Source organism: Zalophus californianus, chromosome 6 (assembly GCF_009762305.2).
Source record: "Zalophus californianus isolate mZalCal1 chromosome 6, mZalCal1.pri.v2, whole genome shotgun sequence".
NCBI classification, from domain to species: domain Eukaryota; kingdom Metazoa; phylum Chordata; class Mammalia; order Carnivora; family Otariidae; genus Zalophus; species Zalophus californianus.
This window is the reverse complement of record NC_045600.1, coordinates 27,025,413-27,166,216: the sequence shown is the minus strand read 5'-3', so window position 1 is coordinate 27,166,216 and position 140,804 is coordinate 27,025,413. Positions and strand designations below refer to the sequence as shown.

Genomic DNA, 140,804 nt, shown 5'->3' with positions numbered 1-140,804 from the left:
CTCCCTCTTCAAATGGATGAAGCCTAACAAACTGGTGGTTGCCAGAGGGCAGGGAGATGGGGGGATGGATGAAATAGGTGAAGGGAATGAAGAGGTACAATCTTCTGGTTATAAAATAAGACATGGGGATATAAGGTACAGAACAGGGAATATAGTCAATACTATTGTAACAACAGTTACAGATAGTAACTAGACTTGTCGTGGTGACAGTTTTATAATGTATATAGATATCAAATCACTATGTTGTATATCTGAAACTAATACAATATTGTATGCCAATTATTCTTCAATAAAAATAAAAATAAATAGATGAAGCCTGAGCAATGAAGTCACCTGCCCAAGGACCCAGATAGCAAGTGAGGGGCAGAGCCACCTGAATCCCAGTCTAGCTGTGAATCCATCTCCAGGTAGGAATATTGGAGCTGTCCATGGTGACACATTCTCACCCAATCTTGTGGTCCCTAAGGATGGCCCTACCAGGGAATGAGAGACGCAGAGCATCCATCTGTCCCCCACATCCTCCCTTAGCCCTGGCTGCACATTAGAATCCCCTGGGGAGCCTTTGTCAAAATTCCAATATCTGAGGCCTACCCCAGACCAGTTCTGTCAGGATTTCTGGGGGCCAGGGCCTGAGCATCTGTATGGGCTGGAAGCTCCCCCAGAGGATTCTAATGTGCTGCTGGGCTGAGAGCTACTGGGTAGACTGAGCTTAGGGACTGCCCACCTACAGCTTCACGTCACATTGTCACTTCACATTTCACTCCCCTCATCCCTACCCCCTTCTCTGTGCTTTGCCTAGGATGAAAGAACCAGGGGCCAGGCCATCCTGGCCAAGAACACCTGCTCTGTCCCTGCACTTGACCCGGAGTCTAGCACACCTCAGCTGCTCAATGCCTTCCCATCTGGAGTTGCTGCCCCAGCGAAGCAGGAAATGCTAGTACCCTCCCTTCCCTCCAGTCTGACCTGGCCTCTGAGACTTCCTGCCCCGTTAGCCTCTCATCCCTTCTCTACACCTCCAACCCCTAGCCCCTTGGTTCCCTTCTCTGCGTGCAGTCTTCCCTCCTTCATCAGTGGCTGAACTGAGTCTCTCTGTGGTGCTTTTCTTCAGGAGGGGGCCGCGACTCCTTTCGGCAGATGACCTGACTGCCCCGAGACCCCACCCCAGCAGGGGGTAGCTCCCCAGATGTCCATCACTCTCAGTGTCATTGACTTCAGATGGCAGGTGGGAGGCGTGACCACCTCCAACCCTACCCTACAGCACATGTCCCCTTTCCTCTTCCTTCTCCGCCCTGCCTGAGAAAATTCCTGAAGAGAAAACTGCAGGAAGAGCCGCACAAAGGGCTGCTGCAGCGTTTTCACAGTATTTCACAGTATTTCGGAAGCCTCTCTTGAGGCCCTACTATGTGCCAGGCACTAGGATTACAAAGAGGAATAAAGCAGTCCTTTCCCTCAAGGAATTTATAATCAAGTCAAGGGTAGAATGTTTCATGGAACAGGAGAGAGCAGGGTGAGAGTGTGGTATGGGAAAATAAAATTTTTGTACCTATTATGTGCCGAGCAAATGCCATCTTCTTCTTTTTTTAAAGTAGGCTCCGTGCCCAACGTGAGGCTTGAACTCACAACCCTGAGATCAACAGTCAGTCGCATCCTCTACTAACTGAGCCAGTAGGTGCCCCACAAATGCTGTCTTCTATATGATCACAGAATTCCATGCAGAAGATGCCATTTCCCCCCATATTATAGATGAGGAAATTGCAGTAAACAAGGTTAAATAACTTGCCAAGGTTATATATCCATGAAGGGACAAGATCAGGATTTGGACCCACTTTATCAGACTTCAGTCCCAGTGCCTTCTACAAGTTTGATGGTTACGCCCTATCTGACCCAGCACTCTTCACCGACTGAGCCGTGGGGACAGCAGAGACCCCAGAGCTGGAGGCCTGGCTTCTTGTCCTGGCTCTGTTGCTAACTAGCTGTATGACACTGGGCAGTCATGTCCCCTCTCCGGGCCTTGGGTTTCTTACGTGTAAAGTGAGGGAAGAAGACTAGGTAATTTAGAAGGTCCTTTTCAACGCTATGCTTTTCTTGATTCCATTTCCTTTCCCCAGTCAGTTCTATATTCATTTTGCTTCCATCTTATAAGAAGGGTCACTGGAGCTCGGGGTGTGGGGGCTGGGGGTCATGCCATCAATTTCCTGCCAAGTTGGAGCTGGAACCCACAGTCCAGCAGCCTGGTACACCGCAGTGTTCATTGGTCAGGGCTGGATGAGTGCAATTAGACTTCTCCGGGAGGCACTGAGAGTCCTGGCTGCAGGACTCCCGGAGGCAAGGCTCTGCCCCTACACAAGCCACCAACCAACAGTGACCACTCAGTCCATGAAATCAGGCTGAGGGGAGGAGGGAATGGCTCAGGACGAGTCACTGTGAAGCCTCCCCAGGCGTTTCACGCTTTTGAAAATGGCCCTGAGAGAGATGCTATCGGGAGGCATATTTAATGGGTTTTGGAAATTGGCTAATTTTGTGGCAATCATCTGGATGTGGCACGATGCGTGCTAGGTATCTAGGGCCAGCGTGGGCTCGTGAGTAGGGCCAAGGTGTCCAAGGCCTTCAGAGACATGTGGCACGGGGAGGGCAGTGCAAAGTGGATGGTTGTTCCTAGTTGCCCAAAACATCTCAAGTGACCTCGGGTCACCAAGCTGGGTGTTGGGTCAGTGCCCTCTGCTTTTCCACGAGGAGTCATCCCGATGCCTTCCACCTCCACCCCTCCCCCTTTCCCATCGGCTCTCCTCCCCGCCCTCCCCAGGGCCTCCTCTCCCACCCCTGCCCGTAACCCCTGCCTCGCCCACTGCCCCTCAGCCAGCCCCAAGCAGAGTCTTCCCTAGCCATCTGTCCCATGCTGTGGGTCAATAAACCATCAATACCCTGTATGGAGAAGGAACACACAGCTCTTTGCACGCCTGATTCACCAAGCACTGCTTTCCACCCCCTCCCTGGGCCTCTGGCACGCTCTCTCCATCCTCTGGGCCCGGATTTTCCTCCTCCAGAGACATTGCCATCTATCAACTCTCTGCCTCACTGGTCACAGTTTCTTCTCTGGCTGTCTTCAGCTGCCTTGTTTATTGTCTTCCTTTCCCATCTTCCTATTCCCTCTTCCTCTCCTCATTCCTGGTTTTGGGTTTTCTGTACGCTCCTTATCAGGGCTGTCTTGCAGAATGGGGCAGAAAAGAGGCCTAAAGCTTCCCTCTCTGGTGATTCTTGCCCCTCTACAAAGTTTAGGGTCATTGAGGAAAGAGGGCTACAGCTTCCTGCAGAGATGTCATTTAAAGGGTCCAAGATTGGGAACCAGAAGCCTCAGTGTCAGAACTAGTTCTGGGAGAGATTTGGACAGTTTCATTACCCTCTCTACCCCTTGGTCCTCTCCTTTATAACACGGAGCTGTGATGGCCAAGGAAGAAAGTAATAGCTATCATTTACTGATTATGCTGATCCGGCTCTGTGCTAGGCACTTTCGAATATGGTTGCATTTCAACGTGTTTGTGAAAGTGCTCTGTACATGAGAAAGTGCTGTGCGGAAGCCAGTTATTATAGAGAAACCATAAAACCACAGTGGTGGCTCTCCTTTGTTCCCAGAAAACGCTAACTGGGCACTTTTGAACAGTTCTATTAACAGAAAGATTTATACATACGTCCTCTCATTGATCTTCACATGACTGCTCTGAAGTAGGTAAGCAGATATGATTAGCCCCATTTTATGGATAAGGAGCCCAAGACTAGAACTCGGAGCCTGGAGAGGCTCTGCCTGTTCTCTCCACTTGCCCCTGAACTGGGTAGTATACTTGTTCCATCTTACCTGATTTGGGGGGGGGCGGCGCTGAGGGAGTGTGCACATGGCATTGGCAGCATCTTGAAAGCTGGAATGGAATGCTAGGTGGAGAAGTTATCTGGAACAGTCAGGCTGGAGCTCTGAGGGCAGCAGAGTTTTCCCAGCTGGTCAGGGTGTCTCCCCAGGGAAGTGGACTTGGTGGGGACAGCTCTCGGGGTCAGAATGTTGGCAAGTAGGCTGATGACCAGAATCCAGCAGGAAATGGGCCACCTAAGAAAAGACATGGCGTGTCATGTGTGTGACACGTGACTGAGTTTCTGAACATGCGCTCTAAGCCTGAGAGCCTAGCAGGGACTCATTCTTACTCTCTGCTAACCTCAGGCCAAATAGATCGCCTCCCAAACCCAAGCACGCCTGGTATTCTCAGGCCACAGGGCCAGATTCTGCCCAGGAGGCTGTGTGGGACCCTGCAGCCCCTTCCAGGCAGCTAGTGTAATTATCCAGCCACCAAAGGCCGCTGCTCATCCCTACAGGAGCTGAGTCATGGTGCTAGCCTGTGCACAGGGACCATGGCTCCCTCAGAAGTATGAAGAACAATAGGGGCTGTTGCTGACCCTTTAACGGGGGACCCCGTTACCCCAGCCCCAATAACTCACTACATGGGCAGATTCCTTTAAAAACTACAGCCGGGAAAACCCACCCGGCCCCAGAATATAGCCCCTTCTGCCAGCTAGACTCTTGGTTACTCTTAGTCCCATTGCGCTGAGCTTCAGCTCTGGCCTTCCACGGCCCCGCCTCCCTCCAAAATTTCCCTGGGGCCCCTGGGTTCCCCCACCCTCTTCCCTCCATGGCCTGATGCCCTGTGGCTCTCCCCTCAGGGGCACGGCTTCCCTTTGGGCCCTCTTAGGTGGAAATTGCCCTTCTCTCTCAGCCCTTGGGCTCAGGAGTTGGGATGGCGGCCTGAGCTGAACAAACCATCAACCCCTCCCCCTCGTGAGCTCCAGGGGGCTCCTGCCACCTGCTTGGCTCTTCTTTGATGCTGTCTTGCCTGATTGTAATCATCATCTGGGATATCACATTTCCATGGACCACCTCCTCAATAGCTTGGTCTCTCCATTGTAGCCCCCCCTACTCCCAAGCCCCCCACCGCTGCGCCGAACCCAGTCATTTTGGAACTGCCCCTAGCTCTGTAATGTTAAATCCCAATGTCCTGTGGGCTAGCCACAATCCACAGCCTCTCCTGCCACTGTCATGTGATATCATTGCTCCTCTGATTTCTTGGCTTTTTATTTTCTCCCTGTATCAGCCCCTTCTGCTTATCCCTCCAGCCCAGAGTCCCTCTTCTATTTCTTCTAATGGCATCACCTCCACTGCCCCCTTATCTTTTCCTGACACCCTTTTGGCAGAGCCCCAGCCCAAAGTTAATTCAATTATTCCCTTTCTCTGTCCCTCTCTCTAGGATACTGGGTGCTGTGGGGGGAAAAATCACACAGCTGCAGACTCAGGGGACTCTACAATCATAGGCTCCATCACAAGTGCACCTTCAAAGTGGCCCAGAATTTTCTTCCCTGCCTTTGTCAGCTCTTTCCCTAGGGCCCGTCATCAGCTATTTCAGACCATTCTCCTCAAGACACCACCTTCCCCAACATCTCCGTCCACACTCTCCACAGATAACCTTAGGAGAGAGTAAGAGTCACTTGGCAGAAATCCTATCAACATCCTGCCATCAAACAGATTTTATCCTTTCCTTTTTAGCTCTCTGGTCACAATAGAAGAGATAGGGGCCCAGATGTCTCCCCCAAGAATTTAGGCTAATCCATTAATTCAAGTGTTTTTGGACCCTCTCCCTTTCCACTTTCTTGCAAAACCTCATTTGATTGATTTTCCATGCATTTCTCCCTTAGCTGACATTTCCTCCTCTCTCCTGGCTTCTCATTAGCATTTAAACGTGTTTGAGATTCACTCTTTAAAAACAAAACAGAACAACAACAACAAAACCTCTCCCCTAGCCCCACACCCTTATTTCAATCCCTGTATTCATTACCTATTGCTCATGCAACACATTTCCCCCAACATTTTGAAGCTTGAAACAACAAACATAAAGTCATAAACATTTATTTTCTCACACAGTTTCTGAGGGTCAGGAATGGGATCAGCTAAACAAGATGGCTCGTGTCTCTCATGAGGCCATAGTCAAGATCAGGCAGCAAGTATCTGAAGGTCTGACCTGGGCTAGAGGACTGGCTTCCACCATGGTTCAGTCATATGGTTGTTGGCAGGTGCCTTCCACTCCTCCTTGGGCGGCCTCAGGACATGGCAGCTATCTTCCCCAGAAGGAGTGCTCTGAGAGGAAGTGGCTGCATGCAATGTCTTTGATGCTTGACTCTTGGAAGTGACTTTCTATCACTTCTGCTATTTTCTATTGGTTCCAAGGACCACCGTGGTACAATGTGGGAGGGGACGGACAAGGGTGAAAATACCAGGAGGTGGGGCCATTAGGGGCCATCCTGGAGTTTGGCTACCATACCCCACTTCACAGCCAGACCCATTCAAAGAGTTGTGCATGCTGGCTGTCTCCACATTGTGCTCTCACCTTTTCACTCAGACTGTTCTCATGGAGTCCTCAGTGACCTCCTTATTTTGAAATCCAATGGCTTCTTCTCAGCCCTCACCTTGCAACGTTGCACCACAGTGAGCCCTCCCTCCTTCACACTTTCTTGGCTCCTGCGATATCACAAGCTTCTATTCCCTTTCCCTTTTGGCCCCTCCTTGGTTGTGTTCACACGCTCCTCTTCACCCATTTGTCCATCCTTTGGGGTTACTGCCCCTCAGGGCTCTGCTAGGGTTCCCTGCTTTGAATAGCATTTGGCCTCTGCTAGCCTCATCTCCCACACTCCCTGCACCCCTGCACTCTCCAGAAAGCCCCGTGGTCCCTGCCCTCTTCCCACTGCCATCCATTTACAGCAGCACATCTGGGCTACTCTGTGTTCAGTCTTGGATTCCTCAACCAAAGGAGGTGGGGAGAGGCCCGTGGGAAGTAAGGATCAGGCCATAAATTAATGTGGGAGTAAGTGAAATTCATGGACCCCAGATGGAGAAGTCTGAGGGGTGATGTCTTTTCTTTTTTTTAGTTTACAGAAGCCCCTTGCTTTGAGAAACATGGCCAACTGCCCTGTCTTCTCCAAAGACCAAATAAGAACAGGTTAAGTTTTAGTAATAACAGAAATGACAGATCCAGGTTAGAGAAGGAGAGGCGTTAAATGCCAGGAATTAGTTAGAGCAATGTGGAGTCTCATCAGCAGATTTTTAAAAGTAGGTTAGGATTTTGCAGATCCGAGATGATTCCTGCATGGACCGAGCTGAGGGTAGGCAGGTGGCAGATTGGGTAACCTGCTACATCCCAGGATCTACATGTTCCATGGTTGTATGAGGGGCAAGTCTGAGGTGGAGCTGAGCCCAGAACCTATATCCTGTCCATTTCCAGCAGTGGAGTGTGATTGTGGCAACCCCTGGGCGGCAGAATGGGTTCGTTCTGGCCTGCAGCGTCAAGGCAGTCTAGCTACTGCTGCTTGGTCATACCAGTCTTTGAAAGAGGCCAGAGGCTGACATTATAGGCAGGGTGGAGTGGAGTGAGGATGGGTATGGGTTGGTATTTAGAAGAAGGGCACAATCAGAGAGAGTAACCTTGGCTAAGGAACTGGTTAGAACACCACCTCCTTCAGGAAGCCCTCTCTGCTACCCTAGGCTGGCTTAGGGCTCCTCTTCTGTGCTCCCACCATGCCTTGCGCTGCCTTGGTCCTTACATGAACCCTGTGGTACTGAGATGGCCTAAGGGTTTGTCCCTCTTTTCATCAAACTGTGAGCTCCTTGATGGACAGACTGTTTCGTTGACGGCTGTCTCTGGGACATGGCACAGAGCAGAGACAGAGAAGTGCCGGGTAAGTCAGTCTGGACTAACTGACATAGGAGTCAAAGCCCTTGGGGGACTTTGTACTACATCCATATGTATCTCAAAAGTGACTTCAATATAGCCCAGGAGAAAACCTGCCTTTTTTGGAACGCCGTTCCAATGGGACATTGGAATTGAAGAGATGACCCAAGGCGATCTGGGTTCTGGTTTCTGCCCAGCCCCCTATTAACAGTATGACTGATCACCACATGACAGTCCCTTCCCCATGCCTCAGTTTCCTTGTCTATCAGATGGGGGTGATGACCCCACGGAGGCACAGAGTTGACTTGAAAATCAAATGAGATCATGGGTGTGCAGGCAGTAAAAACATCTAGAGAAAGGTCTTTAAGACTTATACAGAGGTAAGAAGTTATTAATAGCCTCATTATTATTCTTACCCAGAATGCCCATGGAAAAGCGTCAGGTGGCACTCCCAGCCCCCGCACCCCACCCTCCCATACTATTTCTGTCCCTGGAAAGCAGGTTCTTGGAGTGGTAGTCCCCCCTTTGCTACTGTGGGGAGAAGGGGGTGAATGTCAGGCAGATATGTCCCCCCAGTTCCCCAGCCTGCCCCTCGTCAGGGGCTGTCACCAAACCCTTTGATTTAGAAAGCATGGCCAACACTGGCACACCAGCCATCTGCAGAGTTGCCAGCGGTGTCTTGTCTCTGTCCCTTCACTTGATGCTATGGTGGTGTTGGTGAGATGCTGAGGTAACGCCTTAGCAGACTCAGGTTCAAGGGGAGGCAGCTTTCATTCTCCTTCTGCATTTCTGGGGAAGGGTGAGCAGCTCTAGGTGGCTCACCCTCTCTCTCTTCCTGCCTTTCTCCCCATGGCTCTTCCACTGCCTACAACTCACCATGCCTGGAGGATGGAGAGCTTTGGCTGGGAGTGGAAATAAGTCCAGGTTTCTTTCCTCCCCTGCACCACTCACTTCTCGGCCACGCAAGTGTGACGCTTGTGCGCATCAGCTGGTCTGGGACTAGGGAGCAGCACAGAAGCCGGCGTCCTAAAGACAGGAAGAGGAAATCCAGATGGGTGGAATCTGCTGGTGACTTCGTCCTCCACAAAGTTCTGGAGGCAATATCCAGGTTCTGCCTGCCAGCAGCATCCTTCAGGATGGGAGCCCTGGGAGCTCTCAGCAGCGGGCCTGACTTCCCCCAACCTGGGCCTCATCTTTCAGTTTCCTGTGGCCCTAATGCCACCCTGTGAACATTAGCAGGAGAGCAGAGCAGAACTGTGGAAGTGGGGTCTTCGCTGGCTTTGGCAGTGACCAAAGCCCCGGGGTCAGCAAGGCAGTGGGTTCAGGGGAGAGAAAGCCAGGAGAACAGAGCGGAGGTCCAGGGAAGGCTGACGTCTGGGGTGAGGTATCAGACAGACTCAGGCTGCACCTGCCCCGTCCAGGGTTTAGTCCGCGGGAGGAGAAAGACCAGCAACAGTTCTTGCCAGTCTCGTGGGAAGGAGCCACCGTCGGAGAAACGCAGCGTGGCTGCTTTTCGGAGGTCTCCCAACGTGGCTTAGCTACCCCTCCCCACTGGGCCAGCCAGGTCTGCTCACTGCTGACTTAAAACGCTGCCCTCAATTCTATCTTTAGCTCTGGCTGCTGGGAGCCTGAGTGACAGGCAAGCTGGGGGCTTGTGCTGGGGTGGGAAAAATGTGCAGCTACTGGGTCTGCTGAGAAGGTGGCACTGTGGTAAGGAGCAGGTCATACTCACCGCTGCCTCTGGGGCCAGTGCCATGGGGGGCACAGAGCTCCACTGGTGCTGGCTGAATGGGCGGGCAGGGAGGAGGTGTCCAAGCATGACTGGAGCAGAGACCCCCACGGGAGAGGATGCGAACAGGTCCAGTTGGCCCATGGATCAAGTCAGGGACCCTGATGGAATTCTGCCTGATCTTGGGAAATGGCACATCCCCTCCTGGCCTCAGTTTCTTCATTTGTAAAAGGCGACTAGATAAGCAGTTTTCAGCCACCTCCAGGGACCCCCACTATGACCTCCACCACCGCTTTGCATCCCTCCACCCTACCCCCATAAACAAGGTGCTGCCACTGGGCTTGATTGGGAAGGAAGAGAAGTGATGTGTTGATGGGGCTCTCCTACCCCTTCCATCAGGGTTGAGTCATTTTTATCAATTCTGGATATTGAGCTTCCTGGCAAGAAGACGGTTAGACAAAAGGCAGCTCTGTTCCCTGAGCGCATTCAGTCTCGAGAAGCCAGAATGAAATTGTTCTTGCAGCAGGTGGCAAGAATAGCCCCCCAACCACCTCTCACCAGGACTGACATGAAAATCCCTTATCCAAGCAATAAAACGCCAGCGAGCTCCCATCCAGCCAATTGTCTTTTCTAATCAGAGAAATCGAAGTGCCCAGCAGAGGGTGAGGAGGAGCTGAGGGGAGGCCCTTGCAGGGCAGGAGGAGAGTGGACTGGAGGGGCTGACAAAGATGATCCGAACCCACAGCTGGACCTGGGGGAGGAAGCAAGCTGACGTGCAGCTGCCAAAGAGCCTTGAGGCAGGGGGAGCTCAGAGGAAAATACCAGGACAGGGAGGTGGAATTACGATCCATTCCCCCTTGTCTGTCCTGAGGTAGGAGGGGATGGCAGCCCGTTGTGTGAGGTCCTAAGGGAGCTCTAGGAGCCTAGTGTCCCGGGACCTAGATGCCTGCTTGGGGTGCTCACCTAGTGGAGCCCAGGGAACAAGGTTATTGGCAAGACAGGAAGCCTGGCCCACGGGACTTCTCATTCTTCCTCTTGACCTGCCTTACGAGAGGAATGTTGGACAGGTTACTTTCACCTTATCTGGAGATAACCTTTGACCCTGCCTATATCACAGAGATATTCTGATCAAATCAGATTACAGATGGGAAAGTTTTCCCTTTCAATTATAAAAACCACTTTAGAGGTATTCTGCAATGGCCAGAGGGCTGGGGTCTAGCTAACAGGTCCCTGCTTCTTCTGGGCTCTTCTTCCTCCTGCTCTTGCAAACTTGCTCCAGTGAAGCCTCCTTTGAGCTTTCTTCCACCTTCCTTTCCAAAGGCATCCTCCTGAAGGCATCCTCCTCCCTGCCCCCTGTCATTCCCAGCCTTCACCCTCATCCGGCCTCTGATGCTGAGTTCCCAATAAGGTAAAGTTCCTGACTGGACCCCCTGCGTCAACCTCCCAGCTCCAGCTCATCTCACACACTTGGGCTGGAGCCATCATCCTCTGTGCTCGGAAGCCTGCTGCATGCTCGGGTGTGCATCCCATATTAAGCCTGAGTTACTCATTGAATATTTGCACAGGCCCACTCTCTTCTCACTGACCTGACCACCCCAGCCACCAACCCTGACAGGGCCCCTCTGTAAGCAATCAGCTTCCTACTTCCTCCTGCCTCCAAACCACCCCTTCCCCCCCAACCGCACGCCTAAGCTGTGCTCTCCTTTCTCTCTGCTAAATCAAGAAAATACCTTTTGGTTGTCTTTTTTTTTTTTTTTTTTTTAAGAAAATACCTTTTGAATAATTGGTCAAACATTTCCCCTCCAGTGAACCTTCCCCAAATAACTTCACTGAAATCTTGACCTCCCTTCACTTTGAACGCTTTCTAGAATAGAACAGGATTGGAATCTCTCTGTAGTGCGTATATATGGGAGGTGTGTGTCTGTGGGTTCTGGTAAGTCCCATGAGGGGCATCCTTCCCAAAGGGACCGCAGCCACCGGTTCCCCCTGGTGGGACGGGTGCAGGTCACTGACTGGCTGGCAGACTCCTTCCGTAGGAACACGACCAGGTCAGCCTTGGTGCTGTGGAAGGTGGTGGGGCGGCATTGGTGCAGAGGCCGCAGTGACTTTATGACCGTGAGACTTTCCAGAGCCTTTTCACTGAAATGTGGCCACAGGGTATCGTCCTCTAAAGCCACTCCACAGCACTTGTCATCTGTGGCCCTGGCCGGGACTATAGATGGGGCGCAGGCATTGCCCCCCTCCCCCCGCTCCGTTCCCCGCACAAAGCCTGGTTTGGGACACCCGCACGTGGCTAAGGGAGGAAGGCTCAGGGGCCACAGATGCACACAGACTCAGCTCAGCACGCGGCCCTGGCCTATTCTGTGGTCTTCAGTTCAGAGATGCCAAGCACAGTGCATTTTTTGCTGCTAGCTCTGGCAATTTAACCCAGAGTCCCCTTTAGGTGCTTTCCAACCCTGCAATTTCTCTTCAAGCCTGCAATTGTTCTGGTTGGAAAATGAAAAGCCCTCTCTGCCAGCAATTAATTTACCCAAATAAACAAGAATTCTGCTTTTCGTGACAAAGACGGTCCCTGAATGCCAATCTTCAGGCTGGCAGATTGCAATTTCCAGTGGGTGAAGCCAATGCTGTTACAGTTTGCAGGTGATTTATCGCGGAGGTTATGAGAAAAGGAGAAAATGCAGTCAGGAGGGAGTGGAGGAGTGTTGCCCAGTTCTCACCCTCATCTCTAACTAACTTCTCTGGCAACAAGTCTCATGCCCTTGACTGCCCCCCATGCCCCCCCCCCTTTTTCTTAAACCTCAGATGATTCTTGTTTTTCCATTCTGTTCTATTTGGCTTATTTCCAGCCCCTTCCTGACAAGGTTGCAGTGTAGCCGCCTGCTTCTAAGCCGCATCACTGCCCACTGGCACCCCCTAGCATTCGTGGTTTAGGACTCTTGTCTTGCTACCTTTTGCCAGTGGGTCTGGTGCCTTCATCCGATTGCTGCTTTGGGGGTGGTTGATTTGATACGTTCTAGACACAGTATCCGGAGTGCAGAGATGCAACCTTGATCTTTCCCCCTTCCCTGAACACCGATGGAACAGGCTCAGATGCATTGGAAAGGGTGGGGGCAGGCGTGGATCTGAGCTACAGAGCAGCTGGGAGGAATTTGTTCAGGTAGGCAGAGACGGGGTCTGGGGGTGGAGGCTCTGAGTGGCACCAGCCAGGGACCATTAGAGATGACATCGGGGGAGTTAAAAAGCAGCGATTAAGTCTGAGAACATTGTCTCCTTCATCTCAGCCCCTGCTGAGAATCAGTCCCGGTAATCACCACTTGGATCACCACTGCTGCTCCTGAGGTTCAGCTCACTCCTTTGTTAGGTAGATTATGAGGGAAGAGGAAGGACCTACCAGCCTTCTGCAGACACCTACTCTAACTAACTAACTTCCTGCTTCCTACCGCTGCCTACCTCTGAGAATTTTTCTCTTCCAGGCTTTGCAATTTGGATGGTTATCTTGGCCAAGGTTCGATCTACTCGGATCCCGGGGAATCCCTGGGCCAGACAGTGGGCAAGTATTGGCTGTGTATGGTTTCAGGGTGCCTCGTGTTAAAAACAGACACAGCCCTGTCCACAAGGTGCTCCCAGTTTCTCCTGGAGTCGAAGCAAACACAGGAGGTTGGACAATGGGAACATGCAGAGAAACTAGAGCCTAATTTCCTTAGAGGCAACACAGGAAGTTAAAGTCTCTTCTTTGTGCTTTCAGTTTGCAACTCAGTCTTGCTACCTCCCTATTGTCTCTCCCCCCCGCCCCACCCCAGTTCCATCCTGGAAGAGCTTGGACACAGCACCCCACGGAGCCTCTTTACTTAGATCTTCTCCAGAGAGATACAGAAATGGCCCCAACTCTCTCTCTGGAAGTGTGGGCAGGCAGAGCAACATTGATAATAAAATCCAGTTAACAATTTACAGACTGGCCCGAGAGTGAGTTGTTTCCTTTGGATTCAGTTCGGCACTTAACGGGCAACTACAGGACATGGTGCTCAGTCTTCACGGGAGTGGTGAGTGCTACAAAAACGCACGAGAAAAATCTTGCCTCCAAAGAGAATATCCCCCATACGTTTCTGATATTTGACTTACAAAACTTCAATCATTCAGAAGCCTTTGGAATATAGTACTTTGAGGTATTAGTGCTTCTCAGACGCCTTCACGGAACTACCGATAACGTCACTAATGTCTTCAAAATCTCACGCGTGTTTGGAATCATAAGAAATTTATATTCTACTCTGTATCAGTATTGGTTTCAATATAAAATGATCCTCCTCCTCCCCAACCCCACACTTATCAAAGTCTAGTTATAACTGAAGCAGTAGGAAAATGGGACAGTAATTCTGTCTTTTGTACCCCAGCACGTTATATGACATCCAAGATATACAAGTACCACCTGAGAATCAAGGTGGTAGATACTCAATACTGGTTTATTAATTCTCCTTCCATCCCAGGTCACCTCCCAGGTCCAACCTTGCTAGGTGTTTCCAGCCTCTGTTTTTCCTCCATTGGCCCCCCACTTCTAGAAGCTTTGAGCCTCCTAGTTCTGGAACATCCCATCCCTGGCTTACCTTCTTTTTGTGCCTCTCTCACGGGAGGCTCCCTGTTTGGTTCTGGTCCCTGTTCTTGTGTGTTGTATATTTGCTATTTGGACACTCAACCAAATTTAGGCCCAAGGCAAAAAGTGGCTAAAAAGCCATTTATCATTCCATTAATTCATTCAAAAAATATTATTGGCCACCTGCTCCTTGGACTGAGAGCTCTTTCAGACACTGGGAATGCAGTGATGAGTGAACTAGAAATGTTCTCTACTCCAGAGGGACAGACATTTAATCAAAGAATCAAAGAATTACAGTATGTAATTCTGAATTGTGCCATGAAGGGAGAGAGCAGGGGGCTCTGAGGCTGTAGAGCAAAGCCCTTGATCTGATCTGGGGGAGGTGGTCAGGGAAAGCTTCCTTTCAGTGGAAATGTAGAGGATGAACAGCGGTTAACCAAATGAATGCTAACCAAGTGAGAGGAGCATTTGGGACAGAGGTACCAGCATGTGTAAGAGTTGTGTGACTGAGGGAAGGCAGGACAGCCGGTGTGAGGAACTGAAAGGAGACCACTGTGGCTGGAGTGTGCACAGAAAGGAGAAGTGGGTCAGATAGGTTGGGAGTGGTGACCAGAACTCATGGTCAGGACATAACCACATGTGCTTAGTTAGTTCCAGGGTCAGTGAAGTAAGAAGAACTTTAAATAAAAACAAATCAACCAGCAGTTCGGGAGGAGGTCAATTCACTACAATAAACATTCCCCCAAATCTCAGAAGATGAAGGGCGGGGACATGTTGTGGAATGAATGTGAGAAGGATAGCTGACGGATGACCAGAGATCGAGAGTAGAGGGTTAGACATCTCCGTTTCCGGCCTGGCTCCCAAAAGACGCCTGACCTGGCTCTGCCTCTTCCAGACCGAATCACCCCCACTGTTCTTCCTTCTGGTTGCCATGGCATTCCGCACCTGTGACTGGCACTGTGCCACCGTATCTGTTATGGTTTGCTGCTTGCCTCTGCCACCAGACTCTGAGCTTCTTGAAGGCAGGGACCTTGCCTTACTCATTCTTTCATCCCCAAGGCCCATCACTGTGCCAGGCACAAAACACGGGGCTCAGGAAGTGTTGGCTGAAGGACAGCATGCTGTCTTGCCCATATAAACTCAACTAGACTGTGTGGTGATCAGGGTGATGGAGTGAGAGGTTGCCTAAGCCTTCTGTGCCCTCAGGACTAAGCAAACATTATGTGAGAGCCAGCTGCATTAAACATCTGTTTGGTGGCCAAATCTTAAACTTGTGCTTGTAGTGATCAAATCCAGGACCTTTCCTTGTGGATTTTTCTGTGGGTGTGTCCAGCTCATCAAGTCACAGAGAACGAGGCAGGGAAATCTGAAGGATAAATTGCTAGTCCTCCCCACTAGCCTATGATATTATTCTGAGCATGAGTAACTTTTGTATTTCCAAGCTACCCCATGCACACCCATCATTTCCTTTTGTTCCTGTACCACCTCTATGAGATATTCAACTAAAAAAGGCTAAATGATTCATCCAAGGTCATATGGCAAAGAGGCTTTTCTCCTACATTCATTCCGCTGCCTTATTCCCTACCCCAGCACTTTGCTTTACCCACCTTGCGAGGCGATGGTTCTCAGTCTCAGCCACAGTCTGGGAGATGCTCTGATAGCTCTTTGGGCCTTGTTCCTGCTGAGCAAGCATGGGCAAGCTCTGGTGGGAAGCCAAGGGAGGGAGTGCGGGGTTCTGCCAAAGGCTGCAGGGATTTAGCCAGAGAAGGGAGAGAGGTAGATAAGCCAGATCCGCTTTCTTTCACCCTTCCAGAGGCAAGCTGCTACAATGTGCAGCTACAGAGCCATCATCATGACCCAGACAGGAGAGCCAGGAGCAGTCAGGAGGTTTGCTGAATGGAACTGAAGACAGAAGCCAGACGGGGAGGGCAGCCATTTCCTCCTGAGCCCTGGGCCAGGGAGCCTGCAGGCTGGAGACAAGCTAGTGTTGTCAATGAGTCTTGGGCGTACATGACAGCTGGCTTCTACAAGATGTGAGCCCGAGTCCTGCTCTGCAGCAACCCACCCAGGATTGGGCACTATTGTGCCTTCTTCAGGAGAATGCAAGCAAATCAACCGTTACTCTTCCCGCCCCTTTGGAGACCAAAGCTCCGATAGAACTAAATGGTCAGATTCAAAACCTAAAAAATCATGACATTTTCCTGTATTAAAAAAATTCACTAAGTAACTGCTGAGTGCTGAGTTTTGGGCATTTACTTAAATGTGAAAGGGCAATCTCTGTTCTCAAGATGTTTACAGTCTAGTTAGGAAGGTAAGCTGACAGACAAAAATTATGCATAAAAAAGAATGTGGTTAAGCGTCCTAAAGAGAGAGGATTAGAATCTGCCTTAATGAAGGCAAACCACAGGGAGACCAGCAGAGGGAACATTAGTCTTGAATGGCACCTGGAATTACATTTGGAAGACAAATCCATGGCAAATGCCTATGATTCTGGCCATTGAGCCGTTTCCATGGCTGTAACCTTCTTTTCTTACCTGGGAGGATGATAATAATCAGGTACTTATTAGAGACGGGCACTGCACTGAGCCCTTCGCAGACACCACCTCAGGTCATCGGCAGAACCACACCAAGGTGGGTATTGTTATCCTATTTTACAGCTGTGGAGATGGAAGCCTTCAGAGGTCAAATAACTTCCCAAAGTCAATCCACGGGGAAGAGTTGGAGGGGGGATATAAACTCAGCTTGTATTTACAATTTTTAAATGTTATAGAAATCTATAGACAACTATGTTCCAAATGTGAAAATCTCCTCATGGATCCTGGGGAAACTGTTCAGTTATCCCTTGGGGCAGTGCACATGCTGGGTGGCCTCTCCCTCTCTTTCTCTGTCTCTCTCTGGTGCCAGCCTCCCTAGACTCTAAAGCTCCCCGGGAGGGACTGAGACCAACAGCTCCAGGCAGAAGGCAAGATTAGGAGAAAAAAAATAATCAAGACCACACATTTCGGAATTCCGGAGAAGCAGGTGAAAGTCCCCTGGGCCGAACACGTCTGAGACGGGTTCTAAATCAAATGTCTTCGTCCCAGTCTTAGTCCTGAGCCTCTCTGGACTCCAGGGAGGTTCCTCGCTCTCACGGGTGTGATTAGGCTCATCCGCTTGCCTGTGGTGCCGGAACTTCCCTTCAGTGTCTCCATGGATCATAAACTGTTGGTCTGACAGAGACTTTAGAGATTAACTAGCCCAGTCCCTTCAATTTTATACACCACACATTACCAGTAGTTATTGGCAGAGCCCCTAGGATGTTTTCTCTTTGTCTCAGAACCAGTCATCTTAGGGCCAAACACCGATGTCAGTTATTTCCCTTGATTGCAAAACTCAGAAAGGAATCTTGACTGTTGTGTGCATCCACCGAGACTCAGTCAATCCTCGCCTTTCCTGTTTTGTTCCATCTGCAGTACCTTCTGTGGTAGAGGCATGCTGGGGGTGGGGAGGGGGCAGAGAGCAGAGCGGCGCGTTTCTCCAGTGCTGACAGCAGACCCTGCTCTTGCTGCCCAGCCTTCTGCTTCCTCACCGGAACGCCCAGCACCTCTGCCACATTCAAGGCCAGGAGCCATCCATTTTGTCTGCCAGGCTCCTTATCGGCCTGACCCACCCGCAGCCAGAGCTCAGCTCCTTTCACCTGCTGGCTGCTTATCTGGGACATAGGATGTGTGGAGAACGGGCTGCCATGCAGACAGGAGCCAAGACTTTCCTTCGCAGAGCCCCTGCAGATGAAGGTCACGGCCCTGGCATGCTAGGTCTGCCCCAAGGTCTCATGCCCTTCCTCTCCACTTGGGATAGGGCGTGCCCCTGCTCTGTGGCTACCAGGGGGCGGCACACAGAGAACAGGTGGGGATGCCTGCAGAAAGTGTGCGAAGTCGCTGCTTTTCTGTCCCGGTGGCAAGGAGCTAGCCACCCTCACGCACCTTGCTCATCCTCTTGCAGGACCCTCAAGCGCCTCTGCAGCCTATCTCCTACGCTCCACCCTGCACCCTGCCCTCCACTCCTTTTTAGGAACCAAACCCCTGGTTTGGAGAGCATGGTAGGTTCCCATAGCAATGGGCCTTTTAGCTGTTTCCATGGCAACCAACACCCAGACCATTTAGTTGCTAGTCAACTGACAGCTGTAAGTGAATAGGCTTCAGTTTGGAATCTGAGGGATGGGCCAGGGGATTCTCTTCATAGAAAAAGACCCAACCACCCAAAATGACTCAGCTCTTCTAAGGATGATATTAGGCAATATCTGTGGAGAGCCCATGCCACCTTCTACCTCAGGTCACACAACAATGCCCCTCCCCTTCCCAGCACACACACACACACACACGCACGCACACTCAACTGAGTACCCCACGCTTTTAAATCTTCCAAGCTCTGTTTCCAGTTCTGTCTCCTTCCAAAGGGCCCTTGGGAGAAACACTTGTTCAAGATGACTAGCACCTCAGTGACCTATCTCACACATAACCCTTTCCTCTGATCAGTGTTCTTCCTGTGAACCGTGACCTTGTCCTCATACGAACCATTTCCCTCCCCAGATCCAACTGTAGTGTTTATTAAATAATTATCCTCAGTAAGCAACCCAGTCATTTAAGCAGTATTTGCTTTTTGGATTATCAGACCTGAATGGCTAATCCTAGATCAGCTTCCCTTGGCCTGGACCTCACCTATCAAGTCACTTTTCCTACGTCCATGGGTTTTCTCGGAGAACAGACTTTTATCAACCTTTGCAAAGCATAATTAAGATCAATCTTAATTGTTTCTTTTAAAAAATCAACTAAGATCTCAAAACCAAATGTACAGGCTTGGAAATTACTCCATGCTTATTGCTTTTTATTAACCCGAAGACCTGACTAAATGTCAGCCCTCCCACCTAACCCTCTCCCAAACTGGAGATACTGGATATCGGGTTCCTTTTATTCTGTAAGCAGGGGTGCTCCTCATGCTTTTTTGATGACCGGAGTCTGGGATTGTTCTGCCCTGGAATTCATGCAAGAGAGGAGCTGTGTCTGAGCCTCCACGGCTTGCTCAGTGGACTAGAAAAGTATGAGACTGTCATTGGAAAGAGCATGACCTTTTTTATGTAGCCTAAGTTTCAGTGCTTCTCAATGCTTTGATGACTCAGGGGGCGCCTATGAACTGTCTGTACAGAAGGCGACCTTTCAAACTAACGCCCCCATGGGAGCACTACCTAGCTCACACGGCGGGCGCTGTGTAGCCTCACAGTGGCTGGTAAACAGTTATAAGCTGTTGCATGACCTTCCTGCTCCGACTGAAGGGTAGATGCTATCTTTAACATATGAGGGCACAAGTACGGAATGCAGGGCAGGCCGCTGTGAGCCTCGAACGCGCTCAGTGACAGGAGCAGTCTTCTGGGGGTAGGGAGAAAGCCGGCACACATGAGAACTGAGCGTTTCCAGGCATCTCAAAAAGTTCCATGCAGAGGATGGGCTCATTTTTCTGAGGTGACGTATCATCACACATCCGATTGAACCTTCTGATTTTCCTGCTATTTCTAGATAAGAAACAAGGTCTACCTCCTAGAATAATAGCTAACATCTACCAACTGTGTACTATGGGCTGGGGGGCATTCTAAGTGTTTTACACACATCAACCTGTTTAGGCCCCGCAGCCCTGCTGTTTATTATCCCTATTTAACAGGTAAGGAAACAGAAGCAGAGAGGTTAAGGGATTTGCAGACTGCACTGGTAGGTAGTCCTATGAATTGGTGAAGCCAGGATCCAACTACCAGCAGTCTGAAGTCAGAAACCACAGTAGTTACCCTTCTCTGGAGTCATCCAAGTCTGACAGACCTAGGGCCCGTCATGGTGAGACTCAGGAATGGGCTGACCCTCTAGACACAACGTGAGAGGATACACAAAGTATCTCAGCTAAAGAGGACAGTGGTTGAATGGCTCTAGGAATTAACTAGGAAGGCTTGGCTGCTGCTAACTTTATTCCTGATCTATGGCTGTCCCCTGGTGGTTTTCCTGGGAAACTCACGAGCCAAGGAACTCCAAGGCTCTAGTGAAGTTAGTGGGATGAAATGAACTGGACCAAATGACTTACTTGCTGCATAAGCACCCCAATCTAAAAGGGATGGCCTTTCAAAGTCCACATTCCCCAACTCACCCATGAATAGGGCCGTAATACTTGTGACTGCTAAAAGCTGACTGACAGTACAGATGAAAACAAGCAGCAAAATACATGCCCCACGATTGTATTTGCACTTCAAAAGCAGTAAACTCCAAGATTTAATTAACTTGGCTAGCCATTATTTGCCACAACTTCACATTTCATTTTTAAGCTTCTGGGCTTTCCTCATGGTTAAGGCTCCCAAAAGACTACTATGCTTCATGCCAACTTGCAACCTCTTACAACTCTGCCCCCCCACCCCGCCCCCAATTTAGTTCCCTTGACCTTTCGGATGTTATTCAACTAGGTGGTATTTGCTTTCACTGCTTCTCTCAAGCACACCTGCTGGTGGTAAGAGTATGCAAAATAGAGCAAAACGATAATGTCATTTTGTATAAAATAGATGGGTAAAGTCTAATTGGGCGAAGAAGGAAGAAAGGGCAGTGTCTGAAAGAGCCATGTCTTTCCCGCATTCCGGGATCATGGGACCGGGAGTCCGTCTTCCACAGATCTGGGGGAAAACACTCTGAAAGAAGCAGGTGACCACCACCAACATGCAGAAGACAAGACTGCCAAGTTTTATTTATTTCAAAAGGACATTTCCAGGTGCATAAAGAGGCCACAAGTTGTTAAAAAAAAAAAAATCAAACATCTGCTAATCAAGTGCTACATTTAATGAAAACCACCTAAGGAGAAAAGGAGACAGGAGATCACTGTAGAGGACCGGCCGCTCCGAGGCGGGTTTCTGTGGCGGACCACCTCCCCTCCACCGAGATGCTGGGCACCACTGGACAGCAGGTCACTGTCGTCGAAGCGGCGGAGCTGGAGCTGCTGGCCCAATGCACTGAACTCTAGGAGGCACTTGGAGATGAACTTGCAGATGTAATATCCCAGGAGGTGGGGGAGGTCTGGGACCCATCCTCTGCTGCCAGGGCCGATAACCCGAGGGCAAGTTATCCAATAGCCCTACGCAGCCTCATTCGGGTCCTGACCGGCTGGACCCTCCTTATTCCAACAGCAAAAAACACTGAAGACAATTCAATCCATGCCTATCCCTCCCTCTCTCTTCTTTCCTCCAACCCTTCACAAAAGATATTACAAGGGCAATAGTTCTGAGCTCTCAGGAAACAGGGTCTGGAACCTTCTGGAGGTTGAGAGGCATAAAACAGTGGTGTAGAAATTCCTTTCATCTTATGGCACTGATTTAGGTTAGACTGGATTTCTCCTGTGCTCTCTCACCCCCAGACGGACATACTGGCAGCAAAAGATCTAGCCTTCAATCTGCACTGGGATTTCCCAGCAGAAGAGACGCTGGTCTTTGTCTCCCAGGAGCTCCCACTGAACCACCAGTTTTATCTGGAGAAAGAGAAAAAGAATTGGGAAAAATGAAAGCAGGACCTCGCCTCGATCCAGAACAGGTTTAACTATGAATCCTAATACCAAACTGCCTAATTCCTCAGCTCTTTCTTCTTAAATCACACTATCATGAAGGCTGCCTGGGATGGGGGCCCACCTGTGGCCTTAAGCTCAGAAGAGCAAACCAAGTCACATCTGTGATTCGGTGTTCACTGCACCACATACTCACCTCATTAGCTCCTCAGATATAATTTCTAAAGCATTCTTTTCCCTCTTAGATCAATGGTACAAAATGAAGCCTTACACAGGAGAGAATTTTACATTTGAACAATCTCTTATGTGTTTGGCAATCTGATCCAGCTTTTTCCAAGCATAACCACTTAAGAGCAGAGAGTAGAATGTCAGATTCATAGGCATAACAAAATACCTTGTTACTGGTACTGAAGATGTCAACACACAAAGGATGTCCCTAGAAGTTTATGACTGTATGAATAATTTCTGGAACAATAATGCTTTGTAGCAATATAGCTTCAGTTATACCTTCCTGGAGCTGTGTGTTTTTTTTTTTTTTTAATAATACACCTCATTAGAAATCTCTGCTTTGATCTGTTATACTATGAACTGCGCCTTCTAATTCTTAATAAATCACCAATAATTTTCCAGTCCTTTCTTATGTAGACAGCTGCTTGTTATTAGTTAACTACCTCTAATTTGTACTCAAATGTTTCTTTACAACACATTTGAATGACCGGGATACCTGGTTTCTCGAACCTTTTAAGTCTTTCAAGACTAGTACACATTGGGGCGCCTGCGTGGCTCAGTCATTAAGCGTTCAGCTCAGGTCATGATCCCAGAGTCCTGGGATTGAGCCCCTGCATCAGGCTCCCTGCTCAGCAGAGAGCCTGCTTCTCCCTCTCCCACTCCCCCTGCTTGTGTTCCCTCTCTTCTGTCTCTCTCTCTCTCTGTCAAATAAATAAATAAAATCTTTAAAAAAAGAGTAGTATATATTAACTGTTTCACTTAGTGCTTAAATTAACGTAGTTTAAGCCGTTTTTCAAATGAAATGTAATTCACTTAACAATAGCTACCATATATGAAGTGCCTACTACATGGCAGGCCCTAATTAGACATTCCATATAAGTGACCAGAGACTCAGAAATGCCAGTGATTTTATGGATACCCTGCAAATTAATCTACAAACCTGTTCTTGACCTGTAGGGTCTCCGACACCCCTTAAACACAGATACCCTCTATTAGAGTCTCTTTGCAATGTTCTTTAATGACTTGCTATTTCTAGAAAATAAATGGCCAGGTTGCTCCTGGGTTCTCCTTAATTTCCTTTCAAAACAATGCAGCTTGTTTTCCTTTATGGAAAACAAGGAATCCCTTTACTTCCTCCATTCTTACCAGGATTCCTATCTTTAATATACGCCCATTCCAACAGCTTCTGCCTCACAAGTGTCTGGTAGAAAAAGAAGTAGGTATAGCAGGGTGAGTCAGAGGGGAAGGTAGGGGCTGGAGATGGATGCAGGGGAGAAAGAAGTGTGTGGAAAAAGTGACCTCTCTGCTCTGGAGCTGGGACATTACTGCTCTCTTAAGAGATTAATGGAGAAACCAGAATTTTTTGGTAACAACTTGACATCTTGACTATTTGATACCTGCCTAAAATCTTTTAACAGTGCACAGGTTTTGGGGGTCACAAGGCCTGGCTCTAGATCTAGATGTAATATTTCTGAGCCTATTGCTTAACATCGGAGGCTCAAATTTTGTCATTCACAAAACAGACATAATATTGCCTCAGCAAAGGGTGGTCATGAGGATCCAGGGAAACACTGTATATCAAAATGGCATCAAGAGGTGACAAAGAACAGAGGGGCATGGTGAAAATTATCTGTCCTACCTCAGGATTCCTAACACTCCAACTCATCTCCTCCTCCTCAGCCCCCAAGCTTCTGCTTCTTCATCACAGAGAGATGAAGGACTCCGACCGCAATCTTTTCTTTCTGCCCCCTCTCCTCAGATTTCTCATCTAGTCATAGGCCTTCAGCATCCTGAACGACAAGGTCACTTACAGTGGGGTACTCATTCTTCACTGGTAGTTTATTCAGGTAGCTGTAGGTCTTGTCTTTTTGGATGGGGCAGTTGATTCCACTCTTGCAACCATCAGCCTCAGGAATGGGAAAGGGCACCGGGACACCCAACACGATGCCGTGCACCACGGCTTTGCTACTTTGAGACGGAATATCTAAGAGGAACGAAAGAGAACACATAGTGAAGGGAACAGCCTATACTAAACCCTAAGTAAAAAATTCAGGTATGTTCCCAAACGACGGCATTGCTAGGAAACAAATCATAAAGTTTGTACTTCTTAATTCCTAGAGTCTATTTCTCTTCGTAGTTATGCTTAAGACCTCTGTGAATGCTACAGAATAAGTATTCACTCCAAAAAAAAAAAAAAAGCAACCGAGAGGGTTATTTTCTTTGCTCTCACCCCCACCTTGCTCTTCATCGTCTTTCGGTTTCTAAGGAGAATCAGAGCTACATAAATAACCTTATCCAACAGAGTGAGTTTTTTGGCAGTAAACTTTCTATTTGTTAATTATATCAGCTTCTGTCAAAGTGTACAGGGTATCTTACAGAGTTTTAGAAGACTGGTTTCTGAATTCTCAAATGACCTGCCCACAGGATTCCATTAGAAATTAAGAACAAAATGGAAACGAATTTCCACAGAAATGCCATGGGCTGTAACAGTAAGAGATAACCCTTTAGAAACTGGCTAAGATTAGAAAGAAGAGGTACATTTCTTGCTATCCCTCTACCCTCCATATCACAAGATGGGCAGGGGGAATAAATACAATAAAATTAGGGCAACTAGGGTTATGAGCTATTAGGTTATCCTGCAGATCCAGAATATTGGCTGTTTGTTTCTTTCCGGTTTGGGGATTACTTTTGTTTAGAAGGCACATTTTTGGTTTGGGACAGTAGAGGTGGCAGGGTATCATCCAGGAGAGAGAAAACAACTCTAGTATTTAGAGTTGTCTTTAGGCTTAAGAACAGAAGATGACAGGAACTTTGAGATTTCTTATTGGACTGCCCCGTCTAGTTCCACAGGATAGAAAGTAAGGAAAGGATTCATGGTAGATGCCCTTTCTAGAAATGAGGCTCAGATTTTTTCTTGGGTCCCAAATGGATTCCTTAAACCTTACAAAAGGTAAGTCTGAGCTTTGCACAGTTTGGAAGGGAGGTCACAGACGTCCTGACTGCACTGCCCCTACCGCACATCCCCACACATTCCAATACTTGAGACTGTTGTTAGGCTTTAAGATAAACTTGAAGGCAAGAGCCACTTTTACTCACTACTGGTGAAGGTGACATTGACACTGTAAGACTGGCCTTTGTGCAGTTTGCAGGGCTGGGTGGGGCATGGGTTCACATTCAGTTCCTTTATAACTCCAAGCCCAGAACCTGTTAAAAAAAAAAAAAAGAAAAATGAATTGGAATAGGAGGGAAAATAAACCACCTATGCTGTTGCCTACCTAATGGGAAGGTGCTCTGCTCTCCAAGAAACTCTTCGTATCTGATGGCTGAGAATGAATAAAATCAGTTAAGTATAAAAAGCCAGCTCCACTGCTCTAGATCCTGGGAGGGCTACACCAGGGAAAGTCATCCCCACCCCTCCTCCCATCCCCCTGTAGGATTTAAAGCAGCACACACATGGCACAAGTGATGGTTCAAGCCTCAGGCCTGCCCTATCCACCTAGACTCTTGAGACTGGCTGCTCCTGAACTGCCCCCCACCCCAATGTCCTTCAGATCCTGTCCTGGTTTTGCTCCAAACTGGTGGTCGACCAGCTTTGTATACCCCTACCAGTGAAAGCAATTTTAAGAATGCATCTGCAGTATACAGGCTTACACTCCACTGTGGAAACAGGTGTTCTTCAAAATAAGTGTCTCTGAGACCGGGTGTGTGTCTTTGCAGTCTAAACAAAGACAAAAGTGCTGTTTGTTCCCAATAAATGCTTGACCTAAACAGGTTAAGTAAAATTTTTAAAAATCCCACTGCCTCATCCAGGCCCCTGAAACTGGACAGCTGAATGGAGAGATTGCAGGCAAATTGCCTGTTAACACCACCTATGCCATGGAAAGCTTTTTTTTCCCCCCCCAGAGATTTTATTTATTTATTTGAGAGAGAGAGAGAGAGAGCACAAACAAGGGGAACAGCAGGCAGAGGGAGAGGGAGAGGGAGAAGCAGGCTCCCTGTTGATGCTTGACCCCAGGACCCTGGAATCATGACCCAAGCTGAAGGCAGATGCCCAGCCGAGCTACCCTGGTGGCCCCCCCCTCCCCCCAAGGAAAGCTGAAGCTCAGCCATCATGGCTAAGAGGTAGGCTCTGGGACCTGACACCTGGGTTTGCAATCTCACGGGCTCCATGACTTACTGAGAAACCTCAAAACAAGATACTTCACCCCTCTGGGGAAAATAACAGTGACTGCCTCATAGGGTAAGTGAGTAACACACTTATAGCTCTTACATAAGTGTTTGCAACATAGTAGTGCTATGTTCATTTTATTGTAACAAGTAAGTGTTCATTTTATTACCATCACATGGGATTCAGTCCTCGAATTTAGTCTAGAACAGTTGCTCCTGGGTGGGTTGGCAAGTTCCTTTTTGACACAAAAGGTGGGCCTCTCCTTTGCAGTCACCAGGTTAGCTTAGCCTATAGGATATGAAGAGAAGCTCATGTAGATGCACTTGGCTTTTTCGGCCTGTCCCTGCTCTTGGGTGGGGCAGTTTCATCATACAGACCAATACTGCTCCAGCTAGGTCTGTAAGTAAGAACTTGCTGTCCCTCATCCGCAGCATGCTTCTCCATCATGGGCAAAGTTCTCAAAATACACCTGCAAGAATTCTCTTCTTCAAGCACTGTCTTCCACTGTCCTATCTTCTACAGACAGGAAAAAAAAAATCTGGAACTTGAATCAACAACCTACTGAAAATCAGTGCTTACGCTAGAGCTTTCAACATCCACTTCTACCTGCTTCTTTCCAGGCTGGGTCACGTGATCTAGTAGGGCCTGAGGAAAGGGTAGTACTTGTAGCTCCCTCATCCAGTTGTACTGAGAAGAGGTGCTTGGACTTCCAATGTCCACAGAACAAACTCCTCAGTCCTAACTGGCAAAAACAGCAAAACCAGTTTGCTTGGGCCCATTGCTTACTTGAGGAAATACCACTCCAGGGGAAAGGGTCGGTGGTAAAGTGGCACTCAACTCGAAAACCCTTTGATGTGGGCGCTGAAGTTTTTACATTGTTATTTCCCAATTCAGAAGTCAATTGAAAATCTGTAACTGAAACCACCCCTCCCTTAAGAAGTTCTTGCCATAGGTGGACATCTACTTTTTTCAAATGAGTAGAACAGCATCTGGATTTGCTTTCCATAGTTGTTGTTGTTGTTGTTGTTGTAATGTTAATGTTACCACTGAAACCCAAAGTGGTTCACAAGCCCCCACTAATTTCCTACTCCTTACTAGCTGTGAGAACTTGGAAAGTTACTCCATGTGCCTGATTCCTCATCTGTAAAACAGATCCTGAGGGTTGAACGAGTTAATAAAGTTAATATAATATACTCATCCAAATTTGGCCACTAAGTTTAATGGAGGGAAAGGCAGTAATTTGAAGTGATAATATCATCTTTCAAGTGCCAGCAATTTAGTGGAACAGCATTTGTTAAGTATTAAGAGGCCAGCAGTCTTTACTCCTTAATCAATCCTGTCCCCTCGCCTAACTTTGCTTTTGCCTCAACATGAATTTTGATGATATAGTGGAGAGTATTTATTCCCTCATTTACTTTTTCAACAAATATTTATTGAGCAGTTACTATCACCTGGGCACTAGATATAAAGGATCAAACTAATTCTCGTTCCCATTTTGCTGGGTGACTTTGGGTAATTTATCCAACATCTCTGGAATTCAATGATTGACTCCAGGATCTCCAAGCTTCCTTCCAGCTCACTGATTCTATCAAATGTCTTCTTTCATTTACCATTGCACCTTTTCACTTCAGGAAAGTTCTGCTCGAACGAATAATTCCATAGACTTGACTCACTATTTCGTATCCGCCCCTCCCCCATTGTATTTCCCAACAAAGATCCCTACCACAGCGGCAAGGGGAGGTTATGTGTCACAAGCTGTGACCAGCAACACGAGTTTTATATGTAGGAGGAAACAGTGATTAAGGATCACAAAATTATATAGCCCAAAGGAAGTGGTAATGGAGTAAATCATGAAAAGGAGAATTGACTTTTGACTTGTCAGCAAAAGGGAAATTAAAAATAAAAGCAAACGGCGCGTGGGGAGGGAGAGATCATCCAAGATACGAGGCATATATAAAAAGAAGTTCTGCGCCCCACCGCTCACGCCCCGCGCAGCGTTGGGACCTTCAGTTGTCTGCTCTACAAACTTTAGGAAACTTCAGCAAAAGGCCCAGCTCTAGGAAATGTCCAGGGACCCCAACCACGCGTCTCAGGAACGAGACAAAGTTGTGTGCCGTTGGGTTTCGCCGCCCGCACCTTCTCCCCGACCCCTGCCCACTCCAGCCCACTCCACGTCGAGTCCGCGGCTGAGCCTGGCCGCCCGCGGGACCCGCCCAACCTAGCGGGGGGTCTCGGCGCGGGGCTCCCGTGGGGGCCCCTGCAGAAGGCGCGGGAATCTCGGGCAGGTTCGGGCTCACCGCAGTCCTTGAAATGCACCGGCTCCGCCAGGGCGGAGGCGCCGAGCGCCAGGAGCAGGAACGCGGCGACCAAGAAACGCATCGCAGCTAAACAGGTTCCCAGCGCGAGGAAGGAAGAAGCGACCGCCTCAGTCACAAGATAAACTTGCCGGGGCGGGCCGGGGGAGGAGCTCGGTCAGGCCACTCGTCACCAGCAACCAGGGCTGGGCCTGCCCGCGCCCCGCCCCCCGGTCCGGCGACCCAAGCTCGGCTCGGTCCCGCCCAGACGCCAGCTTTCTCCGCCCATCTTGTCCGCTCCGCGGCCCCGCAGGCTTGGATCCATCTCCGCCCCGCCCCCTCCTTTCTCCGGCGCTCCGCGGGGTTTTGTTGGTTCGCCCTCACTTCCGTAAATGGGAGCATTTCTAGCCAATCAAATCCCTTCTCCTCCAGCACCACCCAATAGGTATGCTCGGAGGCGGGGTCTCTGTGGGTCCCGCCTCCGAAGGCCCAGGTGGAGAAAGGGATTGGGGCGACGTGAGGGGCGGGGTTTGTGGAGGAAGATGGCGGCGGTCCGCGGGTTATCTCTAACGACCGCGGCGCTGAGGGCGGTCGGTCCTTGGGCAAGGGGCAGGTACGAAGCCTACGACAGCACCTGGGAAGGGTGTTAAGAGGCGCATAACTAAGGCCTGCGGGAGGCGAGGGTTTGGCGTGAGGCTGTCCAAGTGGAGGTCGTCAGGTTTGCCGTGAGGCTGTTCAGGTAGAAGTCACCAGGTGCCCCTCTGCTCCCGGGCTCATCCTCCTCCGTTGTGCAGCAGGCTCCTCGCGGCCTCTCGCGGACCTCAGGCTCGTCGGGAAGCGTCGTCCTCCAGCCCCGAGGCCGGCGAAGGGCAGATCCACCTCACCGCCAGCTGTGTCCAGGTAGGAGGCCGGACGCGGAGAGGTACCGGGGAGAGGGCCCGGAGTGCAGGGACTTCCCCTTGGCCCACCCTTCTTGCTTGGCATTCTTGCCTGGTATTCTTGATCCCCCTTTTTGCATTTCAGAGACTTCTGGAAATCACCGAAGGGTCAGAATTCCTAAGGCTGGAGGTGGAGGGAGGTGGATGCTCCGGATTCCAATACAAATTTTCACTGGATACAGTTATCAACCCCGACGACAGGCAAGAAGGAAGGGGTGGGTCCTCAGAGAATGTGTGGGAGGGATAAAGCACGTTTATTTCAAATTTAAAAGGTTTGCTAAGAACGCCTGACACCACCCTTCTCACACAGTGGGAATACAGTGAAGATTTGTTGTCATGATTCAGAATAACTATGTTATAGGAGGAAAGTTGGCCTGCCTAGGTCCGTAGTGTAGAGTCAGGCTGGACTGGATTCCAGGCCTAAATCCCTAAACATTTACCAGTATTATTCCATTGACTCTCTTTGCCTCAGAGAAAAGCAGCATCTGTTAGATAATAAGGAATGCTTCTCCTGTATTGGGAAAACAGGATGTGCACCCCAGGGCTCAGAGAGTGTTATGGTTTTGGTGGTTATGATGGTCATTAATGTCTTCCTCCTGTTTTTTTCAGGGTATTTGAACAGGGTGGGGCAAGAGTGGTGGTTGACTCTGATAGCTTGGCCTTCGTGAAAGGGGCCCAGGTGGACTTCAGCCAAGAACTGATCCGAAGCTCATTTCAAGTGTTGAACAATCCTCAAGCACAGCAAGGCTGCTCCTGTGGATCATCCTTCTCTATCAAACTTTGATGCTGTGCTCGCTTTGGCAGCACATACACAAACTTTGATGTGATGACAGGTGACCCAGAGATTGCTACCACTTGTACCAATCTGAGGAACCTGGGATTAGTAGAATTCTAGAGGTTTCCTTCCAATCATGTCCTACTCTCAATTTTATTTCCCTCAGTCCAGGAGTATTGTGTTTTGCCACTGTTTTCAGAATATGAAGCTTTTATTCTTGATCTATTTTCACTCACACATTTCTAAGGCCAAGCCTCTAAGTGCTGTGATCTGAGATCTACTAACTGGTTGAAACCCACCCAGTATAATCTGTAGAGCCTCCAAGGTTCCAAAATTTGGAGTCACTTCTCAGGCCTTCAGAGTTGCCTGTACATAGGTATATAGCTATGTATAAAAGCTTCATTTTGAAGAAAGTTCTTATTTACTTGTGTTCTGGATCAGGATCACAGATTGGGTAACTTGAACACTGGTTACTAGGCTAGAGAGGATGAGAAAGGCAAAGGGAAGGTTCTCTTTTTCATCTCATTCTTCCTGAATGTGCTAGTTGACGCCCTTCTTTTTCTTTCTTTCTTTTCTTTTCCCCCACATCCTTATTTTCTGTGCTGCCCATTCTCCACTTCCCATTTGTTAGGGTAGATACATTTTCCTCTCTTACTTGCCAGTCTGCTAGAGTCACAAAACCAGTAGTCCATCATCCAGGAAACTTGGATCTTGGTTAAACCCTTGTTTTCCTCAATAGCCTAAAAGTTCATTACAACAAAAACTTGCATTTCTGGACTGGATTGGAATTAAGGTCATTCAGCAAAAGAATTTACCATTAAAAAGGGAAAAGCAGAGTTTAAAGACAAGATATCTGAGACAGAAGCTTAGGTACTTACATTTCAATATGGGAAAACCTAGGATTTAGAGAAAGCAAACCTATTGTGTGTACAGTGTGTACAAAGAGGAAGGAGGGGACACTTAGAAACTTGACCTTTCTTAGCAGATTTCCATGGGAGGGGGCAGAAAACAGCATATCCTGGGAGCATCTGTTTAACTTTACTAAGACATTTAAAGTTGCTGCCAATACCTGGGCCTAATAAGATTTTCAGCTCAGACTAAGTCTTTTCATCCTCTTTTCTTTTTTTAAAGATTTTATTTATTCATTTGAGAGAGAATGACAGAGAGAGAGAGAGAGAGAGAGCACATGAGAGGGGGGAGGGTCAGAGGGAGAAGCAGACTCCCCACTGAGCAGGGAGCCCGATGCAGGACTCAATCCCAGGACTCTAGGATCATGACCTGAGCCAAAGGCAGTCGCTTAACCAACTGAGCCACCCAGGTGCCCCTCTTTTCATCCTCTTTAAAAGGAGATTTTGCTACATTTTAAATGTTAGAATGTACTGTTTTAAAGAGTGCGCTTTATTTTATTTATTTTTTAAAATAAGCTTAACACCCAACACGGGGCTTGAACTCATGATCCTGAGATCAAGAGTCACATGCTCTACTGACTGAGCCAGCCACGTGCCCCATAATTTTGTGATTTTAAAACTCATGCAGAGCACAAGCTTAATTGCTTTAGTTGCCAAAATAACCATTAAATTGCAGTGGTCAGTTAGATAGGAACAGAGTCCCTTTGAATGCCTATATGTAAGTACCTGCTGTTAATGGGAGAATAGGAATTCTGTGTTTTAGAAAAGGTGGGTTTGGGAGAAATCACCTTTATCACACTGAGAAAGCTGCATGGGAAAATCCTAAGTAGTAATAAGCTTCCATTGGAGTAGGGTGATGTAGAAATTTTAAGAGCATAGAGCATAGAGAAATAACAGCATCAAGGGGTCAGTGGGCAATTTGCTTGGGATAAATAGTATAGTAAAAGAGGGTTAGGGTCTTTTGCAGGCCCTGTATGACCAGATGCCCTCTTTCTGGTAAAGATCAGTGGATGTTTTCACAAATTTTGCTCACTGTGCAAATTCATTTAGGAAAACTTTTATACTCTTCTGGTATCCATTGGAAGATTTTTTGCTTCCCCATTACTTTCAAGGGGAAAGGCCTTATTGTTGCAGGATTGGTTTTATTTTTTATGCAAGTTAGTGTTTGGGGGCAGCATACCCTCCCTTTGCCTTAGTAAGACATAATGCAAGAACCAAAGGCAAGGGAGCCCCGCATCTGCTTTATGTTGTGAATCTGCGTTTTTTGTTTGTTTGTTTGATGTTACTCATTTGAGAGAGAGACTGAGAAGGAGCAGGGGAAGGGGCAGAAGCAGACTCCCAACTGAGCAGGGAGCCCAATGTGGGGCTGGATCCTGGGACTCCAGGACCATGACCTGAGCTGAAGGCAGGTATTTAACCAACTGAGACACCCAGGTGCCCCAGTTTTTTTTTTTTTTTTTTGATGATTTTATTTATTTGAGAGAGCAAGAGTTGGGGGCAGGACAGAGGGAAAGGGAGAAGCAGACACCCCACTGAGTAGAGAGCCTGAAGCGGGGCTTGATTCCAGGAACCTGAGATCGTGACCTGAGCTGAAGGCAGACGCTTAACCAACTGAGCCACCCAGGTGCCCTTGTTGTGAATCTGCTTTATGTTGTTGACTCAAAGCGGGGGGCCTCTTAGTCAATGTCCAGATCTTACCTTGTGGAATCGTACTCTTCAGTTATGTGATTGATAGTGACTAGTGGTATGTGAACTGTAGGTGTCCCACCCACCCTTAGTTTCTTTGTGTGGGAATGTCGACAGATTACAAAGGATTAGGAGAAAACAGGTTTAGAAGTAAGAGATTAGGAAGGGCTACTAAAGTAGGTGTCCAAGAAGAACTTTCTAACTTTTCTAACTTCTAAGAATTGAAACCCGTTATTTCAGTCTTCTGTATAAAGCTCTGAGGGGAGGGTTGACATTTGGCAGGAGCATCCTATATAGAGAAGTGGGCAACACTGATTGTATGGTGTAGCCCTCCCTTAAGTGCTGGCTGAGAGTGGATAGCATGCCGCTGGTAGTGTGCAGGACCTAACATTGTCCACTGCAACATAATTAATGGTTTTGTATGTTTGTGTCAAAGGCAGGAAATTCCTCTACTTTTCTAGGTACCTAGCAGTGGTGTTTATGATTGCTCTTTTAAAATCCCTGTTTGCCATTTCTCCACAGAAATGCTACAGGGCTGTTTAAAGGAGTTTGCTTTAGGAAGCTCTGAAATAATTATGTGGCTTTAATTGTCAGATAAATATATAAAGAAGGGAGCATTTAAGCAGTCTATGGCCAAAGCTGTATTTAAAAATATTTTATTTTTTGGAAAGGTAATACACATGGTACAAAATTCAAAAAGACACAAAAGGGGATACAGTGAAAAGTCTTCCAATCCTGTACCCATCCACCCTGTCACCCTCCCCATAAACCACTGTTGTTTCTAAGAATTTACCCTATAGGTATAATCCCATAGATATAATGTGAAGTAACATATACACAAGAATATTCATTATAGCATTACTTATAATAGCAAGAGATAGGAAACAATGGAAGTGTCCATCAGTAGGGGACTGACTAAATAAATTATGATTTATCCATTCAGTGGCATAGTGTACAGTTATAAAATAGAATGATACAGTTCTTTATGCGCAAGTCTGGATTAAGTGAAAAGAGCAAAGTGCAGAACAGCAGGCGTAGGGTGCTATTTGTGTTTTTGATACAAAGAAATACGTGTATGTGAATGAAGTTTTTCTGGGTGAGCAGGAAGGTGAGGGTTGGGAGGAGGCGTAGCGCCAGCGGGTAATGGAGGAGTGGTGAGCAGCTCTCTGAACCATGGGGTGTGAGGCAGAGTGGCCAGGATGAGGTCAGCAGATACCCAGTTGTCTTCCCCCTTTCTTTAGACAAATAGCAGCACCTGGTCCACTTTGTTACACAGCCGCCTTTCCCCGCTTAGTCTGTTTTGGATTTCTTGTCAAGGTATTTAGAGCCTTTTTTTCCTTTCATTTTTAGGCCTCCGTAGCAACTAATTGCTTCTAATCTTTTGCTGTTACAAGTAATGCTATAATAAATAACCTCTTACATGTGTTCACATTTGGTGAGAATACATCTGAAGGTTAAATTCCTAGAAGAGTCCAAGAGTAAGTGCTTTTATAATTTCGAAAGACATTGCCATATTATCCTCTTCAGAAGTTGGGTCAGTTTAAGCCCCTGTCAGCTGTGTATGTGAGTCCCTCTTTCACCAGATGCTTGCCAACTAGGAGTCTTAACGAACTTCTGATCTTTGCCAATCTGAGAGTTTTAAAAGTGTGTCTCGTGTGGTTTTAACTCGCATTTTTTTTAATGACTATTTTGATATGTGTAAGAACTACATAGTTTTGTCTGCTGAAAACATCTCAACCAGTATAGTGACAGAGAAAATTGTTTAAACTCTGTGTCTCCATTTCCTCATCCATAAATTGGGAATAGAAATAGTGGGATTGCTGGATGATTAAATGAAATTTGTGTTGAGCTCTCAATATAGTGCCTGGCACGTAACAAGCATTCAATAAGTTATTATGGGATGGCTGACAGAGCAGCAGGTGGGACAGGACAGATTAAGAAAATAGTATTCATCTTCATGTCTTCAGGCACGTGGAGTCTTGTTCAATTACATTGCCTTTCATCAGACAAATGCAAAGGCAGAGCTTTCCTTGTCCTAGAAGAGTAAAGAACCTTTTCCCATTGGATCCCAATCATAGGCTATCGGCAGAGCTGGCAAAAGGATAGGCACAGCCTCATGTCTAATATTTAGACTTAGCCAACATGGTAAAGAAATTTGGTTTAATATGAAATAAAAACAAAAACAGGAGCCCAAATGTACATTTCTTTATTCCACCATGGTTCTAAACTTCTAGCTGGCCAAGGATGGAGTGGGTCTCTCCTTATAAACTGAGAGGGATGCCAGATCCCATTTTTGAAAAAAAGACAGCAAGGGCTTCTGAGTAGAGAGAAGAAACAACATGGGAAGTCTGGCTTCCCCTAAACCAGACAAATCGACCCCTTTATTTTTAGTACTTCAAACTGGTATCCACAAAAGGAGAGCCCAGGAGAGATTTGTGTCCTGCAGGAAGCGGTGTGTATTTAATATTGGTCTTCGGAGGCGGGCCCCCGGCCTGTGGCAGCCTTGCTGTGGTTGGTGCAGGGAGCTGTCGCGGGTAGATTGCGAATGTTTACCCAAAGCTACTGAACATTTTCTTTAGCCTTGTTGAAAGCCTTGGCTCCCCCTTTCTTATCACCTCCCCATATTTTTCATATTGCCCTCTTGCTGCGTTCTCAGTCTCGTGCTCCCCTTCACTTGCGTCTCTCACACTCAGCAAGCTACAATCAGTCTTGCTCCTCTGAGATGAGGAGATCTTCTGGCCCTGCCTGGGGCCGCAGAACTGCTACAGGACGGACATGTGGCAAAATCTGGCCCAGAGAGATTGGCTGAGGTGATGGTTCTTGGGAGGAGGCCTTGGAGTCACTCCCCAAACTTCCCCCAATCCTTTTTTGCTCAAGAGATACTGAAGAACCATACCTGGGCAGATGTAATCTCTGACCCAGTTGTGGAATCATCAGGATGTTATGTGGATCGTGACTGGGAAGGGTGTCTGCAATGTGAGGCCGAACGACCTTGCATGTTCGCACAGCTTGAGCGGGTGGATGAGGGCCATCCTTCGGTGAGCATTCCCTAGCAAGGCCAGGACAGGTGGCAGACTCATCCTCATGGCCGGTGGCTGAAGCATGAAAGCATTTGGTGGTGTTTGAGCCAAGCAAGGGCATGGCAGCATGAAGGCAGTGACAGAAGCTCACAGCCAGGGCCTAAGCTGGGAGAGCTGAAAGGCAGGCAGGGCTGGCTGGGAGGCTGGGCTGCAGGGCCTTCTGCCTGCTTCTTCATGGTGTCTTCCCAGCTAGGAAAGCCTCCTCCAGGCCCCTGCCTGTGGCTGGGGCCCATTTCCGGGTAGCTGTCCACACCCACCCCTCACTGCTACTCCTTGGCAGTGCAGTGTGGGGGGCCTGCCTCGGCCACATAACCTGGGGAGCAGTGGCAGCGGTAGGAGCCCTCGGTGTTCTCGCAGTGACCATGGGCACAGAGTGCAGCAGGCCCGTTCAAGTCATCACACTCATTCACATCTAAGAGGAAGGGAGGGAAGAGAGCGCTGTACGGAGCCCGGGTGCCTCTGCTGCTGTGGCACTAAGCTCTGGCCCCTGCCCAGCAGTGGAGTCCTACATGTGGCAAGCGGAAGTCACTGCCCAAAACTAAGCCTCTCAGAGACACAGAGCAGGTGGCAGTGAACCTGTACTGTGCCCCTGAGAGTGACCGTGCTCCCCTGTCCCTTTCCTCTGCCTGGGAATCTCCATGAAAGGGTTTTCTGTACCCAGCTGGAGACCCTCCTTTGGCACGTTCTCACCGCTTGGCCTGGCTCCAGGACGCCACACTAGGGGGCAGCAGTGGGTTTCCCAGCCACCCTAAGTTCAGTCCTGCATCTCTAACTGAGCAGTGGGGCTGGTCTGACCTTTCCACCTGCAGCCATCAGGGTCCTCCTGCTCCCTAGGTGTTGCCACTCAGATCAACACTTACCCACACAGGCCATGTGGGCCATGTCCAGCTGGAAGCCCTCAAAGCAGTCACAGGTGTAGCCCTCCCTCACGCGCACACAGCGGCCATTCTCACAGCCGTTCAGGACGCCGCATTCCTCTGCCTGCAGCCCTTCGAAGCCAGCCTGGTGCTCTGGTAGGAGGGAGTCAGAGAAGGAAGCTGAGGCCTTGCCCCCGACCCTGGGGCCCTCGCCCTCCACCACGAAGGGTTGCTCCTGTTGAACTAAGGTCAGGGCTGGGAGGATCTGAACGCCTCACGGAAACCTGCTGAAATAAAAGGCTGTCCCCTTAAGAAATAAGTATGTGTCATCGCTTACGGTGGCAGAGACATGCTGTGCTTTAAAGGTCAGCTCCAGGAAGGCTGAGACTCACTACTTTCACAGTGCCAGGGCTCCGGAGCAAGTGGGTGTCTACGGTTTTGGTTTTGTTGTGGTTGGTGGTGGTTAAAATCTTTGCATGGTTTTTATGTGGGGAGGAGATGGGCAGCAAGAGGGGATTACCCTCACTCAACGCAAAGCAGAACTTAGGGATCTGCTTGAATCTCTCCTTTCTAAGCAGCTCCCAACCCCTGAGAAAGACCCAGCCCCTAATCCCCGTGCAGCCTTAGTCTGACGCAGGGGCTGTGCCCGTGGCAGCTACATCCGTCACACAGGTGCCAGGCCTGACTTCTTAGAATCCCAGTCCTGCATGCTGCGGTCATTGCCACTAACAAACCGAATCACCATAGCAGGCCTTTAAAGTGATTAGAAATCCGTAATGTACATTTCAGGTGACAAGTGTGAGCTCGTAGAGCAGGTTATTTTGCACACTGAGTGGCGTGGAGGGAGAAACACAGAGCGGAGTGTATCTGCTTTCCCTTGTTCTCCCAACTCCCTCAGGGAAGCTTTTGAGGTTGAGGTGGTGTCCTGTACCTCTTTGTGTCCCCTGTGCCAGTTTATCAGAGAGAGTTGTTAGGGTCTGACCCGGGCATTTGGAGTTGGCCCTTGAGTGACCTGAGAGGGCTCGGTGGGTCTTCCCCTCTGCGGCCCTGCCCTGCCAGCAGTGATTAGTGGGTAGAGGAGGCAGGAGTGAAACCGCTGCGGGGCCTACCGCTTCCCCATGTGGGCGGCAACACACACCTGGCCCGCTGGCCACATAGTGGGGCTGGAGGTCCGAGGGCTGCAGGGGTGACTCAATAACTGGTGTGTGGGCCCCGGTGTGGCTGGCTGTGTTGGGGAAGGGTGGCTCTGGGATGGTGTCCTCAGGGCCCAGGTAGTTGTAGAAGGGGGCCCCCTCGGGGCCGTAGAGGCTGTAGTGCAGATCCTCGGGCCCAGGGCCGTACTCATAGCCTGGCCGGAAGTGGACCCCTGCCTCCCGCTCCGCTTCAATCCGGGCCACGTTGCACAGCTGAGCATAGACCTCTGTCAGGGAGGAGGGAGACAGGAAGCTGCCAAGTTCCTGCTAGCTAAAGCCTGGTGTGCCGTCCCCCAGCTTACTGCCCGGGGAGAGGGAACATGCTGGGACTGGTCCCCTCCGGGAGCTCCCGGCTGTGCTCTTGCCCCCCCACCCCGGCCCCCAGCTTTGTCCCCAGGCAATAGGGATGGAAGACAGGGCCACACTCTGCTCTACTTCTAAATCCCTCCCTCCAAGGTGAGTGCATTCCCTTCCCTAGGGCCCCTCCCTCTGAGCAGGCACGGGTCACCCTTCTCACCAGAGCTCCTGGGGGGGCAGAGGGCACACTGCTGGCTCCAGGCCTCGCCATCCTGGCAGCAGCATTCCGTGTAGGTGGTGCGGCGCCCGTGCAGGGGCTGGCTGCACACGTAATTGGTGACTCTTTTCCAGCAGATGTCCGTGTGGATGTCGTGGTCAGGCAGGTCCTCTGGTGGCACAGGGCCCAGAGGCACGTGAGCCCTCCCAGCCCAGATCCAGTCTCCCTGCCGCCCCACCACTCCAGGCCTACTGACCCGTGCTACCGGTGCTGTTCACGCAGCGCTGCTGGCTGAGGTCCAGGGTGAGGGGGGGGGCTGCAGAAGCAGTGGAAAGAGCCTTCGGTGTTCACACACTCACCATTCTCACAGGCCATGTCCTGGCACTCGTCGTGATCTGGGGTGGCAGAAAGAACGAAGGAATGTGTGGGGCAGTACCAAGGCAGCTTGCCCACGGGCCGTCTTCGTGAAAGGAGGTTTTCTGGTAACTGATAATGAAGAGTAGCACCCTGCTTCCCCCTCCTCCCCTGACCCAGCCCAGCCTGTGAGGCACCTCCCCAGGGATGCCTTTCTGACAGGGGCTCACGTGCAAGCCCTGACAGCCCCACAGCTCCCCTCACCTCTGGCCCGCCGGCTGCAGCGGAACCCCCCCCAACCCTGCACTGATGGGGCCGGCGGGGGGTGGGCGTGGGGGCGGGGAGGGGTGGTGTGCGTCCTCACCCTCACACTTCCTGTGGATGGCATTGTAGTGGTAGCCGGGGTTGCACAAGCAGATGTAGCCAGGCACTGTGTTGAGGCACCGGCCGTTCTGGCAGAGACTAGGCCCAAACATCACACACTCCTCTGCATCTGTGGGAGGGCAGAGATGAGGGGAGAAGCTGGACGAAGCAGAACTTAAGATGAGGGGCTCCAAAGCCAGGCTCCCTGGGTGGGAATCCTGGCATTGCCACTTGCTAGTCTGGTGACTTTGGGCAACTGAGTTCTCCTTGCCTCCGTTTCCTACCTGAAAAATGTGGGTACTGTGACTTAACCTCTTATCACTGTTATGAAGATTAAAAGGTTAATATAGGTAGGTGCTTACATAGTGCTTGGCACATAGCAAGCACTTAAGTAAGGAAAGCCACTTCTGTTTCTATTCTATTTCTGTCTCCAGCTTCAGGATTAGGGCACCGAAGGGCTCATACCTCACTACCCACTTCGAATGTGGGTTCCCCAAAGTTTCTGGCTTGGTAAGTGGGGCCCGGGGGATAAGCAGCTGTCCCTGTACAGCAGTACTCCCCACCCTGACTCTGTGCCCCATGCCTGGGTTAGTCATGGCATCATAGTTTGTTCTGGAGGCTTCAGCCTCAGGGGAGCAGAGGAACCGAGGTCGGGTTATATGGACACCTCCAGGAGGGACTCAGGGCAGACCTTCCAGCTGCAAATCTGCAGGTAGTCAGCCCTGGGACACGAATGAGGGAAGCGACCTGGGAGGCTTGGGGCTGCATGCAGAACTTCCCCCCGGGACCTCCCGGAGGACCAGTGTGGGCCTCCTCAGGTGAGTGGAGTTTGGGGAGGAGGGTCTCTAGGGAGGTTACCTGTGTACGTGGTCTGTCCAAACATCCAGGCTCCGTCCACGGGGATGTAGCCTTTACCACTAGGGCAGATCTCACTGAATTCAACTGTGCAGGGAGGCATCCAAGCTTAGAGACAGAAGGGCTCTGCCCCCCTTCCTCTCTCCCCTTCTTCCAGATTCACTGTACAGGGCTGACACTGAGGATTTGGGACACTTGGGGGCCTTACCTGAGTCCTCAGCTGGGCAGAGGTCACAGGCATCCCCCCAGCTGGCGCCCTGGGTGCAGCAGCACTCGGCCCGTGTGGTGTTCCGGCCTAGAAGGCTGGAGCAGGGCAGCTGGCCGTTCTGACTGGAGAAGCATTCCATGCGGATGGGGCTTGGGGGGCGGTCCCCTGACGGGGCCTCAGGAATACTCTGACCTGTGTGTGATAGATGCCCTTTATCACTGTCTGTCCCTGGCCCTCTGGGGCACCCTAGCTTTTGAATTTATTTTCATGGTTTTACGTTTGTATAGCACTTCACAGTGCGCAGCATGCTTTTACCTGTATTTACCTGTCTCACTTGATGCTCTTAACAGCATTATATTATCAGCTGCCTTTTGCACATGACGCAGTTGAGGCTGAGAGAAGCTACGTGACTTGCCACAGTCACCAGCTATTAAGTGGCACTGACCCCAGTTCTTCTGGTGCCCAAACCCCTGCTCTTTCTGGAGTAGCTCCCTGCCGCCCCCGGTATAGGAGGTGCCCCCTGTCCGTGGCATACCATATGGGCAGCCCCTCCATTCCTCAGCCCACACTGTACCCCAGCCCCTCCCACCTTTCCTTGTTCCAAGTCTTGCTTTCGTTTTCCCCAAGTCAGAGGAGGCCATCTGAGTCCTAGGCCAGCCGGGGGTGAGAGGCTGAACCCAACAGCTCTGGGGTGGAGTGGGCAGGAGAGAGTGAGGCTCAGCTCAGCTTCAAGGCCTCCCTCACCAAAGGGCTCCCTGGGGTCACTCTGAGGCTCAATCTGAGATCCCTAGGCACCGTAAGTTGGCATCTGTTCTTCCTGAGCCCCCTGTAGGGTTGTCACAGCCCCAAGCCTCCAGGACATTCCCTGACCTGGGACAGACGTCCTCTTGTCTTGACATTTGCCATACTCTGACTCCTCACTCTGTTCTACTCCAGTCCTAAGTAGCACCCTTGCCCACATGGCCCTGGGCCCGGCCCAGTAGCCGGAGTGGTGGAAGTGCTCTGTAAGCTGCAGGGCGCTCATGCATAATGACGGGGTGGAGTATGCGGCGTGCTCACCTCCAGCCACCCGCGGGCGACAGTGCCCCTCCTGAGCGTCGTACTCCTCCAGGTCGCTGGCACAGAGGCACAGGAAGGAGCCCTCCACGTTCTCACAGAGCGCCGCCCCACACACCGCCAGCATGAGCTCACACTCATTCACGTCTGCCAGGCACGAGGACAGGCTTGGGGGTGGAGAAGACGCAGCCCATGTCCCCCCGGCCCTCTGCTTCCAGCCCAGTGGGCAGATCCTCCTCTCATCCCCTCAAAAGAAACCGGCTAGGTCTCAGGGGAAGAGCAGAAGGGAGTTAGCAGGAAGGAGGAACAGATGAACACAGAGCATCAGAAGGGAGAGGCGAGAAGGGTGGCAGAAAAGGGTCACTAAAGGGACCAAGAGGAAGGGTCCCTCCCTCTGTGCACATTCTCCCACACACTCCCCACGTGCCTCTGGAGGCTGTGAGGTCTCTGGAGCAGGACAGTGCGCCTTCACTACTGTGCTCGCTCCCCCTGCTGGTAGAACATGGCCACCCTTCTACCGAGCTGGTCAGGGTGCCCGCTGCGGGGTGGAGCTAACTCACCCTTCCTTGCCTACTCCCTGAGGACCTCTTATGGAGCCGTGTGACCTTGAACATTCCCTTCCCTGGCCCCGAGCCTGGCTAGCCTGCAGGCTTCTCACCAACACAATCCCAGCCGGAGGACGAAGTCTCGAAGCCCTGGTCACAGAGGCAGCGGAAGGAGCCGTCGGTGTTGTCGCAGAAGCCGTGGCTCCCACACAAGGTGTCGTTGGCACACTCATCTATGTCTGTGGGACAGTGGGGACCAGAGTGTAGGGTTCACTCTTGCTCTATTTGCTGGGAATACTTGGTCTATTGACATCAAGGTCTGTGAAAAGTGACTTTAAACATAGGACAAGAACGCTCTAACATTACCGTTCCCCTTCAATTTCTGTGCAAGCCCTGCTGTATGGAAAACACGCAAGCTTCGAACTGCTACAAAAATGAAGTCCTTAGGACAAAGTCATTGCTAGCTGGATATGTGAAAAATAGGTGTCCTCCACCCTCCCCGTTCCTACTCACCAATGCAGTCTCCAGCTGGAGCCGTGTGGAAGCCAGGCTGGCAGCCCAGGACACAGCGGTAGGAGCCAGGGCTGTTCTCACACCTCCAGGCCCCACATGCCGAGTCTCCATAGTCCTCACACTCGTCAACATCTGGTCCCAGAGCCAAGAGAGGGGACAGAAATGGGCAGGTCACTGCTCTGGCCCCACCTCCTTGGTATTACAAAGTCATGCCCCACAGCCTTTGGGGTCGTTGATCTGTTACAAATTACTGTGCTCATCTCAACTCCAAAACATCAAGTTCAGGATCATTTCTCCTGACCCAGAAGGGATGATTGTCTAGGTAGAGAACTATATGTGATTTAGGAAAGCACTGAGCTCCTAGCTGCCTGCAACACCCCTTCCCCCACCCCTTCTCCCTGTAGCAGAGTACTTTATGATTCTCGTTATATAAAACATTCACCAAAGTGTATTGCAGAAAATTGTCTTCATATCCGTCTGCCTTGCTCAATTTCAACACTGTCCATAACTGTCTATTTGTCCTAGCAAAAGACATTGAACCTAGCGGGGGTTTAATGTCTATTGAATCAATTTGGCTTTAAAAACTAGACTGTGTGCTCGGCTAGCACAAGGATTATGATTATCTTCATTTTGTCATCTTTGGATAGGCCCTGAGTCAGCCAAGGCTCAATAAATGCATTATCCGTCGGATGATTAATTTGTGGGAAGTGCTCTGCTTCCTGCAAGCTGCAGTTCTGGTCCTGGGGAGCTGAGGACCAGGCAGGGGTGGAGGTGGGCAGATGTGGGGCAGCGCCCTATCCACGCCCCCTGGAGCCCTTACCCACACACTCCCCGCTCTCTGGGGAGGGCTGGAAGCCGGCCTCACACAGACAGCTGAAGGAGCCCTCGGTGTTGACACACTGTCCTCCCAGACACCGGTCTGGGACTGCACATTCGTCCACATCTAGAATAGAGCACCCTGTCAGCAGACCCAGCCACGGGGCCCCAGGGCCCAAAGCAGCCCAGAGGAGAGCCAGAGAGCGGCTCGGGGCTAGAAGATCTGAGGAAGTGTCCCGAGCTGGAAGCCAGAGGCCAGGCTGCGGGGAGCAGCCCTTGGAACTGAGGCACTATCAAGGGCAGAAGGCTGACACCCAAAGGGTTCAGAGGGCGCCAGTCTGTCGTAGACGTGGCAGAGAGACCCTGTTGGAAAGACTCTGAGTGCCTTCCCAACACCTGGCTCCCTGTCATCGCTCAGCCTCCCATCTCCCATCCCTGGGTGGGGCTGGGAGCACCACATTTCAGTCTAGACATAGCCTCCAGCAGCCCCTGCTGCTGGCAAGTGGACATGGCCCAGCTGGCTCCTCACCCTGGCAGCTGGTGCCCCCCTCTGCGCTGGCGAAGCCTGGTGCACAGAGACAGAAGAAGGACCCATGGCTGTTGAGGCACTCGCCATGGGGTGCGCAGTACTCCTCTCCCACACACTCGTCCACGTCTGCAAGGAGAAGGCAGGCAGTGGTGTCTTCCAGGTGTGCTGCCACCTCCCCTGACCCCCCACTCACTGCCCACAGTCCCCGATGGGGATGCGGAGCCACTCACCATCACACACGGTGCCATTGGTCAGCTGGAAGCCTGGGGGGCACAGGCACTGGTAGGAGCCAGCCGTGTTCTTGCACTCGCCTCCCCGGCAGCTGCTCCGGAAGTCTTCACACTCATCCACATCTGCAGGGTCACACAGGGAGCAAGGCAGCCTGTGGCGGCACCTCCCAGGGACAGGAGGCAACGGGGAGGTCTCCAGAGGGTCTGTGCCCTGCCTGGGGAGTCCGGACCCGGAGGGGCGTCATCCCCTTGTAATCGGCATAGCTGGGGAGGGGGCCTCCGGGAGCAGCGTGACTGCAGCTCCTTCCACTTCTGCCTGGAGAAGCCCAGCTGGCCTTCTCCGGCTGCCCACACGGTGCCCTTGGGGACATTCAGCCTCTCCCTGCAGGGGTGGCCTCTCTCTAGGGTGGCCAAACCCCACTGCCCTTACCGTGGCTGAGACAGCTCAGATTTTATGGAGAAGCGATGGGAAAACAAATGAGAGATCAGTGAAGGAAACAGATATTGAGAACCGGAGAAGGTCACAGAAACTAGGTTCTTGAAGTAGGTCTACAGATTGCCTGGGACAGGCCGATGTTTTCCAAAATCCGCTCCCAGCTCCCACCCTGACAAAGAACCCAGGAGGCTGCGTGTGGAACAAACTCCCCTGCAGCTTGCGATCTGGTAGCTCACTGACCCCTAGACCCAGACTGGCAGCCGTCTTTCCAACCCCTGTTGAGGGACGGGGGAGGATAGGTGTCCTTTAGATGCCATCCAAGGTGGACAGAGCAGCCCCTGGCCCGGAAGCAGTCCCTGCTGTGTCTGGTCACTCCCTTCTCTAAGGGTGGTGGGTTAGTCTCTGGCACCCCATCGGTGCTCCCCTTCCTCATGGTGGCGGGGGAAAGGGGGTTCTCACCTTCACAAGTGTGGCCCAGGGCGCTGGGCCGGTAGCCCGCCTCACAGTCCCTGCAGGAGAAGGAGCCGGCCGTGTTGGTGCAGACTCCTGAGGGGCAGACTCCCGGGAAGGCGCACTCATCTAGGTCTGCGGCAGAGGGCCAGCCAGTCACCCTGGGGGCCCGGGAGGGCTCGCTCTACCTGGCCTCCTACGAGGAAGCTCCCCACACCTCTGGCCTCCCTCTCTGAGCTTGTGGGCCTTTCTCCGGGCCCCTGGGGAGGGGCAGGCCCTGGCTGTGGGCCTTCTGTGGGACAACCCTTGTCCCCCTCTCCTCAGAATGCTCTGGGGGCAACTCTGCCATCAGCTTCCCTCTTGTCTCTGTGACTCCCTTTTTTCCCTCCTGTCCTCACCTCCAAACCTGGGGATGATGACAACAGACGCTCTCCTCGGGGCCAAGTCTATTTCTAGGGTCCTCTAGTCTAGCCTGGAGACCCTCAGCATCAGCCCAAAGCTGGGGGACGAACAGAGGATTCTTTGGGAGGTAAGAAGGCCTATATCCTTGGTCCCCCTCCGCCAGCCCCTCCCCGGGGGTTACCTTCACAGGCAGTGCCGTCCTCGTTCACCCAGTAGCCACTCTCGCAGGCCGAGCAGGTGAAGGAACCCTCGGTGTTGAGGCACAGGCCCGTGGGGCACGAGGCCCGGCTGGCACACTCATCGACATCTGAAACAGGCCAGTGAGTTCTATGTGGGGCTCTGCAGGACAGACGTGGCAGGACAGCCGGAGACTGACAGGTCGGCAGGGGTAAGGTGAGGGACGGGTCTTGGCAGGACGTGTGGCTGGGTCAGCATGGTCAGGGATGTGGGCGCAGGGCTGGATTAGGAGTGAGTGCGCAGAGGGAAGGAGCTGTAGGCTGATTTGCCTGCAGAGGAAGGTGCTTTAGCATCTTTGTACCTTGGCAGCCCTTCTCGTCTGTGGTGACCTTGTAGCCCTGCTCACAAGAGCATCTAAAGGAGCCCTCCAGGTTGATGCACTTTCCATGGGCGCAGACCCCGGAGGTCAGACACTCATTTATATCTGTGGGAGAGAAGTCCAAGATGGCGGGCGGGCCTCCTGTCCTTCATGCAGTCCCCATTGTCAGGCTTAGGGCATCTTAATGATGAGGACAGGGAATCAGCACTCAGAGGGGGCACAGGCCATCCTGGGAAGGCGCTGAGGTCGTTCCTGCTCCTGGCCCCCCCCCCCCCCCCCCCCGCCCGCCCGACCTAGGCAGGGCAGGGTGCCCTTCCCTCCTGAGCCTACTGCAGCTCCATCTGGTAACACGTAGCACTCCACATACGTCCTAGAAAAGGGAGCCAGGTCCCCCAGCCTTGAGGCTGGTTTGGCCCATCTGAGGACACCCGGAATGACATGTCCTAGAACCTTGACTCACCTTACAGTAGATCTAAACCTTTCTGGCCTCCTACTTGCCAACCAAACTGGTATGATTCTATGTTCCCAGCCCAACAACCAGCTTCAGTACCTGAGTGGGCAATGCAGAGAGAGGCCAGTCTATGCCTGGGTGGCTGAGTGGCAGTCTCAAGGGCCTGGGAAATGCCTGCCCTCCCCAGAGCCTCAAAGCATCTATTCACAATTCAGTCCCTCCTGGCATTCTGAACCCTGGGCCCTTCTTCCTGCAGGGACTGATGGGAAAGAACATTCCTTCTATAGCTGACATGCAGCCCCCTCTAGGGGGAGAAGAGCACCCCTGTTCAGTGAGGTGTTGCTGTTTAGACATTGCTGTGGAGATGCCAAAGGCCCCTCCTGCCCGGGAACTACAGCAGGACCTGGCTGTGAGCTCACACCACCAGAGTCAGCCTCTTCCTAAGATTCTTGGCAACTCACTCTACCCAGCAGGATCCGGCCACAAAAGCTTCTGGGACCTTGGGCTGTAGCTCCGGGATGGACATGGCCAAGGAGCCAAAGGGGCCCCCGCCCAAGCTGATTCAGAGGGCAGAGCAGCAGTCACCCAAGCACACCCATCTCATGGCCAACGTCATGTGGGAACCCAGCCAGGTCAGGGAGGACAGTGGCCTCCACGCCACTTCCCTCTGCCCGTCTCTTTCCCTCCCTGTGTGTGGGCTCAACCGGAGGTCCCAAGGCCACACAGCCCTCTCAGTGCCTTGGCGAGCAGCCCTCACCTACACAGCTCCCGCTCTGGCCCCGGTAGCCCTCCTCACAGGCGAGGCAAGCGTAGGATCCGGGGGAGTTGACGCATCTCCCGTCGGGGCAGGTGCCAGGGTGACGGCATTCGTCGATATCTGCAAAATAACATCCCCTTCCTTGGTGATCCCTGGGAGCCACAGCACATGGGTAGTTCTGTGAGGCAGCCAATCCTTGACCCTGCCCTTGGTGGGGGAGAGGGAGGGATGCCAGGTTCTGTCCAGACAGAAACTAGGAAAAAGTGAGTGCCATCCAGTGTTTCCAGCTCTACCTCCCACCCACTGTCCCGGACAAAAGAGAGAGATAGAAGAACTTTAGAAAGGGAGACTCCCTGGGTGGGGCAAGAGGCCATGGTCACCATTAGCCCTGGGAGGGTGGGAGAGCTCCGCTCTGTGAACTGGACTGCTGGGAAGGGCCTTCATAGCTGCCTGGGTGAATCCTGTTCCTCTACATAACCGGGATGGCGCATGCTTGGCACAGCAGGTCCCCGAGGCCCCAGAACGGATCGCCAGCTGGGCAATGGAGGCAAAATGGGCTTTCCTGCAGCAGGAGAGGGGGAGTGAGGATGACCCCCAATCTCGGAAAGACCAGCCCTGAGGCCGATGCAGAGTTATGGGTGGAGGCTGGCAAGGCTTCTTGGCTGGAGAGACTTTTGTTCCAGCTGAGAACCACGTAGGGCTCCCAGCAGTCACTCTGCTGAGGTCCAGAAGAGAGTCAGAAAGGGTGAGCCTGGGCACCAGACAAACAGGGGAAGAGGGGAGAGGAGCAGCCAGTCCTCGGAGAAGAACAGCAAGGAGGACGACAGAGTTCTTGCTCCCAGAGACCGCAGGCAGTGTTCTTCCTGGTGCGACCCGGCGTATCCGGAAATCCATCACTCAGGGCACACAGGGGACTTGCGCTGAGTTAGGGAGGTCACAGCGCAGGGCTTGAACTCCGGTTGGGACTGCAGGAGGACGTGATGTGCCTTGGGCTCAGTGTTGAGGCTCCCAGTCCCTATTTGTGACAGACTGAGCTCCAGAGGAAACAAGAGGACTTACTCTTCCTAAAAGGGTAATTGTCACTATCCTGGAGGAAGTCCACCGGCTTATGCAGATTCAGAAGCCCTCCTGCCCAAGAGGAGGACCTAGTTAGCGCCCATGGAGGGAATGCAGGAGGCAGGACCAAGGGTCAGAACACAGACTTTCTGCAAAAGGACGAAAGCCAGCAGCTGTTGTCACAGAACAAGACATGGGCGCTGAAGTAAAGAGCAAAAATGAGTCTCCCTTGAGGTTGTTTGTTCTGCAGAAGTCAGGCCACATCAAAGCCCTCTGTCCCAGGGAACTGGGACCCTCTCAAGGCCAACATTTCACCCTGAGAGTCCAGAAGAGGAAGATATACACAGGGCAGGTGGTTGTTCAGGTGGGTATCTGCAAGGAGATACCCAGAAGCCCTAGGCAATCTTGGGGACACCGAGATAAGGCTCATCTCTACAAAGAGGGTAGCCAAGAGCCCTTGGTTGGGCTGGGCTAACCTATTCTAAGGGTTTCTGTAAAGACAGAGATGGAGAGAATGAGACAGGAGGGGGACTGAACAGTCTAGGACCACTGACTTTGGCCGTCCAGGAGAGAGCAGCCAGCACCATGGCCTCGGGGCCTTGGCTGAGGTACAGGAGGAAGATGGGCAAAGCCATTGGGAATGATAAGTAATCCCTGCTTCAGGAGATAAAGAGGCAGAGGTGAGGACCCTTTTCTGGGACCACTCTGAGAAAAATGAAGTCTTTGGATCTCTCCTGCAGGGATCAGGCAGTGTAGGAAGGAGATTAGAGTTAGCAGGAGCAAAGGGCCCTGATGTCTGTCCTGCCCCAAATGTTCTGGGCACATTTGTGGAGGTGGTACCCAAAGTGTCTTACGTTGGGCATTAGGAGACTTGTGGTACTGATGCTGTTCACTAAGTATTCCAGCTCTCCCGTTGCTGGCCAGGGTGGGCTTGTGCCCCTGGTTCTCTGTGGTTGGGTGGGACCAGGGTGTTAGCGCTGGCTCATGAGCTATGAAGTGTGTCATTTATGGACCGAAGCATAATCGTGAGCCACTCTGTGAAGAGTGCTCTTCCTTTCTTCCGTGGAGACTGGCCACATTCAAGACACTGGCTATTCCTTTCGGCGAGTTCTAGAGTCAGGAAACGTGGGGCACGATCCCCAGCTGACCCACGATGGACACGTGGCATTGGTCAGATATAAACTTGCTGCGTTCTAAGTCATGAAGGTTGGGGTTGCTCATTAATGCAGCATAACCTAGTCTGTCCCGGCACCCCACTGCTGGCTTCCTTCCTCAGACCAGAGCCCCGCCGGCGATTACTATATGCGAGAGGTGGGTCAGCACGTGGGAGAGGGAAGGCTCTCCCAAATGGGAGTGGATGTCACAGAGCCATCTGCCAAGCCCTTTGAAAGGAGCCAGATAAAGATTCCAGACGAAGTAGACTCCACTTCTGACCAGTCTGTGTTCAGGGCACAGATTCTGATGTCACCAGATATCCTGAGGCTGTTCTACCAACCTGGTACGTGGACTGGAGCCAGATTGTTCTGCAATCTTAGTCTAGGATTTGAATTTTAATCTAAGATTACCATATATTTTGGTAGGTTCTAATAGCTTGGTAACCGGGGGCAGGAGCTATCTGTCTTACTCATCGCTATATTTTCCTAGCCCGTGGCTGGGACAGAGGTGGCCCTCAACACATGTTGTTCACCAAAGAATGAGGCCATGGGACTAAAACTTCACACCCTCTTGCTGTGAGGTTGCTGAAGAGACCCCAGGAGACCCAGGGAAACAGGTGCCCCGGGACCAGCTTGCCAACCAGCTCTACACCCTGGGAAGATCCTGGAGCCTTTGCATGGGGAAATGTAAGGGTCCCTGTTTCGGCTCCTTGTGAGAGCACGGGGTGGGAGCGGGAGAGCGCTTGGGGCCAGAAGCTCGGGAGAATTTGGATGCGGTTGGGGCACAGGAAAGGCCTGGCAGTCTGCAAGGGGTCTACCCCTTTCCATGGGAACCCAGAGTCTTGGTATGACAGAAATGCCACTGAGACTTTGGATGGGCCACTGTCCAGAACATTTGGGCCTTCCACCAGAGACTTTGAGTTGAAGTGGAGAGAGTGGTTTCTCAGTTGGAGCGAGAAGAAAGAGGGAGAGGAAATTGACCAGGCTCCCGGGGTGATGGCTGGGTCTGTGGTTCTTGATGGAAACCCTGGAGGAGTTTGCAGGCTACATCAGGCTGTCCTTTCAGCAGCCTGAGTGTCTGCCCGGGGCCAGAAACCCACCCTGACCTCCCAGCCGAGGTGCGCGTCTGGAACTTTTCCTCCGGGAGGGAAGGGGACAATCCAGAGGCGTGGACTGGAGCATGGGGGGAGTCTAGAAGTAAAAAAGAATGGGGCTCTCACATAGAAATGCCACCCCCTGTGCACTGGAGGTCTTGTCATATGTATTGGCTTATTTGGTCCTCACAAGGGCCTCTGAGATGGGCATTACGGTTTGCATTTTCAGATGTCAAGACAAGAGCCAATCCCAGGCCCGTCTCTACCAGAGCCTATGCCTGTAACATGGACTGCTTAGTATAAATCTGATCTTTTTAATGTCCTGGTATTTTCTTGGTTCATCTCCTTTAGTTTTGCTTTTTTTTTTTTAAATAAAGTCTAATGTCAAATTTGTCATGTTGTCATGCTTAAACGAGATAATCTATTAAGTCCTCACACAGCTCCTGGCACATAGAAGGCACCCAGCAAAAGCTAACTCCCTCATTCTCCATTCTCCTGGAAGATGCCAGGCTTTCTGACTCCAACATGCTCATGAGGACAAAGAGAGTGCATTTTGGCTTTGATTGTGCGTAGGCCAGGGTATTAAAGGGAGAACACCAAGAGGGAGGCATTGAGAGAAGAAGGGGACCCCCGGGGGGTACAGTTAGAGAGCTGTCTGTCCTCCACCCCCAGCCACCTCTCCCCTTTGCTAAGACCTTCTAGGACTCTGGACTTGGCTTCCCTGGTAATGGCATTGGAAAGGGGCACTCTCCCTTCGTAAGGTATTTACCTCCAGGACCCTGTGAAACCAGGGCAAGTCCCAGCCAGGAAAAACCTGGAGGCTGGCCGGTGGCTAGTCCTAAACTTGGGTCAAGGGCAGGATTTCTTTCCAGAGATAACCTTGCTTTACCCCCCTTCATTCCTATCTCGGCCAGTCTTAGCACATAACATAGGCCTCTTGCAAGCATTTGACACCCCAGCCTGGCAAGGAGGGGGTGGGCGCAGAACTGCCAGGAGCTGGCATGATAGCGACTTCCAGCCAGCCTGTGAGGAGACCACTTGGCAATGTCACGGCCGCCTTTTGGCAGGGCCTGGGAAATGGAGCAATGATCGGGGCTCGCACATCCATTCTTTACTCATTTACTCATTTAGCTAGCATTTGCTAACATTTGTCCAATGCAGGACATTTCTCAGGTGTCCGCACATGAGTCATCTAAGGATAGCGTCCAGCCCCAAGGAGCTCATAGCCTAACAAGCTTTAGCAAGTAGGCCAGGGCTGCACCCCCAAACTCCTCCCGGAGAGACCAACTTCTCCTCTGTCATATGGGAGAACAGTATAACTCAAGGCAAGGGGAAGCGTTGTATAGAGGGATGTTCCGGGCTCTCACGTATATAACATTGGTTGTGCTCCCCTGCTTTGTGGGGCAGACAGGACGCCAAAATATCACTGAGGGGATGGAAGGCCTCATGAATTCCCAGACAAGTCTCTGTCCACAGGAGTGGGCTCAGCATCAACGGGCCCAGTCAGAGACAAGCTGGAAGTTGAGGTGGGGGCAGGCAGCACCCCGGGGAGGGACCAAGAGGTGGTGGGCTGGCCGGCTGCCTCCCTTATCTCATTTCTTACCTTGACAGTGTCCCTTCCTGACCATGATGTAGCCCTGGTCACACTGGCAGTGGTACGAGCCCTCTGTGTTGGTGCATCGTCCCCCGTGGCACACCCCTGGCTGCTCACACTCATCTATGTCTGTGAACACACAGAAAAGTCCTGAGTTGGGCCAGCCCTGCAGGGAGTCCTGGGGCATCTCTTCAGAGGACAAGGACACCATGCTGAGGCCCCAGTGGGAAAGGCATCCTTGATGCAGCCATGATTGGTGGGGGCTCCCAGGCCAGGTCTGAGACTGATCTAGCTCAGGCCTCTGCAAACCCCTGAGTTCCTTTCTCCCCAGGGACACTACTTTGGGGGGCCTTGGGGACCCTCAAAGCTGTCTCCTCACCCTGAGGCAAAGGGCTGGTCTTGAGGTCAGGTGGCAGTCCAGATGGCATGATCTGAGGAGGCCAATAAAATCCCCTTCCTGACCCCAACACCTCCTCCAGAGGTCTGCTTCTAGAGTTCTTAAGGGCCTTCCTAAAAGTTAGGGATTAAGCAGCCAGAGAAAGAGCATCTCAGGCAGCTGCGACCTACTGAAGTGGTTTATGCCATTGTCCCAAAGCGTCCTGGTGCCCCACAGTGGCTCAAAAGCCCGACCCGGGTCGTGCCACTCCCTTGCCTAAAACGCTACTAGGGTTCCCTGCTGTTTCAGCCTGGCTCACAAGGCCTCTGCCACCTGGCCCCAGCCTTGCTGTGTTTGCTGATCCCCACCGGTCCAGCCACCAAGCCTTTGTTCACACAGACATCTCCACGTGGGGTATCTTTCTTCGCCTTTATGGTCAGCAGAGTCCTACCCCCATTTCAAGGACAGGTTCATTTGATCAACTCAAGGTTGCTTTGGCCACGCCCCATCCCTTGCCCCCACATCATATCAATGGAGGATTTACCTTTGCCCCCCACCCCCTGGCACTGGTTTAAACTCTTCACCGGGTAACTGTGCAGATTAAATGAGATAACTTCAATGAAAGAAAGTGTAGAAGGATATCTTTGTAGCTTAGGGTGGGGAAGGACTTCTTAACTAGAGCCCCAAAAGCATAACAAATAAGGCAAAAAGGTGAATTTCAATACGTCAGAATCAAGGATTTCTGTTAAAAGGAGGACATGTGGGTAAGGTTAGTTAGTGGGCAGAGGATGAAGTGAGAGGGTTGCAGTACCTAAACCCAGGCAAGTATCTGGAATATATAAGGAATTCCCAAGGAGCCACAGGAAAAACCAGCAACCGCTGGAAAACTGAGCAAAAAATAGGAACAAGCAATTTTCAGATAAGGAAACCCAGTGGCTAAAGTACGAAGAGATGTTCATACTTATTAGTAAAGTAAATATTTTTTAAAAATATCTAATATTCAAATAATTTATATCGATCCATTAATTTATACTTCTATTAATTTTAATTCCAGGAATGGTCATAATTTATATTAATTATACAGATTAATGAAATAACTCCTACACAATTAAATAATGAGATACTGCTTTATAAGACTGGCAAAATGTAGAAAGTGGATGTTATCCTGAGCAAGGTCCTATCGAGTGGCAGCCGAGCCCCGCTGGGAGAGGCACTGGCAGCTGACCTGGGGCTCCCTCCCCACTGCTGGGGCCGGCAGAGACATCCCACTGCTTGTGCCCGGCAGGTGCCCCAGGCTGGGCCTCTGACCTACAACACCTGCCCATGGGATGAAACCCAGAGAAGCCCCCTGCCCCCAGCCTCTTCCTTCACGACCCCCAGGCTGCTCTGAGCCGCGCTGCTGAGTCAGGTCCCTGAAAGCCAGCTGAGTGCTATCGCCACCCTCTGCTTACAGACCTCCCCTGGTGGCTCACTGTCTGCAGGGTGGTGTCCAAACACTTCAGCCTGGCACTCAAGGCTTCACAAACTGGCCGTGGCTCCTGCCACTTCCTCCTCAGACCCCACGCTCCAGTCATACTGGATTTATCATTATTCCCAGAGCATGCCAGGCTTGTTCACCACTCTGCTCTCTGGAGAAATGGTTCCCTTTCCCTGAAATACTCTCTGCTTTCTCCATTCCCTCACCGTGCGTGTAAGGGAGTGTGTAGGAAGCAAACCATGCTTTGGGGCCAGAATGACTTTGATTCTGTTTCTAGCTCTGCTGCAACTAGGTTTGAGGTCCCCTGGTATTACACTTCACCTCTCTGAGCCTCAGTTTACTTAATTATAAAATGGGGTAAGGCTTTCTACTGCCTGGGGGTGGGATGATGAGCTTCATATGATTAAGGGCTTAGGACAGTGCCAGCATACAGAAGTGCTCGTGAAATGTCCCGGGGACTACTCTGCCCCAGCTCTAACACTCCAGCAGCGAAACCTGCCTGCATCCTTCCACGGAGAACCAGCTGTTTCCTCACCTGGATCCCACAGCACCAGGAGAACACACCCGACTCACTGCAGGATCCCGGAGCTTACATGGTACCTGGCATGTAGGTGTTTAATGCTTGGTATGAATCCACGCCCCTCCCCATTAAGTTAGCTGGTTATTCTCCTCTATTTCCCTTTCCCCCATATCAGGTGAGGGGACCTGCATGGCCCTGGTCTCTGGAGACCAGATCTTTAGGGGATTAGGACCTGGGGGACTCTGGTAATGAGAGGATGCACAGCTTCTTGGCCTCCAGAAGGGGACTGTGCATAAGTGCTGGGCTGCCCCTGCCAGAACCAGCCACAAGAGCCTCAAGAGCAGCGGTGAGTGCTCCGGCTGCGTTATGCATCATAAGGCACTGCTTGGAAAGAGCTGCGTCATATCCTCTGTGAGCTGATTCATAAAAATGTATGTGGAGGCTGTGTATCTCGGTGCAAATGCTGGATATCAAAGGGTTTGTGTGGGAAGCCGCTTTGCCCAGGGCCCTGTGCAGGGGCAACAGACACAGGCCTTCCCAGGGAAGTGCAAAGACTGCAGGCTCTCTGAGCTGCTGGGGACCCTCTTGCCAAGGCACTCCGGCTCCCCTGTCTGCCAGGAGTCCCAGCCAGTGTCCTCATGTGCCGCCCTCCTTACCCAAAATGAAAGCAGCTCCTAGTCACACATAATCTGGAGACTAGCCTTTTAGTCCTCATCTCCACCACGTCCCTGACCCCCTCACACACTCAGCTCCAGCCACATCTCCTTGGAGCCTTGGTGAATGTTGCTGTCTTTCAGGTTCGAACCTCTCCTTCTGGTCTGGTCTCAGCGTAGGGGTCGGCTTCCACTCAGGTCCAGGTCAGAGCCCTGAGTCTCTGTTCTCACAGCCCCTGCGCTCCACACACTGCAGTGCAATGGCTGGGTGCTGTGAACGCCTGGATCCTCTTCCACCTCAACACTCTCTAGTGGGTCCTGAGCCCATCCCAGGGATGCAGGCAGGCTCGCTTACCTTGGCACTCCTGTGTGGTCCCCGAGGTGGCCAGTGTGTAGCCAGGGTAGCAGAAGCAGGAGTAGGAACCCACTCGGTTGACGCAGCGCCCTCTTCCCATGCAGGGCTCCCTCAGACACTCGTTGTCGTCTGAGCAGAGGAAGGTGGGGAAGGAGGTCAGGTGGACTTCCTTTGGGCACCTGTCAGCAACATGCCCATGCTAGGAGCTGGACAGGGAATGGTGCTGTGGGTCAAGGGGGGATGTGGGAGGAGGAGGCAAGGGAGATGAAAAATCTCTAAGGCTGGGGTTATGACATCTGCCCATGGGGCCCACTCAGGCACCAAGGGCTTGGAGTAGTGGCCCAGCACTTCCTCCCTGACCCATGTCCCCCTCCCCCAGTGGCCCCCGATCACTTCCTTTCCTTTAGGGCACACTGGATGTTTCTCTCCTGTGTCAAGCTCTTGAGGGGGCTGAAAATCAGTGGAGACATTTCCAACTAGGGTAGGCCTTGGTCTGCTCTGTAGGCAGCAAGACGGCTAGTTGGAAGGGTGGGCTGATCTCAGAGCTGAGGGCTCCAGGCACTAGTCAGGGGGCCCTAGGGTGGCTTCCCACTCTCCCGGAGTCCCGGAGACTCATCGGACGGTGCTCCCAGAGACTTGTCTCCCCAAGGTTAAGGTTGGCTTTGTCCACAGGGCTAGTAGTCTTCTGCAACTCATCAACCACACAGCACCACTTGGACCTTCTGCTGCCTGGACACTTGACTCTGTCTCCAGCCGTTGAGTGAGCCCAGGATGCCCCGTGCATACCCGTGCAGTAGGCCTGGCTGGGGTGCAGCTGGTAGCCGGGGCTGCAGATGCATTTGTACCCGTCTGGGAGGTTCACGCACGTTCCGGGCCCACAGATGTTGGTGGCTCCGGCGGCACAGCTGTCAATGCCTGTGGGAGACAGAGCAAAGCAGAGGTTATGGCGGGGTGAGGACAGATGAAGGCAGTGAAGCCGGGCAGTGGAGTGGGATGGGAGAGTGTGGAGGGCAGGGCACGGGGGCCTCAGAGGACCCACAGAAGCCTCACTCCATTCTTGGCTGGACCCTCCCATATCCGTGTGTAGCATGGTCTTGTATAAAACCGCATGGCACCCCTCCCAGGACCCCGAGTCCCAGAACAGAGTTGACCAAGACTCAGTGGGCTCCACCAACTCGTGTCCCAGCCAAGGGCCTCTCCTGCTGAGGCCTCCAGGCTGCCCTCTCCCTGAATAAGGGCATGGCTCTCACCCACAGCCCCCAGAGCTGCCCTCCCTTTCCCCTAGACAGATAGACAGAGCTGGTAAGTAGGGTATTGGGGGACACCTGCCAGAGGGAGAGAGAAGAGGTGGGTTGGGGCCAGATGAGCAGGGCCTTGAATGCCATGTTGAGACAGGCCTATGAGAAAGGGGGTCATGCAAGGTGGGGTATGATCAGAGCTATCTCAGAAAGACCCCCTCATCTTGTCATGCCATCTTGCTCAGAAAGTCAGCAGATGACTGATGGACTGGGCAGGAAGGCACAGGGGGCTCTTAGAAACCTTTTGAAATAATTCAAACAGGGACTGCCCTGGGTGGTGGTTATGGGGTAAAAAGTGGGGAGACATGCTGAATTCAGGAACAGTTTGACTTGCCTGGACTCAGCACTGTGGCCGCATAGAGGCTACTTTTTTGAACTGTGTCCTTAACACTAGAAAAGTGCCTGGTGCTTAGGGTGTGCTGATTGAATATGGGAGTGAGAGGCGCTTGCAGCCTTGTGTCTACCCTGAGGTCTTTGACATAAGCCCACACGCCGAGGGCTCCCCTGCCCTGCCCCACAGCACTGAGGTAACCCCAGAGACCCAAGGGAGTGGACGAGGTCTGGGTTGGTCCACAGCAGAGCGTCAAGGCGTTCACTAAATTGGACTGAATTGAATGTGCCCTGGCCTGTTTGCAAGGCTACCCTGTCCCTGTCCTGGCGCCAAGTTTGTGTCAGCCCAGGGGATTTATGGGGACCCCCTGCCTGGTTCTAAATATCCTCCCAGAGGGATGAGGTTGGGGGAAGGCAGGGGAGAAGAGGGATTAAGCTGTGGGTGGTGACTGAGGGGGGGATTCTGTCCCCCCACATAGCTGAGAGCTGCTGCTGAGCCTGGGCTCTTCCTCCTGCCCCTCACTCCTGTCCCTGCCTCCAGACCCATTTTTCTTGTCAGAGAATCCCCAGCGGAGCCCCTTAACGCAGCTCCTCTTACCAGGGGGACGAGGACCCTCCCTGAGCACAGAGGAGAGAGGGAGTGGGAAAGGGCGGCAGGATACCCTGGTTCAGGCCTAGGAGGGCCAACCCCTTCCTCCACCCCACACTCTCTGGATTGTTCCACCGGGCTGTATAGTCTCTCTCTTTGCCGGAAGAAGTCCAGAGCTACCCCTCTCCCCTGAGGTGAGCTGAGTCTGAGGTGAAGCGGTCAGCCAGCCCCCGGCGAGGGCACACGGGAGGGCGCACACACGGGAGGGCCGCACATGCGGGGATACACTTGCACAGGGAGCAGCTGCGGCATCACCAGCTTTGCTTCTCTTGACCCAGGTCCCCAGACAATGAGCCTTTGAGGAGGGCACATTCCGGAACAAGGTGGATTTGCCAGGGATCTCCCCCACACTGCACCCCCTCACCATTGGAGCCGGCCAGAGAGGGGGAACGCGGGCTCCCAGACGGTTAAACAGCCTTGAGAACAGAAGCACTTTCCTTCCCGAAAGCTGGCCCTCACTGTGGGCAGGAGGCTGCACTCAGCCGACTCAGGGTCAATAGCCTGGAGGAGCCAGGCTCCAGGAGGCTCCTTGCGCTGCCCTTCCTCCAGAGGGCCCCTGGATGCTTCTAGAAAGCCTCCAAGCAAGAGGCGCCCCCAAGACCTCCCTTCTCTGCCTCCTCCCCCGCTTGACTGGTGATCCTGACAGGACTCCTGGGTTCCCGAGGGGCACCGTCTGAGGTGAAGCCAGGGTGCTGAGCCTGAGCGGGAGTTCACTGTGCCTCTGTGGGAGAGGCCGCAGCTCTGACCAGGCTGACTGCAGGTACCTGAGGGGCCCAGGGCCACCAGCCCCTCGGCCGGGGTGGTCACACGCTCTGCTTCCTGGCTGTCCGGAATCCCTTGTCCAGGAGGTGGTGGCGTTGGTCTTTCGACGGCATCTCCTGGGGGCGGGGTGGGGGATGGAGAGGGGAGAGCAGCTGGGCCACAGCCCCTTGGCCACCCGCCTTCCCACCCCCAGACAACGTTCCCTGCGGAGATCCTGGCAGTGGCCCCTTCCCTCCTCCTGCCCTTCCGACTGCGGAACCAGGGGTGGAGCCTAGGGTGGGTCAGCCCCTTCTGCCCCCTAGGCTCCAGAAACTTAACCTGGTTCCAACTAGACTCAGAGAACCTGAGAGCTCTAATGGGTCCTTGAGCACACCCAGTCTCAGCTTCCATTTCACAGGGGACGAGACTGATTTGTGGAAATGGCCATTTGTTCAAAGCCAACTAGCTTGGTGGAGACAGAGCCCCTGGACAGTGCTGTCCCCAACTCCAGTGACCCTCAGCAAGCTGGGGTCTGCAGAGCTCCGGCCATTTCCCAAAGGAAGATGGGCCACAGGGGAAGGGCTCTGGGGACCTGACCGGCCCCTGCTTCAGCCTGCACTTCTGCTTTGGTCTCCTTTATACGTCGAGTGGCACCATGAAATGCAGAGAGGGTGCTGTGGCTAGGGAAATATTTGCAAAACAGCTCAGCGTCTTTCACTGACCTTACAGCACCTTAGGTGGCTAGAGCGCCCTGAAAAAAGCATTCACGTGTCACACCAGCCACCACCTCATCTGATCTGAGCCTCATGTATTGGCCCACGGTACAAATTCTATGGCGTCTCCTTCCCTCCCTTCTGTTTTCTGGGAGCCGCTAGGAGCAGGGACTCACCTGGGACCCAGGCAGGAACTTGGGTAGCACTGGTTGTGACCTGCGCAGACATAGGAGAAGGTCACTGTTGGTTCCTAGGTGCCCCCCGCCCGCCACCCCGTGGCGTGCTTTCTTCCGCCACACTCACCCCTGCCTCCAGGCTTCCCGGCCACCTCACTTATTCACCTTCTCGTTCCTTCCAGCTCTTGATGAGTTCTTCCTACATGCTGGGCACTGTGCCAGCACTTTATGTCTGTTGTCTTAACTAATCTGCTCAACTAGCCTGTGACAGTCGGTTGTGAGGACTAAGTGAGCTGATGTATGTGCTGTGCCCGCTCAGTGTCACATCAGCAAAGCTTGACGATTCTCTCAATGCCATGAGCCCAGATAAAGCGGCAGAAACTCAAGGTTCACCAGCCTCCCTAGGGTCACAGGACCGGTGTGGTGAGGCCGAGACCCTAGGCCATACCTGGCGTCCCTCACCACAGCGACCGGCCAGGGGCGGTGACCCAGGAGGGTCAGGGGCTCACTGGGGGCTGTGAGGACATGGACAGAGAACTCTGGTCTGGGAGGACAACACATGATTTTCCAGGGAGAGAAGTAGCTCCCTGGAGAAACGGTGTTTGGGGCCAGTCAGGTCTGTGGGTGGGAGGGGCAGACAGGTGAGGGAAGAAGCAGGTTCACTCTTCTGGAATGTTTTTCTAGGAGGACATTCGGTTCTTTACAGGGGAATCCTGGGCCCAGGGAAGGCCGTGAAGTGGTTTGAGGCCATCCACTGCTCTGTTTCCGCTTCCCCACAAGCCACCCACAGAGATCTTGAGGTGTAAGCAAGTCAGGCTCAGAAAGTGCCGAATCCAGAATTAATCTGGAACCAGTTCTAGACCTTACCTGCAGAGCCGGGACTAACAAGACATGTTCCTACTTCCTTTCTGAAGGGGGCCCCAGAGCACCCCAAATGAGAGAACACTTGTTTAAGAGCTGTTCTCACTTCCCTTAGGGTAAAACCAGGTCTTTGGATGGACCTTCCCACTCCAGTATCGCTCCAGGTAACACTCTACACATAATCCATCTGTCTCCCTTGCCTCCTTCAGGGGACACCGCCCTGCAGTGTCAGTGGCGACCCTGTCCCCCTCTCTGCCCCGCTTGCCCAGCCCTGCTGGGAGGATGCACTCACCTGGCCAGCCTGAGAGTCTCCTGGGAAGGAAAGGCGAGAGCATGAGCTCAGGGAGGAGAGCCCGGCTGCCTTCTCCCCTCCACCCATGGCCAGGGTTGGTTCAGTCTCTGACCTCCTGACTTGTCCCCAGAGGTCAGCCGTGGAGAGAGTGCAGAATTGTATTACCTGCTTCTGCCCCTCCCGCCCTGCCAGGACTGGCCACCACAGATTCCCCCAGAATGCCAGGTCTGGAGGGCCTACAAGGTGGCTTCCTTGGTGAGAGGAAATCTCTTGCCTTCCTCTAAGGCCTCAGGGACGAGTCCCACCCTTTCCTGGGCCAGTCCAGCTGTCAGTCCTGGATGTAACCTTCCTCTTTGCTCTGCCACCGCTCCTTCTCAAGCCTCCCCGCCACGCCGCGTCACTCCGCCCCTGCCCTGGGCTACAGCCCCGGGCAACAGTTCTAGAAAGAGAGGAGCTGCTCCTGGCCTGGCCAGGGTCCAGTTCCCATGACCACTGGGGCTCTGTCCTGACTTCCCTCTCTGTCTGTTCCAGATTCCTGGGGCAATTTTGGCCATCACATAGCTCTCCTGGTCTTAATATGTCCTTGGCCTCCTGCACTGTGGGCTACCAGGAACCTGGGTGTGCTTTCAGTGTGGTTCCCGGACCCCCTTCAGGGGTGCCTCAGCCTCTCTCTCCAGCCTGTGCCTCCTGGGCCCAAGGTGATGGAGCTGCAGTTAGTGCTCAGACTCTAAGGCCAGGGAGGGGAACTACAGCAGCCAGACTCCCCAGGGTCTCCCTGCCAGCTCTCAGTCCCTGCGGCCAGCACCAGCCCAGAAGCTGCACGGCCGGGGCCCGGGGGCGGAAAGGCCTGATCAGCTGGGGTTGGGGCTGCCGCTGATCTCTCCCACCTCCAGCAGCACCCCTTGGGGTGTGGGCACCTTTGACCCCATATGTGAGGGGAAGGAGGTGAGGCCTTCCCAGCACGCTGGGCGGTGGGTTCCTGGGGCTGGGCACTGCTGCTCTAAACTCCCTCTCCTCCTGCTCCAGAGTTGGGAAGCCATGGGTCCAAGACAAGTACCCAGGGGCTCTTTGGGGGGGGGGTGCAGGGGAACCCCTCAGCACCTCCCGCAGCCCAGATACCCTTGTCAGGGACGGTCTCGGGCTCTAGCCAGGTGTCAGTGACGGCCCGGAGCGGCTGCCTCTCCGCTGGCCCCGGCGGGGTCCCGTAGCTCTTCTGTGCTTGCTCCCTGGAGGGCCTGGCCAGTTCCTCCTCCTCGGCCTTCCTCATGGCCAGGCGGATATGTGAGCTCGAGTAGGTGTAGCCGTGGCCAGCAGGGCAGATCTCCCTGAAGGCCTCTGCAAGGTCACCGGACAGAGGACAAGCTGAGCGGCGCAGTTCCTGAGGGAAACCCGGGCCCTTCCTTCCCTCCCTTCGGGGGACAAGCACTTGTGGCGGCGAGGGAGGGAGGGCCCCAGGTTGGGGCAAGGAGTTGAGCAGGAAGGAAGGAAGGACTAAGGGTCTTCTGGCTTGAGGTGAGGTCCAGGTAGGGGAAAATGGTCACTGGCTTGGAGGAAGCCCCTTGGTGGCCGGAGATGAGACTGGGACAGATGCTTACCTGTGCCAGGCAGGGGGCATCTCTCACACTTGCTGCCCCAAGCTTTGCCCACTCGGCTGCAGCAGCAGATTTGCTTGGTGATGCTCTGGGCCAAAGGCAGGGTGCAGGTGCCAGGCCCCAGCGACCGGTAGCACAGCCCCTGCTGCATGGAGACGGCCTTGTCGGCTGCAACAGACACAACAGGTGGGGTGGGCAGGTGGCCAGCCTCAGGGGAAGTGCGGGGAGGAGGGGGGCAGTGGGCAGCCACCCAGCTGGCCTGGCCCGAGTCTCAATCTGTAGGTTCGGGCCCTGGAAATGCTAAAGGAATGTTGGGAGGAATGGCCGTCGTGGAAGGCTTTGGCATCTCCCTGTGTTACCTGTTGGAGGGGCCCCTTGACTTCCACCCTCTTGTGGAGAGCCGGAGGGCAGGAAATGGGGATGTACGTGCTTGTCTCCAGGTGCTGAGTGTACAGGTATTTACAAAAGGCATCGGCCTGGGGATGGGTGAGGAGCAATGTGCTCTAGGGCCACGGTCTCCCTGGGGAGACAAGACAAGGTGAGAGCCAAAGGCCTAATGGGGAGCTTTGAGGACAGGGACCCTGTCTTGGCCATCTTTGTAGCCCAGCACCCTGTTCAGTGCCTGGTACAAGAGCACAGTAAATGCTCGCTGGACCCATGGGCATGGATGGCTAGATCTGCAAATCAAAATTCTATGAACCACTGTGAGTGTGAGCTACGCTGGGTTTAGATGATCATAGTACTACCAGCACTGTCCCCTTTCTTGGCCTTTGACGGTGAACATCGAAGACCATCCTCTTGTATGTTATCTCAATGAAGGACGAAGTGGTCATGCCAAATGGGAATGACTGAATCCCTTGTCAGGCCGGACGAGGGGATGAGAGATGCATGGAGAGAACAACATGCACAGCTAAGGAGTTGGTGGCCCTAGGGAAGTCCAGGTCAAGGCCCAGGACTCAGCAGGCCAAGTTCAAATCCCTGCACCACCAGGAGCTACATGACCTCCCTGGACTTTACCGTCTTCATGTGTAAAATAAGGATGATGGCCATGGGGAGGAGACACCTGTGTTTCTGCCTGCTTGGCATCTATGCCCCTGTATTCTGGTGACAACATCCTGGTTTCCCTAGGGGATCCACCCTGTCTCCCTTTCTGTCCACGTGGAGTGGAGGCTGACCCTACTTCCTAGCTGAAAGAGTCCATACCCCTGGTCATAGTGAGTGGGTCAGGGATAGGCACTTGACCAAGTCGGCCCAATGATAATAATCAACTGTGGGACTTTCCCTGGATTATTACAAAAGAGATACTTCTTATTTTACTATTTTTAAATTGGAGTTTGCAAGGCTGGGAGATGTAGGCCTGGACTGTCTGGTGGACACCTTTGAGGGAATTATGAAATCAACACAAAGGAAACAGAGCAAGAGGCATCCCAAAGACACTGTGTGCACCTGGATCCAACCAAGCCTGCGGCACACCCACCCCTCGACTTTCTAGTTGTGTGGACCAATAAATTATTTTTGCTTACAGTGGTTTGAATTGGGTTTCTGTCATTTGCAACCCAAAGGATCCTGACTAATATACTTTTTAAAAAAAAGTTTGTTTGTTTGTTTGTTTGTTTAAGTAATCTCTACACCCAAGGTGGGGCTCAAATTTATGACCCCGAGATCAAGAGTCACACACTCCACCAACTGAGTCAGCCAGGTTCCCCCTGACTAATACACTTTCCTCACAGTGATGTAAGTAAGAGTGCCTTGTCAAAGGTCATGTCCTATATACACAGATCAATTATTGGTCAGTCCATGAGCCTGGGTCTCCAGGTATAATCTCTGCTTCCAATAGCCACTTCCCTTGGGATACTGTAGGAAATGGCTCAGTCCTTTTGAGCCCCAGGGTGTAGGTGACCTGGCTGAAAGTATCAGGAGGCTGCCCCAGCACAGAGGGGCCCTTGTAGACCAGCTCTGGTCAGGTGGTGGGGAAGAGGGCAAAGCTCAGAAATGAAGGGAAGAGAAACTTCGTGCCTGCCCCTTTCCACCTACAGGGAGGTAAACCATCAGAGGAGCTGGAGCGGGTAACAGTAGGGAGGGCCGTCTCTGCCTCTGTATTAAGTAAGGGTCTCTTTCTGGCACTAATAAGTAAAAGTCACTTCAGGAGTTGAAAATGTCTGCCTAAGAAAGCAATCTTAAGTGGGGGGTGGGATGAGGAGAAGGAAGGGCTATGTGCCCCTGGAGGCCTTGACCACATGTCCCTGTCACCATGAAGTCTCCCTGAGAGCCCTCTGACATGTTCTCCCCTCTCTGGCCTCTGCCTGTCTCCTCTCCCTGGAGACATGGACTGGGTCCCGCCTCACCCTTCCCTTCTCATGGGATGCTCCCCCTGGGTGGCACTGCAGTCTGGCTCATCCTGTGGCCTCCCCACACCCAGTACCTGGCGGTCTGTGGACTGACGGCCTGGCCAGCCGCGGGGAGCTCTACTGAGCAGGGGGTGGGGGCAACCTGACCTGGGCTGCCACTTTACAGATGCCAGTCAGGACTGGTTTTATTCAGTTCTGCTCAGGCCTCCCTGCCCAAGGAAAGCCCTGTCCGGGCCATGGTGTCAGCTCTGTTCTCTGGGGGGTGCTGCCAGCCTGGGCCTTTTGCAGCGGGAAACCACAGAGGCCGCCGGAAACCACTGCCCGGGGCGGGGGTGCGGGGGGGACACGCATGTGCACACACGGACGCACAGTGTGCACACACCCAGACGCGGTGCCGACACGGCCAGGGGCACGTTATGTATTTGTGGATGCAGACACACTCCGAGCCGTGAGGGACCCCAGGTTTGGGGGCCGGCCTGGGTGCCAGGCAGTGCCATACATACCACAGATAGGCCCTTTAAGGAAGGCCTATCTGCAGTTCAGTGACCAGGCTGCCCAAGTTGGGCCTCGAAGAGGCAGGCACAGCTCAGCCAGACATCGGAGCAAAGACAACACACATCTCCCCGAAGTAAATGAGGCAACAGATTGGACAGAATGGATGAGAGGGAAAACAGAAGGAGAAAATCCCAAACCGCAAAGCCCCCAAAGACATGCCAAAAACCCAAACTGAAGTCACAGCTGTCTCTGCTCCAGCAGGGAGGGGCAGATCAGTTTCTGTACACTGGGCCCAGCTCCAGGTTGAGACACAGACCCTGGGCCCGGGGATGGGGCCTGGGGGAACCTACTACTCTGGGCCCGGCCGGTGGACCCCGAGGATCCTATCTTGCCTCCCAGCGTCCCCCATCCCTGGTCCCCGCTGCCACTTACACACACAGCGGCTCCTGGACGGGTCCAGCATGAGGCCAGGCCCACAGGTGCACAGGTAGCTGCCCCTGGTATTCACGCACTCCGAGTCCTTGCACAGATCCAGGGTCAGGCACTCGTTGATATCTGCGGGGGTGGGGGGGTGGGAGGGGGTTGGAGGAGGTGAGGGAGCGCCCGCCCCACCACGGCCTTAGGGAGGGGAGCAGCTGGGCAGAGATCTTCCAGTACTTTCTCCGAGAAAAAGGGACAACAATAGGAGAGCTGCCATGTATTAAGTGTGGTCCCTCTCTCTCTGTGCCTCAGTTTCCTCGTTTCTCGTAACTACCAGATGGTCTTGTTAGGAGAATAAAATAAGATAAAAATTACAAATCACTTGATTCCACTAACTGGTAATAAAGATCATAATATTAAGAGTTAATGTTTCTTGCTTGGGTCCCTATCATGGGCCAGGAACCATGCCAGGTGGCTGACGTATGCTACCTCACTGGATTCTTGCCAACAATTTTACCAAGTAGGTCCAAGTGGCTTCATTTCATAGGTGAGGAAACATGGTCCAGGAGTAACTTGCCCAAAGTCACTCAGCTAGTGAGTGGCGTGCTGGGATGCAAACAAGGGGAGCAGATAAGGGGACAGTTTGGGTTGGAGTGGACAGAGCCATCTGCCCAGTCCCTCTTATTCAGCCTTCCTTGAGGGACTCTGAAGCATCTCCACAGGACCCCAGACCCAGGAAACATGTCCACAGTGAGAGCTGCAGGCTGGAGGGAGCCCAGCAAGGACGCGAGGCAGGAGGACAGAGACAAGTGCTGAGGGGCAGAGGGTTGGGATGGCATGTTTCCAGGAGGCCAGAAGGCCTTGGGCAGGCCACACACATCCTCCAAGACCAGTGAATGCTCATGCTGTTCTTCAAACAAGGGAAGGACATTAGCTTCCTTTGTGATCTCAAAAATATTTCATGCTGGAAACGTCTTCCTGCCAAGGGGAAATCCCAACCCTCACATTCTAAGCTCCAAGAAGTCTTGATGATGGTGCCTTCTTGATGATGGTGAGTGTGGAAGATTTGTGAGGAGCACCCCCACCTCCAGGACCAGGAGATTAGACATGGCAGCCCTGTCACCAGAGTCACCTGCTCACCCACAGGCTTCAGAGAAAGTGGCACTGAGCACAGGAATGAAGGGGCTAGAAGATGGCCCAACTATTCTTTGGCAGGACCCCCTATTGGCAGGGAGGCGCCTGGGGAAATGCCATTGAGGTCTAGGAAGGGGAACAGACCCATTTGCCTCTGGACTGTGGCCAGAGTGATATATCTAAATCTGACATGCCTCTGGGGTCCCCATTCACCTCCTAGAGGGAGCTCCTAAACCCTCACATGGTATCCAGGGCCCTCTACCATATTTCCCCAAAGGCTGGGGGTGAGCAGGCAGCTCTGATGGGGCCCTGGAGGCCTGTGCTGTCTCCTGTGAATACGTGGGCTGTCCTCCAGCCAGCCCAACTGTTCCTTTGCTTGTGCTGTTCCCTCAGCCTGGAATGCCTGCAGCCCATTTAGCTGGTCACCTCTACTCAATCTTTAAGTCCAGGTCACCCATCACCCGAAGCCCTTCTCCTACCCTCCCAGTCTGGGAAGGGACCCCTAACATGCGATCCCATGGCACCCACAGCTTCTTTCTAGCAAGAGTACTTCTCCCATGGTGTATAATTGTTTAAGCATCTGTATTCACCGGGGGCAGCTGCTGTGTTTATCTGTCACCGTGGGCTAACACCTAGCACAAAACATGCAGCTCCTAACAACACCTCAAAATTGCCCCGTGGCAGGAGAGAAGGATGGAGACAGAGACAGAGGACGGTGAGGCACACGGGTGTCGAGGTGAGCAGGTCCCCTCCCAGATATGGAGACCAAGGCCATAGACATGGGAAAGGGGGGAAGTTTAAAGGGCAGGCCCTCCTCGGGGAGGGCCCCTGGGCTTCCTGTATCCTTGGGGCTCAATGGAGGGAGGGCCAAGAGCTCCTTTGAGATCCTGGGAATAACTTTAACCCTGCGCACTGGGAAACCTGCCAGGAGGAGAGGGCCCTCGGGACAGTTTAGATATAAATGGCCCTACTGTACCCTCCAAGGGCAAAACTAAAGACTTCTCTCCACACCCACCATCCAGTCTACTAGTCCTCATTGCCCCCAGGGGAGTCTGACCTTGAGCTGGGTCAGAGGCCTGCCCTTTTGCCTGGTCCAAGCACTTTATCCATGGGCCAGAAATCCCCTTTGGGCCTGGCACCTCCCAGGCAGACAGCCTAGCCACCCCAGGACTTCCTCAGCTCCCTCTCTCCTGAAGAAACCTCCAGGGGGAGGGTACTTAGGAGGCCATCTGGGTCAATCCCCTGTCTCTAACCCAGTTTCATTTAAAGTAAGCCATCGCGGCAGCAGTGTATCCAGTTCTCCAAAGGGGAAGCTGCCTCAGCTCCCTGCTGACCTCTGCCAGCCCCAGGAGCCTCCCAGCTGGAAGGCCCTGCTCACATCTCCTACTGCCAGGCCCACAGCCAACAGGGGCTCCCTGCTCAAAGCCTGAGGGGCAGCAGCTGCCCCTCAGTGAAGGCTTCTGGACCCCTCAGTCACCCTGGTCCTCTGCATCAGCCCTACTGGGATTCCCGCAGTGATGAAGCCATAGCTGAGCCTGCCTCCCAGCCCTGTGTCCCAAGGTGCCTCTGGGCCTTGCTGCCCCGTAATGCAGAGGGCCCCAGACCTCAGGTGGCCTCAGAGAGCCAGTCAGCCAGGCCAGCAAGGCCAGGGGCTTTATGGGCCCCTCTCCTCCACCTGTGTCTTCCCTTTCCCCTCTCCTGGTTGTGGGAGGGAGGTCTGAGCAGCGGAAGGTGATTTGTTGGGGGAAGTCTACAGAGGTCCCCATCAACGCAGGCTGACTAGATCCTGAAGTCAAAAGTCCTCCCATTCCAAGGAGATTGGCCGAGGAGGTGAGGGGACGTGTGGGGGCTGGGGCAGTACCTGCACACACAGACCCCACAGCTCTAGAGAGGCACCTGGCCCAGGTCCGGTGCGGGCAGGTGGAGACGGGAAGAGGGACAGGCTCAGCTCCCAGGGCCCTTTCTAGGCTTGCTCTCTCATTTTCCCCCCAATTTCCTTAGGCCCCTGGAACCAGCAGCCCCCACAACTCCCCGCAGCTGGGGCTTAGAGATGCCCAGTGAAGACACTCAGTGACACCACTCCTTCTGTCTGGGGATGGTGGGGGGATGCACTGGCATCCTCAGACCTTCATCATCCCCCCGCCCCAAGCCTAGCCCTGGCCCGGGGTCACCCTTACCTTGACAGTGAGTGAGATTCAGTCTCTTATACCCCTGGGGACACTCCAGCTGGCCATTTTCAATCACCGGGGAGGCTGAGGAGTAAAGATATAGACAGGTCTCACTGAAGGGCCCTTGGGATCCTCTGTCACCCATGCTGAAAAGTGGGGTGCAACCGACTCCACAGCTGTGAGGCCCTGTGCCCCCAAGTCATCACTGTGGAGAGCTGTGCCTCCTTGGCTACAGTCCCCCCACCCCCACCCCACCCCACTCCCTGGCCCTGGCTCTCACCAGGTTACTCTTGACCGACCCTGCTCTTCCTAGAAATGACACTCGGTGACTCTGTCTTGTATATAGTTATAGCAGGACATACAGTGCATTAGCAATGTTATACACGCTAATGGGATTAAACAAGTTTTATGTATTTATTTATTTATTTAATTTTTGGGTTTTGAAGTAATTATAGATTTGCAGGAAGTTACAAGAAATAGTCACAGAGAGGTCCCGTGTGTCCATCACCCAGTTTCTGCTAATGGTTCCATCTTCCATAACTATAGCTGTTTTAGTAGTTTTTAAACATGTAGATGCAACAATTCACAGTCCAATTCTTAGTTCAGCTTATTTTGACCCTGGGTTTTAATGCTGCTATAGCTGACAAGGTATCTCGGCTCAAGATGGAAGACGCTCCCTGTCGATGGGATGGCACGGAGAAAACCACGCGATTCAGTTTTCACGCACTCTCACCAACTGTGTGAGGCTGGTATTGAAAGCTAGCCAGCAACTTTCTGTCTCCCCTGAGGCTGGCGAGTCGTTCCTACAAATGTAAAATACATTCGAAAATGCCAGTTTTCAAGTTTTTTAAATGTGCAAATGGAGTTGGTTTACAGCAACAAATCCCATAATGATGAAACTGCTTCCAAACATCCGTTTTCTCAAAAGGCTCTTTCTGTAGCGCAGATGTCTTGCCCGGCAGCCCTGCCCAGAGTTAATGGCTGACCAAACCCAGCGGCTGTTTGACTCCAGATGGACCAACAAGGAAATAAGTCTCAGATTCTGGGGCCAGATACCTATCCTACCTTGATTTCCCAACATTCTTCCGTACTTCAAAGAGGAAAAAAAAAGTGCTTTGAAAAAGAAAAACCTATTGACTTAAAAACAGGGAAACATCTCTGTTACTTTGAAGAGACAGACTAGCATGTCAGCCTCCAGAGGAATGCTTTGAAGGGTGTTTTTTGTTTTTCTTTTCTTTCCCTGAAAAGCTCTAGCAGGTAGCAGAGTCCTGACAGACATTTGTCATCATAGGAAAGAGCAGCAGATGTGGACACCCATCTTTTTGGGGTGTTTGTTTGTTTGTTTGTTTGTTTTTAAAAAGAATAGCTCATCTATAAGTGTGACCATTTCTTGGCCAAGACATAGCCAGCAATTCTCAAGGGGGAACAGGGGCTCTTCTGACATAATGTTCCATTAAGATCCCCTTCTAAAGTTTTGTTTTATAAAGTGAACCACACGATGACTTCCTCTAGCAATGTGTCTTCTGATTTTATTTATTTATTTATTTATTTATTTTATTTATTTGACAGAGACAGAGATAGCAAGAGCAGAAACACAAGCAGCGGGAGTGGGAGAGGGAGAGCAAGCTTCCCTCAGAGGAGGGAGCCTGATGCGGGGCTCGAGCCCAGGGCCCTGGGACCATGACCTGAGCCGAAGGCAGACGCTTAATGACTGAGCCCCCCAGGCGCCCTGTCTTCTGACTTTGACTTCCTTGTGGCAGTAGCCTGCCTATGACCATATGCTGTGGTGAGGGGATTTTGCTTGGAGCGCCCTCCACCTCTAAGTTCTTTTTATTTCACTCAGAGCATCAGTAACTACCCTTAAGGAGTTTTTGGAAAACTTATTTTTATTGAAGACGTCATTTACTGTTGAGACTATATGCCTGTGGTTCATCCTTTCTTTAGTAGTATCTTTACAAAAGGATAGTTCTTCATATATTTTGTTGAAATGGACTCTCGCAAATACCAAGAGGCATGTTAGAGATATCTACACTCTCATCCAATTGTGCAGCAAAGCTTGAGCATCTTGGTGTTTTTAAATGTTTTTCTAACCCAGATGGCCTCTGCTCTATTGTTAGCTGCTAGTTCCCAGCACATTATAGAATTGGGGCAAAGTCCGTAATTCGTGATTATTGATCTAAACCGTATTTCATACAGCCTTCTTGATCATTTGGATCCTGGGGTCCCTTTTGGGTCACATCTGAGAGGTCCTCATTATTTTTACTTCGGAATACGGTTGATTACAGGTCAGGGGAGAAGGGGCAGCAGTTTAAAAGCGATTACTTGCGATTATGTAGTCTTATTTCGAATCCTATTTCTTTGCAAGAATTTTTTTAGAGTCACTTTTCCACTTGGTGAGGGTTGTTTTCGATAAAACTTGACAACACAATAGAAAAACCCCATAAACCCAGCATTGTTGTAGGTTACGTGTTGTGATATGCCAAAGACAAACATGAGGAGGCGCCGCGTTTTCTTGGAACCCCGCTCTTCCCTGAGAACACTCCACAAGCCAAACATGACATCTGACAGTCTGACATACAGACCAAGTGAGGATGTGAATCAGTAAAGCCTCATTTTTTCTTTAACCTTAAAAACATGTCAGTTGAATTTGTACTATCTTTGCCCACTACAGACGACAGTCTCGCTCGGGCTTTGCCTGTCGTCCCACCGTCGGGGGACTAGGCTCCGGCCTGATGGGGATAAATGAGGATTCTGAACATGCTGACGCTGAGACAGAAGGATGGGAGTGAGGCTGGGAAATGTGAGGGCCCCTGGCATGGGGCCTGGGGGTATCAGCTGAGGGCAGGGAGGACGCAAGAGAGGGGGGAGGTTGTTTGGAGAAACTCAGAAAGCAAGCTGATTCGATGCAGCCTGCAAACATTATGAGGAGAAGGTGGGAAAAAATAATGGGAGGCAGATGCCTGAGGGCCGAGGAACGGTAACAAGGGAACATTTGGATGGAGTCGTGAGGCCATTGGTATACATTATCCTGTCTATTTCCCACACAACCATCCTGCAAGGCAGGGAGCATCGTCCCCATTGTCCAGATTAGGAAAGCGAAGCTCAGAGGGGGCCCAGTAGTGGCTCAACCCAAGCCTCTGGCTGCGGAGGCCACATCCCTTGCATGTAACTGCTGAGAGCAGGAGGGAGAGAAGGGGCCAGGAAGCCAGAGCAGCACCGTGATGTCAGGAGGGAGACATGAGGCAGAAGGACCCCGCTTCTTGAGTGAGCAGGAGAGGAGTGGTGGGAGCGGGGCTTAGTGCTGGCACCTGTGAGAGACCCCAGGAATGTGCAACCTGAGAGGAGCTGTGTTCACTCATTCATTCATCAGGATTCACGTGCTTTTCCTATAAAGGGATTTCTTCCCCAGAGGACTCTGCTCTCTCGCTAGCCTTAAGAGAAACTGTTGGAGGGACAACTGTTGGTGAAGGCAGACTTCTTTAGAGAGGAACAAATTTCAAAGCCACTGTCCCGGGTGAAATTCCCATTTTGCCAGCAACCCCAACCTGATCCCAAAGAGGGCCCTCAGACCCTGCCTCACACCTCCCAGAGGCCACCTACGAGCTTCTGTGAGACCAAGTGCAGCATCCAATCCAGAAAAGTCAGCTTCAGTCTCATCCGGGGACAAAAGGCTGAAGTTTAGATAGCCACGTGGAAGGGAGAACCTTGGCTCGGGGTGGAACTCAGCACCCACCCGCGGCTCCAGGCCTGATCCTGGCAGCCGGCGAGCTGTGTGATTCACAGAGTGGGAGAGGGCAGGCGCCACTGCCCCTGCCACCCACGCTAGGTTGCCTCCCAACACACTCAGGCCTTCCCTTGCCATGGCACTTAAAATGCTGTTATGACGGCCGGTTTGCTTGTCCATGTCCCCCACTAAAGTGTAAGCTCCATGAAGACAGAAACCTTGTCTTCACCATTGCTACATCCCTAGAGCCCAGCACGGCATATGGCACACTATAGGCACTCAGTCATTTTTTTTTTTTTTGGTAAGCCCAACATAAGGTTTAAACTCACGACCCTGAGATCAAGACCTGAGCTGAGATCAAGAGTCGGATGCTCAATTGACTGAGCCACCCCGGTGCCCCTAGAGGCACTCAATCAAGATGGAATGAATAATAAAAGCAAACACTAAAATAGCATCTACTATGGGCTAGGCCCTATTATAAAGTCCTTACACGTATTAACTTATTTAATCCTCATAACAATCCTCGAGGGAACTTACTAATATTTTCCCCATTTTATGGAGGAGCAAACTGAGGCACAGAGAGGTAGGAAACATGCCCCAGGTCTCCCAGCTGGTGGATGGAGCTGGGATTATCAACCCAGGCAGTCTGCCTCCAGAGGATAGATTCTGAACCACTCCTCTCTACTGCTGCCAAATAAATAAATCAGTGAACTCACACCAAGCCTCAGGAGTTGTCCAGGCAGGAATCCTAGGGTCTGCAGGCTACAGGGAAAACCATGCTCATCAGGAAGTATATTACCCTTTTTGGGAACTTCTCTTCCCTTTTTTTTAACATGGGTTCAGGAGAGCAAGTGGGAAAAACAAAGGCAGGGGTACCCAGAAGGAGTCAGAGATGGGCCAGAGGACCTATGGTCAGAGATGGGCCAGAGGACCTATGGTCAGAGATGGGCCAGAGGACCTATGGTCAGAGATGGGCCAGAGGACCTATGGTCAGAGATGGGCCAGAGGACTTATGGTCAGAGATGGGCCAGAGGACCTATGGTCAGAGATGGGCCAGAGGACTTATGGTCAGAGATGGGCCAGAGGACTTATGGTCAGAGATGGGCCAGAGGACCTATGGTCAGAGATGGCCCAGAGGACCTATGGTCAGAGATGGCCCAGAGGACCTATGGTCAGAGATGGGCCAGAGGACCTATGGTCAGAGATGGGCCAGAGGACTTATGGTCAGAGATGGGCCAGAGGACCTATGGTCAGAGATGGGCCAGAGGACTTATGGTCAGAGATGGGCCAGAGGACCTATGGTCAGAGATGGGCCAGAGGACCTATGGTCAGGAGATGGCCCAGAGGACCTATGGTCAGGAGATGGCCCAGAGGACCTATGGTCAGAGATGGGCCAGAGGACTTATGGTCAGAGATGGGCCAGAGGACTTATGGTCAGAGATGGGCCAGAGGACCTATGGTCAGAGATGGGCCAGAGGACTTATGGTCAGAGATGGGCCAGAGGACCTATGGTCAGAGATGGGCCAGAGGACCTATGGTCAGAGATCGGCCAGACGACCTATGGTCAGAGATGGGCCAGAGGACCTATGGTCAGGAGATGGCCCAGAGGACCTATGGTCAGAGATGGGCCAGAGGACTTATGGTCAGAGATGAGCCAGAGGACCTATGGTCAGAGATGGGCCAGAGGACTTATGGTCAGAGATGGGCCAGAGGACCTACGGTCAGAGATGGGCCAGAGGACCTATGGTCAGAGATGGGCCAGAGGACCTATGGTCAGGAGATGGCCCAGAGGACTTATGGTCAGAGATGGGCCAGAGGACTCATCAGAGGTTGGGTAAATGACCCACAAGGTCTACCACCGAAGTGTCAAGCAGAATGAATAAAGGCAATGGGGCAAAACCCGCACTACACCTCACGGCCCCTCAGCCAACACAAGGAGGACACTGGGGTTGGGAAGCAGAGAGAAGTAGATCTGGAAAGAGTGGCTAAGCTGTGTTTCCCATGGGCACTTCAAAGAGACATGTGGACAGCTGCCAGGGACCTTGCAGTTGAGCCTCGTAGGCCTGAGAAAGCCCAAGCAGCTGCCGAGGGGTCAGCTGGGATCAACCCCAACTCCCAGGAATCTGAGCATCACAGAATGCCCATGAAGCCTGGAAGGCAGACATGCGTAACTTCCTGGTACGGAAATGTGGGTCGTGTGGGCCAGAACCTCAGGTCTTCTGGCCCCTGACCCCAGCCCTGTCCCCTTACCACTGCACCTGGGCCAGCTCACACACTGGGGAAGGAAGCAGAGGGGCCCCTGGCTGCGGCCTGCCCCTGCCCTGCTGACTCTCCCTCTTGGCTGCTGGGACTCCCAAGGAGGCCTCAACCAGCACAGACTAATTCCTGGAGACAGTTTTGGCCCTGACTCTACAACAGAGTTCAGGGAAGAGATGGTGGAGACATATGTCTGGCCATGGGGCTGTTTACAAGCCATGCAGATCTCAGCCTGTGATGACAGATGGCCCCAGCAGGGAGTTCTGGAGGGTACCTTGCCATACACCACTCTGCCAGAAGACAGACGGACAGACAGATACACACACACACCCCGGGTGAGGCTAAGCTGGATGCACTGGGGCATGTGAGTGGACTGGAGCTGAATCCTCGATTCGTAAGCCTCGGGCGGGTAAGCTGCAAAGAACCTTCTAATCCCCCAGAGCACTGGAAGGAGTGTGGGTTCTGGGGCAACCAGACCCCATCGAATTCCTGGCCCCCACTCTGACTAGCTGTGTGACCCGAAGCACGTTTCTTAACCTCTGTCAGTCTTCATTTTTTCATCTGTAGAAGTGGGGACAGAAACTCAGTCTCATGGGTTGTGAAGGTCAAGTTCACTGAGAATCAATGTCAGACTGAAGCTAGCACCATGCCTGGCACAGTCCCTGTAGATGCTCCCTAAGACTTAGTTCCTCCCTCTTCCTTCCTTCCCTCCCTCCCTCCCTCCTTCCTTCCCTCCCTCCCTCCTTCCTTCCTTCCCTCCCTCCCTTCTTCCTTCCTTCCTTCCCTCCCTCCCTCCTTCCTTTCCTCCCTCCCTTCCTTCCTTCTAGCAACACAGTTTTAAGGTTAGCAAGCAGGCTGCTGCCCCTCACTGGCTGGAGACACTTGGGCAAGTTGCTCAACCTCTCTGAGTTTTCTTATCAGTAAAATATAGGTGACAATTCCTTCCTTGGGGCTATTGTGAACAATAAAAAAGCATGCAAAACTCTGAGCACGATCCTTGTCACATATTGGTGATTATTATAAGGTTCATTATGCCACATTTTCCTGCTTGGTAAAGTCCTAATGGATCCCCCGAAGGATTGTGGAAATCCCACCCAAAGATGGGCTCTGACTGCTTCCTTGGGGTAGCATAAGAGCTAAAGTGGGTGTCTGGGTCACCACAAGCAGTGGGGGGGAGAGGGGTCTTGTCAGACCCTTGGCTCAGACAGGTGCCACTCCAGCCAACGCCACCGCAGCCCCCCCCATGGACCTCTCCAGGCCAGAGATGCCACGTGTTGGTGACCCCCGCCCTGGGGTAAGGAGGGCGCTAACTTGAGCTGAGGCACAATTCCCTGGAGGCCTTGAGTCCCTTGGAAGAAGCTCTCAGAACATCCCTGAGCCAAAGAGACTGCTTTTTTTCAGCCCAACAACTGGAATTCTGAAAAATCCCATTTCTTGAGGGCGGGAGTCTGGGCGTCTCAGCCAGAGTCCCAGAGAACAGGAGCCCCACCCCAGCACAGCTGTTCCCTAAGCCAGGGTCCTCTAGTTGAGCAAATTCCGCAAGCCAAGTGCACAAGAAGCAGCCTAGAAGGCAGATCCAGGCCGGTTAGAGGTAGGGGGTCTCAGGTCACGTAGACACAACTTCTTCACCTGTAAAATGAAGAAGGTCACGCCCAACTCCCAGAGATGTGGTCAGGATGCAGTGGAATGAGGAAGCACTTAGCATGGTGCCTGGCACACGGCTGCTAACAGCAATGGTGACAAAAACAATGTTGCTGCTGTGACTTGCCCTGGTGCTGCCCGCACCCCCTCACATGTGCCCCCCTCCGCAGGGGCTGGCCTCCCCTGAGCCGGTCCCTGGGCAAGGGCCCTGGCCAAACCAAGGCAAACCAAAGTTTGCCTTCTACTGAGGGTTTCCAGCACAGTTTCGGACACATACATATGAACCTCCATTCCCTCAAAAATCAGTATCCTTTCCAGCTCCTTCTACGAGCCGGTTCTTAGCAGGCTTCCTTTCTGTGGTGGGGAGCGAAGTACTTCTGGGCATGCCCCATTGTATCGTTGGGTTTTGGTAAGCTGCAGTTTTTAATAAGCTGTTCTTTGTGTTCAGTTTCGAACTGAGCTCTGCTCACCAGAAACATCCACACATTGGCATTAGCCCTCCAGAACCACATGGAACAAGTCTACCGGCTTTGCTCTGGGACAATTCATCCAGCACATCTCTGTGAACACTTAGGCCTGAGCTGTAGGTTGCTGCCTGCCTGTCTATGCAATCCCCATCTTCTTGAGGGATATTGTCCTTTACACGCACATAACTCATGAGACATGACCCCGGGCGGCCCCGTCTTGGCTGTGAACTCTGAGTCTAAGGTCCTGGTTTTTGTTGTCTTTGGGTGGGCTCAAGTCTCCCCAGAATCATTCGGGAGATTCCGGGCAGCTGAGAGTCAGACACACTGTGGTTTGAAGCCCCGCTCCCCTATTCTGCTGTGTTACCTTGGACAAGTTGCTCAGCCCTCTCTGAGCTTCATCTTCCTCATCTGTCAAGTGGGGATAAAGACCCTTAGCTTGCACGTGGTTGCGACAATTTCATGAGACCAGGCAGGTGAAGAGCCCAGTGTAGCATGTGAATGTTCAGCAAGAGGGGCTATCATTGCTTTTAAGAGGGAAAGATGCAGAACTCCTTGAAGGGGCAGAGCAAGAGAATCAGCAGTCCCTGGAGGGACAGGCAGGGGCCTGGGTTTTGAGGTGACCTCATCCCATGCCAGGCAGATGGACAGATGATCTCGTGGCAAACAGCTGGAGCCCACCACTGCGGTCTGAGAGCAGGGTGCCAGCCCCGCCCACCCCAGCGAAGGGGCCTGGGGGTTGACACAGCCGGTGCCAAGCCAGATGGGGCAGCGGCCAACTTTCCAGTCAACCCAGATGTCTGTCTTTCTCAGACAAAAACTCAAAAATGTGGCCTTAATCAAAGTGGCTTTTGAGAGCTGTCACTCTTTGGACCCTGACAGGGGGACTGCAGAGGCTCTGAAAACTCCTGAGGGTCAGGAAGATAGGGCTCAGGCTGCGTTCTGGAAGGTCGGCTGCATCTGTCACCCAGAGCGAAGGAAGAAAGAAGGGAGGGGATCAGAGGCTGACCTAAATGGACTCCCTGAGCCATCTCCCTGAGAAAGAGAGCACTGGAGAATTTTTTCCGGAAGAAAAGGGATTTATCTGTGCCACGTAAATGAGATTTCAAGGCAGTCTCTTTCCTCATCAGAAATAGCATTGTTCTGCAGGGGCCTTCTTTGACAGTCCAGCATGGAGCCTCAGAAGCAAAAAGGTGATCTAGGGGAAGCTATGAAGTCACATAGCTCCCCGGCTGTTGGCTTTATTACTCCCTTCATCCCCTGATTCTGCTAGATGACCTTGTTGGGGATGACAAAGCCCTTCCCTGAAGGACACAGCCTTATTTCATCAGAGGAGACTTAGAGGCTCAGAGAGGCAAAGCCACCAGGCCTAGGAATGTTCTAGAACCCAGAAGTCCCGCCTGCCTTGCCAACCATTCCCAAACCTACCCCAGCAGCTCACCTTTTCTTCTTCTGACTCTTGCACGGTAGCTTGCTTGTCATACCTACTTAGAGAACCATCCCCAACCCACAGCCCTAGGCTCAGGCGTGGAGCTAGGTGTCTGGCACCCTGTCAACACAAGAAAGTTTCCTCAGTGTCTTGCCCCTTCTCTATACAATGCCATTGCACTTGAACATGTTGTAAGTGTTTACGTTCCCTGGTCTTTGTTATTTCTTGCTCAGTGTGCTGGAATGCTTGACATTCCAGGGTTTGCAACCTGGTGCCTGGCTTGCTGAGATGTGCTGAACACAGTGTGGGAGGAGGGTGGGAGGCACTAACTGGGACAGGGAGGAGGTGAGGGCACAGCCTTGGGTGTGCTGTGCTCCAGGAAAAGTTTCTCACTCTCTTGGTCTCACCTGCATCTGCAATTTCCTTGAGTTGTTAAGCTCTTCCCCATCTTTTTGGCCTATTCTAATAATTCTTCAGATCTCATCCCGGATGTCACCCCCTATAAGAAGCTTTCCCTGATCCACAAATTTGAGCTAGGATCCCCTACCCCACAGTGAACAGATGTGCAGGTTGTCCACTGCACAAAAGCACATCTCAGAGAATCGCTGGCATCTTAGATTTGTATTTGTAAAGACTGTTTTGAACAAAGGAAGTGGCACCTTCCTCTAATTTGTACAAAGGTGCTCTAGGACCTATCTATGGTCCCGGTTCTGCTGTGTTCCCACCGCATCTGGCATTTGTCTAGTTAGTGCTACCTGTATACGCCCCCCATACCCAAGACTGTAAGCTTGGAGAAAGGAGACACTGCTTCTGGCTCAGTCTCCACTGTCTTTCCTGGGCCCACACACTAGGAGCACTTCAAATGGGTGCTTCACTAATGTAAATATCCATTGACTGAATGGAATGTGGGATGTGGAAGTCTCAAGGGTGGGCCTAACCAGAAGGAGGAAGGGAAAGAGGGGAAGAAGAAAAGTGGCGAGACATCTCTGGCCTGCAGGGGGAGATGCTGAGCAGTTCAAGGCCCTCTTCCGCCTCCGGGCAGCCCGCCCTTTTCCCTTTGTGGAGGGATACTTTGCAGCAGTAAGAGTAACAGCTACTGTTTACTGACCTGATGCTAAGCACATGCCTCATCTACTTGCCACAGCAGCCCCACGGTCTCCATTCTGCAGAATGCAGAGGGCGCAGACAAGAGGTCAGCCAGCAGAGGTACCTGCTCCGTGCTGGGTGCTCAAGCCTGGAAGCTTACAGCTAGCCTGGAAGCTCCATCACACTGCAAAACCAGCCACACTTATTTTTAATTTGGAAAATATGGTCCCTGCTCCACAACCAAGTCTTAAGAACAGCCCTGCCCCTCCCACCTGTGGGCGCCAGGCCAGGCCCCCTACAAAGCCAACTCACCAAGTTGACTGTTGACAGGAAAAAGAAATCCATGCCAGGCCTGGGCCCAGACCCCAGGAGTGGGGCCGGGTGGGAGAAGAGAGGCCCAGCGGGCAGAAGCTGTACTCAGGCACAGGCACCTGATCACCCACCTCCCAACCGGAGGACTGATGCCTAGGAAAGCAGCATGAACAGGCATTTTGCTGACTCCCAAATCCTCAGTGCTTGGCACACACAAGGCACCTGGTTAGTATTTGCCGAATAAATGAACGAACGAGTGAATGAATGAATGAATGAATGAATACATGTTAGGCTTTTCCCACCATCCAAAAGAGAGCGGGGAACTGGGTTTCCCATATCCCAAGGCAGAGGATCCTCTGGGACAGACACCCAACCTTGACTGGGTTAGGAAACAGGAGGTGAGGCGGAGGCCTGGAGGCCCCTCCAGGGAGAGAATGAGGGAAACGCCAAGTCACTACATCAAGGTCACTGGGCCCCTGATGCCTGGGCAGGGGGGTATGTAGAAGGGGGCCCAGCATGGGATGGGACCCCTACAATCTGAGCAAGAACAACTGGCATGAGGGAGGAACCTCTCCCAGGCAATCAGATAGAGCAGAGAGTCCAGGCTGCACCTGGGCTCGAGCCTTCTGAGCTGTCAGGAGTCTCAACCACCAGCCAGAAGCACCCTCAAAGCAGATCTGGAAAGCCTGCCCAGTTTACCAGCCTGTTCTCCCTGCCTGGCCTCTGAGACCCTGGTGGGAGATGAAGCAGAGGCCAGACCTTGGGAGAGCTGTGCCCCAAACCCTACACCCCCACACCTAGCACTCACCTGGTCTGGGTGGGCATGGGGCACATGAGGTCACCCCCCAGAAGGCTCCCACACTGCCACAGCAATCCTCTTGGGCAGTCAGCTCCAGCAAGGGGTTGGCACACTGGAAAAGAGGCCATGGACACCCATCACACCCTCTTCCCTTTCCTGCTGTGCACAGAGCTGTCCCAGGAAAATCTGAGGTGAGGGCTCAACCCCAACATCCTGCTACAGGGATGCTTCACCCAAGGGAGGAGAGGAGAGAGTCAGGGGATACCCCGGAAGGAAGCAGAGAAACTGCAGTCCATCCCACCAAACCCTAAACTTGGGGGCAGGGCACACCCAGGTACGAATAGATCTGCTCTGTGCCAGACTGCAAACTGCCCCCTTCCATGTCCCCAGCCCACAGAGGGTCCCAAAGGATGGGCTCTCCTCCATCAAACTCCAGGGAACTATAGGGTCACCTACGATGCAAGTCTTCCCCACGAACAGGGTCTAGGCTCAGGGACACTGCAAGCTGAGAGGCCAAGGAGGATCTCGGGACTCAGAGTCCCTATCCCTGGGCTACCCCCTACCTCCTCCAGTTCCCTAACCTCAGGAGGTGTTTCTGGAAACGCCAAAATGCAACTCTAACAAAAACCATCCTAGGTCTGGCTTAGCCCATTATCTTTAGGTGCCGAGATTCAGAAAAACTCCCCCGATTTCCCATCACTGACTATGGATGCCTCCAGGAGGGATGGGGTGTCTCTCATCTTTTACCCCCAAAGGTTTAAGGGTTTAACCTATCTGCATCTCTGTGATCTTCAATTTCAATGGAATACCATACTTTCTCTTGTAGGATCTAACAGCCCTACCGTCTATGCACCGGGAGTCCTAGGCTCGGCTCCAGTACAGGCCAGGGTTTACGGGGACCAGAAGATGCTGGTGCCCTTCCAGAGGGGGACTCTTTTGGGGCTTCTTCGGCATGCCTGGCACTGACAAGTATCCAGTGGAGCCTAGGTAGTAAGGAGGCCTCTCCTTGCTCACACGATTTATACCCTACATTTTCCCATATAGGGAATAGGAGACTCTACAGACATACATTCCGTAAGGACGAGGAGCAGAGAGAAGAAGGGGCAGAGTGAGGAGCAGTCACTATTTTGGAAGCCTGTCGGGCTGCGGCAGGGGTTGCATTCTCACCTGTCCATTCACAGAGCTCAGATAACAGCGGCCCAGCCCTCCTGGAGGCCTGGCTGCTGCTGGGGGCGGTGGCTGAAGGGCCTCTCCAGACCGCGCGGGGATGCTGTTGCTGTCCCAGTGGCTATGGCGGGGGCTGGCGGGGAGCCAGGGCGAGGGTCTGGTCTCCACGCTGTTCTCCTCCGGGACTTCGCCCCGCACCCGAGCCACCTGATGCACCTGCACGGAGGCCTCCGGCGGGTGGCGAATATGCACCTTCACCAAGGAGGGGTTCCCGGAGGCTGGGCACAGGGGCTGGGTCAGAGTCGGGCAACAGGGCCCCACCTTCTGAAGATGGCCCAGCACCCCTGGGCCAGGCCACTGGCTCTATGTCTCCCCCAAATTCTCCTTCCATTTTTCCACTCTCTGCTCAAACCCAGTGAGGACAGGATGGAGCACAAACTCCTTCACTTTGCTCCTTCCAAAGAAGGACCTTCATACTCAACCTCCAAATTACCTTCCTGATTCTACCTCCTCCCACCATCCTGCACAACCCCTGAACTCTGGCCCGACAGACCCCGCAGGGCCCCACCTCCACACCGTGGCTCATGCTGGTCCCTGCGCAGGGGAACCCCTCCCACCTTCTCTGCTTAATCAAAGGCTATCCACCCTTTAAGTCCAGCTGAAGTCCACCTCCTCCACGAAGCCTTCCTGAGCACAACTAGGGGGCTCTCCACCCCCTGACCTCCTATGGAAGTCTGTATTTTTGGTAGATTTTACGTGGCACCTGATAATGGAAGGCATGTTCCATTCTTCCTATCCAGCCCCACTCTCTTGTCCAGGCCTGAGGGTTCCCTGAAGGCAGGACCCCACCTTTATACATTTTTGTCTCATCCATAGCCCCCAGTAGGGAGCAAGGGCAAAAAAAATTATTGATGAATTCGGAGGAAGGGCAAAGAGAAGTTTAGGAAATGAAATTGAGCCCCGGGGGCAGAGAAGGAGGGAGGTCTGACTGGAGGCAGCTTCCGTGCCCTCCACCACGATGCTGGCACCCTCATGCCCGTCGCCCAGTGCACCCCCCAGCCCCACACTCACCCAGCTGGTTGGAGAGAGGCAAGGTGAAGGTAGACTGCCTCAAGGGGCCTTCCCGCAGGGCCCCGTGGCGGGAGCCCCTCTCTGGAGGGCCCATGTCCAGCTTCGGGGAGGGCAGGTGGCAGAATTTTCCGGTGGAGTTGGCAGGGCACCAGCACTCATCCCGGCCGATGCAGCGGCCCCCGTTCAGGCAAGGGATCTGGCAGAAATCTACAACATTGATCTCAAGGTGACCAGTGGTAGAACAACATAGCAGTGCCCACCACGGGGCCGGGGAGTGACCACAGGGAAGCGGGGGAGCAGGCACTCCAATCTGGATGGCCCGGGGAGCCCAGCACACCCTGAAATGCAGGGACTTTCCAGGATGCCGGGAATGAGGAAGGGTAGATAACAGCCGGCCCTTGCCTTTCTGAAGAGCCTTTTCACACCCTCCCGGCATCCCACAATAACCTGGGGACTGGAGGCCTAACTCTACTAGTTCCCTCACTTCTCTGTGGGGGAACCATGGACTCAGGTGGGTTATGGGACTTGCCAGAGTCACACAGCTAGGCTGTCACAGAGCTGGGTGAGGACTCAGCATTCTGTGTGACTGGGGACAACTCACAGGAGCCATAGGATGAGAGCTGTAGGCTTCCTTCCTGCAGAAGGTCTGGGCTCCTGCCCAAGGCAGGCCTGTCCCTCTGGGTACCCTGCCCCTCCCCAGGGCCTGGGAATCCCCTGAGGAGGGCGGGGAAGGGACTCACAGATTCGGAAGCCAGACTTGGGGTCATGCCCGTGACCACCCTGGCTATATAGGGTGGTGGTGTCGCCGCGCTCACAGTTGTTGGAACAGTGTCCATGGGCACAAGTCTGCTTGCAGATGGTGGGAGTGAAGACGATCTTGATCTTCTTGATTTTCTCAGTGAGGTTCAGCCCTGCAGAGAGAGGGCTTGGGTCCAGGGGGCAGGGCTGAGAGGTGCAGCTATGACCCCCGGGGGCTGGTTAGAAAGGCCCATGGGGTCGGGGGTGAATGCTTCCCAAGGGCATTTGCTAAGTACCTACTGGAAGCAAGGTCCCACAGCGGGAGCAGGGTGGTGGTACCTTTGAGAAGCTCACGGTCCGACACGTATCGAGGGATGCCAACGTGCCAACCACTAAGCTCGTGCTTTATGCACATTCACTCTTATCCTTCTTGGGGGAGTACCCTTTTAGGTTGAACCATTAGAAATTGCCATTTTTGTAGGTTACAGTGGCCGAATACTGACCATGTTCCTATACCCAATCTGATATTTCTGTTTTACAGTCATGGAAACTGAGGCCCAGAGAAGGTTGGGTTGCCCCACATCACACAGCTGGCAAGTGCCACAGTCGGGCGTGGAACCTGCGGGCAGAGGACTGACTGTAGCTGTGACTTGCCAGAGGGAGTTTTCTAAGAGAAGGGGAGGAAGACAGAGGCTGTGGGAAGGACCAGAGTCAGGCTGTGGATGCCCTGATTGCCAGAATGAGGACAAGCACCGGCCCTTTATCTGGTTGGTGGTGGGAAGCCTTTGAAAGTTTTCAGCGAGAGATCAAAGAGGACGCGTGGAGGACTGGTGCCCTCCCAGCTGGAGTGGGCAGGGGGGCGGGGAGACGGGGAGACCAGCCGGGAGGGCACACAGCCCTGCAAGCTGGTTCTGTAACACAGGTGGTCGTGGTGGAAGTACAAAGGAGGGGTATTCATTCAGCATGGGGAGCCCCAGGAGGGAAACCAGAGGGAGAGGGCTTGAGGAGGGAAGTACAAAAGGTCTGTGTAGACCATGTGTTCAAGAAGCTAGCCTGGGAAGGGGGGAGAGGCAGGGAGGAAGCCCGAGGGAAGTAAAGAAAGAACTCTGTGGATGTGTGTGCGCGTGCAAGTGTGTGTGTGAGAATGGGAGCGGGAACCAAGTGCATCTGCTGGTGGGAAGGAGCTGGGGGGGCAGGCTGAAGAGGGAGGAGAGAGGGGGTGTGGGGGGGTAGGACAAGAGATGGTCTAGTGTTCTAGAGGAATCAAGAAGGGGGACATGCCCTTTTCAAGATGGCAAGAAAGGAGGTCATGGATTACAAAAAGGAATGAATACTGACAGGGATAAACCTTGAAAACATGATACTAAGTTATAGCAGACACCAAAGGCCATATATTGTGCAGGCTCTGTTAGGACACGTCCAAGGTAAGCAAATCTCTAGAGACAAAGTAGATCAGTGGGGCCCGGAGCTTGGGAGAGGGGGAAAGAGGCTTAATGGGTACAGGGTTTCTCTTGGGAGTGATGACAATGTTCTAGAATTAGATAGTGACGGCAGTTGCACAAAATTATACACTTAAAACCACTGATGTGTACACTTTAAAAATGGTTAATTTTATGTGAATTTCACTTCAACTTTTACCATGGCAAGAAAAGCAAGGAGGTGAGCTCAGGCATGGGTTTAGGTAAGGGAGTGGTGTGCACGGTGGGGCAGATGGGCAGGAAGGTGAGGAGCTCTCCAAGAGGTGGCAGGCATGTCCGTGTGCTGATGGGATGGGGCTTGGGAAAGTGGAGGGCAGCTTGGATTAGCCGCTCTGAGGGATGAGAGACACAGAGAGAGGGAGCAGGCACAAAGGAAAGGACTATTGGGCAAGGAGCAGAATGTGCCGAGGTGGGAACCCACAGGGATGCTCAGTTGTCTCCTCTAGAACGCAGAAGCCCAGCTGTGGGTGCTAAGGAAGCAACTGCTCAGGTTGGTCCAGGAGGTTTGCAGGAAGGATAAGGTGGAGGGAGCAGGGCCAGGAAGGGGAGGTTCATGGCTGGATACGAAGGAAGCAAAGGCAGGATGTGTGATAGGGGCAAAGTCCCCGATCAGCTGGTTTGGGACCCTTGGAGCCCAGCACAAAGCAGGCACTTGGCGACTGCTGGTTGATTGGCTGAGAGGATGAGGGACAGGTGAAACTCGGCCGGCCCGTGAGAGTGAAGGGGAAGCAAAAGCGGGGACAAGGAGGTCAGAGATTTAGACGCCCTGCTCTCCTAGGACCCTGAGACAGGGCATCCTTACCCCAGGGGGATGACAGGCGGTCCAGATACGCTGCCTGCTGGGCGCCATCCCTCCGCTCAAGGCCTGGCCCTGCGGGCAGGGCATTGGAGGTGAGCTGACCGCTGGCTGCGGCGGTTGGGTAAAGCCGGACAGTCCGGGACAACCCCGCGTGCTGCTGGGAGGGCTGGCTCTGGCTGAGCCCACTCAGGGTCCTGTGGAGATGATCGCGGAATGGGGGTTTACCGCCTAGGAGCAGCATCGCTGTGCCCTCTGTCCCCGTTTGGGCTGCCCAGCCCCCACCTCTGCACTAGAAGAGTGCCCTCTGTCTGGTTGCCTTCTCTCCACCCATCCGCAGCGGCTCAGGGATGTGGAGGTGCCCTGAGGAAGGGGGAGCGAGGTAAGGCCCACCAGTTGGTTCTGCGAGAGTGCCTACCCCTATGTGGAATAGCCAGGCGTTTGCTGGGTTATTCTGGGCAAGTCACAGCTTCTCTGGGCCTCAGGGCCCAAGACTATAAAACAAAGGTGTTAGACTGGTCCCATGTGGCTCTGACATTCTGAGAGTCTTTGAGACTCTTAGGGACCAACCTCTGCCCCCAAACTGAGTCCTGCCCCCAAAAGCCTGCTCCTTGCCACTTCGAAATTCAACCCTTAACACAAATTACCTGTGGAAATGGTGCCCGACAGATGCTTATTCACGGATTGATTCGGGGGCGGAGCCTAGACTCTCCCTCTCATTTCTTTTCATTGTAAAAATAATATAACAATATTCAAGGAGAAAAAAACCTAATTCAGCATCCCCCTGCCCCCATGCAGCAATTACTTTGCACATTTCCTTTTAATCTTTGCTCAAATATACATTCTTACCCCATTGTCATCACCTGTAGACACAGCTTAAATTCTGGTTTTTCACTTAACATTAGATCATACTTTATACAATCCCAGTTTTCATATTTATCATCTCAGTTACTACACGATAGTCTATCTGAAGACAAATCAGATTTATTTATTCAGACATTTGCACGTTGCATGGATTGTTTTTAATTTTTGACTGTGGACATACTTATGTTCACGTTAAGTATGGCTTTTTTCCTTCCGTTAAAATATTCCTTTAGTAAAGGGGGATTCGTTATACTATTCTATTTTATTTTGTATGTTTGAAAAATACTTAAGATAGACAGTTAAAAAGGATCATTCTTTTAGGATTAATTCTACGGACTAGAATGACCATATTGAAGGGTATAAGAGAAAGGTTATAAACATTTATGGCTCTAGGTACACACTGGCGCTTTGTTTTTTGAAAGGGTGTATCAAAAGGTATAACTGTACCACTCAGAGTGCAACCTCTACATCCTAATGTGTTATTGTTTTTTATACTTTGCTAATTGAATAAGTATAAAATGGTACTTCACTGTTGCCCTTTCTCTCCTTTCCTTATTACTTCTGAGTTGAAATGTTCTTCATGTATCTATTTACCACTTGTGAAAACTTTCTGCTCATGTCCTTTGATATCTTAACCATTTGAATGGTCTCACAAATTTGAACGCATTATTCATGTGTTTATTATTAGGCCAGTCTACAAGGCAGCCTCCACGGTAAACATCCTGCCCCTTCACAGTGTGTATGAACCGCTGTATATGATGGTGTCTGCACTGTGGTGAGTGTGAGCACACTGTGGACACTGAAGCTGAGGGAGCAATTCCTGGTCCAAGGTTAGACATCCAGTAAATCAGGGCCCTGGGATGCCAGCCCAGAGCATCCTGACTCCTGTGCCACCTAACAGAGCAGCCCAGACCATGATGGAAGCTCAGCCTAGGAGCATCTGCTCAGGCCTGGAGGGCACTCCTTCCCCCAGTGGGTCCCTCCTTCCCCCAGTGGGTCCCTCCTTCCCCCAGTGGGTCCCTCCTTCCCCCAGTGGGTCCCTCCTTCCCTCAGTAGGTCCCAACCCTTTCCTCTCCACTGGATTCCTTGCCCAAGTGGGACAAGGTGTAGGACCCTCTCCTTCTGCTGTCTCTACTCCAGTTCTGTTGACCCCGAGTGCCTAGGCCATTAACAAGCTTCCTCTTATCCGTTTCTTGGCAGAAGCCAAATCAGGAGAGATGTCAGAGGCTGGTACCCCAGTACTTTCCTAGGCTCCCCCAGGCCCCTCTGCTCAGAGCTTGGCTCCCATAGGCTTTTTTTTTTTTAAGATTTTATTTATTTATTTGACAGAGATAGAGAGAGCACAGGCAGGGAGAGTGGCAGGCAGAGGGAGAGGGAGAAGCAGGCTCCCTGCTGAGGAAGGAGCCGACGTGAGGCTCGATCTCAGGACCCTGGGATCATGACCTAAGCCGAAGGCAGACGCCTAACCGACTAAGCCACCCAGGTGCCCCTCCCATAGGTTTTAATGCTGTTCTTCCTTCCAGGGCCATGGGCAGCAAATCTTTACCCTGAAAGGCCCCAAACATGCCTCACCCTGCTTCCTGAGTTTGGGGTCTAGAGTGGGAGAGAGGTCCTGTTAGCCACTTGAGAAGTTCTGGGAGCTGTAATGGGCCCGAACTGGGAGCCCAAAACCTCAGGCACCTGCTCCTCATTCCCAGGAAAAGATCAGCACAACCAGCTGCAGCAGAAAACACAATCCTTTCAAGATCTTCCCAGAGTGTGCCCGAGAGAGAGAGAGCTGGTGGGTTGGTGGGAGTCTCCTCCTGGTGGCACCGGGCTGGTGCCATGGCTCAGCTTAGTGCCAGCACCGTAGAGCACCCTAGAAAGATGAAGGGAGTAGCTCATGTTCTGCCCAGTTCTGCACTTTTTTGAACTTGGCCAATAAAGAGCTCCCCAATCTGGTCAAGATGGAAACTCAAAGCATTTTTCTTGGTAGTTTGTTGTCATTGTTATCACTGGTGTCACTCGTTTCTCCAATGGAACTCAATGCTGATGGCCCCAAGATTCCTAAGTTCAAATCCTAAGTCCAGTGGTTAATGTTGCAGTGAAGAAAAAAGCCACCGCCAGCGAAGAACCTCCCACGTTCCCTAGTTGTAGGTAGGACCTGGCTGTACGGAGCGGAGAAAACAGGATCAGGCGAGGCAAATGTCAGTTCTTCCTCTTCTAGCAGAATGGCCTGAGCAAGTCACAGAGCTCCCCTGAGCCTCAGATTCCTCATCAGTAAAGTGGGAACAAGCAATGCCGCATCATGGGGCCAGAGTGAGGACTAAGAGAAATAGGGAGGCTGTGTGATTACTTTGCAAATAGAAGTAAATGGCATGAGTTGAAAAATATGCCAGAATTTTACAATCACATGAATGACAACAAAAGAAGTGCTAGATACAGTTCAGACAAGTATAACAAATTGTTTTGAAAGAAAGCCACTGAAAATTCTCCTTCATCTAAGGGGAATGAAAGACTCCCCAAAACACTTTGTTATACTGTCCAAGCATCCTTATATGTAAAGGGCCAAGTGCCCAATCTGGTGTCCACATATTTTTAACAACCAGAGCCTCCTGAACCTAATCCACTGTCATCTACTGTTGGGATGGGGATTTGGGGTTAAATGGCAGAAATCAAAAGTTCTGCCTTGTCTGAGAGGCTCACAGCAGAGTAAAGGAGGAAGTCCCAGTTCTTTGATAGGTTCTACCTCTTCCACCCAAATTACCCCTGTAAGACAACCACCATCTCCTTTCTTAAGCCCCAGCTCAGTCCTCAGAGGTGGGCAGCGAGGCCCACAATGTGAGGAGGTGGCCTCCACCTGGTTGCCTGTGCCCTCAGCACTTAGAAGGTCATAGGCAGCTAAGACGTGGTGCAGATCGTGAGCTGGGGAGCTTGCAAGCCCCATAGTCTGGCTTTGTGTTATCTTGGCGCTCATTTCTCTTAAGTGATTCACAAGCCTTTAGCAAAAGCCCGGTTGCATGCCCCATTCTAGTCTCAGGTCGTGGGACATCAAGGAAAGGGTGTGGCGCCATGTTGGGCCCAGGGTAGTCTAAAGAAGCAGTGCCCCCTTAAGGACGAGAGTGGTGACAACAGGGGCAAGCGAGAGCTTCACCGAGAACGTGACTTTCTTAACCACAGTCCCCCACAGGAGAGGGTCCATCTACTCAGCCTTGGAAGAGTTGCTTTGATTTCATCAAAGGATAACAGTTCTTGAACTTTCCTGGCACAAGAAGAGAATTTGCTATCCCTCTGGGATTGTTCCAAGGAAGTCCTGGCAAAGCAGCCACAATGGACAAGAACAGCTGTCCCTAGACTTTAGGATCACAAGGATCAGTAAAATTTTGAAACAAATGCAGGGGAACAGCATAAAGTTGCCAACTTTTTGTTTAGGTAAGTAAGAAATTCACACACACACACACACACACACACACACACACACACACACAACTACCAATTATTACCACCATAATTCCATGAAAGAAAAGACATTCCAATTGTTGAAAAAGAAACATTTGAACAAGCTTAACTTCATGGAAACCTCACCACATTGACTTTATTTTCTTCATTTCTTCATGGACCAATGAAACATTCATGACAGGCTAGCACCAAGCCAAGAGGAAACCACTGAGCTACAGTCTGCTCTAGTCTGAGGACTTTCGGGCTCTTTCGACCAATTTGGGAGACGAAAAAAAAAACTTCCTGTCCCCGCTGGCTGGGATCTTCAGACCCAAGTGAAAACTGCCCAGACAGTGCATACCTACAATGATGTCACTCAGTTCAATGTGGTGTGCCCACATTCTGCCATCCTGAAAAGATATTTAACACTGAGGTTTTCAAAAGCAATTGGAGAGACAAGTGGGTGGGGGGCTCCATGCCTTTCACCCCATCCAAGTGCACCTGAGCCTAGAGGCTCCACTCTACCTACTTTATAAATTGGGCTTCCAAATACTGTTTTGTTTGAAAAGGCTTTTGCTGCTAAAAGAAAGTTTAAAAACATCACTATGCGGTGCATAGAATAATTATAGCTACCATCTATTGAGCACTGAGCCAGATGCTTTATTATTTTTTACTTTTTTAGATTTTTTTATTTGAGAGAGAGAGTGAATGAGTGAGAGAGAGCATGAGCCGGGGGGGGGGGGAGCAGAGGGAGAGGGAGACTACCAGACACTTGGGATCATGACCTAAGCCAAAGGCAGATGCCTAACCAACTGAGCCACTCAGGCACCCCAAGCCAGATGCTTTAAATGCATCATCTTAACCACATTATTTTATTGAATGATAAAAGTAAGTTGCAGAATAACATGGATAGTATGCTTCCAGGTTTGTGTCTTAAGAAAAACTTCTCTCTCCCCCTATAGATATTTATACAGGCATGGGAAAGATCTGTAAGGATTTGTCAACCATGGCTACCCCTGTTTTTACATTCTTGGAATTTTTTTCAGTAAAACATTTTACAGTAAACACGTATTATTTTGTAATAAAAATAAATCCTTAGTTTTCACAACAGCTCCATTTTATAGATAAGGAAATCGAGGTTCAAGAAAAGCATGGTAAATATGTGCAAATAACTTGGATCCAAAGTGGACCATGATGGCTGACAGGGGTACAGGAATTCAGATGTAAGAAAGACCACGTCATCTGAGTTGGGGCTTAAGAGAGGGGTAGGATTTTTCACAGTCCAAAATGAAGAGGAAGACATTGCAGATAGGAAAAATATTATAAGACAATGCATGGAGGGGGGAAGCATGGGCTTTTTTCACAAGAAAAAAAATACAAATGTTTCCGAAGCACATGAAAATATGCTCATTCTTTTTTTTTTTAAAGATTTTATTTATTTATTTATTTTAGAGAGAGAGAGAGTGTGAGCAGGGGGAGAAGCAGAGGAAGGGAGGGAGAAAGAATCTCAAGCAGACTCCCTGCTGATCACGGAGCCTGAAGCAGGGCTCGATCTCAGGACCCTGAGATCATGACCTGAGTGGGAACCAAGTGACCTGAGCAGAAACCAAGAGTCAGATGCTTAACCGACTAAGCCACCCAGGCACCCTGAAGATATGCTCATTCTAAGTAAGATGTACAAATGAAAACTACTCTGAGATAGCATTTTCAATCCATTAGATTAATAAAAATTCAAAAGTTTAATAATGGACTAATTTGGCAAGATTGTGCTGAAATAGGCACTCTCAAATATTGCTGTAGGAACGTGAATTGATACAGCCCTTAGGAGAGCAATTTGGCAATGTCTCTCCACGCTGAGTGCATCTATCTGCTTTGCTCCTGCAGTTCTATCTCCAAAATGATGCCGCAGATAAAGCTGCCATGTAGGCACTGCAGCTACCCTGCCCAGGTCCCCCTTGCAGCTGGTGCACCTCCCACTGGCTGCATCTGAGTCTTGCTGGAGGCGGATGGCAACCACCTGACAAAGCCCCTCCCACACCAATGACTGCCTGAACAAGACGTTCAAAAACCCTGCCCCTTGCCTCAAGGGGAGACTGCAAGCTCCACCCTCAGTCAGGCCTTGGCTTGATTTCCTTGGAACCAATCCTTGCCAAGCTCTTTCCACCTTCCCATCCTGCTTCCCTGCCTTGGTAATCCCCCAATAAATCACACACCATGGGAAGCCATGTCCCAGCTCCACCTCTAGGGGAGTCTGACCTAAGACACTTGAGAATGTCCAAAATGATGGATGAACAAGATTATTCATAGCAGCACTATTTTATAATAGCAAAATATTTTGTAAAGAATAGAAACAATGTAAGTGTCCTTCAGTAGGAGATTGGTTAAACAAACTAGGATATATCCACAGGATGGGGTCATATGCCCTCGAAATAGAAAGAAGCAGCTTCTTACATCTATAGGAAAGCTCTCCAAGACATACTGAAAAGTGGATAAACAGCCCCGATCTGGCCCACTGACCGTTTTTATACTGATGGTGAACTAACAATGGTTTTTTATATATTTAAATAGTTGAAAAAGGCCAAAAGAAGACTATATTTCATGACATGAGAAAGCGACATGAAATTCAAGTTTAAGTTTCCATAAATAAAGCTGAGTTGGGACAGAGTGACGCTCATTGTCTGTGAGCTACTTTTGCTCTAAATGGCAGAGCTGAGTAGTTGTAGAACCATATGTCATACAAAGCCTAAAATATTTACTATCTGGCTTTTTATGGAAAAGTTTGCTGACTTCTGGTGTGGGGTGTGTAAACTTCTGTGTAAACGTAGAGAAAATAAGCATATGTGTTGCATTTATTTGCATCTTCCTAAAGCAACCTAGGAAGGCTACCTTGGAAATTAATAACAGTGGTTACCTATGTACGTGGGGTGGCAGGGAGCGGGAAGGGGGCAGACGGGGAATAAACTCGTGCCACCATTTAATGAATGCTCGCTCTGCACCAGGCTCCATGCCTATAAGGCACATTGCCCACATCATCTCACATAGGTCTCTCCGTAACTCTAAGAGTTACTCATTATCCCATTTCACAGTCTAGAAAACAGAGAGTAGCAAGTTTCTATCCCTTCTTGAAGGTTACAGAACTCCCAAGGGCAGAAGCCAGGTTACCAAAGCAGGTTAAGTTCATCCTAGAGCTACCCCACCATTTGTTATTGCTGTATCACCATTTTACAGATGAGGACACTGAGATTTGGGGGATTGAAGAAGAATAGGTTCCAGTCCAAATGGTGGACAGCGTGAAGTATCAGAGAGGTGTCTGCGCTGTATTGAATGGGTGAGGAAGAGTCTCTGGAGAAGCCCACCTTCTTTCACTCATTCAAGAAGCACTTACTGAATGCCTGCCACATGCCAGGCACTGAGGTCCAAGGATGGCAAAGACCCTCTACCCCTCTCTGCTCCCATGGAGCCTGGGCAAAGTGTCCAACACTCCAGCGAAGGTGTGGGGGCACGGGGCGGGGGCTGCATATTAGCCTTGAGATGTTCATGGTCTCCAAGCAGGTCTAGGACATGATGAGATAGGCCTTTTCAAATGATTATTACTCTGGTGAAAGATGACCTAGGTGCAGATGGACCAGAGAGGGGCAGGCTGGAGGCCAGCTGGAAGGCTTTGGCTGTGGTCTAGGCTAGCAGGGACCAAGGATGGGACCAGGAAGAAAGTCTGGATTCAAGGGATAGTTAAGTCATGGGGAATTCCCAGTTGTGGCTTAGAGCAACGGTGGAGGGAGCTCCAGGGGCCAAGGTCTCAAGTGGGAGATCCAAGAAGTGGCTCCGTTTGGGACACAACGAGTGTTGGATGCCTCAAGATGGATCTCCACATGGAAGCACCCAGGAGGCAGCACTCAGGAGAGAGACAGGGCACAGTCGGGAGCATTGTAAGGATAGAGGTGGTGGTCACGGAGGAGTTAGGAGGGAGGGATGACAGCACTCAGGGAGAGCATGCAGAACAAACCCCGCTTCAGAGCTCCCTGCTAGACTGAGGCGTTAACTCTGCTAACACTTCCCAATTTCAGGAGGGAAAATGTGTTAATGAACAGACTGGTCTGAGTTCTAAGTTTTGTTCCCATAAATTTGTCTCCAGCCTTTGGCACCTGCTACCCCTTGTCGGCTAGCACATGATAAAACAAATGAATAAGCAGTAAATGCATATTAACGGAAAATGTGGCAGTGGCCCATCACACTTCACCTGACAGCATGTTCCTCTCACGGATATGTGCGTGTGCCTAGAGCTGGGTTTTATTTTGAACACCCAGACGATCGTCATAGTTTCTGCTAATAAAACTGTTCTCAGCTCTAATCATGGGATTAATTACACGGATGGCATTCCTTATGACTCCCAGGCGCCCTGACACCTAAACCCTCTGAGAAATAGAGGCGTGAAGAGAGAGTAAGCAAGGGTGGAGGAGGAGCCTGGGGAGCACCAAGGCCTGAGGGCAGACAGAGGAAGAGACTGTGAGGGTGTCAGAGGGGGAGCAGCCAGACGGGTAGGAGGGGCCAGGGGGCCAGGAGGGCCCTCCAGAATGCCGTCCCCGCTTCTGGCTCTCCTGTGACTGCAGGCCGTAGTGGCAGGTGCCCAGGCCCCAGTGCCTCCCAGGTGGCTTAGTCTCCCCTGAGGATGTGGGTGCCGGCAAGACAAGGGAAGCCCTCGCAGAGCTCTCTCTCTGCTCCATCTCTCTTCGGGCCCAGGCCAGGGTCAGCCGGCCCTTGTGCCAAACCCTCAGGGACCCACTGTAGTGTCACCAGACCTCCTGCTCCGGGTCCTGCCACAAACCTGCCCCGCCTCAGCCGAGGGCAAGGGGGCAACCGGCCAGGGTGGATCAGGAGGAGAGGACACCGTGGCCTGGGAGCCCACTGGTCTAGGCAACGCACAGCGTGGGGGCTGGGCAGGCGAGAGGCAGGCTGGCTATGACTTAGCAGCTATCACTCTCCAGCGTCTGGGTACCAGACGTGCCAGGTTGGTGGGTTCTTTGGTGACAGGAGGAGGGGAGGGCTTGAGCAATAATGATGACTATGTATTGAGTGCTGATTCTGCATTGTATATATTTTTTATTTTTTATAGATTTTTATTATGTGAAAGAGAGAGCGAGGGTGAGAGAGAGAGAGCACAAGCAGGGGGAAGGAACGGCAGGCAGAGAGAGAAGCAGACTCCCTGCTGAGCAGGGAGCCCGATGCGGGACTCGATCCCAGGACCCTGGGATCATGACCTGAGCCAAAGGCAAGATGCTCAAGCGACTGAGCCACCCAGGCGCCCTGTGCTGTGTATTCATTGTTACATTTGCATTATGTTATCTGATCTTCACAACCACCTTAGGGGCTAGGTATTGTTATTAGCCCTATGTTTCAGAAAAGGAAATTGAGGCCCAGAGAGGTTAAGGAACTTGTCCAAGATCATTCGTCTAGAATCATTGTGTCCATCAGAACTTTCTGTGGGGATGGAAATGCTCTATAGTCTGCGCTATTCAATATGCTAACTACCAGCCACTTGTGGCTTTTGAACACTTGGAAATGTGGCTAGTGTGGCTGAGTTTTACGTTAAATCAAATTTAAATAGCCCCCATAGGGCTGGTGATTACCATATTGGACAGTGCAGTATAAAAAATGGAGGAGTCAGCATTGGAATCCCAAAAATCTATATTGGCCTGTAACTATGTGGATAGAGGTCCCCCTGACTACCCTCATTGTGTTCTCTGTCCGCTGAAGGCTTCGCTCTTACCCCAGGCACTAGGGTCCCCCGACTGTCCTTGCCTGGGGGAATCAGCACCCTCCTAAACCCTGCCCTCCTGCCCCCAGACTGCAGTATCTGGCATCAGATGTGAGGAGGGCTGTGGCAGGGAAGAGCCTGGATTTGCAGAGGACAGACCGAGGACCATGCCACAGGGGAGCAGGTTTCAGCAGAGTGTGAGGAAGGACGTTTTTGACCAGCGACAGGGTGACCCCTGAAGAGGCAGGAGCTTTGTGTGCCTGGGATAGTGGAGCTGTTCCTGAGTGCCAGAGAGGAAGCCATAGGCCTTTGGGCTCACGGCAAGCTCGGTGGGGTGGTGCCCGGGGGACCCAGCACCCGCCCTCTGCCTGGCACACTGATGTGTCATCAGCGCCGGCATCCTCACTCCCTGGTGCCCTCCTGAAATGTCTGAGAACTGGCTGTCCTGAGACCTCTTCTGTCGCTCACCCTGTTTTGCCCACCCCGCTGTGTCCAATCCCTGGGACCTCAGTGGTCAGCCGGAGTCCCCAACCCAGCCCCACCTCAGCTACCTGTGAGTCACATCCTCCTGCTCCAAGGTCTGAGTCTTTCTTTGCCCACACCCAGGTCTGAGACTTGGAGATGTGGGACAAAGACCCCAGGGGATGCCTCTGCCAGGTTGGGGGTTGTGTGAAGGGGGCAGAATCCTGGGCGGCGGGGGGTGGGGTGGGAATCTGTCCTGCCTAGTCTCTGCCTGCTGTGCTCTCCCAGCCAGCTCAGGGGGAAACACAGCACCCCTGTTTCCTTGTAGGTAAATAAGAGGCAGAGGCTGGCGGGAGTTGTGCACGTCCAGGGGAATGTCTGCGGGGCACAAGCCCGGCCTGGGGCCTGACCCCCACCTCTAGAGCAGCCCTGAAGTACTAGTTGCTGCCTCAGTCTCCCAAGGGCCCAGAGACCCCGCTAGGCCTCCTCACTCTCCTCCACCCTCTGGACCCCCCACGACCTCATGCTGACAAACCCTTTTACACTGAGCAGCCTGCCTTGTAGGCTGTCAGGCTCCCAAGCCCTGACCCCTTGAAACTCTGCATTCCCTTTTTTTCTCTCCTGGCTGGGTGAGGGAGCAGAGCAGGGGAGCCACAGCGGGCTGCCCAGGGCCCCAGAAATGCCCCTCACTTTCTACCCAGCTTGCCCAAGTGTCAAACTGCTAGGGTCATCGCCCTCTCCCTCCCAGCTGAGGAGAGGGCCCCTCCAAGAGTTCCTCCATCTCCCTTTGGGCCCAGCAGACCACCCAAAGTGCTGCAGCTTGGCCAGGAACACAGATCCCCCCAGAGAGGGAGGCAAGGGATCAAGTCTTATATTCTCTTTATATTCTTCATGGAGTCATCACAGTGCTGGGCACACAGCTACTGTGCCCAGATAGGTACCACATGAACTTTCAACTTCTCAGGGGGCTCTTCTGGCCCTCTCTCCCCACTGGAGCTATTTCTCCAGCCCTGGCTGGGCCCGGTCCCACAGCAGCTGGTGCCAGCAGGCAGTCGGAAACCTTTGGCTCCAACCTCCCCTCGGAAGACTTGTCAGTTCATGGGGCACCTGGATGTCATGAATTCATCATTCACCTACTTCCAAGGTGCATTTATGAGCATTTTATAAGGAGCACAGTCCCACATGGGTACTGTGGGAAAGGCATCTTGCTCCCTCCAAGCAAGGAGGCAGAGGGTGGGGAAGGGCCCACTCTTGGTGCCTTTGTGTGAACTAGAAAAGGGGCCCCTCTGGGGATCCAGTTTACAGAAGCGGCCCCATTTCCTTTACGGTGCCAGAGCTGGCTGAGAACATAGGCTAGATTTTTAGCCGCTTTCGTACCCTGACCAATATCTTTGTGCAGGGCACAACGCACAAAGCCATACCCAGCAGCCCTGGGACAAGACCCTGAACATGGGTGATTCATGACCATCCAAGAGCAGAAAAGCATCAGGTGCCAAGAGTCTCACAGCTGGATGCACGGCGAAGGCTTTCTAGTGGTTGTGCAATATGAGCTGGAGATAGGGCTCAGGAGGGCAGAGTCCACCCAAGGCAGAGAGAACCCTGAGCATACAGAGACACATTAGGGCATGTGCTATTGGTATTTAAGGAGAAGAAGCCTTGTCTGGTTAAAGGTAAAAGAGAAGGGGCCAGGGATGACAGAAAATAAGAGCAAATAGCTCTACAGTGCCTCACACATCCAGGCATGGTTCTTCCCACTTTCCATACATTAACTAATTTAACCATCTTTAAAAGTAGGAAGTAGGTATTATTATTATCCCCATTTTACTGATGAGGCACAGAGAAGCTAGGTAACTAGTCTAAGGTCACACAGCAATGACTAACAGAGCTGGGAATCAAACACAGATAGCCTGTAGCTATTCTATAGACTATCTATAGCCTACAGGTACATAGATCTATCCGGAGCCTGTACTCTAAACCTCTACATCCTCACGGCAGCTTGAGAACTATGTTTTAGGACTGAGCTGTAGAGCCAAGGGTCCCAGCCTTAACCTGCGTAAGTCATACGCAAAGCTTATCGTGCCCTTCATGCTCTCCCCGGAGCTGCTACAGTGGTGTGCGTGGCAGGTGCTCCGGGAGATCAGAGGAGGAGTGGCTCGAGGGGAAGCAGGGGAAGGAAAGAGCTTTAGGCTGAGAGGATTGAGCTTGGACCATCTCCCACAGCCACGAAGAGCCTGGTGTATGGGCATTTCACCACCATCAAATTGGCATGAGATGCCCACCTCCCAAACCCCCGATTTCCCAGCTCATGGTCTTTGGGACCCCTTTATGCTCCATAACACACCCCCATGCACAGAGCTTAGTAGGCCTGGCTTATCAGACAGCAAACACAGGCCTGTGATGTCAGATGAGTTTATCCCACTTTTGGACCTGCCCAGAGAGGCTTACTGGGGGGCGGGGGAGGGGCGGGGGCTGGGTCAAGGATATACTCCTCAGGGGCAGGCCAAAGTCCTGGCAGCCTGCAGTCAGTCTGCTCTTCCTGGGGCTGAAACTCGACCCCAGGACCATAAACAAAAGGAGATTTCTATGAGAATGAGGACCCCAACCTCAGGAGTCTTCAGCATCGTTGCAGCCCAAATCTACCACCTGATTATGTGCCAGACATCTACTATAGGCATTTCATTTTTTAAAAAATTTTTGCGGGCGCTTGGGTGGCTCAGATGGTTAAGCATCTGCCTTCGGCTCAGGTCATGATCCCAGGGTCCTGGGATCGAGTCCCGCATCGGGCTCCCTGCTCCTTGGGAGCCTGCTTCTCCCTCTGCTTCTCTCTCTCTCTCTCTCTCTCTCCCTCTGTCTCTCATGAATAAATAAATAAAATCTTTAAAAAAATTAAAAAAAATTTTTTTGCTAGACTCTTTATGTTTGATACCTCACGTGATTAGCACAACAACCCTATGATGTAGGAACGACCACCCCCCATTTTAGAGAAGAGAAAACTGAAGTACACAGAGGTTATCACTCTGGCCAGGATCAGCACCGACAGGGAAGTGCTGGGGTGGGGTCTCAAGGCCTGAGCTCCGCCTGCCTTCGATGGATGATATTCCCCACCCTGCTGCTCACCCTTGCCCACAACAAGAAACCTCACTAGGGCCAGAAACAACTTCCTGTGGTCTGGGCAATCTCTCAGAGTCTCCAGGTCTTGCTGCTGCTTTTCTGATGTAAACAAAAGGCCCAGGTAACCCCAGAGTCCAGGGACAAATAAGGGTGGGTGCTATTCATAGAACATGTCAAAGGTGCCAGATGCATTTGGATATATTAGTAAATTCTCCTGACAATTCTATAAGGAAGGGACGGATATCCTCAACTTACAGATGAGAACACTGAGGCTTGTTGGGTTAAATCACCTGCTCATGGCAGGCATAGCTGTTAAGTGGTAGGGCTGAGATTCAGACCCAGGCTTATCTAACTGTAAGAAATCAATAGTTTCACAATCCCTCCCTCACACACCACTGCCTGCTCCAGGGGCTCTGACCTTGACCCCCAAAAAGAAAGAAATGTGGGATGAATGATTCTCAAGGGCATGACCTGTCTCAGGTCCCCCTGCAGTACCAGATTCCCTTGAGAGGCAAGCCCCACCCTCCTCTGGGTGCACACATGGGTGGACATATTAGGTAGTAGTCAGGGCCTGAGGCTTAGCAGGGCTAGAAGCAGACATGTGGTCGCTCCAGAGGGTTTGATTTGCAGTCTTCATTTTGCAAGGAATGGGGATTTTTCTTTTCAAAAACACTGGACTTCCTTGAATTTTAGACCTTTCACAAATATTTTTTTAGGAGAAAAAAGAACAAAAAACCCCCACAAAATGCCTGTTGCAGCTACTCACTTCCACAATGAATCACGGACACAAAACCACAGCTATGTGGCTAACAAAGCAACTATGTGTTTTCACATTTTGTTATTGGAAATCATCTAGCGATCGTCACGATGTCATCTGCAGACAGACAGACGCGCATACACACCCCTCTGGGTCCTAAGCAGCCAATCTTACAACTGTGGTTATCGGATGACTTTGCATTTAATCCATTTGTCCTTCCTAATCTTTTTCTGGGAAATTATCTGGCAAGCCTTAAACCTTCCTCCATAGCCCTCTCCAGAGGTGGTGTGTGTGCGTGTGTGTGTGTGTGTGTGTGAGCGCATGCATGGGCGCATGTGTGCACACACGCACACATACACGTTAATGATCAGGAGAGGAGTGCTGAGGCACTGATTGTTAGCTCCACGAGTGGAAACAAGTATACATTTGAGCCCCTTTTTTACTAGTGTTATCATGGTACCACTTTACTTTGGTAAAGAATTTTCACTTGGGAAGCTTACAGTGCCTTTTCTGACAGCGGCAAATTCATTAACTGATGGCAGATTTAAAGATCGCATAACTGGAGAAACTACCGGACCCATAAATCAGAAACTTCCTCTGCGTCCCAGACAAGGGGTGAAACCCGATATACATATATTTAAAAACCTTGAGCTCAAAAGGAGAATTCACAAAGCCTGAAAAAAAATCTCCATTATAATTTCTTAGGTATGTTCTTTCATATAGCTTTCCCAGCCATGCCGCATGCGCGTGCGCGCGCGCACACACACACACACATGCACACACACACCCCTCCCCAGAGGGTGACATTCACTGAGTAGCCACAGTTCTGTACAAAGCCACCGGATGGGACAAACCATCCCTTGGGGCATCTGAAAAACAGCACTGACTGTGTTTCCAGACCCTTCTTGCTTCATCACTCCCTAACCTTTTCCTTTCAAACAAAAATCCTAGAGGACTTCGGTCAGCTAAATGCTATGAGTGCAGCCACAAGCTTGAAATGTTTGTTGTTACTATTTTTTAAGCTGGATGCTGGGAACTGCATTCATTCTGTTTTAATGATCCCAACAAGCTGCCTTTGTTCCCCACACGGGGCTGTGCAGAAGCTACTCCAGGCTCTTGCTGGTTTTCTCTAATTTCCTGCAAAGACACTAGATGCCTTGCCTGACCCTGTCCCTGTGGCTCCCTCACCAGGCTTGCTGCTCTGCACCGGCCTGAGCTCACCTGCTCTACAGGCTGTTTAGCAAAATGGCTGCTTGGCAAGGGTTCCAGAGTCTTGAGCAGAGCTGGACTGGAATGGCCCTTCCCCGCAGTGCCACCGTGAGGACTCATTAATGTTCTAGAGATCTTCCACTTGCTCCTCTAGACTTTTCTCCACCCCACTCTGGGCCCCGGGGGGCTCCTTCGCCCTCTGCCTTCCGGTCCTGTTCAGCCCAAGCGGAAACCCAGCAAGAGGGCAGGAGAGGGAGTGGAGGTATTGATCCTCCCAACTCCCTCCTGACAGGCACGGTGGGGCAGGGGATGGGCAGTAGCATGGTCAACAGAGGCTTTCTCCTGTGGCTGTAGCTGCTCTAGTTCCAGTAACCACCGGCACCCTGCCCCTCTAACCCTGTCCATGCCTTTGCAAATAGACCCTTTATCACACTGTTCCCACTGCATGTGCCATCTGTTTCCTCCTGGAACTCTGATACAGATAAGAAAGAGTATCAGCTCTCGAGGATTGAGCACTTAGCCATGTGACTCAGCACTTTATCTACTTCTTTTATTTTATTCTCAACACAACCTTGTGCGGTCAGCATTAGCATCATCCTTTTACACTGAGACTCAGGGAGGCGAGGAAACACACAGCATCACACGGCTGTGAGCAACAGAATCGGATGAAACAGAGGTCTGACTTATGACTCATGCTCGTAACCACTATGTCATATGGTCCCCATTTGTAGGTGGTGCCTGTTGAGTGTTCTGCACAGGAGGGCCAGGTGACTCAATAAGGTTCCATAAATGGTAGGTTAAAATAACAACCATACCACACACACACACACACACACACACACACACACACACACACACCAGTCCTAAATTCTACTCTAGCATAACTTTAACCCAACACTACCCACAACCCTAAGGTTAAAATCTCACTGTAATACTACACTAAAGTTATCCTCTCTTCTTTCCCTCACCACCACCCTCTTGTGAAATAGAGTATCACCCCAACCACAACCCCAGTCCCACCCAATCCTTACCCAATATTCACCTCTGTAGCCACAATTCTAGGCACCCCATCGGGGTGAGACTAGGGTCAGGGCAGTGGTGAGCACTGGGAGGTCTCCGGGACCCCTCTGCTCCTTGGTGATTATCCCCATCCTGTCAGCAGGTGCAGCCCTGCCACCTCACTCCATTTATACTCCACCACTCAGACTCAACGTGATTGGCCAGAAGACATTTGTGTAACATCTCTTTCCCACATGTCACTGAGCTGGAGATGCCCTCAGTGGTGGTGAGGAAGAGGGAGGACTGGAAGAGAAAGAAGCTCTGTAGCTTTCTCCATCATTGTGCTGCAGGCTGTTGGCAGACAGGAGGTGAGCAGCTCATATCTCAGGGACCTGTCGAGGGCCAGGGCCAGGGCATGGCTGGGAGGGAGCCTTCCTCTGTATTCGCACCCAGGGGAGGTTCTGATAACTGTCAGCTCTGGGGGAATCCTGGAAAAGCGAGTCATGCAGCCTTCATCAGAGATTTTGGGGCTGCCTCAGGCCAGATGTTCATCTTCAAGCTTAACTAGGAGAGAAAGGAAGGCAAGAGCAAGTGTGCAAGCAGCAGACACCATTTCCCTGGAACCCACCCACTTGTCCTATGTGGAGAGCAAGAGAGGTGTTAGAAGGTGCTGGGTTCCCTTCTTCCCTGAACACTCAGAGGCCTGAGCTTGGCATCCACCAACTCAGAGGTGTCCGCACTGGGCTGAATGCTCCTTCTTCACCATCTCTGGCAGGACCATGAGGCCTAGAGGCAAAACATAGCCAGAATGCATGCCTCGGGCCGCATTTGCCCAGAGCCTGTGTCTTTTTGTTACTCACACATGGCTAGCCAAGACCCTGCCCAGGCCCTGTGAGCTCTGTGGGTCTCAGTTACATACGTGGGTTGAGGAGCTGCATATTAACACACTTCAAAGCCCCAGAGGTCCACCCCCAAAACACCACTACCATTTCAGAGAACTCTAGAAGGGACCTCAGCAGCCACACCCAGCTACAAAGGACTGCTTTGAAGCAACATGCTTTGTGGGGGACATGGGAAATATCTCCCTCCTGAGAAGAAGCCAAGTCCAGGGTCACTTCATACAGCTGCACAGGCTGTGCACTGCACAATTCTTGGAGTACCTATCATAGAGACTATAATGTGATGGCCATCTCCTGTTGTATCCAGTGACTAAGAAGTCCAGCACAGAATGTCTCCCTCCTCTCCCTGGTGGGAATGGAGTGCTTCAGACCTAGCTACTTCCTCCAAGCAGTCTCCTGGGCAGTGCTGAGGGACCCTCCACAAACCTTCATGGGGCCCATCTACACTTGTAGAAGCTCTTGCGAGCAGCAGGGAGAGGGGCGTGGACAGGAAAGGAAGTGCTTGGCTAAGACGCAGATTTTTTTCTACTCTCCTCAAAAAGCAGCAGCAGGGCTTCTGGGGTTTCAGACTTGGGAAAATAAAACCCTCTCCATTTGTTCTGGCTGGAGGCCCACAAGCGAGCATCTCCCTCTGACTACTCTCCTCCAAGCCCTCCCTCTTCCAAACCCACAAGCCCAGGGAGGGGGGTTCATGGGGCTCTTTTCAGGCCCTGGAGACAGAAGAAACTGGAAGGGGACCCCCTTCACAGATGCCACAGTCCTGTACCAGACTCCTGGCATGCCTCAGGGTCTGCTAAGTCTGGCTCTTCCCCATTCTAGTCACCATTAGGGGAGAAGTATTGCCCTAGGCCCGCCCTGGCTCCAGAGCCCCCAGGCCCAGGGGCATAGAGTGGGCAGATACCCAGCTGCTGGGAGGATTGGAAGATCCCCTTCCTGATATGTGTCATTCTAGGGGATAGGCTGAGTGTCAGCTCAGAAAGGAAGGGACCAAAGACCATCTTTTTTTGCTCCAGGAAGCCATAGGGAATGTACTGCGATAGGGATGGTCATTCAGTAGATATTTATTTATCGAGCGCTTACTATATACCAGGCACTGTTCTAGGAGATTGGGATATATCAGTGCACAAAGCAAGATCCCTGTCCTTGAGTAGCTCACATTGTAGCTGGGGGAAAACAGATGATAAATACTGAACATGACAAATTAAGTTAATTATAGGTTAGTTAGAAAACAAAAAGTAAAAAGTACTGTGAAAATAAAAAGTGAACAAGATGAGGGGGATTCTCAAGTTGGGGGGTTACAATATTAAGTAATAGAGAGATAGGAGACATCTCCCTCCTGGGAAGGAACCAGGTCCAGGATCACCACATACAGTTGCACAGGCTGTGCACTGCACAACTGTTGGGGTACCCATTGTAGACACTATGATCCACACCATGAAGTACATTCCTTGGTTTGTGTCCAGTGGCTAAGGTCAACCCTAAGGCTAAAACCTTTAAAAGGTGGTCAGAGAGGGCCCCAATGAGGAGCTTCTCCTGAAAGTCACCCATACACAAATAGGAGGCATAAGCAAATACCCCAGCCCACTGTCAAGACTGCTAACTAACAACACTAACCAGCACTTCCAATAAACATTACAGTTCACAAAGCAATCTTTTGCCCACAATGTTTTTGTTAATCCTCACAACATCCCGGTGAGGAAAGAATTTTCTTTCCTATTTTATAGATAGAGACATGAAGTCTTCGTGAAGTTAAGTGGCTAGCCAAAAGCCACAAAGCTACTTAGTGTCCCAGCTTGGAAGCAAAACTGGGTCTCCTGATTCTTTCAAAATAGTATATTCAAGGTCCTAAGGGTTGGGGAACTCCAAAAAAACCCCAGGGGGCAAGCTTGGGGCTCAGAGTTACAAAAACAAATCAGAAAAAAAATAAGGCTTAAAAAAAAAGGAGAGAGAGAGAAGGAAAGGAAAGAAGGCACTCCATCCCCAGAGATCTCAAACGCTTGCCTCAGCCTGGACTGAAGTTGCCCTGGCAGGGAGGCGCCACTGCATGGCCATGAGGAAGGCGTGACACAGAATGAAAGACGCAGGCTGCTAACCCACAGGGGGCTCGCTAAGGAGGATTCAAGGTCAGATTGTCAGGGACAGTGAAGGTCTGTCCCGGTGAAGGCATCATGTGTCCTTGTCACGACCTTGGAAATGGATAAAAGGGGAGTAAGCACACATCACCATCTGGGATGGAAAATGGCCAAGCCGGAGGCCAGCATCTGAGACCATTAACTCGACCTCAGAGAAGACCCACTCTATGTCTCTGATTTATAAACGTGGAAACTGAGACCCCAGGAGGCAAAGGATTCTAGCCTTCCAGCATGAGTCAGGCCCTCACCATGTCCCAGGGGAATTGGAGAATTGTCTTGGGTCCAAGGTGCCTTGAATGAGGAGCGAGGATAAACAGGAGCGTCATGTCGCCCCAGGGAGCCAGAGGAGCCGGAGGAGGGCATGTGGCAGCATGTGGACACCCAGAGAAGAGGAGGGGAGTGGCAGGGAGGGGCCTGGAGCAGAACCCAGGCTCTGAGGACCCTGGCAAGCCCTCAGACTGGCCCAAGTCAGCATCTCCCGGGTTCCCAGAATAGACCCATAACCCAGCTGCCAACTTTTGTCCTGCCTCAGTTTCCCTATCTGTAAGTCCAGACGGTGGGGTGGAGAAAAACCCATCCTGGCAAACAGGGTACCTCACACTGATTTGTCAGAGGCATGGGGAATAGAAAGGTAGGGTCAGAGATTTTGCATTTATTGGACCTCCTGTGTGCCAGACACCCCCGACCCCTCCACATATGTTATTTCAATGAATCCTCTCAAGCACCCTATGAGAGGGGCATTAGTTTTCCCATTTCAGAGCCAAAGAAACCGAATTTCAGTGAGGTGAAGTGAATGGCATGACTAGTTTAAGAGGCACCGGGGTTTTAATCCTGCCTGGCTCCAAAACCCAACACTGTCCCCTGAGACATACACTGGCTGCTTCCTCGCACCTTCTCGTTCCTTCTGTTGCCCCAGGTACCTCGTTTCTGGTTCTGGGTCATCGATCTCCTCTTTGCCATTTTGTCAGGCAGCAGGTGCTGCCTTCGACCCCAGGAGAGGGGCCTGGGTCTCCCCTGCTGTGGCTCCTGGTGCAGTGATCTACTTGGGAAGTCACGTCAGTCATCAGCAGCAAGAAAGCAGATAAAAACCCCTGTCCCGGGGCGCCTGGGTGGCTCAGTCTGTTAAGTGTCTGCCTTCGGCTCAGGTCATGGTCCTAGGATCGAGCCCTGCATTGGGCTCCCTGCTGAGCAGGGAGTCTGCTTCTTCCTCTGCTCTCTCTCAAATAAATAAATAAAATCTTAAAAAAAAAAAAAAAAAAAAAAAAAAACCCTGTCCTCCTGGACCTGACCTTTCACGGGGGTAAGAAAAACGATAAATCAAATAAATAAGTAAAACACAGAAGACGCTAGTGCAACGGAGACAAATTGCTGGGGGTGGGGTAGGGAGTGTTTGGGAGTGTGCAGTTTTAAATCAGGTGAACAGAGCCCCCCACCCCCACCCCGCTAAGAAGAAAAGACCTGAAGGGGGAGGAAGCAAGCCATGGGAGTATCTAGAAAGAGTGTTTGATGTGGGTTGTATCGTGTCTCCCCCCCAAAATGTGTTGAAGTCCTAACTCTCAACCTGTAATTTGGGGCCTTATTTGGATATAGGGTCTGTGCAGATGTAATCAGTTAGGTTTAGATGAGATTATACTGGATTGGGTGGGCCTTAAATTCATGCACGCCCACGTCCGCGCGCGCGCGCACACACACACACACACACACACACACACAGCAGGCCATGTGACAATGGAGCAGAGATTAGTGTGATGCAGCTACAAGCCAAGGGACACCAAGGATTGATGGGAGCCATCAGATGCTAGGAGAGAGGCATGAAACAGACTCTCTCGCAGAAGGAACAACCCAATCGACACCTTGATTTTGGACTTCTTTCCTCCTGAACTGTGAGAGAATACATTTCTGTTGTTCTTAGCCACTCAGTCTGTGGTCATTTGTTATGGCCATCCTAGGAAATACTAACACAGTATTCTAAGGAGGGGGGCTAGCAAGTGCAAAGGCCCTGAGGTGGGAGCATCTCTGGCATATTTGAGGAAAAACCAGCTGGCCAGTGTGGCAGAAGCAGAGTGAATGGGGAGAATGAATGGTGAAAGCTGACATCAGAGTTGTCAGAAAGGTTTTGGGGGCCAGATCATGGAGGGCTGCCCTATGACAAGACCCCGACAAGGGGAGCTGTTACACTTCAAATTGGGGGATCCCAGCTGGAATGGGCTGCAGTGGGTGGGTTTGGTTGGCCCCCATGATCTTTGTCCCCTGGTGTTACACCTTTGAATATGTTACATTAAATGGCAAAAGGAATGAAACTCCTATAACACTGTATGTTAACTACACTGGAATTAAAACTTAAAAAATAAATGGCAAAAGGTAATTAAGGTAGCAGGTGGAACCAAGGTTGCCCATCAGCTGACAAAAGAGGGAGTGTGTCCTGGAGTGTCATCACATGGTGGGGGGGGGGCTATGTCATCTGTCATCAGATAGGCCCTTAAAAGTGAAAGAAGAAGGCAGAAGAGTCAGTGAGAGATTCAGCCAAAGAAAGAAGCAGAGGGGAGATTCAAAACATGAAGAGTTCACGTGCCATTGCTGGCTTGGAAGATAGGAAGGTGGCCACAAGCCAAAGAGTAGAGGGGGTTTCTAGGTACTAGGAACAGCCCTCAAGTGACAGATCGCAAGAAAAGGAGACCTTGGTCCTACAACTGCAAGGAACTGAATTCTGCCACCAACCTGAATGAGCAAGGAAACCGATTGACCCCAAGAGCCTCCAGGAACTGAGCCCTGCTGACACCTTGACTCTGACCTGGTGAGACCCGCGGCAGATGTTTGAGCCGTAGAGCTGTAGGATAACACATCTGCATTGGGTTAAGTGGCTCGTTTGTGGCAATTCGCTATGGCAGCCACAGGAAACTAACACAGTGGATGAAGACGTGGGGTGTGTGGAGACAAGAAGATCCAGGAGAGAGAGAGACCGGGTCGGTAAAAGAAGGCGGACCCGAACTGCCTTCTGGGGGAGCAGCCCACGGAGAGCCACCAGCATGGGGCCCACAGCTTCCTAGACATCTCCCTACCAAACCCTCTTAGCATCGTCCCCCAGGCCCGTTGTTGCCCAAGTCAGGAGCAAACCTGCTTAGAATGTCCCCAGGGCCCAGCCTCTAGGTCCTCTAGGTCAGGCTAAGGAGCAAACCCCTTGGAGGTGCCTCCCATTCTGAGAAACGATGCGACACCTACCCTCGGCCCCCTCTCCCATAGGGCTGGTAAGAACGGTGCTGGTGGAACGAGCCAGCCAGCCAACCAAACCCACTACTGGGGTCACGGTGGGACCTGCTAGCCTCCCCTGAGGCTGGGCGGGATCTGACAGCTCCCCGGAGCGGGTCCCTACACACACGCAGGCTCCCCAGGTTTTGTCTGCTCTTTGCCACCCAAGAACCCCTAACAAAAAAAAAAAAAACAAAAAAAAAACCCAGCCTGCTGACGGCCAAAACCTATTGAGGATTAACTCCTATCGGGCACTATACTAGACTAAGTGTTCTACTCACATGGTCTCATTTCATCTTTTCTGTACTCCTATCAGGTGGGGAACGATTGACTCAGAGAGGTTAGGAAACATGCCTAAATGTCACACAGCTGGTGAGTAGTAAATCCAGAATTGGACCCCCAGGATTATCTGAATCCAAAGCCCAGGCTGGACCCTCACTATTCAAAGTGGGGTCCGTGGACCGGCAGCCTCAGCACCACCAGAGACCACATTAGAGCTGCTCTCCCCTGCCCTACAGAATCAGCAGCTGCCTGCAGGCAAGTTCCCAGGTGATGCCCATGCCCGAGGCAGTTTGAGAAGCGTGGATGTAAAGCAGGTTTCCCAAGCTGGCTGCTCCTGGGTTGTTGTGACTGCCCCACCCTCAACCTCATAAGGCCTGTCCCCAGCTGCCTGGTTCTGGCTCCCGAGGCGGGACAGGCCCTCTGCCCAGGCTTGGGGAAGAAGCCTGGACCTGGGTCTCAGGGGGAGTCTCCAGGCCCCTGCAGCCAGCCCAGGCCACAGCCGGACAACATCAACCCTTGTCTGGCTCTCCTTAGGGCATGCTGCTGTGGCTGCCTGAGACTCTCCTGGCCCCTCCCTTTTTACTTCCTTCTGGAACGCAAGGCTCTTGGCCTCAGTCTAGTGCTCTCCTGAAGGGGGTCTCTGGCATCACCAATCCTTGCAGTGTCTCCCCTCTCTAAATATTTTGGGCCCCCCTCTGGCTTCTAGAATGCCCCCTGCTTCATGTCACTCCCTCTCTCTGGACACCAAGGGCCAGTGCAAGTTGCCATCGGGAAAGAGGCCAACGGCTGCTTGGGGAACGTAGCCAAGCTCACAGGAAATGTCTGACACCACCAGGCAAGCGGGATTTGGCCTCTCAAAGCAAAACACAGCTGGGCCGACAGTGGGCCACTCGGACTTTCCCAGATTTCATGGCACCGAGGTCCCAGGGCAGAGACAGACCGGGCCGGCCTGGAGGCGGCAGCCCATTCACAACATCACAGTAGCCCCTGGCGAGGGAGCCATTGAAGCTGGAAGAGGATATCCCTGCTGTGGGCCACCGACCTCCCTGGGGGCCCTCGCCCTCCACTACCTCCTGCACACAGTGACTCCTTTGCAGGGGAGGGAAGGCTCCCGCAGCTCCTCCTCTCCCCAGCATCGGGTCGCATCCATTCATTCATTTAGCTTACGTAAATTGAGCACCTACAGTGAGCCAAGCCTGTTGTTAGGTACCAAGGCCTGCACGAAAGAGCAGGACATAGTCCCTAGTCTCCAAGAGCTCTTGCTGCGGGGAGCAGAGGAACAGACCACCCGGAGGCAGAGTGTAGGGTGCTCCGTCAGGAAGCGCAGAGCCCCCTCTTCCTGCACTCAGAGCAGCACAGGGGCTGTTGCCCTTGGTTCTGGGTACAGGGTGAGGGTTTGACAGTGGGTGGGCCTTTTCTTAGGTAACTCTATAGTTTGGACCTAGTGAAGCAAATGGGGATTGAGCCTTTTTTCTTTTTTTTTTTTTTAAGATTTTATTTATTTATTCATGAGAGACAGAGAGGCAGAGGGAGAAGCAGGCTCCCAAGGAGCAGGGAGCCCGATGTGGGACTCGATCCCAGGACTCTGGGATCGTGACCTGAGCCGAAGGCAGACGCTTAACCATCTGAGCCACCCAGGCGCCCGAGACTTTTTTCTAAGCTAAGACTATGGGAGGAGCTTTGGGGAGATCCAAAGAGAGAAGGAGTCTCTGCCTTCCAGGGCTCAGCCCACACAATCTGATTGCAGAGAGGGCGCAGATCCACAGGGTATGCGCTGCAGGGGGGTCAGAGAGCTGGGTGGAAGTGATTAGGGGGGCTTTTTGGAGAAAGTGGTACTGGGAGGAGTGGGCTGAGCTGGGCAGATGGGGCAGGGGCTATAAAACAGCTCTGACTCAAGGGTGCAAGGGAGAGAATGACCTGCCAAGCAACTATCCCCCATACTCACTTGTGTGCATACACGGGGGTTCCATGCATTATAAATGGAATGAATCCTACAAGCCAAAAGAGAGCTTGCAGGGGAATGCTTGCTCCGTCCTGCCCTTGGCTGACCCTGGAGCTGGTACCTCTGGCGGTCTTCCAGGTGCCTTCACACCAGGCCCACCCACCTCGGACCATTGGCTGGGACCAATCATCACAGGGCTCAGGCCCTGCCCACCTGCTCACAGCCGATCCCAGGCCATCCACCCTGGCCCCTGTGTTGTCTACCTGGCCTTCAGCTCTGCCCCTCTCTCTGCCCCAGCATTCCAAGGCCTTGGCCAAAGGGTTTGGTTCTTCTGGTTTTGATTTGGCTCTCCCCAGACCTCAACCAGAGTGCATCCCTCTATTCTCTGTGCTTCTGGCTACGCTTGTAAACTATCTGCTTGGGTGCTTGGGGCTCTGGGACCCCACCTTACTGAGACTCCCGTTGCCCCCTGCTTCAGAGCTGTAGGATAATCTCAAGCTCCTTTCTCTTCTCTCCTGAGCCTTCCCGCTGGGGCCCTGACCTTGAGGCCAGCCTCCTTTCCCTGGTTCTCCTGGCCTCCCAGACGACAAATTCTTTTTCCCCTTAGTTCAGCAAGACAAGGTTGCAACCTTTTAGAAAGAACATCTTAAGTAGGAAGTGAATGGAAAAACTCGCCTGAAAAAACAAAAGGAAAACACAGCCCCCTAGAAATGGACCAGTTTACAAAGTTCAGATTTCCTGTCCAGAGCTACAAAAAGTCTAGCCAGGTTGGCTGGCAAGCAGGCCAGGGAATCTTGCCCGTGAACGTTCTCCTTGCCCACATTTTATTCTACACCCTCCCCCCACATGCTCCTGCGATTTCCTTCAAGGACAGAAGTTATTGCTGGGCAGTGAGTGAACTGAAGGGCTTCTTTGGGCAGAGGGGGCCTTCCTGCATGGACCACAGGCAGAGGAGGAGGGGGAGGGGGAAAACATTTATAAAGAGTTTACTATGTACCAGCCACTGTTCTAAGCACTTTCTTTATATTAACTAACTTAATCCTTACAACAATTCCACGCTTGTGATGATCATCATTGTCCCCACCTCGCTGTGAGGAATCAGAGAGGTAAATAAATTGCCCAAGGCCACCCAGCCAGGAAGTGGCCACGACAGGATTCGAAACAAGAGAGTGAGAGGGTTTATGCTCTCTTCAGCTTCCTCCTAGGACCTGGAGGGTAGCGACTCCATCTCCCAGCTCCCCTGGCCACCCCAGCCTGGCAAAGCCTGTGCCAACCCCAACACTCACCTCCCTGCTCACTCACGGCCCCTGTGGTCAGGGCAGGGAGGGGTAGGAGAGCAGGGAGGAGGAAGGATAATTCTGGTCTTCTCCACCAAAGTCTTCACCAAATGGTCCCAAGGAAGAAGCCCCACTGGAGAGGGACAGTGCCCCTGGATCCACTGTCCCACCGAGGAGGGGACTCACCTGGCCGGCGGCAGTTGTGATGCCAGTGACCGCGCCCTGGGGGTTGTGGTGCTTTCTCCGGCAGCGCTGCTCCTGCGAAGGTTAGGGGACCCCTCGGCTGCACGTCGCGGTGCTGGCCTTGAGTTCTGGGGGTCGAATTCCTCCTCGGGAATGACCTCCTCACAGCGGGCTCCGCGGAAGCCAGAGCGGCACACGCAGAGCTGGGGCCGGCTGCAGGATCCCCGGTTCTGGCACGGCGGCTGGCACACAGCTGGGGAGAAAAGGGAGAGCGGTGAGGGCCGGCGGGGGCAAGGGGGTTGACACCTTCCTGTCAGGAGGGCCGCCTGCTGTGTGCCTCCCCCCCCCCCCCCCCCGACCAGGCCAGCAGGAAGCCCAACTCTGGCCTCAGAAAGCTCCCTGGGCCCATCTGCCACCGCTCCACCTGTCGGTCCCCAGGGTGGGGTTACCCTGTCATCTCCGAACAGCCCATCAGGGACTGAGTGACCAAAGGTGTCGAGCACTCCCAGCAGGACACCTGACTTTGTATTGTATGCTTGTGCTCACTTTTAGCTGTCAGCCCCTCCTTTCAGACTGAAAGTCCCAGGGGGCAGATGTTTTGTTTTCTTCCCTCCAGTCGCCCCAGCACTTGGAATAGAGACTGACACAGAGTAGATTTTCAATAAAGAATGGATGAATGAATGAGTTTTTTTTAATGGGAAAGGGCTCAACACTGGCCTGAGAGTCAGGGTGGTGGGGGGCTGAGTGGTTGGGGTTTTCCTGTTTTCTGTGAGCTGTGTGATCTTGATCTCACTGAGCCCCGATTTTCTCATGAATCAATTGAGGGGCAGGCTGGGGAGGCTGGGGGGCATCATAAGGGTTCTCAAAGCTCCCACCCTCCTGAGCAAGTGCTGGAGCCCCTGACCAGGAGCAGGAAGGACTCTGTCTCCCAGGCCCTGGGATCAGCCTGGAGGCAGAGTGGGGCTGGAACTGGGCCCCTTCCTCCAAGCTGGTGCTGTTCTGCAGCAATGGGTCGGCAGCGCCGTGACTTTTCACTGCCCTTCCTCACCTTGCCGAGTCTGGAGCCCCCTCCAGTGACTAACAGCCATGGGAGAGAGAGTCCTGTGCAGAGAAACACACTGGGCGGCAGGGCCCTGACCCACTCCTCCCAGGACCTCCTCTGGGGGACACGGGGGAGCCCAGGAGAGCATGGTCAGGCTCATGTTGTACCCTCTAAATCCAAGGTCCCCTCCATCTGTCACTCATTCATTCAACAAATATTTGCTGAGCCCCTACTGTGTACTAGGCACTGGGCACGAAGTCCTTGCCCTCCTGGAGCTTGCAGTCCAGTGGGGGAGACCAATGGCAAATAAGAAAATAGCATCAAGTTACCTTGGGGCAGTATCTCAGGCTATGGAGACAAACAGGGTGATGCAGTGGCCCGCGCCTAACATTAGACGGGAAGAACAGCCCCAGATAAAGCTCTGGGGCTGGACAGAACATGGTATGTTCGAGGAGGTGCCAGAGGTCCAGGGAGGCTGGGGTCTGATGATAGCAGGGAGCACTCAAGGTCAGGGAAACAGAGGCGGATGATGCAGACCCTCGTGGGCCTCAGTTATTCTAAGTGCATTTGTAAACTCCCAGGCGTCACTCCCTAGCCCCTGAGCCTGGGATCACTTGAGCTATACTCTCGTCTCTGACAGCAGGCCTGGAATCCAAACCATGGTCGGTCTGAAGAAATCTCTCCAAAATTCCACTTGGCCCACGCCACCTCCTTCTCGGAGATACTCACTGGCTCCCGGGTGCCTCCAGGATTCAAGTCCGTAGACTAGCACTGAACACCTGTGTCTGATCCCCCTCTAAAGATAAATCCCTCTAAGTCAACCTGCTGCAGCCAGACTGGCCAGTGGGTATGGCTCTCTCTTCTCTCTGCCTTTGTGTGCACTGTGTCCCTTCCCTGGAACTCTTTCCCATTGCTTTCCACTTACCTAAGTCCTACTGTTCCTTCAAGGCCTCCTGCCCATCCCTGATGACCGCCTCCAGCCAGTGCGCCCTCCTCAGAGCAATGAGGAACCGCACTCACTGTGCACACCACACATCGGGTACGCTCCAAGGGCCGCAATCGGCGTGATGGGTTTTCCACATACGTGACTCAATTCCCCAGCTACTATGATCAGGCCCTGCAACTGCCCCTTATACCTCTTTGCATCCTTAGCTCCCAGGATATGGGTAGCAATGATGCAAGAACTCCTATTTTTATTGTGGCAGCTACTGTCTATGGAGCACTTATACTCTGCAGGTACTGCACTTTGCATGTACTATCTCATTTAACCCTAACAACAATCCTCTGCAGCGAGTGTGGTTATGAGTCTCATTTTATAAATAAGGCCTCAAGCTCAGAGAGCTTAAAAGCTTGCCTGAGGTCACCTAGCCATCAGTGGTGGATCTAGGATTCAAATCCGGGTCTGTTTGACTGCAAAGCCCAGGTTCTTTCCTCCCCACAGCCTCCCAGCAGGGCTGGTACGGTCCTTCCTCCCTACCATTTCTGAACCTTGACCCGGAGCCGATGATGATGAAAGGTTCTGTTGGCTTCCAGTCAGCCACCAAATGCACCTTTGCAGGTGGTGGAGACTTCAGGACCCCATCCCTCTCCAAAGCCCACACCAGAAATCTTAGATGATGATGGACCATGTTTACCAGCTCATGCATTTATTCGGTGAACATTCTGCTCACTAGGTATGAGCTCAGCCTGTGGGAGAAAGGGCCCCTCTCATTTTTTTAAAGATTTTATTTATTTATTTTAGAGAGAGAGGGCATCAGTTGGGGGGAAGGGAAGAGGGGGGAGGAGATTCTCAAGCAGATTCCACACTAAGCACGGAGCCCAACTCAGGGCTAGATCTCACAATCCTGAGATCATGACCTAAGCCTGAAATCAAGAGTCGGCCGCCAAATTGACTGAGTCATCCAGGTGCCCCGAGAGGACCTCTCAAGAAGTGTACTGTGTCAGGGTGCCTCAGGTGATTAAGGGCCTACCTTCTGCTCAGATCATGGTCCCAGGGTCCTGGGTACAAGCCTGGAGTTGGGCTCCCTGCTCAGTAGGGGGTCTGATTCTCCCTCTGCCCCTCACCCTATTCATGCTCTCTCAAATAAATAAAATCTTAAAAAAAATGCACTGTCTCACACGGAAGAAGGGAAAGTCGGGGAAGGCTTCCTAGAGGAAGTGATGCTGATCAGAGACACAAAGGATGAGTTGATTGGGCATGATGTCAATCAAGGGCAATCTGCTCACTCAGGGTAGAGTGGGGGAAATAACAGGTCTCACTTCAGGATTCCAGACATGAGCTGGATCCTGATGCCAGAGCATTTTCCTCAGTGCCTTGGCATGACTTCCTGGCAAGCCCCAGGTCTCCAGATAAACAGACCATGTCAGAGAACTGTAAACTTGAGTGCTTCCCCAAAAACAAAGTGCCACAATGGCAGGATTTGGGCCTATGGCCTGGCTGCCACTCCATCTGCCCAAGCAGACTTGGCCCGCATCTGACCACCCACCAGGCCCCATCACCACCATCACCAGAGACCAGCCTGGCAGCCAAACCAAGGCTGGTGAACACTGGGGAAGCAGGTTTGCCCAGGGCAGGTCTTGGCCCTGCTTTAGTATTGGGAGGAAGCAAAAAGGGAAGGCCTGAGTGGTTTCCCATGAACACTGCATGACTGCAAGTCTCTCGGACCAGGGGTGGCAAACTTCGGTGGGTGCAATGAACAGCTCGTACAAAATGGGTGGTTGGGGGAAATCATAAAAATAGCTTTTATATACTTATGTAACACCATGGTAAATAAAAGTTCTAAAAGGCTTCCAAGCCAGCCCAATTTGTTGATGGAAAAAACCTGCTTGGGAAGATAACCTTTCTGGATCAACCATTTTTGAAATTGCACAGAGGTCAGATTTGCCAAGGAAGATCCTCCAACAAGTGTCAGGTTTTCTGAGGTGTTGAGCCAGCTCTCGCCCATTCCATCTGCATCCTCTCTCAAGCTGTACGTGTTTTAGCAAGATGCAGGGAACCACCGGACATCCTCACTAAAAGTGGTCATGCTTTTGTTCTGAGCCGAGCATCTGCATCATGAGTCTGGCACATAAACTCTTCTCTTCTCTCTCTCTACTACCCTGAAAATCACCCCCAAATGGCTCCAAGTGGTGATTCCTAGGGCCCATCTGTCAAAGGATACATTCTTATGACAGTTTTTACTGCTCTGAGTTTTTGTGTAATGCTATTTTTCCCATTTAAAAAGCATCCTTTATTTTGAGATTGTGTCTTTTCTATTTTTTTTTTTCATTAAAAGTGATGGCAAATGGTAATTTGGATTTCTAACATCCTCACTTGGCAAAATGAAAAGCTGCCAACTGTAGTTTGGTACCTGTGGTGTATAGGGATATTTTATGGGTGCATGTAATCTAAAAGTTTGGGACCCTTTGGCCATAGTGGTCATGTGGCCTCTTGTTGAAAGGAGACTGAAGCAAAACATTCCTGTCAAATGAGCACAGATTTCAGAGCTGAAGTACCAGAAAGGAAACCATCCATGTCAGAATGGCCGATGGCAGGGGCTGTTGCATAAAGCAAAAAAAAAGGAAATGCCGAGGGCCCGGGGAGGGGCAGTTCCATGCAGTGCTATGAGAATTCTGAGAGAGAAAACTCCCAGCCATGGCCAGCAGGGAAACCTTCATGTTTTGTTCTTGGAGCCCCATCTCTCCCATTTTCCCACGAGAGCAGAGATCATGCCTTATCCTTGAGAAATCAACCCAGGATGGGGTATATGGCTTTAGTGTGTATTCATTGATTAATTATTGGTAAAGGTTGTGGAGCAGGATGCCCTGATGTCCATGTTTAGCCATCGAGGGCACATCCTTCCCCTCCGCCCACCCGGCCACTCCCCCACCAACCAGAGGCCACCATCCCCAGACAACCAGCAAGCGAGGCTCTATCAGCCTTCCTGTGCTCACAAGCCAATGCCAGCTCTTAGCCATTCATAATTTGGGCTCCTCCTGAACCCTGGCTTTTCCACACTCTCCTGGCACTCTCCTCCTCACTGAGGATTGGACATGTGGAAAGTTTCAGCCTTGGGAGTTCAGCTCTGTGCAGTTAGCAGGATGCCAAAAGAGAGGGGAACAAAAAGAAAACTCCCGAAATTGCTTTGAAAGTAAGAAATAGAAGGTATCGTTCCTCCAACCCCCCACCTTCTGGCTGTGCCCCTTCTACCTTCACTTGGCTCCAGAACAGTGGAGCAGAGATTTGTTCAGATTTTCCACACAAACCCCTGCCTCTGGGAGGAGACCAAACTCAGAACGGGCAGGCCTGGAGGGATTCTGGAAATAGCTCTCACCGTGTGGCCTGCTCCTACCACCCGCTCAGAGCCTCTGTGATCAGCTACTTGGTATCAGAAAGAACATGAGGCCGGGAGTCAGGAGGATCTGGTTTGACCCCAGCTCAGGCACATCCCTGCTGTGTGACCTTGGACTGGTGCCTCCATGATCTCGTCTACAAAATGGGGCTGAAAATTCCTGCCTCAAAGAGTTATGTGAGTTGTAAGAAAGATTGTGGCTGTGGAAGGGCATTGCATTCTCCAGGGCTGTGCTATGAACCACCGTCTTATTTTTTCTTTTTTGGTGGGCAGCAAGGCAATGTTTATTGAACAAGAGTAGAAAGCTACCAGAGAGGGAGGGGGCCTGAGAGGGTTGCCCCCAGAGTTTCTAAGTTTAGGGGTTTTTATGAGCTCTTCAGTGGAACTTTCTTAAGCAATCAGGGTGTGCTGAGTCATGCCAATCAGGGCTTTGGTCACATTATCTGTCTACCTATTAGGTTAATATCAATGTGCTGATGGTCTCTTTTTGCTGACATCTGGGGGCTTATGTCTTAACTGCCCTTTGCCCGTGATAGGGACAAGTGCTTTGTGGTTAATTGTCTTATTTTAGGACATTTTGCAGAAGTCATGTCTGCAAAGGCTACAAAACAGAATGCTAGTGAGGATGCACTCCAGTCTAATGCTGTAGCCACAAGCTGTAGGAAGCTATTTAAAATGAAATTGATTAAAATAAAATAAAATGGTGCATCTGGGTGCCTCAATTGGTTAAGCAGCTGCCTTCGGCTCAGGTCATGATCCCAGGGTCCTGGGATGGAGCCCCATATCAGGCTCCTTGCTCAGTGGGGAGCCTGCTTCTCCCTCTGCCTGCCATTCCCCCTGCTTGTGCACTCTTTCTCTCTCTCTCTCTCTCTGTCAAATAAATGAATAAAAAATCTTTTAAAAAAGTGTAAAATTCAGTTCCTCAGTCACAGTAGCCACATGTGGCTCATGGCTACCATGTTGAACAACAAGCTATAGAACGTTTCCATCAGCACAGAAAGTTCTATTGGACTGCATTGCAAAACTTTAAGAAAAACCACCATCTCTCTCCCAGCGGCAGAGGCAAGCTGGCCTCTGGACTTCTCTTCCACCACTGTTTTCCCAGGGAAAGGCAATGTCAAGCCCTGGTTAAAGGGATGGACCAAGCCCTCTGGTGCAGAGGCAGGGCTGCTTTTCAGGTGCCGAATACAGCCAGTCCCCTCTCTATCCCTACCCCCACCCCCACCCCCACCGCCCAGAGATACCTTCTCCCTCCATCTGTGACCTATTAGATGAGGCACTGACTTCAAGATGGGTCCCTTAACCCTGTGTCTCCTCTAAGACCTCCAGCACCATCCCCTCTTGTCTGGGAGATGAACCTTAGCTCCAGATTGGACTCTGGCCCCAGCACGCCCACACCTGAAGCTCACCTGCTCCCCAGATGCAATCTCCATCTTTCTTAAAATCTGTGTCAGTGGGACACAAAGAACTTACCCACTGAGTTAGCGGTCCCTCCCTCAGGATGGGGCCCTGTCCCCTTCCACATCCAGAGGCCTATGCACCCTGAGTATTTATCTCAGCCCTGCCTTGGGCACCCCACCTTAGGCCTCCACCCAGAGGTTTTGGTTAGCCCCGGAACTCTCTTATAGGGGTGGGGTGTCCACTTAGGCCTTCAGCAGTTCCTCCACAGCCTTGACCTCTGGTTTCTACAGAAAGGGGCCTGATGTCAGAGATCCCTGAGGCCAAGGAAATCCCTGTCTGGTCCCCACACACGTGTCTTCAGAATCCACCCGGACCTGTCCTCTCCATACACGGGGCTCTGCCCAGGGGCCATGTCTCCAGGCCCCAAGCTCGGCCCCGAGCCCCCAGGCTGTAGGCAAAGTCAGGTCCTCAAGGACTTGCCCTGCTCCCGCCACAGCTGTGCTGGGGCTGCAACTCGGGACGGCTGGAAACGGCCCTGGGGCTCAGGGGCCAGCCAAGCAGCCGGCTCCAAAATAGCAGTTGTGTTCACATAAAAGCCTCTAATGAGAGAAAGATGCCGTTTCTTGGCCCTTCGTGTGCTCTCTGCAGACGCCGTCTGGCAGGCCAAGCGGGCCTCTACCGTTTGGCGGCCAGAGGGGAGGAAGGGGAGGTGTGAGTCAGACCTTGGCCCCCAGCCCCTCAGCATGGACCGCCCTGCTAATTGCATTAACAAATGCCACAACGCTGGGCCAGTCAGGGGCAGGAGGCCAAGGGCAGGGAGCAGTCCCAATTCCCACCGGCTCCAGCAGGCATGAGGAAAGAGACCACTGGGCAGGGCTCGTGGCCCAGGGCTGAGGCCTGGGTTTGTCTCCAGCTCCTGTCCGAAAGCAGAAGAGTTACCCGGCTATCCGCACAGCCCCAGGGCCTTGTCTGGGAAAAGGCAGGGCTTTGGAGGCGTCAGAGCCAGAGGGGCCTCTGGAGATGAGAGAAGGATGGGATGGGGTCCCGGGACAGCCTCTATCAGGGATGAGCCCAGGAACCAGCCTTTTCTAGGGGAGCAGGTCGAGGGCATGGAAGATGGTTCTGTGGCTGACAAGGAGCCACCAAGCCCTTCTGTGGCAGCACCACATCCCTGCCCAGGGTCCGGGAAGATCAGGAGGGAGGGAAGACACGCCTGCTTACAACTCAACAAAGGTCGGGACAAAAGCATGGAGGAGAGAACAACCTTGCACCCAAAGAGACCTGTGTTTAGATTCTGTGTGACTTTGGGCAAGTCTCTTCACCTCTGTGAGCCTCAGTGTCATCTAGAAAATGATCACGCATCCAACATTTACTATTTACCTAGGATGGTAGGCAAGGCAGACATCGTCCTTTTCTTTATGGAGCTTCCAACTTAGAGAGATGGTCACAAAACAAGCAAACGAATAAGGAGAAGAACCGAAATGGAGGTAGGTATGGGTTATGGAGGGAGAAAGATCCAGGGGCTAGGATCCAGAATAACGAGGCTGGTGTAGGGAAGCCCCAACAGAGTGGTCAGGGGAGCTCCTCTGAGGAGGGGAACTTGAAACAGAGATGGGAAAGAGGACAGGGAGCCGGTCGCATAAAGAGAGGAGGGAAAGCAAACAGAGCAGCCTGCGCAAGAACCCGGAGGCAGTATATTCCAGGAGTCCAGGCTGGATTGGGTGAGCGAGGGGGGTGCTGGGAGATGAGGCTGGGCTCACGGCAGCGGGAAGGAGGGAACAGAGCTGTGTTATGATATGATGTCTGGAGAGAAAACCAGAGAGTGGGGAGAGCAGGCAGCCGGCTGCAACCATCACCCAGGAGCCCACACTGGTGCCTCGGACGAGAGAGGCAGCCGGGGAGGCAGGGAGCAGCAGATAGGCTCCCAGGAGATTTAGGAAGTGAAACGAAGAGAAAGAGCTCGGTGAGAAAGGTGTCCCTGATGGCCCCCAGGTGTCTGACTCGAGCATTCGGGCAGATGCGGATGCCTTTTAACGGGGCGGATAACACCTGGGCAGGGGAGCCGGCACAGAGGGACGGAAACCACGAGCTTGTTTTGGACAAGCTGGGGCTGGAGATGTCTGGGGAGCATCAAGAGCAAATGTTGAGTAGGCATCCCAAAGAAGGAGTCTGGCGGTCAGAGGAGAGGGCTGGCTGAAATATCTATCTATCTATCTATCCATCTATCTATCTGGGCGTCGTCAGCCCAGATTTCCATCCATGGGAATACATCAGATCATTCCAGGAGGGGTGTGGTGAGAAAGAAGAGGGCCCAGGACTCAGTCCTGGGAAACCTAATGTTCAGTCGTTGGGTAGAGGACCAGCAGCAGCCAGAGACATGGGAGGGGGGCGCGGCAGAGAATCACACAGTGACCACTCACGGGGTGAAGGGCTTGAAATGTTTATTGTGGTCCCTGGCACAGAGCGTGGCTGCTATTATTATTTTTGACTGACAGCAAACAGTGCCCACTAGTGCTCAATAATAGGGGACAACTAATGCTTGGCTTGGCTCCCATGGCCCCGCACTTTGCATGGGAGATTTGGAAGATCTGCGGCGTCTTGGGGAAGCCCAACATTAAGATGTTGGGTAGAAAAGGAGAGGCCAGCCGAGAAGGCGAGAAGAGGAGGCTGGGGATGGATGAAGGAAACTACCAGGCCACCCATGTGGTCTTGCACCTACTCAGTCCTTTAGCAGACAGGTACCAAGTAGGCACTCCCCTGCTATCAACAGGACACAGCACCTGGCTTCAGGATCCCCTGGGTAAAAACGTCTCCTAAATACTTCTTTGAGCAAAGAGCCTTGGGGGCATGTGCCTGCTCACCAGGAAAATCTCAGGTACCCATACGTGGTGGGGAGAGGGACGACGGTCTCTTGCTAGGACCGTACCCTTCACGTTAGCTGGGTCTCCACTGAGGTCATGTGATTATTCCCCTTAGCCACCTCTCACCTTGCTCTCCTCCACTCCCTGCCAACTACTGAGTCTCCTAGGACGGTTCTTCCAGAGACAAGCCACACAGAGGCTCCAGACTCTGGCTCCTGGAAGTTCCTAACCAGTCCTTGGCGATCCCACCCCTGCCGTGACCCTTTTCTCTAACGTTTGCTCAGCGTTTACCATTATGAGGCCCTGGGCTAACTTCTTTACATGTATGACTTCTCTTCATTCTTATAACTACTATGGGTGCTATTCTTTTTTTTTTTTTAGAAGCATTGTCATTTTTTTTTTTTAAGATTTTATTTATTTGACAGAGAGAGACACAGCGAGAGCAGGAACACAAGCAGGGGGAGTGGGAGAGGGAGAAGCAGGCTTCCCGCCGAGCAGGGAGCCCCATGCAGGGCTCGATCCCAGGGCCCTGGGATCATGACCTGAGCCGAAGGCAGACGCTTAACGACTGAGCCACCCAGGTGCCCCATGGGTGCTATTCTTCTCCCCATTCAGCATATGGAGAAACTGAGGCTGAGAGCAGCCAAGCAGCTTACCTGAGATCACCATACTACTAAGTGATGGAGGAAGGGTTTGAACCCAAGGTGTCTGGCTCCAAAGTTGAGGCTCTTACCCACCTGACCATAGTTTGCCCAATGGGATGGAGTCATTACAGAGATGGGATGGGTGGGGCCACATCAGGGCCACATTAAGGGGTATGGGGTCCTCATCTCACTGAGATGTGGACCAGAACAAAAGCCACCATGCACTCAGAGGCTCTGGACCAAGAAGGCAGGAGCAGATGCCAAGGCCCATTCCAGGATCTCCTGAGTTTTCTCGAAGGGTTGATAAAAGTGAGGCAGCAAAAGGGGACCTCTCGGCATAGTCCTGGGATAGGCCCTGCATTATTCAGTACGTGCTTACTGAGCCTTTCCCTTGTGTCCAATGAGCACCTGCCACTGCGGCATGCCGAGGGCCATGTGACACAGTCCCTGCCCTCGGCGTCAAGGCCAAACGTGTATGGAGCGTAGAGAACATGCCAGGCCTTGGACTAAACTTTTAACCTGAGTTATCTCATTTGTCTCTTATAACTCTGTGAGGTAGAGACTAACACTAGGCACATTTTACAGGTGAGGAAACTGAGGCACAGAGAGCATAAGCATCTTGCTCATAGCCACATAGCTAAGGGGTGGAACTTGCATTTAAATCCAGGTAGTCAGCACAGTCTCCTGGATGTGGATTAAAATGACAGCTAAACTCACCATGTGCCAGGCTCTCTACACAGACTTGCCCATTTATCAGGAGCATGATCCCAGTACTCCAGAGCCAGGCAACCTGGATTCACATCCAGGCTCTGCTGATTCCTGGATGCATGACTTGGGCGAATAGCTAACCTCATTTGTAAATGGGGAGAAAGATCAAATCTAGTTTAGAGGATTGTGAGGATTAAAAATTAACAATATCAAGTCCCTTGAATAGTACCCGACCCACAGTAATAGCTACAGTGTTATTATTAATCCTCAAAAACAACACTATAAAGATTGTTATACCCATTTTATGGTTGAGGCTCTATGGAAGCAGAGGGCCAGTCACTTGTCTGATACACAGAGCTGGGATTCACATCCACAACTCCTTGGATTTGGCACCAGAATCCACAAAGTACATGCTCTTAAGCTTGAGCCTTACTGCTTGGTGGTGGAGATGGTGGAGTGACCCACCTACCCCCCTCCTCAACAGCTTCGGGACCCCCTCTGCCCTGCCCAGAATAGCCTCTGTGCATCTAGGCTGAGAGAAAATGAGACATCAAAGAATTCTTCGAATCTTCCTCCCTGGTGTGAGCTCTCAGAAGCCCCCAAAGCTTGTGTGTGTGTTGGGGTGGCGATGGGGGTGAGCCAGTCTGGGAAGGCTGGACAGTCTCCCAAAAGCCCTCACTATAAACAGGATCCAGTCAGCCCACACTCTACAGTGCCCCCCCCGCCTCCAGGAAGGACTTCAGGCAGGCCCCCGGCAGCTGCCTCCACAAATACATAAACACATAAACCCCGTAGCAGAGCTGGCAAAGCCACAGAAGGGAAGGCAGGTACCTTGACCGGAGGAGGAGATGAGAGCCCGACTTCTGACCTTGCCAAGGTGGAGTGAGGAGCTGGGGTTCCAACAATGGCCATCTGCAGGTGCAGTGGCCCCCAGAGGTCCAGGGACCGGACAGGGACGAAGGAAGGGGCCTGCCAGGCAGATGGACTTGGGAGGTCACAGCAACTGAGGATTCTCTGAGAGGAGGCAGGAGGGGGCCGTGGGGCGGCCCAGGGGGCAAGGGCCATCCCTCCCTGCACTTGAGTAGTGGGTCAGACCCACAGATTTCTGGCAGAGACCAGGGGACAGACTGAGTCTCCACAGGGTTCTGGGACTAGACTTCATTCTTGGCAGTGGGGGTAGGTCACCCACCCCTCCTTGTCAGCCCCTCTCCTGCTGGCCAGGGAAGCACCCCACATGTGTGAAAGTGCTAGGAAAGAGTGCTGAGCATTCCCCAGCCTTGGCACTCTTGGCTCCAGCCAGGAGGGCAGCGGTGCGGAGGGGAGAGGAAGATACTAACCACCGGGCAGGGGGTGGGGGGAGCAGGAGGGCCAGCTGACAGGGTGTGGAGCCAAGAGCCCCACATTCTACAGAACCAACACCCCACCACCCACGTGGTTCTCGTTAGGCTCTTTAGCAGCAAAATAGCAACAAGCAAACAGCACAAGGCCCAGCTAATTAGCACACAGCCCTTCCGTGGGCAAGGCTAATGCCCACTGGCAGTTCCTCTGGGAGGGCTGCCAGCCTGCGGGCCAGGGTCTAGTGGGGGGAATGACCGGGAGAGAATAGGGGGGCTGAGGACTCCCAGGCTGGAGCGGGATTTGGCAGCATGCTGGAGCATCCTCCGGCTGGGGCACAAGGGTACACACACACACACACACACACACACACACACACACACACACACACACACACACACACACACACACACACACACACACACACACACACACACACACACACACACACACACACACACGTTGCTTCTGACAATCTGCCGACTCACACACACACACACACACACACACACACACACGTTGCTTCTGACAATCTACCGACTCACCCATCCTTGAGTTTCCAGCGTCAAAACTCCAGTTTGGCAGAGACTACCACGGGAAAATCATGAACAAGTTAGGAAACCGAGAACCTCCAGCGCTGGAGGGCAGGAGCGCAAGGCCCAGGCCCAGAGCCCTCGGGCAGCTTAGTGAGAGGCCAACGCCCTCTGAAGCCACTCGGCTCCAGCTTCAACTCAAATCTCAGCAACCCTCTCTGCCAAACTCACTAGAACATACCAACCCTCCTCCCCATCTCCCACCCCCAAATCCCTCCCTGGTCCTCCAGGGTGCACCAAGGCTCTGCTACTCGAAGTGTGGTCCCTGCACCAGTGGCAGCAGCCCCTGGGAGCTTGTTAGAAACTCAGACTCTCCAGCCCAGACCTGCTAAATCAGAATCTGTACTTTTTTTTTTTTAATCTTTTAAAAAAGATTTATTTATCAGAGAGAGAGAGAGAGCATAAGCAGGGGGGGAGTGGCAGGCAGAGGGAGAAGCAGGCTCCCCCCTGAGCAAAGAGCCTGATGTGGGACTCGATCATGACCTGAGCTGAAGGTAGACGTTTCACCGACTGAGCCACCCAGGCATCCCAGAGTCTGCACTTTAAATAAGATCCCAGAGGATTCGTGGGAACATCCAGATTTGGGTTAGGGTCCCCAAGGCACATCTTCCTATGACTGACCAAACCCCGCTCAGTGGTCTTCAGCCCTGACTAGAATTGCCTGGGGTGCTTTAAAAATATACCAGTGCCCAGGCTCCAAGGGCCCAACCTCAGAGCTTCTGCTGAGCATGAAACCCTCTGGCTACCCACATCCCTGGTTTCTCTGCCCAGGGGAGTTGCTGATTTTGAGTCTCTGAACCTCCTCCAATGAGTCTGTGACCTTAAGCAAAACCCCCCAAGGCACACTGTCTTCATCTTTATCATTTTGAAGGACAAAGGTCTTTCCCCCCCGCAGCCACAGAGGGCCTGTCCTCTGAGAGCCCCACTCATCCAGGCTCCCTGAAAAGGAAAGAATTTTCAGAGGAAAAATCTGCCTTGTTGTTTGTTTTTGAGTTGGGGGTTTTGGTTTCTCTACCTGGAGACCCTTAGAAAGACCCAAGATTCTGCCTGAGCTTCACCGTCGGGCTGGGAGAGGGTCAGATTTTCCCGTGGTAGTCTCTGCCATGGGGTTTGAAGCAGAACCAAGAGCTGGGTAAGCCAGCATCCCCACCGTGTCCCCATCCCATCCCCATCTCCGGAAGCCTCAGAATCAGAGCTGAGGGCATCCATCAGGGCTGGGAACACCGCAGGTTTTTGTCATAGACCATAAGCTGTGAAACCCTCACACTGAATAGGGCCTGGGGCTTGTCGCTGGGCAGGAAGGGGTTCTGGTGAGCCTGAGACTTTGCAGCCAGGCTTAGGGCCTGGCAGAAGGTAGTGGCAGGGGGCAGTCAGGCGGGGCTCCTGGGCCAGCCCTAAAGGCCTCGGGAGCTGATAAGACCTCAAGAGGAGCCCTAGAGTGTGAAGGAGAAAGATCCCATATCTATTTTCACCTGTGAGGATTCCAAATTCTAGAAGGCCTGGGGCTCAGCTGGGGTTGGGAGGGAACAAACCCCCACAGAGAAGAGTATGGGGTTCTGAAGTCAAACCGCCTGGATCCAGCCCCTGCTCTAGGCCTTGGAGTAGCGTTACCTTGGCTGTGTTTCCCAATCAAGCCAAGACTCAGCGTCCTCGTCTGTAAGTGGGAATGATGACTAAATACCCACTGCATAGGATTACTGAGAGCCTCGATAAAGACATGTGCAGAGCTTAGCCCAGCAGGGGGGCACAGAGCAAATGCTCAGCTGTGAACCAGCAGGAGTAGCCAGCATAGTGGGAGTAGCTGAGTAGCCGGCATGGTGGGAGTAGCTGTTCTCTGCTCACAGGTGCAGAAAGTGAGGCCCGGAAAGACGAGGTCAGATAAACTATCTGGCCGCAGGGTGTCGTGATTAAGAAGAGGGACCCTGGAGTCAGGTCACCTGAGTTCAAATCCTGCCATTTCCAGGCCATGTGACCTGGAACAAGTGATCTGCCTGTGCCTGTTTCCTTCTTTGCTCAATGGATAGTGGTCCTCCCTGCCCCACGGGCCTTGTAAAGTGTACCTGGCACAAAGTGCGGGCCACGTAGCCACCAGCTCTTGTTGGCACTGCCTCTGTCTGGTGAGTGAAGGCCTGGGCATCGGGGCCCTCGCTCTTCCTGCCTCGCTCCTTGCTTTCCACATAACTAAGATGACGACTCTCTTTGCTCTCATCGGGGCCAGCCAGGAGGAAGGGATACTGCTCCAGACATGGGATCGGAGCCTCATGTGACAGCCTCATGCCGGCAGGGGGCCTGACAGAGGCCAGGACCGGCGGGGGCAGGGGTCAAGGCAAAGGGGGATTCCCATAGCAATTCCCACGGCACACAAGGTGAATGGTGCCCCTAGAAATGAGGTTCTGGGGCCAGGCATGTGCTGCAGATCACGGGGGTGTGTGCGCGCCCAAGGGCCCCTGCGGACAGGGCGAGCGGGGTACCAACACAGTGGGGCAGCAGGAGGGGAGTGCAGGAAGCTCTGAAAACACAAGTGGGGAATTTTATCTGAAAGTCGTTTTCAGCTGGAGGCCTTTTTAAAATCTCCCTTCCGCCGTCCATTGCCTCCATTCTGGAGAGGCAGACAAGGAAGACACCTTTGCTCCAGGTTCCGGAGTCCCTGGGCCTGGCCAACCTCGAAGGGGAGAGGGGGAGAAGGGTGGGTGGGGCAGAGGCACTCACGTTTGATACAGTGGTTGGTGCTATTGGCTGTTGTCCATCCTGGGCAGCACTGTCCCCCGCAGACATTCCTCCTGTGGGGTCAGCACAAGGGTGCTCAGAGAGGTACTATTCCCAGAGCCTCTTGGATGGTTCCACCCTCTGTGCGCAGGGCGCTGGGAGCCCTGCCAGGCTGGCCAGACCGTGCTCCTTCTCTAGGGAGTCCACGTGGCCGCGGGGCAAGAACTTGGCGATCCCGCAGATCTGACAGTTGAGTCCTGACTGTCATTCTCTGCGTGGTCTTGGGCAACTTTAATCTCTCCGGCAGTATGATGGAGGGAATAACACCTGCCTAACTGGATTGTTGTCCCTAACACAAAGAAGGCGCTCCCGAGGACAATTAGTGACAGTGATGATGCAGACGATGAGAAAAGCAAGTTCAGAGAGGTTCAATGACCTGCCGAGGCTCAACAATGAGTCAGCGCTGGATTCAAACCTGAGTTGCCCCGCCTCTAAGTCATGCTCCAACCCTACACTGCCTCTCACCAAAAAATAAACACCGTGGTCCTTTGCCCCACAGATGCTGACTATCTAAGCAAAGCTGGAAAACATACATAAAACAGCCTTCGGGAAACACATATGCATCATCAGCCAACAAATGTGCATGGGAGGAGCCTTGCCCTTAGGCAGGCTGGTGAGTGGTGCAAGGGGAGACAGAGGGACCTGGGGTTATAGAATTTCTATTTAAGAGGGGCTTGAGGTGGGGCGCCTGGGTGGCTCAGTCCGTGGGGCGTCTGCCTTCGGCTCGGGTCATGATCTCAGGGTTCTGGGTTCGAGTCCTGCGTCGGGCTCCCGGCTCAGTGGAGACCCTGCTTCTCCCTCTCCCTCTGCTCCTCCCCCCGCTTGTGCGCTCTCTCTCTCTCACTCACTCTATCTCAAATAAATAAAATCTTAAAAAAAAAAGGGGGGGGCTTGAGGTGTTGAGCTGGTAGGAAGATGAAACTGGGGCCTTGGGTTAAGCTGCCTCTGCATAGTGAGCACACTCTTTTTATTTGGGCAGGCGAATGGAACTTATTTTATGGGGGATAGGCCTTCCCCAGCTATGGTGCCAGCACTGAGGGCCCCCACAGGAGAAACTGGTCTGTAGTAACTGCTGGGGTACTCACCCAACTCACCCAAACTTTGCTTTCAGGTGTGTGGTGAGGCCCCTGTAGCACCAGCAGCTTTCACCAGCTCTGACTCTCCATCTAGAGACTCAAATGCCTGGACCTGCCTGACTTCTCTAGAAGGGTTCCCCCTGGGCAAAGCTCCTGAGGGCCTGGGCCTGGCCCTGGCTGTGTGGACCCCATTATTACCATCAGAAATTGTCTACTGAGCACTCACTGAAACAGGCTGAGTGGGGCAGCAGAGAATGAGCTGGAGAATCAGGGTGCAGAGAAGGGGGCCATTCCTGTGACCTCTGTGGGTGGAAGAGGGAGCATCTGGTCTCGTTTACGAGTTTATTTGACATTTGAGTGGACCCCAAAGCTTGTGTGGTTTTTGAAGCCTTACAAAACATTCAAAATAAATTCCTGCAGCTTAGAAAAACTGAAGCCCATTTCTAGCCCTGTGGCCCAAAGTTGTGGGGAGCTGCCTCCCAGGGAGCTCCCAGAATGTCCTGCCAGCCAAAAGCTGGGCTATCCTGGCCACCTCGGAGCCTCTCGGGACCGCGGCCTTCTGCTGCTTCCTGGTGCTATGAGGGCCTCCTCCCCGTCAGGGCCCAAGTTGCCGTGTTCTGAGGAAGGGGCTGCTCCTCATATGCAGGCTTTCTGAGTGTACGCACTGGAGGAAGGCATGGGTATACTAGCCACGCATTTGGAAGTCACTACCCCTTGCGGTGGTGACAAGTCCTCTTAGAGGCCAAGGAGGTCTTCAAAAGGAAACACACTGCATGCTTGAGAGTTTTCTAAGAACTAGGGTCTGTTAGTGTCCAGATAGCACAGACTGAGGGGCCTACTTGACTGGGAGATCATGGCATGGAGCCCAGCCAAAGGAGGCCCCCTGAGTCAGCTGTCACCCCAGATGCCCTCGGGACAGCTTTGTAGCCGACTGTAGGAGGCAGCGGCCTGCCCCACCCTGCCTACCAGTGGTAGAGCCCTCAGGGCCTTCAGGAACACAGCGAGGCCTGGTCAGAATCAAAGGCTGCCAGGCTGGGACGGCCAGGCTGGGGCTGGAAGGGCACTCAAGAGAGATTCAGGAAATCAATGGCGGACTCTGAGAGTTCTTTCGAGGCCAATATTAGAATCTTGGGCAGAAGCCCGGAAGGTGGGAGATGAGCATTCAGCTGGGAGATGACCATTCAGCTGAGAGATGACCATTCAGCTGGCTCTGGCTAAAGCGAGTAAGTCTGACTAGCTGGGGCATATCCGACTTAATGGTTCTGACCCCTTGGAAAGTACCACCATGAGATCATATGAGCCCAACCTTCCAGGTGACACCTCTCAGCAAACATCAACTCAGGATCCAGCATCATTGTCCAACCTTTAGGGACACATCTGGCTAACAGCCTGGAACAGCTCCTGGTCCACTTCAGACCAATGTGATCATACTGGTCCTTTGTTAAAAACCTCCCCTGACTCTCCGTTGGCCCCTTTGAAGCTGGCCAGGCCCCCATCTGCTTATGCAGTCTAATTGCCCCCATCCCCTGTCCTGTCTCCACAACCTTCCACAACCAAGGCTATGATCCTCCAAGGCTACAAAATTTGTTGTCCTGCAATTGCACCACATAGGGCCACATTTTGATGCCTCTGCTTAAACTGCTCTCTGCCTAGAATGCCTTCCCTCTCTTTGCCGACTGAAATCCTTTGCATACTCCAAGACTTCCAGACCAAACGTTATCTCCTCTGTGTAAACCTCCCCTGATATACCCTCTGCCTTCCCCATTCCCCATCCACTGCAATCATTTAGTCCTGATTATCTCAGGTTAGTGGTCATATGGTGTCCCCAACTTGACTATCTTGAGAATTCTTTCTTATTCCTCTTTGTGTCTAGCACAATGCCTGACACGTGGTATACATTTAATACTTCTTGTTTCACTTAATCCACTGTTTCCCAAATAATGGATGAGCCACACCCAGGTTAGGAAAGGGGGTTTTAGGTTTCCACAACCACAGCATTCAACAATGCAAGTCACGTGGTGAGAAAGTGATCCCCTTTCCAGTGATCGTTCTAGCCTAATTAAATCAGCAAAAAAAAAAATCAGTCTGAGGTTGGGTCCCCATGCCAGGTCCTTCCCTCAACACTTGCTAGTCTCCCTTTTCAATAGGAAGAACACACCACACGGCTGAGCTCCTAGTTAGACACCATTAGAATTTAAAAACATTTTCTTTTCATTTCAATTTTCCTACAATTACCTTCTTTTTATGCCAAGTGGTACTATTTTCAACTATGATAGTGATACAAAGTGTCCTTGAAAAATGAATTTATTTGTGTAGAAAAATGAGTCAAGCACTGTTCGCAATAGCAAAAAAAAAATGTAAGTCATCTAAATGTTCAAAAACAGGAGGATGGATAAACTGTGGTATATTCAGACAGCAGCATAATATACCACAGTTAAAACGAATAAACGTGAGCTGATTATATTAACATGGCTAAACTCAAAAATCTAATGAGGAGGGGAGAAAGCAAATTGTAGGAGAATACAGTATGGTATCACTTATCTGAGTTTAAAATATGCAAAACAATATTGTGTATTTTATGGAGGCGTGCATCTGTAGTAATAGTGTAAAAACATACATTGGAATCATGAGTAAATTCAGGGTAGTGGTTAACTCTGGGAAGAGAGAGACAAATTTATGGAGGGATTTTAAAGAAACCAAAAGCAAAAGATGCCAAAATATTAAGGTTTGAAAAATCTGGATCGTTAGTTATATTATTTCCAACTTTTTTTATATGTTGTACAAAACCTCATAATATAAAATACTTTAAAATAGATAAAATACAAAATCCTGCTATTTTTTACAGTGTGTAAATTTAAAGAAAAATAATAGAACAAGAGAGAAGAGAGCAGGGAAAATTATTAGGCTGTGAGGCTAGTTCAAGAAACACTGAATATTGTGAAACAATGGCTTTAAAAATCCTCTGTAGACCGTAAATTCCATTAGTGCAGGATCTGTGTCTGTTGTGGTTACAGTGTATCCCACACACTAGCACTGTGTCTGGCACATGCTTAATAAATCTTCACTGTGTGCAATAAATCCCCACTACATGCAAGTTCTGTGAGGACACCGGCTGTGTTGGCCTCTGCTGTATCTCCATGGTCCAGCACAGTGCCTGGCATACAGGAGGCTTTTCAAATACTTGTTGAATGAATAAACAATCGCCCATAGTAGTAATGTAATTCCAAGCTTCACCAGCAGGTGGCACTTGGTCCTTGGCCGTGAGCAGCCCACTAGGCAATTGCCAGAGGTCAGCCTGGCCAGAAGCCATTAGCCAGAACGCGCCTGCATAGAGGAAGCAGATGGACAAGATTGCTACTCAGCTCACTTGGAGTGGTTGTGTGGACTGCCAGAAGAACCCACCCTTAATCAGAGCTGGAGGAGCGTGGTGAGAGGAGCAAAACCCAACATGTGATTCGATGTGTGCACCTGTGTATGACAGGTGCCTAGGGGTGGCACCCAGCCCGTGTCCTTACACACCTGTGCCCATATATCAGCTTTGTTGTGGTGACAATCTGCTTTGCACATCCCCACCTCATTTCACAACTTCTAATAGCGCACCCTTCCAATCCCAACCTCCACTATTCTACCTTCCCCCAACTTGCACCTAAATGCCTAAACTATAAGCTCCTCCATGATCTGGCCCAACCTATGCGTCCAGTCTCATTCCAATGGCTTCCCTACACCAGGGGGCCATCCTACTCCAAGGCCAGTGCCAACAGTGAGAAGCCCTCATCCTTGGGCAGTGCTACACCTCTGGGCCCCACTCCGGCCACCTCCTCTCTCGTTTCCCTGAATACTGCCCATCCAGCCACAGGGACTTCAGCTCCTCTGAGCTCCTCAGCCATAACTGTCCCATTCCTTTATGCTTAATAGGAAGCTACCGTTACTAGTAAGCACATTCACTGGTATATATCTGTTCATCTCTCCAACTCCATTTTAAGTAATTGAGTTGCCCTCTTGGCAGGAACAATGCCTTTGTCTCTGCACCCCCATCCCCTGTCCCAGGCTCTGCACACTTGCTCCTAGGAAGCATGTATTCACTTGTACACGTCAGGAAAGGAAAAAACTGAAACACAGCGGTGCTCCATTAACACTTGTTGACTGATCCTGTGTGTAAGCAACTTGGCAGTGCATGGGTCTGCTCTCCGCCTGTTTTAAGCTGGGCCTTCCTGGGGCAGCAGGGAGTTCATTCACTTGTTCAACAGATACTTAACAAATATCAACTGTCTGCAGGCACTGTTCTAGGCACTAGTAACAGCAATGCACAAAACAAAGCCTCTGTTTTTGTAGAATTGACGTTGGTGTGGGCAATAAATGCAGAAACAGGTAAAGCACGTGAAGGGAGAGAGGGTGGGGCAGGAGTAGTCAGAGCAGACCTGTCTGAGCAGAGATCTGAATGAAGGGAGGCAATCCTGGGGAAATAGGAAGAGTTCAGCAGCCGAGGAAAACCTCAGCGGAAGGCCACCACGCACACCATCCTCCAGAGTAGAACAGAGGGTACAAGTGTCCTTGCTGTGCACTGGGAATAAAATCAACTGGTAAATTGGGCCCAGGCCATACAGGGCTGCCAGAGCCCTTCCCAGCCTCTCGGATCCTGCCCTCCTCCAGCCCCGCCCTGCCCGGGGCTCCCTTTGCCCTCCATTCTGGAGACACATGGCATATCCAGACAAGGCCAAGTGCCCCGCAGCCATGAGGATCCCCGACAGGGCATGGGGTTGGCTCCGAGCCTCCCGACGCTGCGAGGGCGCCCCCAGCGGGCAGCAGGGGTGCCGGGGGAGAGGGGAAAAAAGCAAATCGCCGGGTTGGGGGACTCAGCCCTGCAGATTGTGCGAGTCGCGCTGACACCTAGCTGCACAGGCGCACACACAGACCCCCTCTCCCACGTACCCACTGTGCCACAGCTCGGAGCGAGCGGGCTTCCAGCCCAAAGTGCCCTCGAGGCCATTCCCCCTCCCACGTCCAGCCATGCGCGGGCCCAGCCCGACTTGCGTCCCAACTCGTACACTTGTAGCCAAGTTCAGGATTCGCTGCCAGCCCGCTTCCCGGAGATGCATCTGCCTTGGCACTCTGGAGCCCCGACGTCCTCCACCCACCTGCGCTCTGAGCCCGCTCAACCACTCTAGGGCCTCAGGCGACTGGAACGCCCACCCCGCTGCCCCCTCTGGGCTCCCTCTCGGATCCCCGCTGTGCTGCGGGAGTCTGAGGGCACTGGTTAGCGGGGGGCAGGAGAAAGCATGGGCGCCTTGGGAAAGGATTTAACGTCAGGTCTCGGCGAGCTGGTAGGAAAGGGTGAGGATGGTGTTTCTCTTTGCCCTCAACTCTACAAAAGTGGGTCAGATCTCCGAGCCTCAGCTTGGGGACCCCCGTGCTTTTCCTTGCAGTCTTGAGGCCGCCTTGGTCCCAGAGGAACCAAGGAAGGACACGAGCCCGGGGCCCTCTCCTCTCACCTGCACATCCCTCCACTAATGAGCACATGGAGACCCACCCTCGCTCCCTCCCCCCACAGCCCCCCTCCGGCTTTCCTCTGCGGTGCTCACCCCGTAAGCCGCCCCCGCGGCGGGGTTGGGGGCGCAGCCCCGGGCCGCTGGAGGGTTCCGAGGCGCGGGAGAGCCGGGGCGGCCCGGGCCCGGGCTGCGGGTTGCTGCTGGCCCGAGGGACCGCTTCTCCAGGTCTGCGCAGGTGGCTGGGCTCGCCGCGGCTGCTGAGCGCGGGGCGGCCTCCTGGCCAGCGCGTCGGCGGGCCTCCGGGGGCTCCCCCAGCCGGGTTGGGCCCGCTCCGTGGGCGGCAAGCCCGGGACTGGCGCGTCCTGCTCTCGGAACAGACTGTACACCTTGGCTGCAGACGCTGCGGGGTGACTGCCCCCGGGGCGCCGCAGCCGATTCGCGTCCCTGCCAGCCAGCTCGTATCTTCCCACCGGGTCCCTCTGAGCATGGCCCATGCCCACGAAGACAGCCAGGGTGAGGGCCAGGAGGCCCCCGCAGGGGTTCTGCAGGGCGCGCCCGGGGCAGCGGTGGGTGGTCGGGGGCCTCATGGCGCCAGGGGCGACTGGAGAGCGGTGAGCGGGGGTAACTGCCCCGGGGGCTTGCGGCGGCCGCGTTCCGCTCCCCGGCCGGCGGCCCGCTTCTCCCGGTCTAGGGGCTCCAAGCCAGCCTTCCCGGGGCGAGGGCTGGGCGGCGTGAGCTGTCCCGGGGCTGCGCGCCCCGAGCCTGGCGTCCGCTCGTCTCCAGCCAGGCGCGCACCGCAGCTGCACCTTCGCGCCTTCTGCCGTCTCTGCAGCCTTCTGAAGGGGAGACGGACGCTTTTATTTTTGGAAACCTCCCCCTGTTTTTTCGTCTCTTTTATCTACACCATGCCCCCTCCTCGGAGGGACAGCTCAGCCCCCTCATTACGGGAGAGGGAGAGAGGAATTCCAGCAACACCCACTTTGGCACCGGGAAGCGAGCGGGCGGCGAAGGGGGGTTAACCCGTGAGGAGCTGGGGGCAGCGCAGGGCTGACCCGACGGCTGGCAGGGGAGACGACGCCTGCCGGGACAGGGGCGCCTGGTCACCTTTCTCTCGTCCTGGTCAAGCTCGAACTGCTGACCTGTCCCGAATTTATCTCCTGCCTCTGGCCTCTGGAGCAAACTCCCGGTTGCATGACCAAGGCTGAGGCCTCGAAGGTCTGAAGGAGGCCAGGAGAGGTATTAAGGTCGGCGTGACAGGGCCGGGCCCCGAGGGACCGACGCCCTGCCCCTTCGCTTCTCGCCCCCGCCACTGGGGGCGCCCGCTCGGGGGTGGGCTAGCGCGGGGCAGCGCGGGGCAGCGCGGGGAGCTCGCCTCCCCCTCGCCACCGCAGGGTGCGAACGCGCTGGAAGGTCGCCGGGGGGCGCGCGCCCTCTAGTGGAGCTGGCTGCGTCTTCCGCCACCTTGCAGCCGCTGCCCGCCGCCTGCGCTCCTAGATCTTAATCATTTTCCTGCTGCGTCAGGGTCCAGGCGAGGCCTGAGGCGGCGATGGCGGATCCTGGAAGAGATACCATCTTTTTAACAGAGGTATAGACACAGAGGCTTTTGAATAAGGTCACACCGGGAAACAGCATGTGTCCAAAAAGGGGATGAAATCCTGGCCTCCTGCTTCAGGCTCAGAAGCCCATTGGACTACCCGGGGGAATGTCCCAGAGGAGGGGTGGGAGGGAATCGATGAGTCTCCGATTGACCTGGTGTGTGCTCACAACTTGAGTTGGCAGCGAGGGGGCGGGGTGCAAGAATGCTGACTGCCACCCATCTGACTACCTCTAACAATGAGCTCATCATTCATGCCATAGCCCCCTGCCCTCAAGTCTGAAGGCCTGGCCAGTGTGCTGTCCCCAGTGCATTTCCACAGCCTACTGTTTCCCAGAAAGGAAGAGTGACAGAGCAGGCAGGAGCGCACCCGTGGATAACGTCCCACACTACCAAAGGATGGGCACCGTTAATACCGAGTGTTGGCCTACGGCCTCCACTCCTGACTCTGGCCAACAAAGCCCCCGCATTAATGGGTCCCCTCTCTTGCAGCCTTGTCTCTGCTCTTTGAACAAGCCACATTAATGCCCGCTGCCCTCTCCCTGGAGCACTTCTCTCCAAAATGTTTTACAGAATCAGCTCTTCATGGCTCCCTCTCTCAACTCAAATATCACCCGCCTCCTGGAGTGGCCATCCCTGAGCCTCCAATCTAGTGCAGTCCTCCCACGTGTACCACGACACCCTGCTTTACCTTCCTTGCTTGAATGCCCAGTTGCAAGTGTCTTTTTTATTTGTTTACCTGTGTAACTGACTTACTGAATGGGCTGAACTTGGAGAGGGACAATGAGGAAAGAGCTACATTTTTCTCCCCTCACTGCCTTCAACCATGGTATGGTGAATTTCCCTTCTTCGTTTTAATGACGTCTCAAGCAGAGTCCTTGGCTTGCCCATCCCTGCCGCCACAAGAACAGTCTCATTTCTGTAATTAAGACCAATTTTCAGGCACTAAAAAGTCTGGTCCTGTCCAAATCAAAACCTCATCCAGTTTAATCAATCTTGCATCCAATTTAATACTCCTCTCCTCCCCCCATGGGCCTATCCCCTAGCCTGAGATCCTGTGGTGGGGAGAGTAGGGCATGGTCTGTTTTTGTGTTGTTTTTTAAGGTTTACTTGTTTATTTGAGAGAGAGAGAGCAGGGGGAGGCGCAGAGGGAGAGGGACAGAATTTCCAGCAGACTCCCCGCTGAGCGCAGAGCATGACCCGGGGTTCGATCTCATGATCCAGAGATTATGACCTGAGCCAAAATCAAGACGTAGACGCTCAACTGACTGAGCCACCCAGGTGCCCCTCGCATGGTCTGTTTTTCTAATCTCCCTTTTCTGCTGTGGCTCCCCTTGTCAGGGTTGGAGGAGAGGTGTTAGAGGAACAGTGGCAAAATCCTATGTGACAGGTGCCCTTGGCTGGCAGGTGCCAAGTGCTCGTTCTTTCATGGACACATCTGTGGGCTTTTGGAAGTCTCCCTGCAGGACCTTCACCCTGCACTGCTGTAGCAAAGCACTCTCTGGCCAGCCTCTTGCAGACTCCTGTATTCCCTGCCTCTTGTGGGAATTGCCCGTCCGTGCCAGCAAACCACTGGTGACTTGGCTGCTCCTCACTCTGCCATAGAAGCCACTCCAGCCAGGATCCACAGAGTTCTCCATTCGGGAAGTGCACACAAGTCTCTTCATTTATGCCCATCCTCAATTCCTGAAGACACGTGTTAGGTTCTCCCCAGAACTTCCTTGCTGTGCCTTGGGTCACTGGGGGGTGCTTGCAACCCCTAGCAACTCAGCCTCCATGGAGAGAGAGTTATGGGGAGTCATGCTAGTCTCCTCTTCTTGGAAGCCCCCAAGCTCTATGACTGGTTCTTTTGGGGCTTGGTTTGCGCTGAGGAGTACCCTCCGGGGAAATCTCAGCCTTGCCTACTAATGCAGCAGTTCCCTACCTCAACAACTTTCTTCAATCCCTTTCATGTATAGACTGGAAGCCAGGGATGTGGTGCAAGTGTTGTTGAACCAGTTCTGCCTTTAGGAAGGTGTCTAGTACTTATTATTCTAGTCTTCGCAGCCTCAGCGGAAATTCAAAGATCACAGAAGAATCCTGTTCAACAACGTATAAAATCATGTCTGACTTCCCAAGCCACAGTGAAAGCTCCAAAGGAATAGATATCTTGTCTGCCTGGCTCACCACTGTTTCCCCAGAACCTAGAACAGTGCTTGACTCCAACAGACAACCAAGAAATATGTGTTCAACGGTTGGCTAAGTAAATGAATGACAGAATGATTCCATCAAGTAAAAAGGGCTGGTATCATTAGACCCACTTTAGGAGAGAAAAACTGAGTTTCTGGTGGTAGTTACTGGTCCAAGTTCACATGCTTGCTGCCTCCAAGGCTGGTCCTAAGGATCTCCTTGAATCCTGTGCCTTGTGTTTTGAGATGAATGCCATTGGAATTTCCAGAATGTTCAGTTTTCTCCCGAGACACTGCACCTTCCCGGCTTTGGGAAAGCCTCACCTCCACACTTACCCCCTTGCCCTGTTATCCACCCCACTCTTCAGCTCTGGGGGAGCCCCCTCCTCTTCCCACTACCTGCCCCATTCCTTTAGGATCTCTCCTCTTCATCCCTCAATGCTCACCTCAGAGCGCCATGAGCCTCCCAAGGCCAGAAACCTTGGCGTCATCTTTGTCCCTGAGCTATTTTTTCCTCCCATGTGTCCAAGTCATTATTACTGCTCCATCTCCTCCGTCTGCACTTCTGGAAGTCTGCCGCCCATTCAGCCTCTCACCACTGGCCTGGGCCAAAATCCTCATGCAGACACACTTCCCTCACCACTAGGCGCCCCGCCCACTCCTCCGTGAGTACAAGTGGTCCTTGGAAATCCCCACCCTGTTCTCCCGGGGCTGCAGCCTGGCTAATCTACTCTGAGGACTCTCCTTCTGCCACACCCAGGTGCCATCCTCCCGTCCTGGCTCCCGTTTACCACCCATCACTCCCTCCCTTGTAACTGTTGGGACCTTGATACAGCTCTTCAGAATCGCCAATCCCATACTTTTGTTTGTTTCTCTTTTCTAAACTTGCCAAAATTTATGGAGCCTCCGATGGCCCAAGCACAGTGCTAAGCATGCTACATAAATTGGCTCATTTAACAAAATAAAGGAGGCATTATGATTTCCAGGCAGACAAAGGAGGAAACTGAGGCTGGGAATAGCTACTGGCTTGTTGTTAAGTAAGCTTGTGAGCCTGCACCATGTTGTTTTAACCCCGGGCTTGTGCCCCAGCAGCACTCCTCACAGCTGAACGGGGACCTTTCCCGGCCCCTCTGCTCCTGGCACAGCTGCGTCCCTCCACTGCACATTCCCCACGCCCTATTCCCTGCCTGCAAGCCCACAATCAATTCCCTGCTGGTATGGAGTTACCAGAATCTTCTCTCCCCCCGACCCATCTTGCCCAGTAGAAGAAGGGGGGCGAGCTATTTCCGGCATGGCCCCTGACTCACCCTGTGTCATGTCCTCACCCCTGATACCAGCTTCCTCCCCAGTGAGGCACAGAATGCTGCCAAGCCTACTCACCCATCTCTTGGGGCTGGGGAAGGAAATCATCTCTGGAGAGCCCTGCAGAGAGGCGGAAGGGATTGATAAAGGATTCCTGCGGGGGGGAAAAGGTTTGCGGGATACAGGCACCACAACAGGGGATGGTGAGATGCTAAACACCCAGGGAAGCCTATTCACTTTCCCATGTTTTGTCAGGATAATGTTGGCAGCTGCGTGGCTACCAGAACCTAAACTAAGTTGGTAAATAAGGACCGAAAACAAGGGATGAATTTCTGTTCCTTTTGCTGAGACCCAGACTTCCAACAGAATTCCAGGGATTTTTCTTCCTTGGAAGTGACTGGACCTCCAGCCCCGAATTCCTCTCCCCAGGAGAGCTTGTTCTCCTGCTCAGAACAAGTAACACATTTCCTGGTTCATCAGTGGGCAGAAGAGCCGAAGGAAGGCTGATTGGGCCCCTGGCCTTCCCGATTGGAGCAGCTCGTGGGCTTAGATGTCCTTGTGCAGACACAGGGGAGAGCTGGGACCTCGGCAATGCACAGCCTCAGCCTCCAGTCTGGAAGGTGGGAGCTGCACCAAGAGGCCCCAGCTCGCTCCTGCATGAGGCCTTCAGGGCCCACGAGGGCTGCCAAGACCCTTCCACCTCAGACACCGAGGCCTGGCATCCCCCCAGAGCTCACCGCACCCCCCCCCCCGCCCTTGGTCGTCCAGTGTGGTCTTCTCCAGCTGGGCATGCATGCTTCTGGCTTCTGTGAACTGAGCTCAGCTCTCAGCTATTTTCTCATCTGAAAATGGAGACAAAGATGCTCTTCTTGCCATCCCCACCTTCAGGGCAAATTAGATAACCAGCCCCTTTAACCTGTGTGTGTGTGGGGGGGGGGGGGGGTTAATTACCACAACTCCATCTGCCAGCTGGTATTTCTTGAGTGCTTAAGATGCACCAGGCGCGTTGCTAAGTGTTTCCCAGACATTCTCTCATTTAATTCTTGTAGCAATCTTAGGAAGGAAGGACTCCTATTTCATCACGTAGCACCTGAGGAAATGAAGGCTCAGAGAGGTAAAATGGCTTACCCGCAATCACAAAGCTAGTACGTGGCTACACTAGGGGTTCATTCCCTGGCTTGTCGGGTTCCAGGCATGACGCCAACGCCGGCCTCCAGAGGAGCATTGCTCTGGAGACGCACCTCCAGCTGCAGTTCCCTGGGAACTGGGAGCATTCATAGCTGTGTGTGGTGTGGTGTGGGGTGACGAGGGCCACTTGGAGAGCCCCCACCAAACACGTCCCACCCTCCTCGGGTCTGTTTCCGGCTAGGTCCCATTTTTGGGTCAAGGGCAGATAAAAGTCATCACGGTGAGTCTCAGTGAATCTGATTCCCCCCCATGGAGGAGAAGGAAGGAAATGAAGCTTAGCCTACATCAAATCGATTTCAGTTGCTAAATGACGGTCATCTCACCCCTCAGCTTTTCTCTTTGGAAAAGAAAAGTGCCATAAATAGAACATCTGCGTGCCCCTGTGTGGTAAGCATTGTAATTCCCATGTCACAAACCCAGAGGGGTGAAGACTCTTGCTCAAGGTCAGACAGCTAGGAGCCGAGCCAGAGTCAACGAGAAAGTCTGAATGGCTCCCAAGCCAATGCTGCTTCTGCTCTAGCACACTACCCTTG

General features: G+C 52.3%; 3 protein-coding genes and 1 long non-coding RNA gene across 6 annotated transcripts; 2 read left to right on the top strand and 2 right to left on the bottom strand.

Annotated features, from left to right (window-relative positions):
• Nucleotides 1-20,791: 20,791 nt before the first annotated feature.
• NPC2 (NPC intracellular cholesterol transporter 2) lies at nt 20,792-28,497 on the bottom strand. Its single transcript, XM_027572231.1, has 4 exons — nt 28,319-28,497; nt 24,950-25,057; nt 23,665-23,837; nt 20,792-21,592 (listed from the first exon to the last, which is right to left on the bottom strand). Exons 1-4 carry the CDS (start codon nt 28,398-28,400, stop codon nt 21,506-21,508), a joined length of 450 nt encoding a protein of 149 aa, XP_027428032.1. The 5' UTR covers nt 28,401-28,497; the 3' UTR covers nt 20,792-21,505.
• Nucleotides 28,498-28,823: 326 nt separating this feature from the next.
• ISCA2 (iron-sulfur cluster assembly 2) lies at nt 28,824-42,154 on the top strand. Of its 3 annotated transcripts, XM_027569338.2 has the most exons (5): nt 28,831-28,928; nt 29,110-29,215; nt 29,339-29,454; nt 39,418-39,493; nt 41,685-42,154. In XM_027569338.2, the coding sequence occupies exons 1-5, from the start codon at nt 28,858-28,860 to the stop codon at nt 41,742-41,744; spliced, it is 429 nt and encodes a 142-aa protein (XP_027425139.1). In that variant the 5' UTR covers nt 28,831-28,857; the 3' UTR covers nt 41,745-42,154. The 3 variants fall into 3 exon arrangements, with proteins under 3 accessions (XP_027425138.1, XP_027425139.1, XP_027425137.1); XM_027569337.1 differs by lacking the exons at nt 39,418-39,493; nt 41,685-42,154 and adding an exon at nt 29,863-32,315 and having other exon boundaries at nt 28,824-28,928; nt 29,113-29,215; XM_027569336.1 differs by lacking the exons at nt 39,418-39,493; nt 41,685-42,154 and adding an exon at nt 29,863-32,315.
• On the bottom strand, nt 32,448-134,935 carry LTBP2 (latent transforming growth factor beta binding protein 2). Its single transcript, XM_027569333.2, is given in 37 exon segments — nt 32,448-36,114; nt 36,563-36,712; nt 37,698-37,979; nt 38,270-38,437; nt 38,523-38,580; nt 38,582-38,661; nt 38,985-39,113; nt 39,842-39,925; nt 40,047-40,238; nt 41,106-41,249; nt 41,761-41,886; nt 42,161-42,292; nt 42,981-43,103; nt 43,506-43,631; nt 43,736-43,858; nt 44,631-44,756; nt 45,205-45,330; nt 45,562-45,684; nt 46,788-46,907; nt 51,695-51,814; nt 55,067-55,195; nt 55,853-55,981; nt 58,108-58,221; nt 58,974-59,013; nt 60,127-60,146; nt 61,246-61,461; nt 61,722-61,886; nt 64,994-65,116; nt 68,293-68,367; nt 80,004-80,106; nt 81,162-81,439; nt 82,233-82,439; nt 82,973-83,143; nt 85,251-85,441; nt 111,780-112,029; nt 127,401-127,471; nt 134,113-134,935. Coding segments are annotated over 37 exon segments (5,454 nt in total). The 5' UTR covers nt 134,607-134,935; the 3' UTR covers nt 32,448-35,968.
• LOC113908833 lies at nt 126,213-128,890 on the top strand. Its single transcript, XR_003515606.2, has 3 exons — nt 126,213-126,347; nt 127,957-128,070; nt 128,569-128,890. It is a non-coding gene; the product is annotated as an uncharacterized LOC113908833 (long non-coding RNA).
• Nucleotides 134,936-140,804: the final 5,869 nt, after the last annotated feature.

What these genes read in the sequence shown, in the direction of transcription:
- NPC2 (XM_027572231.1), bottom strand. Translation starts at nt 28,400, where the DNA reads ATGCGTTTCTTGGTCGCCGCGTTCCTGCTCCTGGCGCTCGGCGCCTCC. An exon ending in GGTGCATTTCAAGGACTGCG is followed by an intron (nt 25,058 to 28,318) that starts GTGAGCCCGAAC and finishes TTTTTTTAACAG; the next exon opens with GTTCTGGGCTTGGAGTTATA. An exon ending in TGAAGAATGAGTACCCCACT is followed by an intron (nt 21,593 to 23,664) that starts GTAAGTGACCTT and finishes CTCTTTCTCCAG; the next exon opens with ATAAAACTGGTGGTTCAGTG.
- ISCA2 (XM_027569336.1), top strand. Translation starts at nt 28,858, where the DNA reads ATGGCGGCGGTCCGCGGGTTATCTCTAACGACCGCGGCGCTGAGGGCG. An exon ending in GGTCCTTGGGCAAGGGGCAG is followed by an intron (nt 28,929 to 29,109) that starts GTACGAAGCCTA and finishes TCCGTTGTGCAG; the next exon opens with CAGGCTCCTCGCGGCCTCTC. An exon ending in GTTATCAACCCCGACGACAG is followed by an intron (nt 29,455 to 29,862) that starts GCAAGAAGGAAG and finishes TGTTTTTTTCAG; the next exon opens with GGTATTTGAACAGGGTGGGG.